A 142,870-nucleotide genomic window follows, 5' to 3' on the forward strand; every position below is an offset into this window, starting at 1 on the left:
ACCTCACAGTCGTCTTTGGTGTCAGAGGCCGTGCAAATATGGCCCCTCGTGCTCTAAAGAAAATGTGGATGGAGTTTCCTCAACTAAACAATAACAACATCGCCTGCTCTTCCGTGGCACAGTGTTTGCCCTGCCGTGTGGATAGTCTTTCTGACATAGAAAGTCATCTCTGGTGACAGCTCTTCCTGGTACAGGCCCCTGTCTAAATCCTTTTAGGCAGTTAAGGGAGAGGGAAAAAGCTTTTCCTGAGTCTACTGGGTCTCACTTGGCTTCAGCTCAAAATAATCGACATGCCAAAGTGACACATTTTGGGGTGGCGTGTTCTGCTCCCCCTCAGTACCTTTAATGAGAGAAAGTTACACAAATCCTGTCTGAGTTCCAGCTGTGTCACCGACAGCATGTTGGAGGACTGCGCATCTCAGTTCTAGACTTCTCCTGGAAAGGAAACGTGTACAGAAACTGCCTACTGGCCTCGTGCAGGGCTGTCAAAATACCCTTTATGCTGGGCCAAGTCCTGGGGGGTCAGGTGGCCTCACACAAGCAATAATCGATAATTGCATTTTTACCTGAACCAAAGCAAAACCGGTGTTGCCACCATGCTGCAGGGGATTCCTGAGTTCCACACTGCTTCCCTTGAAAATCTGGGTCTGCATAAGGGCACGACAGCTCCTGTGTCCGACCTGGCTGAGGCACGCACCAGCACCCAGCAGGGACGAGCACCATGGAGCTGTGCAAGTTGGGTGTGCAGATGCACATGCATGCGAAATGCACCAGCAGTCAGCTGACATCCTAAAACTTGCCACAATGATGTAATTTACTTATTTCAAATATTGTGTTCGGCTATGTTATCAATGTACTGTAGACGTCAAACTTGTGACCATACTAATAAAATCATTAAAAGGAAAAAAAGAAAATGTAATGCAGAAATAGCTATTTAATTATATATTAATTTTCCAATCAGAAAATACAATTAAAGCAAAATTTGGAGAAATTGATTTTTATATTAAGCCAAAATCTAATCACAACAGTAGGAATATTTTGTTCTGACAGTAATTTTCTTTAATGAATTTTCTTGTGGATTGCTTTTAATTAAGTGTTTTCTGAAATAGTAGGAATTAAATCTAAATAGCACTTAATGATGACTAGTATAGCACATCAAAAACTATATTAAGCAATTAAGAACTGTATAACCATATCAGTAACAGAATACTTGGCCAGTAAATGTCAGCTTTTGAAATATGAATACCAGTATGGCAGTATATTATTTTTGTACCCAGTACATGCTAGCCCATAGTTTAAATGTCATTTGGAATTTTGGCCCTTGATTTAGACATCTGTAAAGTGAGTTATCGTTATCTAGCAGTTTGAATTCTTCAGATGGTGTCTTAAAAAGCAATGCCACGTGAAACATTTTATTAATTGCCAGGTGCTTTGTAAACCCAATAAATGTGACCGTATGTTCCATCTCACAAAGTATCGAGTTGCAGGAAATTAATTATCTGGCTATATTATCAAAAGCGTATAATAAAGTTGTCTTTGCCCCAAGTTGTTAAAAGGTGTTTTGTAATAGGGTGATAGGTGGTATCATTGGAACACGGAGACTCAAGAAAGGACTAGTGAGCACTTAAGGCTTATCTTCCACCACTGTCACCACTTAGACATACCAAGCCTTTATTTTTCTTCCCCTACCTCACTTATGAGAGGGGAAAAAAACTATCTTATGGTCCCGTTTTCAACAGTGGAAAAGACAAAGATATTTCGTTTCAAGTTAAATTTAATTCAAGTCCTTGTATACCTGACTCATAGTTTAATAGTAATTCTTTATCCAACCAAATACAGTTGGTTAACATATAAGAATGTTTTCTTTAATTTCGAGAGGTGCTTCCCTTTTTCAGGGTAGTTATGCAGAGATTGACAGTATTATTTTCTGAGGTTACCTTTCATGCGGTTTAATTTAAAAAAAAACAAGGATCCAGCTTAGCAAAAGACTTCTAGATACCCCATTCTCTCCTGTGCTCTAGGTCCCATCCCTGCCTATTTCCTTAGTATTTGCATTATAGTTCCCCAAGAATGAGTTTTATCTACAAACGCTCCCTCGACATTGGCTTTTTCCCATTATTATTGACACATGTTCCAGACTCTTCATCTTTAAGAAACCTCTCATTCCCCATCTCTATCCTTATTTCTGTCCTCCCCTTCACAGCACAAGGACTTGAAACAATTGTCCACGTTTGCTAGGCTCACTTCCTCACTCCCGTTCCTTCTTTCCCGTTAATTCAGCTAGTGGTTGTTCCCCCAGGACATTAAATCCTTGTCATTAAATCTAGGGGATGTTTTAGTCTTCTCTCCAGTGTTGGATAGTGTTGACCTTTCTGGGATACCCATATTCTTCAGGTTTTCTTCCCACCTCTGACCATTCCTTTTCAGGCTTCTTTTCAACTATACTTCTGTAGCTTCTCCCACTTTCCACATTCTCACCTCAGGCCCTTTGGATGTGATGTTTCCTTCTTGCCTGTAGAATGATTCTTCCTCTTCTTCCTTCAGGTTTCAGTGAATGTGTCACCTTTCCCAAGAATTTCCCTGATCACCCTCCCCACCAAGACCACTTGGATGGTCCTCATTCCTCGTGCTCACTCTTGGTTGTGGTGCTCGTCGCACATACGGCAATCACCGCTTATCTGTCCCCTTCACTAGGCTGAAAGCAGGGACAGTTATAATTCCAGCGTATGCCATAGAAACCGTAATAGATGTGCAAGAAATATTTGTTGGACAGTTGAATAAAGTGGGCAGAAAATTAAAATAAACTTTTAAGTGGCATGGATTTTTCCTAATTCTTAGGGCTATTTGTAAATTAAAAATAGAAACATTTAAAAAAGCCTTTTTATTCAATTCCATTTACTCAGACTTTGTTTTTCATGTCATTAACTAACAGTGGAAAACAACTAAAACAAAATGAAATAAAAATTTAGTTTTTTCACTGATTATTAATAAGCAGTTTGGGAGGGTAAGACTAAATGATCACTGTAATTCCCTCCTACTCTAAAATTCTACAGTTCTGATATTTTAAAACCAAATTAGTGGTAAGTACCAAATTCTGTCATATTATAAGCAATTCTTAAGTTATTGTACTTAATAATTTTGTTGATTTTCCATTAGATATTGTATTAGACCTGTTTTTTTTTTTTTTTTAAGCCAGTGGCCTTCTTTTAGATCTATTTTTGGAGTAGGTTAAATATGAGGCGGGTAATATACCACATTAATCATGTCTGGGATGTAATCCAGGAAAATGGAAATGTATTTCTTATTTTGGCCACCAGAGGGTGAGCATATTATTTTATTATTCATTAGAGAGAGAGAGAGACTGATTAATAGTATTTCTCAGCCCTGGGTTGAGTCCTTCCCGACTTCTAAGACTCCTTTGGTGAAGTGTGTTGTAGAGCCTGGGTATATCCATACACAGGCATGTACACCCATCTTACTAGAGAATACATAAAAATTATTTTTAACTTGTGAAGTGGATACTTCTGCTCTTAAAAAGATACTGACTTTCACTTCTTGAAGTTACAAATATAAGGGCACAGAGATAGCCCTGCTAGCTTTACGCAGTATTATAAAGCCTATCTTTGCTCCTCAGCCTAGCTTAATTTCTGGGGGAGAAAAAGAACTACATAATGATTTGAGGAGAAATAAGGCAAACAGTGGAACTGATAGGGAATGTAGATGAGATTCATGTGGGGAGACAGCTTAGGGTCCGGACCTAGGAATGTTTGCTCCAAGTCCAGGGGGCAAAGGATTTTGGTTGCTTTGCAGTGTCTGTGCCTGTTAGCTATGGCTAGAATTGTCTGAGGAAGATGAAGAATAGGCATTCTCAGTCCTTTAGAATAAGTCACAAGCTTTCCACATTTGTGATTTTTGACCAAAGTGAATTTTATACTTTAAAAGTAGGTACTTTATTTTTTTGACATAATACATTTCTGAAGATATATATTAATTTTAAAAAGAAGACCTACATATTAGAAAGGGGTTACAGGTATGGTTTCATTCCCTCCAGATTAAAAAATATATATTTTTCAATTTCTTTTAGAGACAATTGATAAATATGCAACATTTTATACATATTCTTGAAGCCAATGTCAACATATGATGTAAACACAAAAGTGCCAGTTACAGAATACCAGCACTGTAAGTGTTCTGGTAGTTTCAGATGTGAGTGTGCAGCATTACCAAAAAGTAAATTTGGGTCAGGCCCGTGGCATAGTGGTTAAGACTGGCATACTCCACTTCGGCGCCCTGGGTTTGGTTCCCTGGGCACAAACCTACACCCCTTGTCAAGCCATGTTGTGGCAGCAACCCACATACAAAATAAAGGAAGATTGGCACAGATGTTAGCTCAGAGCAAATCTTCCTCATACACACAAAAAAGTAAATTTCTCTGTGCTTTTTCTAAACATCTTTTGCAAAAATTGGATTTAGCTTTTGAAAGAATTGTTTTCTTAGCAGGCAGTAAAAATTTTAGGAGATGAGTAGGCCAGAAGAATGGTCCACAGGGACAACCAATTGGCAAGTATCTATTACATCGGGCATTAGTTGTCATGGAAAAGCAGGTGGCATGATTTCTAGCCTCAGGAGAAGAGCGAGCTGGGGAATGAGTTGCGTGTTGTCCTGTTAAGGAATAATATTGTCTTGAATTAGTGAACACTTGTCCTTAAGCATAAACCGGTGATGAGGGTACGGGAACAGAGGAGGAAGAGAGGCTCGCCCAGTTTTGGAGGCGAGGGGAATAAGACTCTTGGAGGACTGCAGGAAGGAAGCAAAGGTTGAGCTAAGCAGTGCTTTGATTTGATTTTACTCACTCAATACAATGCATTTTAAAATTTAAATAATATAAAAAGCACATTTTAATAACTTTTAAAGGAAATGAGACACGGGCTTTAAAATATTGAGAAGTACTACACTAAAATATTAGAGCTAGTTGATAGAACAGGTTTGGACAAGCTGGGAAGACTAGCGTGGGCTGGAAGAATCGGGGGCACGAGCTAGAACTTTGACCTTGAAGAGGGATTTATAAAGGGTGGGGAGGAACTTTCAGGCATTTTGTCTCGTTTTTCACTTTTCTTAGAATTTCCTATATTGTAACTCTGCATATTATTATCATAGGCAATAGGGCAATTACTCATAGACTTATTGAGCGACCAATATGTAAAGAGCATTGCTTAGTTGCTGCATCTCCAGGGGGGAACAAGCTAGACACTGATCCTGCCCTCATTATATAGGATCCATCAGAGAAGACAGATGGTGACAACTGTTACACACTGTGCCTTCCACAGGCATTTTTCAATGCCTCATCCTTCATGAAGCCGTGAATCCTTTCTCCAATCCGGAACAAACTATGTTACTTCTTGAGCTTCTATGTGAAAAGTAATACTCTTTCATCTGAGGCTTTTTTTGTTTGTGTTTTGGTTTGTTTAGTTTTATTCAAGTAAAAATGGTGTCACGTGATAAGGTAGCTCATGCAAATTTCAAAGACTTTCCCTCGAGGCACTGTTGTCCTTCGGAAGCAGCAGAAGTGTTTTATGTGTACTTCCGCTTCACCACACAGTGTATTAAGACAATCCGGAGCCACGGGTTTGGAGTTGTTAAAAGAATTTGTACTGCTTTAATGAGGACCTTAAGTGAAACTGGCACTTTTTTTTTTAAGATGCAAGTGTGCACCAACAAAGCATACAATCTCTATAGTGCAATCTGGTGCCTCTATCTTGATTTGTGCTAGAGTACCTTACCCACCACTGCTTTTGCATCGTCAGTGAAAAAGGCAAAAACATCCCAGCATTAAAAAATAGTTCCGACCTTGTGGACCGCCTGAAAAGGTTTAGACTACCAGGCTTCCGTGAACCACACTTGAGAGCCACTGAGGAAGCATAGAGGCTCACCATTCCTTTCTTCAACCATGGCTCTCCTTGAAAAGCAAAGCCCTGGACATTCATTACAGGTGAGGGTCTCTGAGTCTTTGGCTGAGTTGCCGTCACAGGCGTCATTCTCTTCATAAGGAAAATAAGGACAAACTAAGGAATCTAAGAAACTGCTGCTATTGTCTACTGCTTCTTAACACAGGCACAGCCTAGTTAAGACGGATTACAAGACTTGTTAGAGAAACAGCTCGTCAAGATGACACAGCGTTTTAGTGTTATAGTGCAACTCTTTTTATTGAGGTGTAATTGATATATAACATTATCTTAGTTTATAATTATTCAATATTGGTATATATTGCAAAATGATCACCACAAGTCTAGTTAACATTTGATATTTCATAGCAAAACATTGTCATGCCATAAATTTGAACTTTTTAGGGGAGGGGGCAAGGTTGTACAGTTCTAGTAATTGAAAACAAGTGTAGATTCATTTAACCACCACAGAGCCAGGATACACAACAGTTCTATCACCAAAATACCCCTTCATACTATCCCTTATAGTCACATCCTCCTCCCCTCCCAAACACGCACACACACACACCCAGCCCCTGGCAACCGCTGATCAATTTTCCATCACTATGGTTTTCTCTTTTTGAGAATGTCACGTAACCGGGATCATGCACTATGTAACCTTTAGAGACTGAATTCTTTGACTCAGCGTAATGCCTTTCAGAATCATCAAGTGGTGTGTGTCAATACTTTGTTCCTTTTATTGCTGAGTAGTATTTCCTTATATGGATGTACCACAATTTGTTTATTCTTTCATCTGCTAGGTTGTTTCCGGTTTTTGGCAATATTAGTAAAGCTGCTATAAACATTCATGTACAGGTTCTGATGTGAACATAAATTTTCATTTCTCTAGGGTAAATAGCCAAAGGCAAGCTTGCTGGGTCATATGGTAAGTGTATGTTTGACTTTTTAGGAAACTGCCAAAGTGTTTTCCACAGTGGTGTACCATTTTGCATTTCCACCAGCGACGTATGAGAGTTCCAGTTGTTCTGCATGCTCCTGAGCACTTGATATTGTTAGTATTTTTTATTTTAGCCATTCTGATATGCAGTGGTGTCTCATAGTAGTTTTAATTTGCATTTCCCTAGTGGCTAATGGTGTTGAGCAAATTTTCATGTGCTTCTTTACCATCTGTGAATATCCTCTTTGGTGAGATATCTCTTCAAGTCTTTTGCCCATTTTAAATTGTGCTGTTTTTTCCCTTACTGTTGAGTTTTGAGGCTTCTATATAAATTCTGGATACATTTCTTGTTGGAGATGTGATTTGCAAATATTTTCTCCTAGTCTGTAGCTTGTCTTTTCATTCTCTTAACTATATCATATGGAGAGAAAAGTTTTTAATTTTGATGAAGTCCAATTTATCAATTTTTCCTTTAATGTGTTGTGCATTCAATGTCAAGTAAAAGACGTTGTTGCCTAACCCTAGGTCACAAAGATTTCCTCCTATTCCCTTCTAAAAGTTTTATAGGGTTACTTTGCACATTTACATCTATGACCTATTTTGAGTTAATTTTTGTATGAGTTATGAGGTTTAGGTTGAGGGTCATTTTTTTCTTCATATAGGTGTCAATTATCCCAGCACCATTTGCTGAAAAGATTATCCTTTCTCCATTAAATTGCTCTTGTTCCTTTGCTGAAAGTCAAATGACCGTATAGACCCATGCATTTGTGTGGGTCTGTTTCTGGACTCTCTAGCCTCTTCCATTGATCTATGTGTTTTTCCCTCACCAATACTACACTGTCTTCATTACTGTAGTTTCATTTATAGTAAGTCTTGTAATCAGGATTCTTTCAATTTTATTGTTCTTTTTCAAAGTCACCTTAGCTATTCTAGTTTCTTTCCCTTTCCAAGTTAATTTTAGAACTAGCTTGTTTATATCCACCAAAAATCTTGCTGGGATTTTGATTGATGTTGTGTTAAATATATTGATCATTTGTGGGGAATTGACGTGTTTGTTATGGCAATGCTTCCAATCCATGAACATGGTATACCTCTCCACTCATTTAGGTTTTTTTAAAAAAATTTCTTTCATCAGCATTTTATAGTTTTCAGCATACAAATCCAGTACATCCTTTATTAGATTTATATCTACATATTTTATTTTTATGAGCTATTGTAAATAGTATTGTTTTTAAATTTCAGTTTTTAGTTGTAAATTGCTAATATATAAAAGCACGATTGACTTTTGTATGTTGGTCTTATATCCTGAGACTCTTGCTAGACCCATTTATTCAGTCTAGGAGGGTTTTTTTGTAGATGCCTTGGGATTCTCTACATGGAAAAACATGTCATCTGCGAAAAGGGACAGTTTCATTTCTTTCTTTCCAATTTGTATGGCTTTTCTTTTTTCTTGCCTTATTACACTGGCTAAGGCTTCCATAATGACGTGGAATAAGAATGGTGAAGTGGATCTCCTTGCCTTGCTCCCAGTCTTAGGGAGGAAAGCATTCAGTCCTTCACCATTAATATGATGTTAGCTGAAGGTGTTTTTGTAGATGCCCTTTATTAGATTGAGGAAGTTCCCTTCTATGCCTAGACTGCTGAGAGTTTTTGTCAGGAATGGATGCTGAATTCTGTCAAATATTTTTTCAGCAATATCATGATTTTTCTTCTTTAGACTGTTAATATGGTGGATTACACTGATTGATTTTCAAGTATTGAAACCAGCCTTTCATTCTCAGGGTAAACTCTACTTGGTTGTGATATGCTATTCTTTTTATATTGTGAATTCAATTGGCTGGTATGTTGTTGAGCATTTTTGTGACTATGAATATGAGGGATACTGGTCTGTAGTTTACTTGATTTGTAATGTCTTTGTCTGGTTTGAGTATCAGGGCCATGCTTGCCTCATAAAAGAAGTCAAGAATGTTCTCTCCTCTTGTTTTCTGGAAGAGATTCTGTTATTTTTTCTTAAATGTTTATTTGAATTTGCCATTGAAACTCTTTGAGTGTAGAGATTTTTTGGAGGTTTTCAAGTACTAATTCAATTTCTTTAACAGTTATAGGACTGTTCAGTTTATCTATTTCATCGCAGCGGGGGGGGGGGTAGTTTGTGGTTTTTTGAGGAATTGGTCCATTTAATCTAAGTTGTCAAATTTATGTGTATAGAGTTTTTAAAAATTGTTTATAGGGTCTGTAGTGATAGCTCCTTTTTCATTCCTGATATTTGTAAAATGTATTTTCTCTTTTTTCTTTGCCAGTCTTCCTGGAAGTTTATCAATTTTATTGATCTTTTCCAAAGACTAACTTTTAATTTCATTGATTTTTCTCTATTTTTATGTTTTTAATTTCATTTATTTCTGCTCTTATTTTTATTATTTCCTCTTTTCTATTTGCTTTGGGCTTATTTGCTCTTTTTCAGGTTGTTAAGGTAGAAGCTTAGATTATTGATTTGAAACATTTTTATTCTAATAGTAGCTTTAAAAATCAATACCTTTTCGTGGCTTCTACTATGTTTCTTATATTTTATTAATTTGTATACATGTCTGGACTCTCCTACTTTAAATTCCTTGAGTACAGGGATCTTATCTTATGTGACTAATCTGGGCCTAAGTATCTTGTACTATGTGTTTAGTATTTCATAGATGGTTTGAATGGAGGGATGGATGGATGAAAGGAGAGTAAGTGAGGGCAATGAATATAAATTATTTCAAAGATAGCTTCAGAATTAAGGAAAATATATAACAGGAGCTACAAGAGTCAGTAATGTCAAGGGAAGGAAACACAACAATTCACTCACGAGGAAAAATTGCTAACACTAGTGTAAGCTAGTTTTGATGGGGAGTATTCAGAATCTCAAGGTGGTGTAGAGAGCACTCACAGTATGTTACATCTAATTCTGCATAGTGGATGAAGCAGAGAACTCTGTTTCCTAGACAATTTCAGAAAAAAATTTAACTCAATTTAATCAGATAATTTAAGCAAAATAATAATTTGGAATAATTACCTCCCTGATTTTCTCGATTCCTTTTTTTCCTCATGCTATACCTGATATGCTTTCCTCTGTTGCTTATTCATTGGTAGCACCTTAGGAGAGCCTTCTTATTCTGTTTCTTGCTGACCTCCTGATGTCACACTTCAGGCCTCTAGAGAATCAGGCATTGAGTTTCCTGGCTAATACCTCCTCCATAAAATTAAAACATCTGTATTAGTTTCCTTTGACTGCTGTAACAAATTACCAGAAACCTTGGGGCTTAACACAACGTAAATTTATTTTCCCATAGTTCTGGAGGCCAGAAGTCCAAAATCAATATCACTGAGCCGAAATCAAGGTGTCATCAGGGGTGTGCTCTCTGCAGAGGTTCTAGAGGAGAATGCATTTCTCACCTCCTCCAGCTTTTGGTGGCTGCCAGCATCCCTTGGTTTGTGGCTCAAGTCTCTGCCTCTATGGTCACATGGTCTTCTCCTCTGTAGCCAAATCTCCCTCTGCTTCCCTCTAATAAGGACACCTAGGATTGCATTTAGAGCTCACCTGAATAATCCAGAGTAATCTCCCCATCTCAAGATCCTTAATTTAATTATATCTGCAAAGGCCTTTTTTGCCATGTAACATTCATGGGTTGCAGGGTTAGGTCATGGATATCATTTGGGGGGCCAGTATTTAGCCTACCACAGCATCTTGACTCCTTAATCAAGAACATTGATGAAATAGGATAACAGAAGACATTCATTATCTCTTTAAAAATGTCCTTTGTAATCGGTATTTTAAAAAATCTTATCTTTTTGCCATTTAAAATATTAATATTTTCATATCAAATATTCATATAAATTAATTCAGACTGATATCCATTACAGTAGATTCCAAAAGTGAATTCTAAGGAAAAAGCCCAATTTATCATATATCAATCTTTTTCACATATAGTTTCACGAATAGCCATTTGACACTGAAACATGAGTTCAGAAGCTATTATTATTTTGGCACAGGAACAAACTTAATTTCAGAATCATGACTTCAGATGTCCATTAACTTTTATTCAAATAAAAGTTTTAAGCACCTGAATAACTTATGCATACAAATAGAACAGACATTAAATGGTTTCATATTGCTTTCATGTGTTGGAACTGGTCATTTCAGCAAATTACAAATAGATCAAAATTTAACATAACGAACTAAATCTGCAGCCAGGATTTAGATTTAACAAGTGAACCAAATGACATCCACAGTATTGTTCAGCATCAATTTGTATGGGTTCATATGGAATCATTAATTATTTGCCAGCTGCAAATAATTGTGAATTCTTGTGGGAGATTATCTATAACTTACCTATTCAGGCAGAATTCTCTTAATCGAGAGACTGCCTTTCAGGCCTAGGAGAACTCTTGGGTAGGACAGATTTCTATGACCATCCTAGGTCTAAACTGCAGTCAATCCCCAAATCCCTCAATACAGACTATTCCACCATCGCTTGACACCACCAGACAGGAAGCTGGGCATACACAAATATAGAGTTGTGCTTTGTTTCATTTTTAACAATATAAGTGCTTCTCAGACTTTGCCTACATGTTGTTACTGAATTACTTTTCAGTATTTTTTATTTTGATCCTTAGTTTCTATATGAGCCATGTAACTAATAAATGTTACGTGGCGAATGCCACTAGATCACCCACTTCACCATCCAGAGTTTCCATTATCAATTCCATGCATGTCATTATAAATTCCATATGCATACCATTTGTTATTTGTTGCAGCCCTCAAAGATTGATGTCTTGTGGTAAACACATTTCTTTAAATCATTAAGGTTGGAATGCAAATGATGATTTGTGAAGGGTGAGGGTAAAGTCGTCCACTGTATTTGGAAATGGGATTTGATCAAGCATTGTACATGCATCTGCCAGGATTTAACCCATCTCCCATTTATACACATTTATGTGTAGACAAAGAAATCATTCAAGCCTTTCATAGATTTGCCACCTGCTTGTTCCTTGACCCAGATCACACATAACAAAATTCGGGATAATTTGGCTTGTAGGAAGGCTCCTAAATGGCATATAAATAACTCTCTTAAGAAGTAGATCTTGCTTGCCTCTGAATGTAAACTCATAGATTTGAGTTCAGGTTTATGAAAGGCTGGAAGGCATACAGAAGAACACATATAAATCTGCTTCCTGCTGGGTCTATGTTCCTAAAGAAATTCTCTTTCAAATGTAGAAAAGCCTAACTTTTTCACACTGCAGTTCGCGGCCTTTAAATGTTGGCGTTCCTCAGAGCGTGGTGTCGACTCTTCTGTTCTGTACATCCTCTCCCTCGGTGATCTCATTCACTCTCCTGTTTTCAAATGCTATCTATATGCTAATAGATTTTAAATTCATATCACTTGGCCAGGTCTCTTTTCTAAGCTCTAACACCTTATTCTGTACCTCCTCTTGGATGCATGACAGGCACCCCAAACTTTACATGTCCAGAATAGAATTTATGATCATACTGTACTACCCCCAACCCCACACATCTTATCATAGTCCCAGTCCCCGACTGCTAGGAGACACCACTCCTTTTCACTCACCCTATACATAGAATCTACAGCAAGTCCTGTTGACTCTACTTTCCAAAAATATCTTGGATCTGTTCACTTCTTCCCATGTCCATTGACTTTAACCTAGTATAATGTACGAGTTTTCCATCTGCCTATCAGCTTTCACTTCATCCACATTTTTTCCTTTAATTCATTCACACAGCAGTCAGAGTAATTTCTTAAACATGCTATTATGATCACAGTGTTCCTCTGCTTAAAACCATTTTGGCATGCTACAACAGAAATGAACCTCGAAGACATTATGCTAAGTGAAATAAACCTGACACAAAAGGACAAATATTGTATGATTCCACTTATATGAGAATAGAAAAGCCAACTTCATAGAGACAGAAAGTGGAATAGTGGTTTCCAAGGGCTGAGGGAGGAGGAATGGGGTGTTCATATTTAACGGGGACAGAGTTTCGGTTGGGGATGGTGAACAAGTTCTGGAGATGGATGGTGGTAAAGGTCACACAACAATATGCATGTACTTAAGGCCACTGGACGTACACTTAGAAACGGTTACAGTGGTAATTTTTATGTTATGTATATTTTACCAGAATAAAAAAAAACCCTTTTGTTAGCTCAAGGCTGTTATGATAAAGATCCCAATGGTTGACACCATCTAGAAGGCCTGACATAATCAGGCCCTCCACTCTACCCCTCACTTTGTATGCTCCAGTTACACTGGCTGCCTTTTAAATCCTTGATGACACAATTTCCTTCTTCCTTCAAACCTTCCCCTGTTTCCTCTCCTGGAATGAAATGTTCTCCTCCCTTCACCTGGCCAGCTCCCACTCTTGGTCCCAGTCCTCAGCTTAGATATCACTTCCTGCAGGATATTTTCCCTGACTCCCTCCCACGCTAGATCCTCCCAGTGACATCTTACAGCACCCACACTTCTTTGTAGCGCTTACCCCCATTATGATTTGTTATTCAGTATCTGCCTCCCCTAACACTTGCAAGCTCTGTGAGATGAAGGACCATTCTGACTTGTTCACCTAACACCTTTTAAAGAGTGGAAGTTCAAAACATATTTGTGGTTACACCTGAAACTAATAGGATATTGTAAGTCAATTATACTTCAATTCAAAAAAACTGGAGAGTGAATGAATCAATACATGAATGAATGAATACCATCTAAAGGATAAAGGATAACTTATTAATGAAATAACATGAGAATTACCACTTAAAAGAGGTACTAAAAAGGGAAAAAAATAATGTATTTTTACTATTATAAAACCAATACCAATTCCCTATGGAAAACATGAAAAATCGAGATAAAGCGTGAAGAAAACAAACCTTACCCTATCTCACAACCCACAGGTAACTGTTGTTATATATCTTAATATTTTTCCTTCTAGTCCTGTGCATGTATGTTGTGTTTCTCCAATAAAACACTCAAGTGGGATAATACTATATATACAATTTTGTTTCTTTTATTTATATTATTTACTTAAGCACATATTATAAGTAATTCTGAGTTAGAATATCTTTTGATAAATCTTTGACTGCATTTTGGATTTTTATTAGGATTAATTAATGAAAGTTGATATACTGTATGGACATGAAAACAATGAATCAGAAGACAGATGAAAGGGGTACACATCCTGCCACAATGTAACTGTGCAAGAAAGACAACTTACTTTTTCCATAAAAATGTTTTCAAAACTCCGTTCAAAACTCCGTTCTGCTCGGGTGGCAGAGACTTAGATTCCTGTGAGCAGATACACATCTCAGTCCACAGAGTTAAGAGTTCAAGAAATCATATTTGTTTTCATAAATCTATCTTGATTTCTATTCCCTTTGACTGAGACAGCCCATCTGGGGCCATCATTACGTAGTTAGCTCTTGTCGTGCAAAGTAGTGGGGAAGAAGGCTCTCCGAGCTCTGATACCAAATGCCCATGGAGGCACACGATCTTCCTGTCACTCCTGGTCCTCGGCCCGCACTGCTAACAACTCTCATTTCTGTTTGGATCAGCTCTTCAGGTCCAATGGCTTCTCTTCCTGCTTCAGTCCTGCCCCTGAGGGAGCAGAAATCATTTTGCTGCTTTTCTCCCCACTACAATTTGGAAATCCCTGCAAGTCAGTTTTGAGCGCAGGTAGAACCTGCGAATATGGTGAGATCGCACTCCCACGATTGCTCCATCACGTGGCCAGGTATGTCTAGTCTAAACACACAAGCCCTTAAACAGCAAGACTTTTCTCTGGCTGATGGCAGAAGAGAGTCATGAGAAGCACTCAGTGTAGGTGGACTCTAGGAGCAGAAAGTGGACCCCCCAAGGAAACGAGGGCCTCAGACTCACAACTGCAAGGAAATGGGCCCTGCCAATAACCTGAATGAATGGGAAGCAGATTCTTCCCAGAGCTTCCATGTAAGAGCCCAGCCTAGCCGACAACTCAACATCAGCCTTGTTATATATACACCCGGAGCCTTCAACCCAGCCAAACCCGCCCGGACTTCTGACCTAGAGAACAGTGATAACAAATGGGCGTTGTTCTAAATTGCTGAGTCTGTGGTAATCCGTCACACAGCAGGAAAAGTAATACAAGGGGATCAGGTAAAGGCAAGGCTCCCCGGAGGCAGCGATGTGGGGACCACCTGCAGCAGAGCCCAGCCCAGACCAGCAGAACCGCCCAGGTAACTCATAAAACCCCCGAGCAATAGTCATACATGGCCATTGTGCTAAGCTACTACGTTTTAGAGCGCTTTGTTATGTAGTTACAGCTAATTGTTACAAGTTCTAAGGTGAGAATACAGAACAATTCCACTTCAGTGAAAAGCCCCATCCTAGTTCCAAAGACAGTGAAGAACATAGAGCGTGGGATGTGACTTGGCTGGCCTCCAAGTCATGTAACAGTGAGCTACACTTCCTGAGTGCTTCATGCTCTGCTGGGAGCTCCACATGCAGTATCTAAGGTAAGCCATACGACTCTGTGAGGTGGGTCTCCCTAGGACGCCGTGAGTCCATGCCACACTTTCATTTTGTGGTGTTAGGTAACCTCGGTTTACATTCACCATTCTATCCTCAATCTCTAGTCTATAAAATGGGGTTGATTATACTACTTAATTCACAAGATGATACTACTCTGTAAGCTTTGTGAACTTGTGTGTAAATATTAGAAATCTTCACCAGCAGTCCAGGATTCGGTTTGCATGTCATTTGCCCCTGAAACTCATCTACAGTGACTATCTCAACACTTGTCCTTTATCTACATAACACCTATGTCGACGCGTACATCAGCACTTGATTTCTGAGAGCCAGCGGTCCCGTGTGTCTGTCAGCCTCCCTCCTTGGTCAAGACGTACCAATTAACTATTAGAGGGGCATGAACAGAATCAAACTCACAGGTTAATGATAAGCTCTAGTGTGGGAATTGGGGCAGGGGAGCTAACATTTTTGGAGGGTCTCTAGGTGTCAGGCTCCATGCTGGGGGATTTCCTTACATCAGCTGATTGTCATGGAATGTGTCTGGACTGGAACACGGGTATTTCAGAAAGTGTCTCAGGCAATTCTACTGTGTATCTGTGCCTGAGACATACTGACATACAAAACCCTATTAATTCGTGCAGGAATTCTCTAAGATGGGTTTTATGTCCATTTTGTAGTAAAGAAATAGATGCCCATAGACATTAACTAACTTTCCCCAGGTCACACATCTTGTAAGTAGGGGAGAAAGCAGTGGCTGTTTACCACTTCACCAAAATGACACGTTTCTGGAGCAGAAGAGACAACACTCTCACCAAACCGAGGGAGATGCTAAACCAAAAGGAAAGACTCAAGATTCCTACTTAATAACTGAGTCCCTTTCCTCCACTCTGTATTCTCCACCAACCCTTCTGGCCACCTCAGTCCTTGATCTGTCACCAAATTTCTATTCCATGAGTACCTGGCTTATTTTGACGTAACCATATTCAGCCTTGCTTTACTCAGTAAGGTACTCAGTACTCAGTACCTCCATCTATCAAGCCTTCCCTGTCTATCCCCTAGTTGTCAAACCTGATGACATGGCAGGTCAATCATGGTAAGAGCCCTCCTTTTGGAGCCACCCCCACCTAAGCTGGCCTCCTGCCTGTACTTATCTCTGCGGCCTTGACAAGCCATTTTATTTTTTGAATCTCAGTTTTGTAAGCATAAAACAGGGAAAACTAAACCTGTGCTTTAGCAAGGATTAGAAACATATTCAGTAAACCTTAGCTATTGGTATTCCCACTCTAGCCAACGGAAGCGTTGTGTGGTCCATCAGTAAACACGTGGAAAGAAGCAGGTCGACTCAGACCTTTGAAGTTGACTCCTTTCTTCTAACACAAATATGCTAACCTTTGGCGAGAACAGAAAGAATAAGGAGTCAGAAAATCGAGCTAAGGCTGGCACTTCTACTCCTCAGGTTTCCAGAAAGGCATTTACAGGAAGCCGATATACCCTGTGTTTTTCCCACCCGGCCTCCAGTCCCTGCCCCATGACCGGGTCCCACCCGCAGCTCTGCCCTTCCATTTGGGGAGGAGCGGCGGATTTCACTTCATACTGGATTGGCTAACAGGGGGAGGTGAATCACCGAGGCTCCACCCACTTCACAGCAGGCCTGGAGGTGGGCGCGTGCCTGTTCCCTCCCTCCGGACCTGCCCGGAGGTGGGCTGGCCTGTCCCCGTCCCTTTAAGGAGGAGGCCCGAGCGCGGCCGGAGAGCCGGCATTGCCCCCGCCCGGAGCCGCTGCAGCCACAGCCCCGGCCGCCCCCGGCGAGCAGAGTCCGCCCCGGCCCAGGAAGCGTCGCCACCATGGTGAAGATCGTGACCGTTAAGACCCAGGCGTACCCGGACCAGAAGCCGGGCACGAGCGGGCTGCGGAAGCGCGTGAAGGTGTTTCAGAGCAGCGCGCACTACGCGGAGAACTTCATCCAGAGTATCCTCTCCACGGTGGAGCCGGCGCAGCGGCAGGAGGCCACGCTGGTGGTGGGCGGGGACGGCCGCTTCTACATGAAGGAGGCCATCCAGCTCATCGTGCGCATCGCCGCCGCCAACGGGGTAAGCACGCGCGGGCCGAGCCGCTGCGCCCGGGCCGCGCGCGCCCCCTGCGCGCCCCCGCTCCCCAGGCAGGCCCCGCCCCGCTCCCCGGCGCCCGCGCGGCCCAAGGAGGCCCGGCCCGGACGCCCGCCCGGAGGTCCCGCGGGGTCGCCGTGCGCGGGGGGGGTGGCTGCCAGGCCCCGCAGGGCTGCGCTCCTGACCCCCGGGCGCGGCGAGGCGCCGGCAGCCGAGCTGGGCCTGACCTTGGAAGGCCCGACCCTCCGCTCTTGCCCCTCCCTCTCTCTCCTCCTCCTGCTCCACCCGCTTCCTCGCCTCCCTCCCCTCCTCCTGTCCCCCCTTCCGAGGCCTCTGACATTTACGTTAACCTTTCCGGCCGCGGGAGATACGGTTACGGCGCAGAGCGCAGCCGCCGCCGCGCTGGAACCCCGCGCCTCCCGCCCGGCTGCCTGCTGTTCTCGTCTGGGCCCGGCGCTCCCGCTGGCTCCGAGCCGACGCTTTGGGGCCGCGGGGGGTCAGACCTCTAGGGGGGCGGCCTGCAGGGGGTCAGGCGGCGGCTCAGCCTCGCTCCCCCCGCCAGTTTGCGCTGGGCCGGAGCTCCTGCCCTGGCGCGGCCTGGTGGCCGGGGGCGCAGCTTTTGGGAAGGCTGGTCTTTGCCCGGCGGTGCTTCTGGACGCGTTCCACGCGGAGCTGGCGCTGAATTCTGAGAGCCGGGCTGCGTGCCCGTGGGCGCCCTGATGCAAGCGGCCGCCGCAGGCCAGGAAATTAGCGCAACGCCGCGGTTCCGGCCCGGCCGGGGAGCCGTCACTGACTGCGTTGGGCAGGTCCTCCCGCGTGGGGGGTTTTCAGCAAAGCTGGTACATAGCAATGTGGATTTATAAAACAGCTAAGTCGGGGCTGTTTGTTCACTCACTTCTGTAAAACATTTTCTAGCAAGTTTTTCAAAAACACCCCAAGTTGTCTATGTTTAAAATAAGATTTGACTTACACCCAACTCTTCTGGGGACTCACTCCCTTTAAGAATATTGTTATTCATTAGTAGTACCGTCTCTTTCTTGATTAGCGTATCGAGGGCCATTTTGCCCGGTCGCTTGCCTGTCTGTCCGTCCTCCGTGGCCCTGTGAGGTAGGCGCTATTACGGGCGGGCGGCTTCAAGATGCCAACGAGAAAACTGAAGCATAGGCAGGTGAAAGAATTTACGGGAACTGCAGTGGCAGCACTGAGAATCCAGGACAGACCTGCCAATTGCAAGAACTTGGACAGCTTCTGGGAACGAGGGGACCTTAAATCTCAACGTGTATTTTCCAGTATTCTCTAAAATCTAAAGCGGGCCCAGTCTGCATCTGCCGCCCCGGGTTAAACATTTGTGAGAGGCATCAGTGAGAGAAGATTGTCTGGATTTGTTGTCTCCACGCTCCTGAGTTTTCAGACAACCACAAATCCCCTGGAAAGAAGAGCTAACAATAGCTGTATCCCAGCAGAGGCCTTCATTTCCCTGTTAGCACCTGTGTTGAATTTGCATTTCATTCGTTCATTCATTCGACAAACAGTGAGCCTGTACCATGTACAGAGAAATGTGTGGAATTAAAAGGTGATTCAGACACAACACTCCTCCTTAAGGAGCTTACAGCGTAGTAGGACTATTAGGAGTCCAAATGGACTATTGTCCGTTGGGAGTAGTGTGCAGTGGAAAGGAAAAAATTAGTTAAGACTAAGAAAATATGTTCTTAAAACCTCATCCTCCTTAGCTCCTGCCCGATTGCTTTCCCTCCTTTTAGCCCGTCTTTATAAAAGTTGTCTGCCTTCACCATCATTGATGCCTCACGCCCGTCCACTCTCCCCTCACTGCCGTCTGGCTCCTGCCTTCTCCACCGCTCCACTGGCTCTGCTCTGACAAGGCTGCTGCTGACTGTCGGGTTGCTAACTCCACGGGACGCTTTAGGCCGTGTCTTCCTTGCCCTTCCTGTTGCATTGGGCGCTGCTGATTTTGCACTCCCGTAAAGCTCTTGTTCCCGTGCCTTCCTCACTGTCTCCTGATTCTCCTCCCACTTTTGGAGAGTTCTCCATGGGCTGCTTGTCCTCCCCACACCCTGGCTTTCCTTAGGTTTCTGTCCTCAGCTCGCTGTTCTCTGGTTTTCTCCTTTTCTCTCTCTCTGTGCCGGGGAATTGAATATGCCACTCCTCTTCTGGTGTGATTCAGTACAGATAGCGTCTTCAGAAAGCTTCCCCAGCAACCGCGCTCTGCCGCCCTCCTCCCCTTGCCAAGTGCTTCTTTCCACAGATAATTCTAGAATAGATGAACCAAACCCCAGAGAAAGGATCCGTTGACACGGGACACTCCCCCACTAGACAGTAAGCTTCTTTATGACAGGTTTGTGGTTTATCTGTATCTGCCTCCCTAGGACAATGTAGCATTCAGTGCATCCTTGTTCCATTGCCCTGAACTGTGAATTGTGCATGTGACGGATCCACTTTAAATTAAGTGTATCTCAGCACATAAAGCCTGTGTAGAGTTGGTGACCAATAAATTGATCCTCATCAAACATTTATTCTGTGCTTACTTCGTGTTGGACATTGTGCTAAGTTCTTGGGATCCGCAGTCTTCCTGCCCTCGGGAAATCCATAGTCTAGAAGGGAGGTCGACAGAACCGGCTGGCGGTGTGTGAGGTGTTGGGGTGGAGGTCTGGGCCAGGTAGGGAGGGGGCGAGAGCCTGCGGGCTGTGCTTGGTGGGGGAAGGTGAGGGAGGGGGGCTTCACCGAGGGGTGGTAGCTGGACTGAGGTGGAAGGAAGGAGTTGGAGCCCTGAGGTGGGCTTGTTGGGGGAGAAACTCTAGGCAGAAAGAGTGAGTCAGAGTTGGGATGGTCTGCTTGAGCAAGTTACTTAATTTCTGATCCTTTCCCCCTTGTGTGTAAAAGTTGGAAATGATAATATGTACCCAGAGAGGCTCTTGTGAGGATTCAGTGAAACATTTAAAATTGCCTGGCACCCCCTTGTCACCTGGAAGCTGTTTGAGTGACACTTGTGGGGAAACCTCAGGGTGGGCCTGGGGCCCGGCTTTATGTTATCAGTGTTCTGCTGATATGGGGACACCAAGTTAATCACAGCCAACCGGATGGATGAAGATGTTAGCACCTCCCCCCCCCCCACCATAGGCATCAGCATTGTCTCCCGCCTTCCTCTGACTCTCAATGGCCCTAACCAGTACAGAGGGATTCCCTGTTAGTCTAAACCCAGTTGGGTAAGTGGCAGAAACCTAACTCCAATTAGCCCAAGTGAAAAAGGGATTTATTGGCCAGTTACTGGAAAGTCTAGGAGACGCCCGGTGCACACTGCTTGATTCAAACCACTCCTGGTCTCTAAAAATCAGTCTTGGGGCCCAATGATCTGCAAATGACCAATTTAGGAATTGGAGAGAGTTCAGACTCACAAGGAAATGAATGTTTGGATATTTTGAAAGATAGGTTATCTTCAGCAAAGATAAATGCCTTCATGGGAACCTGTGAATAAGCAGGTTTTCTTTCATCAATTCACAGGGGTTCTTGTGTCATTGGTTCCTTTGTTAAACCTGTGGACCTCCTCTCAGAATAATTTTATTTTTAAATAAGTAAAACAAAATACAAAAGATTACAAGGGAAATAAAAATTATATTGAAATACGGTTATCAAAATATTAACCAAATTTGTGATATAGCAAGATAGTTGCTTTTTTTTTTATTGTGGTAACCTTGGTTTATAACATTATATAAATTTAAGGTGTACATCGTTATATTTCAATTTCATGTAGATTACATCATGTTCAACACCCAAAGACTAATTACAATGCTTTTCCACGTACATATGCCCAATCGCCCTAGAAGTGGTAACAATAATAATAATGATTCTGTGGTTTGTTGCCAACATTCATAATTGAAGGAAATGCTAAATTTCATTTAGAGGTTAGTGAAAATAAAGATTTGTGTTTGTTTTGCCATTCAAATTCATGGACCCCATTAAACTCTACCTATGGACCTCTTCGGGGTGGGGGCATCTAAGGATCCGAGTTCAGAACCCCTGCACTGAACAGATGACCACCTTTCAGTGTCAGGTGCTGCTCCCGCCAACATGGGCGTCAAATCCATGACGTGAGGTTGAGGGTCTCAAGTTCTCAGACCACACAGTGGGGCTTCAGTGGGGGGACTCCACTATCTCCCGCTTGGGATGGGTCAGTCTTTTCTGAACTTCCATGAGGTCCAGCTGTAAACACAGGTGAAGGGAGCTCTTTCTGGATGTAGTTCTGAGAAGGAAATGGAAGAATACAGGGCAGGAGGGGAATGCTTGGGACTCGGAGGTACTTGCTGTTAGGTGGAGCACCTTGCTACCCTTCCTGATATCCTTGGGGGAGAGACGACTTGGCAGGAAAGCATCTTTGGATCACTTTTTAATATGCTATAAGTCCCATATTAAAATAAAAGTCCTTTAATTATGATGGGCTTATGACTGATGGTTCTACCCAGTTTACACTTTCTGATTTTGACTGGCATTAAATAATAGGATGAATAAGCTATTGTCCTTTTCCATCCAGGAGTGTGCAATCTTTTGGGGGAGATAAGACACAAGAAATACACATGCAAAGAACAGAATTAGAGAAGGTGCTCAGTTCAGATAAGGGAGAGAACGTTCTGGATTGGAGAAAGAAGAGGCAGAACTTGAATTGTGTCTTGAAGAGTGGATAGTATGCAAACAGAAGAGGGGGCCGCCTAACAGGAGGGGGAGCAGCAGAAAGGTAAGGTGGAGGAACGGGCAGGGCTGCTGCTTAGAGCCGGGCACTTAGCCGCTCAACCATCTTTGCTGTATAAAATATTCAGATCAAATTGTTTGGGAGCTTCTCTTTCTTGGCTTCACGTACTCTTGCTAAAAAATCTTTTTTTCTTTTCTCTCTCTTTCTGACCCAAATCTAATGCCCAGGGAACAGTAAAGACTAAAAGAAAAACGTTCTCCCCTTTCACAGTAAAGCTTCTTTGGGTAATTAGGATTCGGTAGGGAAGAGTGACTCATCAAGTCAGTAAATATACCTATCCAGCGCCTGCTGTGTGCCAGGCCGAGTTTTGGGCCCAAGGATACAGCAGTGACCTGAACAAAGCTGCTGCTGTCCCGGGGCTGCAGGGTCCTAGGCAGGGAGAGAGAGATGTCAGATCAATGCTCCGAGGAAAGTAGGACATGGTAAAGGGAGCGAGTGTGGGAGGGCGGGCTGCCCTGTCCAGTGTGCGATCGAGAAAGCCTCTGAGAAACCTCTGTGAGCAGAGACCCGAGTGGAGTGGCGGGGGGAGCCGTGCGGGCGTCTCGTGAGAAGACTCCCAGCAGAGGAGGAGTTAAATGTAAGGGCTGAAACACTTGAATCGTTTCACATTGTGTAATTGTGTTCCAAATAAACAAAGGGACACATTTTCGCTGTACAAAGGGTCCCGGTATACATAGAGTTTATTCATGTATTTACAATGTTTGTGGAAGTTCACCGAAAAGTGAGACTCAGAGCCAATTAGAATTTGGGGTTTATATACCATCTTAATAGGGGAAGGGGAGGGAGAGAAGGGAGTTTATGGAGAAGGAAGTGACTCTTAGGGAAGATAAACGAGGCCCCAGAGAAGGGCTGCGGGAGACGGGCTAGTTCTGCGATGAGGCCTCAGCTCTGGTGCTGAGTCCATCTCCCTGTTTGAGGACCTCTCCTGGGGAACGGCTTTGTGACAGGTGGGGAGGTTCTGCTTCCAGGCAGATAAAGGAGTGCAGAGAAATGCCTGTTCTCAAATGCCTTCAGCTCAGAATAATTTGGATGCCACAGTGGCGTATTCAGGACCCCTTCTGACTGTAGAAGAGCTTTCAGGAGAGTGATTTGTGTGGGCTACACCTCTGAGAAAGTTAGGCAGGAAAGTTTGAACTTCCTCCCCTAAATTCCCCCGAGGTCCACGCAGACCTACCCTGTCATCCTGTTGCCCATGGAGCTGTGCTCAGTGTTGGGAACCACCTTTTAAAAATGGCTGCTGAGCGTGTTGAGTAATCGAGGCTCAGCAAGGGCTTCAGCTGGGAGCATTCGGAGGACGTTTCTCACCTGACATCCTCAAAGGGGGCAGATCTCAAAGGGGCAGCCCCGAAAGTTGTTTGGGAAGGGTAAAAAGAGTGTGCCTTAGCCGTGGGGCATGCAGATATCAACTCTGTGTGTGTGTGTGTAACTTCAGCTGTTGGAGGTCCCCCTTCCCAACGCTTCTCCTAGTCACCACGCAGCTGAGTCCCTGAGGTGTACGATGGAAAAGGTGAGTCAAGCCCCGGATAAACACAGTGGGGACTGCCGATCAAGTCATGCCAATAAAGATTTGATCATGAAGCCGGACACCTCGAACATTATGTTTTCATAGTGGAAACATTTTCTCTCCTTTGTCATCTTCATGAGTACCTGAAAGCGTTTCTGAAAAGATGAAATGTGACAGACAGGTGGTGCACAGAAGATGGGCTGACTTGTCCAACCTGCTAGTGAATGATGGAGTTGGAACCAGGACTCTGGTCTTCTGATATTTCATCCAGTTGGTCTTTTCCATAAATAATTTTACCCCAAAGCAAGTCGTTCAGGGGATTGTATAATATCCTGGTTAAAAGTTTGGGAAAACTGGATAGGGCAGTGTTAGGTAGGACTTTTCAGAGCTTTTAGTATACAAATGAAGTCCTGTGAGTTTGCAAGAACGATTTTGGGAAATTCAGTTTATACCTTCCCGGGTTGAACTCCAGTATGCTTACAAACACCTCTGTTGCTGGAGAGTGAGTTGAAAGGGCTAATACCTGTGTGAGTCCAGTGAGCTTAGTCAGCGTGGGGAGTAGCCGTTTTGGGGCCAAACCACCCAGTGTGGCACTGGCGGGGACCTCAGGATGAACCTGTCAGTTAAACTGACTGTCTCCTGGGATAAAGCAGAGCAGAAGACAAGCCCAGTTGTCACCCACTTGGGACTCACAGTCGAGAAGATTTGTGTTGGAGGCAGGTGGCCGCAGACAAGCACACCAGCAACTGCTGCCAGATGCAGTCAGAGCTGTGATGGGGAGAGCAGACCAGAGGTGCACCTGATTCCGGGACAGGGAGCAGGGAAGTGACACATACCCAGACCTGAAGGGGAGGAGGAGAGAAGAATTTTCCAGGTGGAACCAGATGTGAGAGAGCATAGCAGGTTGCAGAGGTGGGCTGGAGACGCCCAACTCTGTATTTCTGTTTCATATTCTACAAGAAGCAAGCCCACTAAAGGCACACCTCGTGTTTTCTATTTTGCGAGATGCTTTGCTTCATTTCCTCTCTACAGCAGACATTTCAGGAGTCCCAGACCCATGATCACAGTGTCAGGAAAAGAGACTGGAAACTGCCTCCTTTGCGCCTAGATCGTAAGAGATATTACAGTGGAAAACAAGGCAGGCCCCCCGGGACCGTGCTCCAGATTCCAGGTTCCCACGGGGAGTGGCTGAGGACACTGCCGGCCAGGTGAAGCTTTAAGCAGGAACTGAGCGTTTGGAGTGGAGAAGCGTGCAGACCATCTGCTTGGATGGAAGCCACTTTTCTCGCTATTAGATTGAATCGAAACCAGGTTAGGGATCACAGTGTAAAGGAAGAGGCAAATTCCACATCAAGGCATGACTGTTTTTCTTCCTTTGGTGATTCATGGAAAAAATGAAAACGGGACCGGTAGAATATAATTCTAGGACCAGCTGGCCTCCCTTGGTTCAATGGGGACAAGTCATTAAGTGTCATCCTATTAGCACCGGGAAGTCACATTTTACCACTGGGATGGGTTCTCGGGTTAGGGTGGAAGGTGAAACTTTAGTATAGTCAAAACCAACCTTAAAATCTCTTAGGAAAGTACCAGATTGTCAAAATGTGTAACATGATATGTATGTCTTTAAACACCAGAATAACACTTGGCACAGCAAGATGCTCACAGCTTCAGAGGCGTGTGGGGACTAAGATTGACTGAGGGCATATGGTCGCTGAGTGAAATGAGGGCAGAACTGCCCATGCTATTTAAATCTCACTTCCCTCTGCTCCCCCTGTCAGTTATATATAAACTTGTGCAAGATAAATACTTGTGTGCTGTGACTACACTGCAAATTCCTGCTGCCACTCGGAGTTGCACATGTGCGAACCACAGCAGTCCTGATTCAGCACATGCGATCTGGAGTGTTGAGCCCTGTGCCTTTCTGCTTGGCTTGAGTGTGGAATCTGTTAGAGTTCCCTCTCAAGGCCTGGACTCCCACTGTAGCTCAGTTTCGGCTGCCCTGGAAGATGACATTTTAAGGGACCTCCCAAAGTGAATTTGATGTACACCATGTAGCCTATATTTTAAGTCGAATAATTTACACAAATACATAGGTTCAGGGTGGTAACAGAGACTCAAAACCATGGCGGATTAGACAAGATAGAAGTTTTTCCCTCTCTCCTGGAATAGTCTGGGTGTGAGCAGGCCAGGACTAGTGTGTAGATCCATGGTGTTGGGACCCCACCTCCTTCAATCTTGTGGCCCCACCATCTTGAAGGTGTTGCCCTTGCCCACCTGGTCGCAGATAGCTCCCCCCACTACATCCGCATTTCAGCGAGGGGGCGTGGGAAAAAGATGGAGCAAAGTGCCTTTTCCACAATGTGGAAAGAGCATGCCTCACTCTTGCTCACAATCCATTGATTAGATCTTCCGTGCAGGCCAGACTTAACTTGCAAGAAGGGCTGAAAAATGCAGAGTTTATATTGGGGGGCATGTGCCCAGCTAAAAATGGGTGGTTCTGCTATCTTAAGAAAGGGAGGGTGACTAGAAATCTCTGCCGTGGGCCACCTTTTTGGCCACGCAGATGACCGTGCCCACTCCTCTTCCCACCCATGAAACACATCACTCCTCCCCAGGGGAGGCACCTCAGATTCCTTCCAATAAATATGCATAGTTACATTGTTATACAAGCAGAGTGGTCACCAGCCAGTGTGTTCACACTCTGCTGCTGGCGGGGAATGCGGACTCCCTGCCCTGGCAGTGGACCAGGTCCACAGGGCGCCCTGGTTCTGCCCTGTGGAGGAGCTCTCTTGTTTTCCATCCTCTTGCTCGCTCAGTGCTGGACCCTGGGGAGGAGGTCCTGAGAGCCCTTTTGGGCGCTGAACAGCTTCCGCATCGTGCTTCCTGCCGGTGAAAGTTGGGAGGTGGAGGCCAGGGGTTGCTTTTGCAGACCAAGTTTGTGGTTTCTGTTACTACATAGTTATTTCAGAAGCTCATTAGGCTTCTGGCCTGTTCTGATCAGTTCCAGGTACTGACAACCAGGGTCAAAGTCCTCATTTAGACAGTTTTGAAGCCTGAAGCCTTCAGCTGTGATTCTCTGGCCTCCATGCTCTGTCCCTCCCCTGGTTTCTCCACCCCGGATGGCTACCCTGAGACAGTAGGAAAGGATGGGCTGGGTGAGAAGGCAGTATCCTTACCTGGATCTTTGTGGGTGGGCTAGATCCCACTGTCTGGCAGGGAATCCTGGGAAGGATGTGAGGCCAGAGCCTTTTCTGCTACACCTGCTGCTTCATGCATGGCCGCTTTGGCTGGGGTGCGTAAATAGTGGTCATCTCCACTCTGCAGTGCTGCACGCTACTGGGCATGGGCAACATGGGTTGCAGGCCACAGTCAAAGACAACTTCTCGTCTTCTCTTCTCTGTAACCTCCATTTCTGTCTGCAGACTGGCCAGTCCTTGCCTGAGCTCCTCTCTGTATTGTGGCAAGAAGCAGCCAACAAACACTCCTATTCTGAATTCTCCCGATCATTTGCCTGGAGCTACAGGTTTGATTGGCCAGTGGTCTGGCTTCTCAGGTTGCAGTGGTAACAGTTTTGCTATGGCATAAAAAGTGTGCCAATGCCACATATTTTAGATTCTGTTTTGGTACAGAATACCAAGTTTTATTATTAGTCAAAAGGTAGAGGGGCTAGCCCAGTGGTGTAGTTGTTAAGTTTGCGTGCTCCGCTTCTGTGGCCTGGGGTTCGCTGGTTCGGATCCCAGGTGTGGACCTGGCGCTGCTCATCAGGCCACACTGTGGTGGGATCTTACATAAAACGGAGGAAGATGGGCACAGGTGTCAGTTCAGCGACAATCTTCCTCAAGCAAAAAGAGGAAGATTGGCAACAGATGTTAGCTCAGGGCTAATCTTCCTCATCAAAAAAAGGTGCATTTGGCTGCTGTAACAGATTTCCAAGATAAGTTACTTAAAATAAAAGCTCACAGTAATAGAACCCTCTGTGCAATAGGCTGGGTGTGGGCAGTCCAGGGCTGGTGAGGTCGCTGCATTGTGTAAGGGGACCCACATGTCTCTTTGGTTCTCAGCCTTCCCTAGCCAGGTGATATGGTTGTTCCAGCCAAGAGGAAGAGGAAGGAAGGCACGCCTTTCTCAGAGATTGCGCATGATCAGCTCCACTCGTGTCCCTTGGCCAAAACTTAGTCTGAGGCCTCCTCTGGCAGCAAGGGAGTCTGGGAAATATCAGTGTTATTCTGGGTGCTATGTGTCAAGGCTAAATGTTGGGGGTGTCAAGCTAAATGAAAGGGAGAACTGATGTTGGGGAGCACCCAACAGACCTCACTGTCCCAAACATGGTTTTCAGATTGAGGGAAGACCACTCAGTCATTTTCAAGTGGTAGAGTCACAGAGGGAAGACAGAAACTTAATTTTATATAGGTAAATAGATTTTCGAAAGAGACCTTAACTATCGTTTATTCCAACCGCCATCTTAGAAAGGAACCAAGGCAAAAACCTTCCCATTGTGGAGGACTTTTTAAATGAAACTGCTTTACTGAGATATAATTGACATACCACACAATTCATCCACTTAAAGTGTACCAGTCAATATTTTTTTGTGTATTTACAGAGTTGTACAACCATCACCACAACAATTTTAGAATATTTCTATGACCGTAGAAGAAGCCCCATGCATTAGCAGTCAATCCCTCTTGCTCCCCTCTGCCTTTGGCCCCAAGCAACCACTAGTCTACCTTAGGTCTCTATAAAATTGTGTGGGTGGGTTTTACACAGACTGAATGGCCAGTTCTGGTTGCCAGGCAGAAGTAACTAGGGAGGCCCAGGAGCATGAGAAGCAGAGGCAAAGCCTTTGAGTCAAGACAGGAGTTGGTGTCCCATTCTCCCGTGTGCACTGTCCCCAGCACTGGAGACACAGAGTTGAAGATGTCCCCAATCTCAAGAAGCCTCAAGCTGAATAGGGGAAGACTGACACAAAAAAAAGACCGTCATCTCTAGGTACTGTAAGAGCTGGTACCCAAGGAAAAGAGATGGCTCTGGGCGCTCAGGGCAGGGGCACCTGCCCCAGCCTGGGGGCGGTGGGTGTCTCTAGGAGGGTGCTGTGTCCAGCGAAGCCTTTCTGCAGGCGACAAGTCTGTTTTTCTCTGCAGACTCCCTGTCCAAAGCAGACCAGGTTGTCAAAAAAAGGAGGAGAAATTTCTCCAGGAGAATATCTTCTTCATTTCCATGAGTGTAAGCAATCAGATTTCTTTTTTTACAAACATATTTGAACTTATATATCCAAATTAGTATTGTACGCTGCCAGATCGCCACTCTGGGACCCGCACGCTTATGCCAGTGATGCGTCTAGTGCTCAGAGCATTTGGGAACTCCTCTACAGGAACTATTTTTCAGCCAGTCGGCTTATGGGTCATCTAGGAAAACCAGTCACGTTATTTTATAGTCATGCCTCATTTTTCACCTAAAATGATGTAACAAGATTTGATCACCCACTTTATTCATTAGACGTGGCTCCGACCAATTTTTGTCTCTTTCCAAAGTTCAAATCCATTCTCCAAGGATGAAATTTGTTATGACTGAAGACTTTCAAAGAAAGTCCCACAGACTGTAAAGACAGTTGCCCGAAAAAGAGTTCCAGAAATGTGAGTGCGGTGTCAGCATTGTTTGAATAAATACGTTCGTTCCCGAGGTGATTGTTCTGAAGGAGATGACATTAATTTAGATGAAAGTCCTCTGGCATAGCTGTTTAGCATGTTACCGTATTTGTACTGTCGAAGCACACTGCCCTGTTGAGAGGGTCTTAGGAGACGGTTGTGCTGAGGGGCACTCTGGCCTTCTGCCTGCCTTCTGCAGTCTGCGGGGCGGCCTGGGGATACGGTTCTCCTCCATTCTGGTCAACATCTGAACGTGCTTTGGTTAGCATTTGGAAACTGTACACAATGGGAAGGTTTGTTAAAACACAAGCAGACAAGATGGCCCTGACCCAGGGTGACAGTCCTGTCAGCCGTTGGCCACAGAAACGAGAACCTAGGTGTTCACCTGTGCCCACCTGACTGGGAGATGGTCCCGTGGGTGCAGAGAGGCCAGGACATGGAGCTGGGATGGCGTAGTGGGGTGGGGTGGGGAAAGAGCGTTCATGTTAATAATAAAACCATGTTATCACTGCCTCCACGGGGCCTTTGAGAAACGCACTCTGTGGAGAAATCCGTCTAAAAATGAGGAAAAGGGAGACGAGCGCAGGATCCACTGAGGTGGATCGGGAATGAGGTTGGCACCTGTTGCAGAAGGCAGACTGCCTCCCCAGGCCCCACAGATGGCGCCAGGCCCTCTGTGGTCAAATCCAGGAGAAAAACACTTCTCCCACGGTTCACCATGGCCAGTCCCCATGTGTAGATTTAGTGTAAAAAGAGTAATAACAGCAATATCTGCCTTCAAAGAGACATGTGAGGATGAAGTAAAATGCATCAGGCTGTTATCATAGTGCCTGACGTGGTGTTTAGTGAACAGAAGATTCTGATGATTCTAACCATTATGATGATTCCAAACGCTGAGGCCGTTGGAGTGTAGGGGGGGGGTCTTCTGTGTCTGCCACGACTCCCCCTGCCGCCCACCTGGACGTCCTGTCTTCTCTCTGTCCACACATTACCCCTTGAATTTGGTTTGCGGTGCAGAGGCTCACAGTTGCTGTCCCAGTCACAGGCCCGTCAGTTTGGGGCTGTCACCTCATTGGAGTTGAGCTGGCAGTTGAGACGGATGTCTTAGGATGGGTCTGTGGAATGGTTCCCGGGCCCAGGCCAGCGTTATGCTGCAGATGGGAAGCTGCAGGAAATGCCTGCTGGCCTGGCTGTGCGCCTCCTGCCTGCGTGGATTTGTTCGTCCATGAGCATGGTTGAGCACTCTCCATGTGCCGGGCCCTATGGGAGGTGGGGCGGCACAAAGATGAAGAAGAGCAAGCCTTTGTTCTCAGGGTGCTCATGCTCCTAGAGCAGCACCCATAGGTACTTAGAAAAATGTGATGCGGATCCTAGTTTCCTGTGGCCGCTGTGACAAATACTACAAACTACGTGGCTTAGAGCTACAGAAATTGATTTCCTCACAGTGCTGGAGACCAGAAGTCTGAGATCAGGGTGTTGGCAGGACTGCGCTCCCTCTGAAGTCTCCAGGGGAGAATTCTTCCTGCCTCTTTCAGCTTTTGGTGGCTCCCAGTGCTCTTGGCTTGTGGCTGCCTCACTCCAGTCTCTGGCTCTTCTCCTCTTCTGTCTCTTTTATGGTCACTTGTTATTGGATTTAGGGCCCACGTGGGTAATCCAGGATGGTCTCATCTCAAGATCCTTAATTCCGTTACCTCTGCTAAGACCCTTTTATCAAACACAGTTGCATTCACAGGATCCAGGTGGACATGTCTTTGGGGGAGGGCGGAGGGGGGGAGGTGGCTGCCATTCAACCCCGATACAGCTGTATAAGAGGACAAGTGCAGGGCAACATGGGAACGCAGAGGAGAGCTGCCCAGCCCCACTTTGAGGGGGAAGGGAGGAACAAGGATGTCTTCTCTTCCCAGACGAGGTGATTTTTGAGGCAAGTGCAGAATGATTAAGAGGAATCAGAGTAAAGTGGGCATGGAGGGAAGCCACAGTCCTTGGCTTACTGCAGGTGGCTGATACCTCTTGTCTACTTCAGTCACAGCAATGGTGTGTTACTACACCATTGTGTAATGTGTGTAACAGCTGGTGTGTATTACACCAATGGTAATAATTGACAAGAAGATTGCAGAGTTCCAGAGTCCACAGTGCTGCTGCAGACGCCTGACGTAATGCCCAGTGGAAGACAGGCTACTTGGAGGCTCCCTGAATCTCACCAGATAACTGCTTCATAGTGATGGGTTGGAATTGAAGATTTTGGTTCAAATCTCAGTTGTACAGTTTACTGTGCAATATCATGTTTTCTGCTTAACTGATCTAAAGCTCAGTTTTCTCACTTGTAAAATGGGATTAATTCTAATATCTGCTTTATCAGAGAGTTTTATGAGAATTAAATTAAACAATGGGCATGCAAAGGTTTTGGAAACCCTAGGATACAACCCAAATGTGAGTTATTATGGTTGTTTTGAAATTCCACTATTGCTTCAGGAAAGCCACCCCACTGGACGAGTTTAAGTTTCCTGCCAAAACAAATCACAGCATGCGGCTTTATCTGACATCTCTCAAAGTCCAAAACTCAAATGTGCTAAAGAGTAACCAAAAAGTAGAGAGATCATGCCATTTTGAGGATCTTAGTGAGGTATCAAGATTAGGTCTTTTACCTTAGAATTTTGTTGCACTATAACTTTTGACGTCAGACAGACTTGAGTTTGATGCCGGGATGTGCTGTTTATTCGCTGTCTAATCAGGCAGACTGCTTGAACTCTTTTTCTCTTTACCTATTTGTAAAATTAAAATGATATGTCATAGAGGTGTGTTCAGGGCGTGGTAAGATAACGCATAGGAAGCTACCCAGCAAACCGTCTCACACGCGGTCGTAAGAAGCAGGTCGCCACGCTGGGCAGTGGGGTGGTGATGGGAAATTCAGACACCTGAAACTTCTCCTTGCTGGTCGTCCCCAGCCAGCCCCCACCTTCTCAGTTTCACTCTCTTCTTCCCAGCTTTGCCACTGACCCATCAAGATGCTCCACCCCTGTCAGCCTATAAATTTCAGAAGTGTCTATTATAGAGACTAAGTGTTTCATGCCCAGGGCCCGGGGAGCAGTGGGAGACCTTCTCTGTATAACTTTAGGTTTTCAGTAACGTGTTATCAGCTTGATGCTCAGTTATCTCGTAAGAAGACAGTGGTCAGCCTCCAAAATAAACAAAATTGTCCTTGAGTAGCTTAAGTCCTAGTCACAGTGTTTGGTCTACCCGTTAGGGTGCTAGGGTAGTGGTTCTGGTAAATGGTTGGGTCCGCTTTCTCCTCCAGCTTCTCCCGAAAGATATTTGAGGGGGTGCTTTGCATCCATCCAACATTTACTGAGCGTTTTCTCATTGCTCAATGCTGTGCTGTGCATTTGGGGCAAATACGGTGCACAAGACAGTCTCCAGCTCCCGGGGGAGCTTGCCGTCCAGTGGGCGTTACAACGTGGGGTGACAGGTGCTTCCTTCGTGTCACTGGGAGCCTGGCAGGAGCACCAAGCGGTAATCAGAGGAAACTTCCAGGGGAGGTGTATTCAAGCCAAGTCCTAAGGATGATGGAGAGGAAGCCAGGAAAAAGTGGACATGTTCCACATAGAGGGAGCAGCACCGGCCAAACCAGGGGGCCCTTGTGGAAAGTGAGCCCACAGGCTCAGACCTGAAAATAGAGCTCGTCCTGACTCCTGCCTGGCAGGACGGGGGCAGGCGACGAGGCGGCCAGCGATGAGTGAGCCCCACACGGCCCCTCACCCTGAGGCTTACTCTTCTTTATACTCAGGCCGACCTAAGACCCAGTCTGAGGATTATCTACGACCCCAGTGGGAAGGAAGAATCTTGGAGACTTAGGTTAACCAATCCGCAAAGCTATTTATAAGGGGAACTGGGTCACAGTATTTGTCCAGTACCTCATGAAGGCTCCATCAGTTTGCCGGGACTGTCTGTGTTCATCCAGCAGATGACATGGCATACAACGGTCCATATGTGACCTGACGTTTTCATCCGGGCAAGTCTTTTAACTTGAGTTGGTTCCAGATCTATGTTGTAGAATGAATGACACACGTTCACTAGGTTAAATGATGCATTTTCAGACACAAACATTGACAGAAAGCTAGACGTCCAGTGTGGCGCTGCTGTTCCTGTAGCTCTCACTCTGATGTCAGTGGAGGGGCTGGGACGCGGGGTGGCCGCGACCTTCCCTTTCCCTTGTGTGTTTTGCTCTGTGTCTCTCTCACTCCCCACCTTTCTATCCCACACTGAAGTCCAGGTTCTGGAACGAGCCCCGTGAAGACCTCTCTGTCTCTCCGCCTGCAGTTATCCAGGGCTCCCCTTGGCAGTAGTACAAGCTTTTAGCCTCAGCCACAGAGACTAACCAGCTCTACTTCCTTTGCTGTTGCAATTTCTAGTTCTGTTCCTAACTGTTATTGCACAAGTCTGTGTGCTGTAGAAACCACCTAAAATGCCGGTTCTCAGGTGGAGTGTGCTCTGTGGCTGATGCCTTGTTCTTTGAGAAGTCGTCTGTGATGGTGGGAGTGATTTTATAGTTGAGGTTGGTCTCAGAAGGGGAAATAACTTGGTTGACTACTGCCTGGAAGAGCTCGCCTCCGTCCATGAGGAGCCCTGCTCACAGCGGTCATTTAACTCTCTCGCTTCAGCAGGGGAGCCGCTCTGACATGTGTTGACTCTCTGCTGTGTGCCAGCTTCATTCCAGGTCCTGAGGGTACAGAATGAGTACGGTCCTTCTCTTCCCCTCTGGTTTGTGTACTGTGCCATGGCCTCAGCTGTGTTATTTGGTGAGAAGAACCAAACACTCGGGGGCAGAGCTGTGCGGGGAGGGGTCTCACTCAGACCAGCCACCCTGCAACAGGGGGACCCCACTGTCCCTGGGGTGGGCTTGCCTTTTCATTAAGTCACTTGCGTATGGTGTTAGTTTCCTAGGACTGCTGTAACCGAGTACCACAACCTTTGAGGCTTAAAACAGCAGAACTGTGTGCTCTCACAGCTCTGGGGTTGGAAGTCCCAAATCAAGGTGTCGGCAGGGCCGCGCTCCCTCTGAAGGCCCCAGGGGAGTGTCCCTCTCGCCTCTTCCAGCTTCTGGTGGTGCCCGCAGCTGCGGGGCCAGCGTAGCTCCAGCCTCTGCTCCGTCTCCACATGGCTCTCTTCTTCATGTGTCTGTCCCTGTGAAGAACCCAGTCCCTGCGTTCAGGGCCCACTTTGGTGTGGCATGACCTCATCTTAATTTGATCACCTTTGCAAAGACCCTTTTTCCAAATAACGTCACAGTCACAGGTCTCTGGGGTTAGAATTTCAGCATACTGGTTTTTTTCCCGAGGGCGTGCACAATTCACCCCACAAGACCTCTGCTGTCCTCCCAGTGCGGTGGGGTGGACAGGCGCCAAACTCACATACTTCACCCTTGCACCGTAGCCCTTTGGGAATCACTTGGGATCTGTTTCCTCTTGATTTTCTCCGAGTGCAAATGAGCTCGAGCATCCAAAGGCGCCATGCAGCCTAATGATGGGAAGCGCGAGCTTTAGCATTGAAACTGGTGTTGAAAGCGGCCTTCCCAATTTATTAGTTGTGGGACCCTGAGCAGGTCACCTAACTTCTCTGAGCCTCAGTTTCCTCATCTGTAAAATGAGGATTGCAGGGGTGGCTGTAAGCCTGCGGGAGAACCTTCATGCAATAGCATGCACTGTGCTCAGCCCTTTACATGACCTCATTTCATCTTTCAACAATGCCTAAGAGATTGGTGATTAGACCCCTGTTTTAAGATGAGGAAACAGAGGGTAAGTGAGTTGCCCAAGATCACCAAGATACTGAAAATGATCAAGAGTTGGATTCAAACCCAGATTTCCACTGTGCTGAATTCCTCAAGGTCAACCGTTTTAATAGAGTTATCTAGAGCTGTGGGCTGGGGGGGCCAAACTTTTCATGTTGATGTCCAGCATTTATTTTCCTGAAGCCTGGTTCTCACCCAATCCTTGAGCCGAGAGAGAGCCCTGTGGCTGCCCCTCTGAGCCACTGTTCATCCCAGGAATTCCCACAAATGGTGTAGAGGGGAGAAAATGCCCACATTTCTTTAGATCACTGTTTTAAAAGCTATTGTTTATTGGGTATTTGCCACTCATGTGGCCCCTGGTTAGAGTAAGAGGCAGCATGGTGTGATGGTTAAGTGTGGGCTCTGGGCCAGATTGCTGGGTTCAAATCCATCTCCACAAGTTCCCAGCTGTTTGACCTTGGGCAGATGACATGACCTCTGTGTCCCCCAGTGTCCTCATCCCTGAGATAGGGGCTGAGATCATAGTACTGATCTTATAGGGTCATTGCGAAGATCAAGTTAACGCTTGTAAAGCCCTTGGAACATTGTCCCACACGGCGTGACCTGCTGTGGTCATCTCCTACTGAGGGACCACCTTTAATGCAGGTGCCATTGTCCCGCCTTACAAATGAGAAAACTGAGGCCAGAAAGACCACGCACAGCCAGAAGCTTATGTCTGTGCCTGCAGAGCCCTCTGCTCAGAGCAGGGCCTGTGCATCCCGTTCCTCCCCGTTTCCCCGCCCATCACAGGCGTTCGGTCCACACGCAGACCGACCCATGGTACGATTCTCCCCTGCCTGGGCTCACCTGCGTGGAGATGAGGGGCTGTGTGAGAAGGGTGTGACCAGTCCTTGTCAATGTCTCTCTCTGTTTTGGGGGTTTGTTTAACATTTGTTGAGCGGCTGCTCTCTGACCAGGTATTGTGATAAGTTACAGGCTTTCCTCCTCTACTTTCAGAACCGTTAAAGGAAGTTTTACTGTCGCCGTTTTACAGAAACTCAAGTTCACAAAGACCCCGTAGAAAAAGAAGTCCCCTCTTTGTGGCCACCTCCAGTCGCTTCCTTTACAGCTTGACATCCTGGTTCAGCCAGGCCGTGTAACTGGAAACATCCTCCGTGAGACAGAGAATAACCTCACCGTCCCTTTCCTCTTCTTAAAAGCCCAGAAATCCCGCCGCAGTGAAATTATTTAATGAGGGCCCGCCACTCTGCCGCCACACTCCAGGGGTGTGTGGATGCAACTTCCCGTTGTATCCAGGGGAACGGCCCCGGAGTTGTGCCACGCGCTCCAGCCAGTTGGCGCGCCCCCTTGTGAGGCTGTAGGAAGCTGTGCTTGATTTTCCATTTTCCACCACAAGAGGGAAACATACAACCGTGAATGATTTGAAAATAAAGCAATTCCACAGATGGACCTCTTTTTACCGGGGGATTTTAATACATGGTTCCTGGTAATAGCCAGAATATGGGGAAATATTCTGTTAGCTCCAAATGAATATTCTTAAGGGATTTAAACGAAAATTTTCTTGAGGATGCTCCAAAAAGGAAATGAGGTAAAAGATACATATAAAAATTTTATGTGAACCATACAAATTGCTGTTTTTATAGGTCAAAATGGTTGAATATTAGTGGTTTCTCATAGAACAGGAGTCCTCCTCATATGTGCGTGTGTCTGAAAGGGAGCGCTAAGCCCTGCGCATCTTCAGACCTGGGAGGTTGTTTGTAGTCGTAACCACACAAATTAGGAATGGCATTGTGGAGGCGGGAATGCCCCCATGACTTCTCTCTCTCTTCTGAGTGCTCATGGCTCCCTTGCGAGCTCCCAGAGTAGCATTTTCTACTCCATTTCACAGCAATTGGTTGATGTATCCATCTCTCCTCTTAGACCAGAAGTTTCTGGACAACTTGAGGCTGCCATCTTCCCATGGTGCACAGTGCCTGATGAAATGGATGCGCTAAGTTAATTTATGTACTGACTGCTGGTATGCGATGGGTAAACAGGTGGACGACAGACTGATGGATGCTAAAGGACGCACACGCTCTGAGGCAGCTGTTTTGTTGTTTTTTAACCTCAAAATATGCTTCAGGAGTCTTTGAACCTGGGATTCTGTAAGTCTCTAAGCCATCTGGTCCTTTTGATTCTTCTGGCCTCATACCTTCTTTATAGTTTAATGCAATTTCTCCTTTTCTTTAAAGGACATTTCCTAATTCTGTTAAAATGCATAATAGGTCAGAAATACGGCTACCTATTTCCAGATTGGTTCAGGGCAGTAATAAAAGCTGACACGTAGGCTCAGGAGGCAGTAGACCAGCCGGTGCTGAGCTCATTGAGTCATCCTGTCTTCACAAGCAAACCTCTGCAGCAGGTGCTATTTTCCCTTTTTTTCCTCTCCTTAAGAGATGCATTTGTTTTAAATTGAAGTATAATTGACATATAACATTATATTAGGTTTTGGTGTACAACATAATGATTCGATATTTGTATATCTTGCAAAATCACCACAATAAGTAGGTACTATTTTTCAATCCCCATTTTACAAATGAGAAAATGGGGGCACCGAGAGCTTAAGTACTTTGCGCAAGGTCACCCAGCTAGTCAACGGTACTCTGCCTGTCTCCCTGCTATTGACTGAGGTTGCTCAAAGGGAGGAAGGCAAGCGGTTTCTACCGAGAGGACTTATCATAAGGCTAGAGAGTCGTCTCTGGAAAGCCGAGGGTGGCGTGGACAGGAGGGACCAGGCAGCTACTCCCTGTCTCTCCTCTCTGTTTATCTCAGCACATCTGCTGCCTTTCCTCTCTCTCTGCTGACTCACTTGTCAGTGCAAGTTGGTTTGTTTTGTTTTTTGGTGATCTTAGCTACAAGCTCATTTATTCAAACTCCTGTGAATATTTCAGATTTGTAAATCAAATTCAAATATGTTTATTTCCTTTTTAAATTCCTTGTCTAACAAGCATAACTTTTGAAGTATTCACGTTGTTCTAACAATGATGCCAACAGGCGCTTGTGCAGGGCGTCCTGTACCAGCTCTAGTTTGGAACTTCCTGTACGTCACCTCATTCAACCATGACTGCAGCAGCAAGTGAGGTGGAGGGACTGCTGGTCTCCCCGTGTCCACAGATGAGGAAACGGAAGCCCAGGGAGGTTAAATGACTTGTCTGAGGTCACACAGCCAGTGGCCGGCAGAGCTGGGGTCCAACCCTGTCAGTCTGGCCTGGGAGTCCATTCCCTGAGATGCTGCAGTCAACTGCCTGCATCTGATGATTTAACCTTATCAATGTGGTACAAAGTTTTCTTGAATGTTCCCATAATGTTTTGTTTTTTTTTATTGAGTTATTGATAGGTTACAATCTTGTGAAATTTCAATTGTACATTAATGTTTGTCAGTCATGTTGTAGGTGCACCACTTCACCCTTTGTGCCCACCTCCCACCCCACCTTTCCCCTGGTATCCACTAAACTGTTCTTGGTCCATAGTTTTAAATTCCTCATATGAGTGGAGTCATACACAGATTATCTTTCTCTTGCTGGCTTATTTCACTTAACATAATTTCCTCAAGGTCCATCCATGTTATTGCAGATGGAATGATTTTGTTCTGTTTTGCAGCTGAGTAGTATTCCATTGTATATATGTACCACATCTTCTTTATCCATTCGTCTGTTGATGGGCACTTAGGTTGCTTCCACGTCTTGGCTATTGTAAGCAGTGCTGCAATAAACATTGGGGTGCACAGGACTTTTGGGATTGCTGACTTCAGGCTCTTTGGATAAATACCCAGTAGTGGGATGGCTGGGTCGTATGGTAGTTCTATTTTTAATTTTTTGAGGAATCTCCATACTGTTTTCCATAGTGGCTGCACCAGTTTGCATTCCCACCAGCAGTGTATGAGGGTTCCTTTTTCTCCGCAACCTCTCCAACATTTGTTGCTATTAGTTTTAGATATTTTTGTCATTCTAATGGGTGTAAGGTGATATCTTAGTGTAGTTTTAATTTGCATTTCCCTGATGATCAGCGATGATGAGCATCTTTTCATGTGCCTATTGGCCATCAGTATATCTTCTTTGGAGAAATGTCTGTTCATGTCTCCAGCCCATTTTTTGATTGGGTTGTTTGATGTTTTGTGATTGAGTTGTGAGAGTTCTTTATATATTAAGGATATTAAGCCTTTGTCAGATATATGACTTGCAAATATTTTTTCCCAGTTAGTGGGTTGTTTTTTTGTTTCAATCCTGTTTTCATTTGCCTTGAAGAAGCTCTTTAATCTGATGAAGTCCCATTTGTTTATTCTTTCTGTTGTTTCCCTTCTCTGAGAAGGCATGGTGTCCGAAAAGATCCTTTTAATACTGATGTCAAAGAGTGTACTGCCTACGTTTTCTTCCAGAAGCCTTATGGTTTCAGGTCTCACCTTTAGGTCTTTAATCCATTTTGAGTTTATTTTGGTGAATGGTGAAAAAGAATGGTCAATTTTCATTCTTTTACATGTGGCTTTCCAGTTTTCCCAGCACCATTTGTTGAAAAGACTTTCTTTTCTCCATTGTATGCCCTCAGCTCCTTTGTCAAAGATAAGCTGTCCATAGATGTGTGGTTTTATTTCTGGGCTTTCAATTTTGTTCCATTGATCTGTGCACCTGTTTTTGTACCAGTACCATGCTGTTTTGATTGTTCCCATAATGTTTATAATGTTGATAACATTCTCTTACCCCCTTGAACTTAAAATCCTAAGTCAAAACAAGTTACTCAATACACGTTATAAGCTAGACTCACAAGGCTAAGCTGTTAGATAAACTAATATCCCAGATTCTCTTAATGTACTTAAATACCAAATATACTTGGATTTTCGCCCAAACTTACTGCAAAAGTGCTATGTTTGACTTATTGTATTATATGTATACTATGTTTGATTTACTTCATATCTACACTTAATTCTGAATCTTTCTATGTTTAAAAATGCCCACTTCAAAACCCCTTTTCTCACCCCAAGCAATTAGGAGTCTCCTTTCCAATTGAGTTGGGGGTGACGTTGTCAGCTGGCTGAGGCGCATGTTGACCTGCGATCTGGATGTGGAGCCACCCCAGTCCAGACGCCCGTGCCAATGGCATCCGCAGTGGCTGTGTTCACAGACCATGTTCCCTAATCGCCATGTCTCATCAGTCTGCAGCCCTTGCCCTCCTGAGAAGATTCATCTGACCTATTTTCTGCTTGATTCTATTCTGAATTCTTTTCCAGCTCTTCCTGTTCATCAGGCCCACAACTCTTACAGATGTCTAAATAATCCAGAGTTGGAGCCTGCATAGCTCCCACCTATTCACATGTATCATCTGGCTGTCAGTCACTATTCTGTGACTGTTCTCATGACACAGCTGTCCCTGTGCCACAGCTCCTGCATTGACCTGTCTGCCCAGTTCAAGAACTAACTGAGTCTGACTGATGCTTTTGAGTCCTACTTCGAGATTCCTAGGACAGATAATAGGATTGGTCCAGCTGTTGTCAGGTGTCCACTCTGGTGATCATGGCCTGGCATCAGGGTCCTGTAGGAGAAACATGGCCCCAGGAGTCCACTCTTGTGGGGTGGGTTAGGGGACAGTTGTCAGAGAAGAGAAGGAATGAGTGGAACACACTACGTGGAGAAGGGGTCAGAGGAAAGAGAGGTTGTTCAGGTAGTGTCTTCATGTGGAGGGAAGAAACCCAGCAGCGCTCCAGCTGGTCCAAGGACTGGAAGCTGAAGTCCTGTGTGGGAGGCCGGCAGGGGAGGAGCTCTGGACAAGATCACACTGACCAGGATCCTCAGAGCTGAGGAAGGGATCCTTTTGCGAGCCTTGGTTAACCTTTTTCCAGTCTCTCCTCCTCCAAGCCAATTAATGTACCACCAGCAGCCAGTCAACTTTCCAAGAACACACTGGTTTATATTCCTCCAGCTAAAAAGTTTCCATAGCTTCCGGTGCCTACAAAATAAACTTTATGTGGTTCATGAGACTCAAATCTTGCCTCAACTGTTTCTCCAGCCTCCCCCCGTCACTGCAGCCTCTCCAGAGCCACAGCTCTCCACGTGCACCTCCAGGACAGCGTGAAGCCGCCCTGCTGGGATGGCTCCCCTTTGAGAGGAGTGTCTTATGAAGAAAGGTCTATCCACCTTTTTTTCTATCTCCACCCCCGTCAGACTGTGGAAAAAAAATCGTATCTTTACATGATTTTCTCGTTCACTAAGGCTTTCGTGGACATTCGGTGAGGTCATCTTCACAAATGCGTTGTGAGGCAGGTGTTGTGGCCCCACTTTAGAGACAAGGAAATCGCGGGTTGGGAGGGGTAGGGCTGACGTTTACTGACACTCTGCTTTGTGCCAGACCCGGACTGAGTGCTCTCGTGTGTCACCTGATTCAGTCCTCAGAACAACCTAGAGAGCTGTCCCCATTTTACAGGCTCAGTTCAAGGAAGTAACGTGCTCAAGATGGTACCTCCCCCACATTTTTGAGTCAAAAACCTGAGCCCCAGTTTTGTCTGGCTCCCAACACTGCAGTCTTTGCATTATCCTGCAATGCCCAGCCTGGGGCCGGCGTTTACCACGTGCTTCTGTACTGTTGGTTGGAGAAATGAATGACTCTTTCCCAGCTTGTTTCCCACCACTGGGATCAGACACCCCAGCAATCAGAGGCAGGCACCTGCAGCTGTCGAAGAGCAGGACCTCAGCTGGGGGTCTGCGGATCCCTGCTGACTTTAGCCCAGTTTTTAGCTTTCTTTCGAGTGCTTGCACTCAGAGACAGGGTTGGCAGTTCCGTCCCCTATGCCCACTGGTGTGGCATGTGCTAAAGATGAACTCTTGGTGTGAAGAGGGGAACCCCTTCAGGCCCTCGGTGCAGCCCTCGCATGAGCCCTGGGACACAGTAGTTAACCACCCGATAAATATTTATTGATGGAAAAAGATAGAATGAATAGAGGATTGGCAGGTCTACAGTTTCTGCTCTCTTCTACCAGGAAGGTGTCACTGCTGATGGCAATGGGAGCTGGAATCTTTGTAAGGCCGGGAGCAAAGGGGTCCGTCGTAACTCTGCCATTGTGAAATTGATTGGACCCAAGACCGGCATGAAAGTTCCTCCTCTGAAGGGAGTAATCCTTAAATCCCCCATATGGTTTAAATGTAATTTGTGTCATTGTGAAGGAGTACTGGCAACGCAGGCGAATTCATTAGGCCAAATTGGGTTCGCTATGCTCGACAGTAACGTTTCCGAAGATGAAGTTCAACCTTTGCTGGAGAGCTAAAACAAATGAGTTTCTTAATAGCAGCCCACTTCATCTGAGCGTCTTAGGAAGCTTAATGTTTTAATGCCTCTTCTTTTTCACCACACTTCACAGTCCATCTAACATTGCTGCTTCTGGTAATATTTTTATATGGGGTTGAGTTCTATAGCGTCCATAAAATTAGGACTCACGCCCATTTTTAGAATAGAAGCTTTTCTAGGGCAAGGATTATCTTTTGGGCTTAGTTTTGCAGACTGACAGACACCATTCCAGACATATGCATTTGCTGAAAACGTTACTCTCTGGTTTTGGGTACAGAACTCTCGTCTGGGCCTTAGATTTGGTGCGCACTTAAATTGCTGGGTTTTAATTGACATGGGCACAAGCCGTAAGAGGCGGGCATCTTCCCCAGTCCACGCCTGGCCGTGAGGCTGGTCATCCACAGGAAAGCGGAAAGGTGCGCATGCCCACACAGACACCCCTGTCAAGAGGGGCTCTGGGTCCACCTGTGACCTGACTCCACAGGTTGGACATGTGCGACCTCTTGATGCTCAAACGCTGATATCTATTTCCGTTTGGGTTAAAGAAATTTTTACATATGGACATGATCTACTGGGCAAGTATATTTAAAGATCTTGAGATTAAGAGGCAGACAAAATAATCAACCCCAGGATGGCATATCAAGTATTTGGGAAGTTGAAACTGGAAGAGCACCACCCTTGTTCGGTTTGCAATAAATTTATTTAAACTACTTTAGAATTTTTTTTTAACCTTTGAGTATCAGAATAATTACATTTGGAATACTTTCTGTACCAATCTGTTTTACGTAGTTAGAAACTGGTACTAGGCTTGTGAGCAGGCTTAATTCTGGAAAAACATAGCTTTTACAACAGTTACAATGTGAAAAAAAAACAAGTTTTGCTTCACATGACCCGTAAGCGTAAGGTGAGGTTCAGTATCTAAGGTGGCCTCGGTCTCCAAGAAGAAAAGCAGGTGTTTGGCATCCTTTGAAACAAGATCTGTTGGATTTCATCCTGCAAAGAAACTGGCTTTCATGCTTGTACGTTTTGTGTTGAATATCTGTTTTGAATTTGCATGATGATGCCTTGATCCTTTGTAATTTCTCATTTAATGGGATTGATTGCATTAGCTGTAAACTGTAAATAAAATAAATGTGCGGATAAAACCGCAACAAAAGTTGGCTCTCCTGGTTCCAGCTCTAGAAAGAACTTCCCCGAGAAAGCGGCAGCCCGCCAGCGGAGAACATGCCGGAATGTGTGGGCAGAGAAGCTTTGTTTCGGGGTGTTGGAGCACCTGTGACCAGAGGCCCCTGAATCTCCCCTGGAATTTCAAGATCTCATTAAGAAAACTACCAATTACGTGTTTGGTTGCTCTGTTATTCTCAATGAAAAAATTACTGGGCTATTTCATAAATCTGAATCTATTATTAAATATATCAAGACACAAATGCTGGCCTCATTTGCAGGCTTATCTAGAACCAGAGAAAAATTTGGCACTGAACCTAAAGAATATGAATACAAAGATGCGTTTGTAGCAAGTTGGAAAACAGTGGGCGTGTAAACTACTGTTAATAAAGCAAGTTTATTTCGTAAATTAATTTGCAAAACATTTTATTTTTAAAAACCAAGTAAGAGGCAAAAATAAGCTATTAAAAGCAATCGTCTTTTGGGCAACTGGTTTTCAACTTAACAGACGTGTCTCGTGAATCGTTTTCATGTGTGTCTCCAGGTTGTCCCTGCGCACAGCCAGCCCCTTTTGTCATTCGAGGGAGCGCAGCTGACCTGCCAGTGTCCCGCTTTCTGTTCCGAGGCCCTCAGTTTCTGCTGCTCCTGCGCAGAGCAGCCCGGAACACAGGGGCAGTGCTACCTTGGCGGGGGGATGCTGCTCCTCTCGCTTTCGGACTTTGCTTGACAAGTTGGTAGAAAAATACTTAAATTTCATTTCTCAAGGCATCGTTCACTTTTCCCTTGAACACCTTGACTCCTCTGTGCACGACAAACTCCCCAAATGTGTGGGGTAACTAGTCCTGGTTTACTTTTCAACCATCTTAACAAGTTCACCAAAACCTTGACATTGGAGCTTCTTAACTGGGAGTTTCTGCTGAACCAGATAAAGAGCCAGCATGTCTGCATTTAAGTAGATTATTCCCAACATCTCAGGGATCAAATGGGGCTGGATATTAACTTTATTCAGGTAGAAAGTTTTCAAATGTCAGGTTCTTCAAATGCGAAGGGCCTAGACGGCTTCACTGAAAATGTTTTCGTAAAAAGTCAAGTGTTTTTAAAACTCAGAAGATTAAAACACAAAATTTAACCTCATGTTCATACTATTTTTGCGAATAATAATTTGATGAAACCTCATGCACTCAGGAAAACATACTTTTCCCCGCTGTCCTGCTTCCGTTTTCGGGCGGGATCTTGTGCGTCTTCATCCCCACGTTTCTCTGAGTTTCAGGGGATGACGAGGTGCTGGTGCCCCAGCGTGTGTTTGTAGGCGTCTGTTCTTCTAGGACGGAATACTGCTTTGTTATTTCTTCAGTGGCCAATGAATAAATGTGTCCTGTTAGATGATTTTTTTTTTCTTCTAACTGGGATTGCGTGTGGGAAGTAAGAAATCCCCTGGGTATCAAAATGACAGTGATGTAAGGAAACCGGGGGTAACAGATCCCGCGCTTCCATTTTAAGATTGACCTTTAACTTGCTGGACGGTGTGGAGCAACTTTAGCTGAAGATGGCCTTCTCCGTGAGGAATGCCCAGAGAGGCTCCTGGTTTAAGGGGCGTCAGGAGTGGCGAGGGCCACTCCGGTGTCCAGGGCGTGAGCCTGCCTCTTGGGACGGCACCTGCCTGTCTGCGCCCGGGCTCGGAGAGTGGAGCCTGGCAGCCCTCTGCTGCTGGCGACTGAAGTCCGCTGCCCGCAGCACCCTTTGCAGCTCTCTCCACCCTAACGGGGAGACGAGGCAAACATAATTGAAGGGTATTCGGCTTGGTTATGTGGGCAGGTGTCCTCATCAAAACAACTTTGAAGATCCGCTTTGTGCGTGAGTGTGGGTGGGTGTGTGGCCCTTAACTTTTTCCAGAGGGGCGACAACAACCAGGAATAAGCCAGCTTCCTCGTCGGGAGTGCATGTCCAGGCAGGACCTCCGTTTTAGCCACTCAGACGACACCGTTGCAGCTCGGGGCTGGACAGACTATTCTGGGGACTCTGGATAGCTCTCTGGACATCCTCGCTGAGCCGCGTTCTGGGAAGGAAAGATGAGTGATTTTGACGAATGGATTTCTGGGAAATACAGAAAAATGGAAGAAGGTCCTCTCCCTCTGTTGACTTTTGCTACAGCTCCTTACTACGACCAGAAACCAGGAACTAGTGGATTACGGAAGAAAACCTTTTGTTTTGAGGAAAAGCCATGCTATCTGGAGAATTTCATCCAGAGTATATTCTTTTCCATAGACCTAAAAGATCGCCAGGGGTCGTCACTGGTGGTTGGTGGAGATGGGCGGTATTTTAATAAATCGGCAATAGAAACAATAGTGCAGATGGCAGCTGCCAATGGGGTTGGTATACAATAAGTGTTGTTGTGTTTCTGGCTCTCCACGTAACCTCTTAATTTTGCAGAAATAGATAAAAGTACCAGGATTTGTATGTTGTAGACACCTGAATTCTACTAATGTCCAGTTAATTTCCTTGTGACTTTGGAGACGGTGTATTGTGATCTTGCTCCTGAAATTGCGTGAGATCAGCTGCTTGTGTGTTGTGCTCTGTGCCTGTTGCTTGAAAAAGTACTTGTTGCTTTTTAGACATTTAAGGTGCACCTCTGCCTTAAGCTGTCTTGTCTATGTTCTAACTGGTCTCGAGGGGCAGCCTGTCCTATGTGAGCAGGCTCTGTCGAGTACTGGAGAGAGGAGGATTTTGTTTTCTTTCAATGGCTTCCTTGTTGAAGTTCAGTCACTTGTCAAACAGGGATACAAAAGCCAGGGCATGCTGTTGTTTGTGGATCCTGGTAGCCGTGCAGAAATGCTAGGAGGGGCTTGGAACGTGTTAGGGGTGAGCCTTCCAAGAGGACCTGTTACAGGGGACCTGCTCGTGATGACCTTGGGCACAGAGGAGCCCTGTGTGCAGTGAATTTGTGCAGCAGACTAGAGAGAATAACCCCTGTGAGTCTGTAACAGAAGGAGTCTCCTACAGCTCGGCATCGTCAACAGCTGTGTGGCTGGATTAACCAAATCAGAAGGAATCTTGCACCTGAAAGCACTGATTTTGATAATCTAACAATTTACACAATCCCACAGATTTACGGGAAGGTGGGCATCAGGACATTCCTGTTTTTGCTCTGCAAATTCCTCCGCAGGACCAAAAATATATTTTTTTAGTGTTTTAGATTACGTTTATCAATAATTTGGAGCACACGGTCCTCGAGTGCTCGTAAATTTAAAAAATATGTTGTATTTCCTTTCTGGAAGTGAACAGAAAATTTAGCATTGCAGCCAAATGTGTCAGGCGTTTATCTCGAGTCTATTTTAATAATACGCCAAGCAGGTGTGATTGCAAAAGCCAAATTAAAAAAAAAAAACACCACCAAGTTAAATTTAAAAGTGTTTGTAGATCCTGTTGTTTATAATGCAAGGTTTCCTTTCCACCCAGTTTCAGAATCTGAATGCCTCTCATGTAAAAATTGCAGATCAAGCGCTCCGATATGAAATTATTATGAAGCATACACATTTTTAAGATAAAGTGTGGCATGCTGTAAATTTCACCTTTGAGGAGAGCTGTGCAGGGAGCCATATTAAGATGCTTTCATCTTTGGAGAGAGAACGAGTGGAACATTATTTCTCCGCATAGATCCAGATTGTTGAGTGGCTCTGGGACACTGTCCCCTTTGCTGTGATATATTTGGCTTCATTTCATTTTTGTGTAGAGCTGAAGGATGTGGAAGAGGTGCTAGGAATGTGTAATTCAGGCAGACCCTATAGACTTCCTCGGATTTACGATCTGCAGGTTTGCTAAATAATACATTTAAGTGATAATAATTGACTAAATATGGTAACTGCCTATTTGTTAGCGCTGTGGCAGCCCAAGCAATATTTCCAAGTCTTTTCAAGGACATTGCTTATTAAAAATAGCGTTGCATTTAAAGCAGTCATGCTCCGCAACTGAATTACTTAAAACATTGAGTGGACCAATAAAACACTTTAATCTGATAAAACCCATCAAATCCTATATAGTTTGATTTCTTCTTTTTCTAACACATCCTAAGTTCTGGCCATTTTAACATCCCTTTGATTTTGGACAGAACTCTGAGGAGGAATGTAAAGGAAAGCTAATTTATTGCCACAGGTGTTGGTAGAGGCGATGTCCCTTCCTCCCCCGGGTGGAGACCCACTCCACCGTGAGCCGTGCTTGGAGAACTTGTTAGCCTAGTGAGCGAGATGGAGATCATTTCATTTCTTCTCTTCAGCACACTTTTACCTGATGCATTTATGAATTGTGGGCTATAATCTGCCTTTGTGAGAAGTGTCCCTTTGTTTTTATTTGCATAGAGCTGTCTGCATTTACAGGAAATTTTAATGTGCAAAATAAGACATTGGTGGGGCCCCATTTATAATACTGATACCTCATTTGGTCCCCAGAACTTAAACTTAGTGATATGTTTAGACATGAGAATAGAACCCACGCGTATGACTAGCAAGGCAAAGAAAATGAAACTTTTTTTTTGTGAAACATAAAAAAACACCAGGCCCTATTTTCAATTAAAAGGAATACTTTAAAATTTGCTCCCTGTCATGTTTGACTGTAAAGTGTTGGGGGAACAGTGAGGCATCCAGTTTGGCAGCATGACTTGAGTCACGTATGGGAAGGGAGTATGGGAGAGGAAAGGGCGGCAGAGGCTGCTGGGTGAGGGGCTCGCCGGCCAGGCTGGGAACCAGGCAAGGACTTTTCTTTTTTTCTAATTTTTATTTTTTGTGGTAAAGTATACGTAACATAAAATTTAGTGTTTTAACCATTTTTAAGCGCACAATTCAGTGGTATTAATTACATTCACAAAGTTCTGCAACCAGCACCATTATCCATTTCCAGAGCTTTTTATCACCCCATCTGAAACCCTATACTTCTCCCCTCCCCCCAGCCCCTGGCAACCTCTCTTCTACTTTCTGTCTGTGGATTTGCCTATTCTGTGTACCTCATGTAAGTGGAATCATAAAATACTTGTTCTTTTCTGTCTGGCTTGCTTTACTTAGTACAATGTTTTCAAGATCCATCCATGTTGTAGCATGTGTCAGAATTTCCTTCCTTTTTAAGGCTGAGTAATGCTCCCTTGTGTGTATGGACCACGTTTTGTCTATCCATTCGTCTGTGGCTGGACATTTGGCTTGTTCCCATCTTTGGCTATTGTCTGCCATGCTGTTATGAACATGGGCGTGTACGTTATCTGTTTGAGTCTCTGCTTTCTTTTTGTGTCTACACCTTGAGGTGGAGTTTCTGGATCATGTGGTGCAGGAAAGGTTTTGAGTTGAGGAGGGACACGGTTTGAACTATGGTTTAGAAAGATGAAGTAGGTGGGCCTGAGTAGGTAGGATCAATTCGGCCAGGGTAGAGGAGGGGGCACTGAGGCAGGGGCTGTCACAGTGCTGCAGACATCCTTCAGGGAAGGAGGGCACCGTCTCCCCGATGCCTGGCTGGGGTGACTCTTAGGAAAGGGTCTGCTCCGGAAGGGGCTGGCGTGCTGGCTGCACCTCTTCTTGGCTCAAGAGAAAGGAGCTATCATGGACTTCCCGTGCTCTGTCTCTTGACTTGCTTTCTTATTCTTTCCCCTGGTATAATGCCCTCAGTCTTGGACCATCACTGACTGCAGATCTCACCATAAGGAATGGTAGAGTTCAGGGTGCCTGGGGTGGCAAAGCTTAATATTCATTTACCACTCTCCCCTTCCACACCAAATACAGAAAGAATCTAAGTGAAAGTCGATGTTCTTGATGTGCAAATACAGTTTCCAGATGGCTCCCCAGCCACTCCGGCTGAGTAAATTGCCATCTCTAAACCCCTCCTATCAAAATTATGGAACTGCTCAACCACAGACTTTTATATTCTTAGCAGAACCACACCTGGAACCTGCTGGAAGGGTGAGATGCTACTGTTCCCACTGTACTGAATCAGGAGGTATCAATGCTTTTCCCACCTGTGGCCACTAATTTGCCATGGGACCTTGTCCTGTCATCTATCTCAGTCAGTGTCCACCATAGCACCTTCTCATCAATGCTTGTTCTTATTGCTGCTTGATGGATGAAGAATGAACGAATGGGCAGAATCATGGCGACTCTGGACCTCAGCTTCTTCATCTGCACAATGGTACTTGGAGGACCAAATGTGAGATTGAATTGAAAGTGCCCTGGGCTACAGAAAGCACACTACAGCTCAGTAATAATCATTAATATTGATTTCATACCGTCTGCAGGCTCCTCTAGTCTAGAAAGGAGCCTAGTTATAGCGGCTCCCCTGGTCCTGAGGGAGGCAGGACATAACATACATTAGCACAATGAAAGTTGTTCGGAGAGAGACGTATGAGAGCCAAGAGGTGATGAAATGAAGCAGCTGCTTCCTGGGGGGTGGTTGGCAGAGGAGGGTTGAATTATAAGGCAGTCAAGTTCTCAGTGAACTGAGGGAGGTGGGCAAAGATGACAATCCCAGAAAAACTTTCCCAAGGGAATCCAGGTATCTTATTGGCATTTTCAACATATGAAACACATCTTCCACCATAAGTCATTTCTTCAACCATATTTATCTTGGATGGGGCAAAAAGAAATAACAAATGGAAAATTTAAAATCATTCCTGTCTTTTTCTTCTCTCAGAAGGGATAATGGAGGGAGGGCACAAACTCCTCATTTTATAAATCTCTTTATGTAGCAGGCATGTCTTCTCCAAGTGTGTCAGAGGAACTTTCTTCTTTTCCAACTTGGGTTATGTGAAACAGGTATAAATTACTGTCATTTTAGCGAGGAAAGATCAGGAGCTGTGCTGATACCATCTGTGAGAGGCATGGGAAGGTAACAGAAGTCCCACCTGCAGCCTTTCGTGTAGGTGGGTCTGACTGGTACCCAGTAACTCCCAGCATTCCCTGCCTTGGGCCCAGGTGGTAACCCCGGGTCACCCTACCATGCGTGGGTGTGTTCTGCTTTGAGGGAACCAACCATATCAAAACCTAAGCTTGGCTGGAAACATGAATTTATGAGATATATTTTGTAATATTCGTCATATAAAGTTTGCCCTTTTTAACTTTTCCAAACATTTTAATTTACAAACACCTTATCTTTGGGTTAGAATTCCTTTAACTAGTTCAACTTATATCTTCTCTCCCAATGTAGATTGAAAGTATGATTGAACTGGATATAAATGTGGGTTTTCTCACAAATTTTTGGTGTATCCAAATTGTGAACCTGTCTGGACAGGCCCTGTTGGGGATACTCAGTGTTTTCTTGCCAGAGCCTTACAGACCCCCCAGATCACGGTCTGTCCTGAAATGGCAAAGTCCCACAGACTGTCCAGAGGAATGGCTTTGTCAACAATGCATGTTCTACTTCAATCGTAATATTATTCACAACAACAATATTCTACTTTAATATAATAATAATAATAAGAAGAAGAAGAACCCAAGCTGTAGACATTTGCAGCAGAACATCTTTTCTGGTCCAGCAGAGTATTGCTTTGTCCGTCCGCCCGTTCTGGTGTTTCCGTGCAGTATCGCTGCCTTTATTGGTGTGAAAGTATGTGCTCTGGCTTCCTCTCCTAGATTGGCCGCTTGGTTATTGGACAGAATGGAATCCTCTCCACCCCTGCTGTGTCCTGCATCATTAGGAAGATCAAAGCCATCGGTGGGATCATTCTGACAGCCAGCCACAACCCAGGAGGGCCCAATGGAGACTTTGGAATCAAATTCAATATTTCCAATGGAGGTGAGTTTGCTGTCATTTGGAAGACGGTGAATTTTATGTTCAGTGAGATAAACCATTAACTGAGGCCTTGGGAGGCCAGGATTCTGGTTCTGATCCTTAACAAGGAGGTGCTTTGTTTCCCTTTGATGAAAATGAAATTCTTCTCATTCTGCTGTACCCAAACGTGAGGAGCCATGCATGGAAGATCATTAACATAATATTTTCTTTTGGAAAATCCTGATACTTTGCTGCCTGATGATGGAGCGGCAGATGTGCTAGTGAAGAGGAATCGATGAGCTTGGTGTTCTTTCCGTTTCCAGGTCAGCTGCGCAAAATGACCCACTGTTTGCTGTTTGATTTCCAGGTCCTGCTCCGGAAGCCATAACTGATAAGATTTTCCAAATCAGCAAGACGATTGAAGAATATGCCATTTGCCCTGACCTGAAAGTAGACCTCGGAGTCCTGGGAAAGCAGCAGTTTGACCTGGAAAACAAGTTCAAACCCTTCACAGGCATGTGGACTTTCCTCCCCATCCCACCCATTCCTAGTTCCAGCATGAGTGATTTGCCTCTCAAGGTTTCGTTAACACGGGTCTTCAGCTTTGGGACGACTGTGCTCACCAGGCTGTGCGTGCATTAGTTAGCTGGTCTCGACGTCTAGAGATCTGGGCACTTGGGCCCTGCCAGGGGTCAGCTGTGTGACCTGGGGCCAGTCATTTCCAAATCTCTGGGCCTCGGTTTCCACACCTTTAACATGAACGTCCTTGACGAGAAGACCTGTAAGATGACATTCACAGCTAACTTGTCTGAGCTTTTATTATGGGCCAAGCTCTGAGATACGTTATCCCGTTTCCTTTTCGCAGTGACCCTGTGAGGGAAGCACTTTCTCCAGAGGGGGAGACACAGGCTGAGCGAGCCTGGGGAGCAGGCTCCAGTCACGTAGCCAGGGTGCGGCGAGCCAGGTTCCAACTCAGGTGCGAGTGGTCCCCGAGCCTGCACTTCGACTTTGTTATTCCTGCCCCGATATTCAGTGAAATCAAGTTAGACCGTTTTGGGGCTAAATTGAAACTCCCTGTTAGGCAGCGGTGGTAAACACTTTGTTGTGGACTGCTGATAACTGGTAGAGTCAGTGTTTATCGAGTGATTCATATTGGTGAACAAAGCCGAGAGGCTTGGCAGTGAGCCTGAGCTCTGACTCTGCTCTAAGGCTTCACAGAACGTGTTTCGTTTGAACCGCCCCTCGAGAGCTGACGGCCACTTCCTAACGAAGAGAAACGGCGCTTTGGTTCATCGTTAAGACGTTCTCAGGGTTTAGAAAACACCAGTAGAGAATTTCTTAAATTCTTAATGTTTTGAAAACATTCACACCCCTGAAAATCCAACAACAAAAACAACGGTACGAAGTTGTTTCTTTTATTCCTTTAGCAGTGTATGTGAGGAGCGATTCATTAAAAAATTTTTTTCTGCTTTTTACCATTAAGTCTTGATGCCAGTGGGCCTGGAGAAAGGAAAGTAGGTGTTATATTTTCTGTTATTTATGACACCAAAAGGCACCTGTCTTGGAGAAGGACAAGGAGTGGATGTGGCGGCATGGCAGGGCTTACCGCCGGGCAGACCTCCGTGAGAATGCCCTGTGCCCATCCCAGGCCGGTGGGCAGGGTGTTAACCTTTCTGAACTTGAGCCTCCTCATCTATAAAATAGGACTAAGGACACTTACCTCTCAGGAAAGCTGTTAGTATTGAGTAAGAGACCATGTAACAGCCCTGGCATATTGGAGGCGTGATAATTGTCCTTTCGAAATAACTACTGCATGTTTACAGCAATGTAATCGTCTCAGAGGGTAATATTTCTTCTTCTTCTTTTTTTTTTTTTAAAGATTTTACTTTTTCCTTTTTCTCCCCAAAGCCCCCCGGTACATAGTTGTGTATTCTACGTTGTGGGTCCTTCTAGTTGTGGCATGTGGGACGCTGCCTCAGCGTGGTTTGATGAGCAGTGCCATGTCCGCGCCCAGGATTCGAACTAACGAAACACTGGGCCGCCTGCAGCGGAGCGTGCGAACTTAACCACTCGGCCACGGGGCCAGCCCCTCAGAGGGTAATATTTCTAAATGTGTTTAGTTCCTCCATCTTTTAATGTTGCTTGTTTTCACAGTGGAAATTGTGGACTCGGTGGAAGCTTATGCTACGATGCTGAGAAACATCTTTGATTTCAATGCACTGAAAGAACTACTTTCCGGTCCAAACCGCCTGAAGATCCGTATAGATGCCATGCATGGAGGTATGGAGCCGTTTCTCCTCCATTCCCTTCTCTCAAAGATGCGAAGCTGCTCTCCACCATGTGTATCATGATGCTTTTACAAGCCTTTTCTTAAGACTCTCTCTGTTTGGCGGTTTTTAAACAGTTATTTTGCAGCCATTTCAGAGCAATATTCATGTAGACAAAAATCTAATCGTGTGCAGCAAAAATAGCGGAGACGTTCCTCGTGGGAAGTTAGTGTGAAGGTCAGTGTTTCCGCGTTAAGCATCAGGTTTTGAGTAACATGCACCAGTTTTTGTGGACACTTCCTCCCCCTCAGAAGATACCTTACATTCTTCCTCAATGCGCCATCTGTTTCCAGGGCGGTCGTCATTTGCTAGATGTGGTAAACACGCTCCTGAGCCCCACACCCTCGCTCGTCTGCCCCCACATGCGCCTTTTCTTAGATGAGGACAGAAGCAAGCTGAGGATTAAATTCAGGAACAATAGGATCTGTGTCTCCCCCTCTTCTTTTCTGGGTTGTGTGGCCAGGTTGGTAGAGACGGCAGTTGTCATTGTGAATGAGAAGCATAAGATTTTCTTCCATGTAGGAATATGGGAATTCCTGAGTGCTTATGTTTTTTATTGGTTTTGTAATAATTTAGGATTTTAGAATCTTTGAGTGGCAAGGGTTTTCGCTGGTGTTGGAATCCAGCTGCCTGCTTGTGCTTGAACCCTTCGAGGCTGCTGTTGGGGCCCCTGCTGCACTGCAAACCCTGGCTAGAAGTCCTCCCCTGGTGGGCTGACGTCTCCCGTCCCTGGGACCCGAGTTCTCCCCTTGGGTCCTAGCTTGCCTCTGGGACCCTGCAGAACGGGTCTGCTTCTTCATTCAGACAGAAGCTCTTCTGTCTTTTCAGACCATCCAGCAGACCTGTGTTGAGTGCCTTCCCCATGTATGCTGCGGGGGAGGCAGGGCCTCAGCTGACGGCTTCCTTCAAGGAGCTCTCGACGCTTGGGGAGATGAGGGGGACGAAAACTCCCCACTACCAGGCCAACGAAATGAGAGGCAGACAGGATTTCCAGTATCCACTTTGGGGTGGGGAAGAAGGCCTCGTTTGAGTAGGGGTGTCAAGAAAGGCTTCCTGGAAGAAGCGGCAGCCAGCTCAGCTTTGATAGAAGAGGGGTCTAGGGTGGCGGGAGGTCACATGCTGGTCTTTCCCAGCTGAGGCGGTGGCTGCAGCAACTGTGCAAAGGCCTAAAAACAGACATCGCTTTAGGGCACTGAGGAGGAGCCTGGGCTGCCTCGGGCCCGGGGCTTGTGATGAGCTGCTGGCAGGAGAAGCTGGCCATGAAGTGGACGTCTCGGCAGGCCTTTCGGTTCCCCTGTTGCCTCAGTTTCTCAGTGCCCTCACAGCCCTGGCTGCCTTGACCTCCTTCTGTGCTGTGTCCTTGGCCCCCTTCCCATGTGGCCCCTAATGGGAGATGCATGTTCTAGACTGTTCTGACCTCTGTGGCGTCTGCTGGTGTCAGGCTGTGCCTTCTCAGGATTTTAGAGACGAACGTTCTTGGTGGGTATAGCAAATGTCACCATAAAGTAGGTGACATTTTTCCTCTTGCTCCTTGTTCTGTTGTTCGTTTGTTTGTATTCTTTTAATCAGTTTGTCAGAGAGCTGGCTAGAGCAGAAAGAGGAGGGCTCTGAATCCCAGCTCCCGCCCCTACGAGCTGGGTAAGTTTGGGTGAAAAGCTTCATCTCAGAACCTCCGCTTTCTTGTCCCTAAATTGGAGGTGATCGTCACGATGCAACACTTAGAACATGCGTGCACTGCTGTTCTCAGTGCTTCCTGTCTATTAACGCACTTGATCCTCACAGCAACCCTGTTAGGCAGCTACCACTATATCCTCATTTTGCAGATGGGGCAGATGGAGGCACAGAGAGATTAAATCACTTTCCCGAAGTTGCACAGCCAATGATTGGCAGAGCTGGGATTTGAACGCAGACACTCCAGGCTCTTAAACACTGAACTGTGCCACCTCGTGGGCCTTTCTGTAGGATGAGTGAGAAGGTGGTTGAGCAGCAGCTGGCACAGGTGTGCAGGAGGGCCTTCCTTGTGGTCAGCCTCCTCCTTGCCCCGCTCTTTCCTTCATCGACTGGCCCCACCCCTCCCGTCCCGACCTCTCATTGTTCCCGTTGTAGACCTTTCGACTCCAGCCGGCCTTCCCTCTCCGCTAGCCCAGAACGCGGTTCGCACGTTCTCCTTGTTGTTCATGCCGTTCTCCCCAGAACGCCCCGACCCCGTCCCCCGATCCTCACACGCTTCAGTAAGTTGTTTCCTGATTCTTCATTTCGTGCTTCACGTAGTTGTGGGGCCGTACGTGAAGAAGATCCTCTGCGAAGAGCTGGGCGCCCCCGCAAACTCGGCAGTGAACTGCGTCCCCCTGGAGGACTTTGGGGGCCACCATCCCGACCCCAACCTCACCTACGCAGCTGACCTGGTGGAGACCATGAAGACAGGGGAGCACGACTTTGGGGCCGCCTTTGATGGAGATGGGGTGAGTCCAAGCGTGTGTAAGTGAACTGGGGCGGGCCAGGCCAGATCCTCCAGAGAGGGACAGTGGGCTGCGTCTGCCAGACCCTCTGGGCCTAGTGGGCAACGGTCAGGGCTCCCTCGCTGTGCCTGGGGTCAGAGCTGCCTTACTGTTAGAGGACCCTCTTGAACAGGAGAAGAGCCCTTGAAATGTATCCCACGTGTTTGATTTAGACATTTGTGTTTGCTGAGGGGGCGGGGTGCTTAGGGCCAGAGGATGACGCAATGACTGGCGGCTCCTGAGCTGGCTGCATTCTCGACACCCATCCTAAGGTAGGTTTCTGCTCTCGACCGGCAGCTGGCTCCTGATTCAGTCTCTGGGAAGGGTTTTGGACTGATAATATACCCATCCGTTCATTCACATTAGCTGCATGCTGAAGCTACAAGAAAAGAATTAACCTTTTATTCCTGTTCTACGATTAATACCAAACTCTGTAAACAGCTGACGTTTCCTCTCTCCTGGGGGGGAGCTGGTGGTTCCCGAGTTTGGAAACGTTCTGGGAGGTTAAAGTCGGCTGGAGGAAGAGCAGAGCATTCGGCCCAGAAGCGGTGTCGGCTTGCTCCTTGAGAACAGTGCTCGCTCTTTGGTGTGGGGGTGCCTTTGGCCCGGTGGCCCTCACGGATCCATTAGAACCAAAGTCCGGTGTTTAGAACCCAGTATGAGTAAATGTATCCGTTGTAAATGTCATCCTTCTGAGTTTTATAGACCCCCAGGTAAGAGAGTTCGGTTTCTTCAGCAGTTTGATTGAAAGATCTTCCTTTGACTCCCCTTCTCCCAAAGGATCGAAACATGATTCTGGGCAAGCATGGGTTCTTCGTGAACCCCTCAGACTCTGTGGCTGTCATTGCTGCCAACATCTTCAGCATTCCGTATTTCCAGCAAACCGGGGTCCGCGGCTTTGCACGCAGCATGCCCACCAGCGGGGCCCTGGACCGGTAGGTCTCTGCATGCCCTCGGGCCCCCGGGCCCCTGTCCAGGCCGGGACTCTCTTCCTCCCCTTTCAGCGAGGACATGTGCACAAGGGGTGCTCAATAGCACTTGTGTCGTGCCGGGCAGTGAAGTACTTTCTGGGTTACACGGCCCCCGCCCCGTGCTCCCTTCCATCCAGCACTTACCCCCGATCTGAGCGCCGGCTCACTGGACGGGCTGCCCTGCTCGACTGCAGACTGCTGCAGAGACAGGACTGTCCGATTCAGTGTCCCAAACTCTGCCTGACCTCCGTGTGCCCGGCACACAGTAGGACACACACACATCATCTAGGAAACGAATGATTGACTGTTAATGAGGATGAGTAGGTGGCCTTTCTGCTGTGGGGAAGACGTTCTGGGGAATCGCTTCCTTTGGCAGCGTGTGCAGAGTTTGGGCAAAAGAGCAATTTGGAGTGAGATCGGTGTTCCAGGGAACTTTTAGAGAAACGTTCCTCATCCGCCCATCCGCGGATACACACACACAGACACAGTAAATGCTCATCCAAAATCTACTTAAACAGGAAGCTCAAACAGTTAAAAAAATTGCATTCAATTCTTATGAGAAAGAGAGGACCCAGCGACGTAGACAGTTGATCTTCAATTTCTTATCTGTTTATTTATTATATATCACCTCATTTACACCCAAGACAATTTAAAAATATAAGTAATAAATAATAAATGAGGACTAGGGAGAATATTAATGAGGACATGTTAGGGGCCCAGTAAACATTTGCGGAATGATTGGATAAAGAATGAGTCAATGAAGAAAAGGTCCAGGTCTTGGGGCCAGCCTGGTGGTGTAGTGGTTAAGTCTGTGTGCTCCTCTCTGGCAGCCCAGGGTTCTCGGGTTCTGATCCTAGATGCAGACCTATGTACCACTCATCAAGCCGTGCTGTGGCTGCACCCTACATACAAAATAGAGGAAGATTGGCAACAGATGTTAGCTAAGGGCCAATCTTCCTCACCAAAAAAACAAAATGTCAAGGTTGGAGAAGAAAGCAGAATGTGTGTATCTAGGCTCTTATAACAGCTCATATTTATTGAACATTACCTTGTGTTAGACGCTAAGTACTTTGTATGTTTGAAGTCACTGAATTCTCAGACCAACCCCATGAGGTGAATGCTATATGCAGCCCCCCTTTACAGGTGGGAACACAAAAGGATGAAGAGGTTAAGTAACCTGCCCAAGGTCACCCAGCTGGTAAAGGGCTGAGTCAGGATGGAAGCCAGAGCCCTCACTCCCCACCGTGGGCTGTGCAGTAGTTTCCTATTGTGGGGTGGGGGTGTGTTACAGAATTAGTGCTCACTCCACTTCAGCCAACAGGAAAGTGATGACTGACATTCGTATGTGGTTTGTAATATTCTCAGGGCTTTTTCATGTTCGCCATCTCAGCTGATGCTTAAAGAAGAGGAAACAGAAGGTCACAGACGTTAGAGTTTTGTCCAGGACATTGCAGCTAAATCAGAGCTAGGCTTTCCCAGTTCTGGTGCTTCTGCCCCGTAGCCTCCGTCTGCAGTCACGAGCTGGTTTCCATGACGCTGTTGTGCGTGAGACCTGTCTGGTCCTAGAATACCGTCTGTGTCATCCAAGACAGTTTAATTCAAATTTTTGGAAAAATTGATAATCCACATAGAGAATCCCGACAGAAATACCTCATTACCCAGATAAAATTTATTGCACTTTCAGTTTTCAAAATCATAGATTTAGTTTTCCTCAAATGTTAGAGTGTAAACATGACATTGTTTTGCTAGCACTAAGGTGGGCGTTCTGGAAAGGAAACCCCATTCCAGCAGTGAGCGAACTGTGGGTACTTTCCTATTCAGAGGGAAAAGGATCTGAAAGAAAGGTCACTCAGAGAAGGTTTTAAATAGTCTAAAGAGTGTAGGGAGAAGTAAAGCATGTGTTGGGAGGGGGGAGCAAGGATCAGTGTGGGTGACATTGGTGCTACTGGGAGACCCCACTGGCACTGTCCCGCGGGGCCTTCTGGTGAGCTGAGAGGAGCAGTGATGGGCAGCCCGTAGCGGGCAGTTGGTCATCCTGCTGTGTGACCTTGGCCGTTCGCATCCCCTTCTAGACGCCCTTTCTTCCTCTAAAAGGCTGAGCTCCTAGACGCAGTATCCTCTGATTCTGGGATTATAGGTGCATCGAAACATCCTTCTTCTGTGCTTTGTACAATGGGTGTAGATGCAGTCTGTATCCAGCACACCTGTAGCTCAGTACCTTAGGAAACAGCCTGGCACGTTGTGCTACTGTTGCTTCTTCGGAAATATTAGACTCAATGATCTGAATTAATTCTTTCTTCTTCCCCTCCTACCTGCTCCTCTGACTCCACATATAATAGCCCATTGTGCACAAGTTTTCTCTTACAATTTTCCCCCAATCTTAGAATCATGTAGGCCTCTGAGCAGTGCTCAACGGGACCCCTGGTTACGATAACAGTTGCTGTTTTCCGTCCCTCACGTGGCTATGCTGACATTCCTGTTGTGATGTAACTTTGGTTTCATGCCTTTGAAGGGTGGCTAATGCTACAAAGATCGCTTTGTATGAGACCCCAACTGGCTGGAAGTTTTTTGGAAATTTGATGGATGCAAGCAAGCTGTCCCTGTGTGGGGAGGAGAGCTTCGGGACCGGTAAGTGGGCAGTCCTGCATGACCACTTCTTCCCTGTAAACACGCCTTGCAGTGAAAGCTTAGATGCTCGGGCGGCACTGAAATAGCATCGGGAGCTCATGTATCCTAATCAAGACCCTGTTTATTTATAACAACTCTGATGACGGCGACACATTTGAAAAGCGGCAAGCACCCACAGCCCAGGAGGGCTAATTTTACTTTCAGAGGATCCCGTCTACTGAGACAGGAAGTTTGGGGACTTCTTCAGCAGCATGGTCATTGAGTCTGTAGGGATTAAACAGAATGATAAACGTATTTTCTTCTCTCAGTGGTCAAGGAAACCTTTATAAATGTTTTCCTTTCTGGGAAGGACAGTAGAGGGAGTTAGTTTTTTGTTTTAATTTAGGAGGAGGTTTAAGCACGGCATTTAGCCTTTCTCTTTAATAGACCCAACTTTTCTATGGCAACAAATCGTGATTTCTTAGGGTTAAATGAAGGGAGACCGTTAGGGTGGAACTAAGTTGTGAGGTGATCAAGAAATTGGAATACGTCCTTGTCCATGAGGATGCGTGTGTAAGTTGTGGTACAACGAAAGAGTGGAACGTGGGATGCTTTGGGGACTGTCCCAAGACCCTTAGACCCCAACCTCTGTGCCATCCCTCCTCGTTTCTGACTGTCCCACTACTGACCTGAAGTGCCACCTCCGCGCCCTTTCTTACTACCCCTTCCTGCCCACGTCAGTCCCTCTCTTTATCCACCATCCACTTGCGTGTAGCCCTCTCCCGCCTGTCAGTCTCCAGCCAGGTTGCAAGGTGCTTCAGCGGCCACATTTCCTCTCCTCCGGATAGTCTCTACCCAATATTTTGAAGTAAAAGCACGAATCTTCTTGGTCCTTCAGTACTCTACTTCCATTTTTTGGTGAAGAGAAGAAGATCAAAACCCAGCATTCTATCAGCCTTGCAATCGAGTTGTAATTCATGCAGGTTAAACAGAGTAGAATCTTGATTTCATTTCTTTTCCAGCAAGTCTGGGAGTAGGGTGGGTAGAATGAGTTGGTAAATTTGAGACACCTGTTCACAAAGTTCTAAGCAATTTAATATCCTTGAGGGAGTGGCACTACGCCTTGGTAATGAATTGAATTGAGAGCATTAGAGGGTATTAAGAAAGACAGGTGAGTCCTGGGGTTGAACAGTGTCCACAAAGAAGGCTAGATGATCTCCCAAGGTGCTAGGTCTTTGGTCTGAGGATACAAGGCCACTGCGTCGTCCTTTCCTACCTCATAAAATATGAACGGTGCCCGTTACTCCATGGGATCCTGGATGAATGCCCAGTGAACCTGTGAGGTGGTCTTCCCTCCCGTGAAGCCCCCAGCGGTCTCCTGGCAGGCTTGGTATTCATCGCTCTTCTTTAGGGAGGAAGCTGTATTTGAAGGCAGGCACCACGCCTTAACGTTTGGTTTCCTAACCTCACGCACCTGTATCAGTGCTGAGCCTAATGAAAAGAAAAAAGCCTAGAAAAGGGTTCCCAGGGTGTTTGGGTGTGTGGAAAGATACTAGTTCTGTGAGAGGGTTCTGGGTTCAATGAAAATTGGGAAACTTGGATGTTTGCCGTGATATTAACATTTGAAGATTCTAAAACATTCGACTGTAAGGAATCCTGTTTGTCCAGTTTTACCTAAACATAGTTCACTGCATATCTCTTTTTCTGTGGTCTATCTAGTAACACCTTGCCCCACAGACCCATGTGGGAAGCACTGGGCAAGGTGGGTCAGAGCCCTGGAGCCAGGTAGGAGTCCCTGGTGTTGACAGGCTGGGAACAGGCCTGAAGATGGGACAGCACAAGCTGCTGCTCTCTCACGTGACAGGCCTTCAAATCCTAGAGGTTTGCTCTTCTGCCGGCGCCCACCCTTGGTTCTCCAGTTCTTCCTCACTTCACCTTGTTTGTATACTCAGCACCTTCTAGATGCTTCCAAGTTCACCAGTGCCCCTCTTAGAAGATCATGTCCAGAACTGAGCCCAAATCCTCCAGGGCTGACCTGACAAGTAAAGTGTAGGGTAGGAAGATTATTTTTAGAGAAGTGGGCACTGTACTTTTCTTGATATAACTTTCAGTTATGTTAGCTTTTAGGACGTTTCATAGTGCTGTCTAGCCCATGTGATGCTGTGGATAATTAAACCCCTTTAAGTTTTTACTCAAGGAGTATTTGCCAAGGAAAGTCTCCCACATTACGTTTGTGGAATTGACTTCTCTGAACCCAAGTATTAGATTTTAAACTATTCCGTGTTTAAGATTGTTCTTGTTTATTTACTTATCAACCCATTCAACAGATACTCAGTGCCAACCTTGGCTTTCTCTTCTTTCCGATATCTTTTATATGCAAAGAGAGAATGCCTCGTGAGTATAATCCACAAGCTCGTTCTATCTGTCTTTGAAAAAAGAAAATTGTTCTGTAATGTTCCTGAGATAAACATTTTAAAAACCAGGCTGCATAGCCAGGGGTGTCCGCCGCTGTGGACAGGCGCAGCCGGACTTAACTGACCTTCTGATCTCCTTGTTTGTGAGGAGTCCGCTTCCACCCACTGTGTCCCTTGCCGGCGAGTGCCCGCCAGGGCGCCTGCACCGCTGCTCAGGGTGGACATTAGTGATTCTGCAAACCTTGAAATATTTGAATTCTCTAGCTCAGTGGAGTACAGGGTAACTTATTTCTATACTTTTCCAGGCGAGAGCAGAGGCACTTTCTCAGGAGAGCCTCCCTAATCTTCCAGAGTGGGTCAGATCCCCTTCCCATGGGCTCTCATGGCACCACACACTTCTCCTTTCTTGCACATATTGTAGCTGTAATTTTGCAATTATTTATGATTATTTGGTTAACGTCTGTCGGCTCCACTGAAGTTCCGTGAGGACAGGAGTCACGTCTGTCTTATTCTCCATCGTATCCCCAGAGCCTCTTAAAGCCCAGCATAGAAGAGGTGCTCAGCAAACACTTGTTGAATGAATGAGCGAACACACTCTTCACTTGGCACCCTCCGTTTAGACAAACTGAGTGCTGGTGTTGGAAAAGAAAGGACTTTGAAAGCCGTTCAATATAATGTCCTGTGTGTTGCTGGACTCACAAGTGACCAGCCTGTGCTCTTCTGCTTCAACACCCCCCTCGGTAGACAGTGCCCACCTACTTATTGCCGCAGTCTGGGACTTGTGGGCACCCAGCCCCACTCCCGCTGCCTAGTCCAGCGTTGGAAGCCCAAGGTCTTTGTGGGAAGAGAGGAACTTTTGTAAAAGAAAAGGAAACGTTTACTTGCAGAGCGGGGCAGAGGAGTCAGCCTTAGAAGAACCGGCTCACCAGAGAAAACAAACCACCAGCATTTAAAAGCACAAGCCGTAATCTGACTAATGTTACCAAGCAGACATTACTCTGCTCACGGTGGAGAAACAGCAGCTGTCCCATGACTGTCATAGCCACAGAGGTGAGGACACTTCCTCGGACATCCACATCACAGATGCCGGGGATGAAGGTGTTTTTGTCAGACACTCAGAAATGGGCACCAGAACTAGACAGGGCGGACCTGTTATTTTTGGTTGATCTCATGGTGCCGAGCTGTTTGCTCCCCTGACTGTGGATGATGATGTCCATGTTTACACACAATGGCGGAGGGCAGTGTGGTCAGTTCCATCCTACCTTGAACTTGTTGGGAGATTGAGAAGGAAACAGAAAGTGAAGTCACTGAAGAGAATAGAATGTCCCCGCTTTTGAAACTCGTCCTCAGGAGGTGGGGGCTTGAGAAGAGGGGTGGGAAACCAGGTTAAGATCAACTTGGTGTCGCCTGGAAATATGCCAGCAAACTGTGATCTGGTCATGTCTAGAGGTCATTGATATTTTCTTCCTGTCCCGTCTTTAAAAGGTCCTAGGGATGATGCATTCTGTAGGAGTGATAATTTGAAGAAGAAATTTGCAAAGATTAATGCTTTGCAAATTTCTTTTTGCTTTTATTTCTTATGAAAAGTCCTTTTTGTTTGTACTTCTTTCCATCGACTCATTCCTCAAAGTTTATTGGACTTCAGCTGTATCCCCGATGCTGAGGTAGGCTTAGGGGGGACACTGGTGGGCACGACCTCCTTGTGAGGTTCCGTGGAGTCCACATTTGGGGAAGGAGGTCAGACCCTGGCCAGGCTGTTATAAGTGTGTGGAGTGATAGAAGGTGCAGTGTAGGAGCTCTGGGAGCCTATCCTCGGGCCCCTGACCTGTTCTGGGGTAGGGGATGAGGTTTTCTATCTGGTTCCGTCCATTCTAATCTGCATAGCTCTTGAGTATGTTTTCCAACGGGAAGGTTAGAGCACCCCATCTCTGGGGGTTTCCCAGACAGAGTACCCTGACAGAACCAGCTGATGCCCTGATTAGAACTAAGTCACTTAAATGTTACCTGCACGCCTGTCTCCCTCACATGTGTGTCTGTGTTCACCTGTGAGGGCAGGGAACAGATCTTATTCATCCTGGTATTCTCTTAGGTACTTGGAACATGGTAGGCACGGGGTCATGTTTGTTGAGTATCAAATGGAGGCGGGTTAAGATACAGCTCCTGCCGTCAGGGGCTTACTCCTTCCTCCAAAGAAAACAGAGTTCCAGGGGCGCTCACAGGGCAGTGCAGGGTTCCTGCTGGATGGGAAGGCTGGGAGTGGCTGGGGGGAGCCCCCTGAGGGCTGGTGGGATCTGGAAAAGGCTTCCTGAGGAGCTTATCCATGCTTTCAGAGCGAAGTCATTTGTGCAGTGGAAGCCAAAGAGGACAGGACTGTGGACAGAGCAGGTGTGCTGAGCTTACCAGCCAGTCAGCTGGGCTCGGGCCATTCCCAGGGCAGATCCTTGAGAGCTGACTGTGTGCCAGGCACCAGCCAGGGACACGCTCATAGTCTAGGGCGGGGTGAGAACAGGCAGGGTCTGAAGGATAGGGGTAAGCACGGAGGGCCAAAGAAGGTGTGCTGCATGGTGGAGGTGAAGGTCATCACAGGAGGTGTTGGCCAGACTAGCAGGCATATGTGGAGAGGAAATTTCCAGGTGGAGAGATCAGCGTGTTCAGGAGACTGAAGGAGAGAGAGGGATGGGCAGAGAAGGGAGAGAGGCAGAGACAGACAGACAGACAGACGCTAGTGTTTTTAGAGAACTCCATGTTGCTCTTTTTCAGCTTCCACATCCACATTTGCAAGGCCTGCCACCTGGCAGGAGTCTGGGCGCTCCCAAGATGCCCATGCCGATAGATGGAACCTAATCCCTAAACCGGCAGCTCATGGCTCGCCCAGCAAGGTTGACATTTTTCTTGGCTGAGACCCAGAATGTGCTGAGTTTATACTTATCACAAGGTGCTGATGAGGCCCAAGTAAAGCGACAGGTGTTTGAAGATGCTGAAAAGGCAGAATTCCCATGTGCTCACTTGGTCCCTGAGCTGCACCAAGTATGGGGAGACCCATCACATCCCCGCCGTGCGTTCACGTTGGCCCGGACCAGTGCTGCTGCTGCTGGCGTCTCCCTTTGCTCCCAGTTAAGCGAGCCTGGCTTCTTTCACTTTTTTTAAATTAAAAAAAATGATGCCAGTAATTCACATTCATAATAGGAAAATTAGATAAAGGAGAAGAGAAAGCACTGTGATCCCCACTGCTCAGAGAAAAGAGCATGTTGGGTTATGTTTCATTTTCCTCCCCAATATGTACAGTTAAGGGACTTTATTTTTGAAAGCTTAATAAGGTAGTAGAAAGTATTAATTTTCCCTGAACATTTTTTATTTTTCCCTTATTCCTAATGGTTATGTTGCATCTATATAGTACTTAGTTATAAGGTATGTCCTCTATCACAGCTTATAAGTGACAGTCTCAGATCAGGCTTTCTGACTTTTAAGTATAAAGCATTTTCCATTGAACCACAACTGCAAAAACACCGCTAGCTTCAGAAGCAGGTACACACACCACTGCCTTTTTTTCACTAGTAACTTCTCATCATTCGTCAGAACCCTAAAGAAAATGGGATTTACCCAGACTTCCTGAGTATTCGTCAGAGTTACTTCGAGTTTTATTCATCCAAGGTGATTAGTGAGATTAATCAGAGTTCCCAAAGAGGCTGGGAATGGCCGTGGAGTGGATGGTTGGCTTATGTTATCCAAGGCAGGCGATTGTTAATAATATGAGGTGTGTGAGTTAGCTATCTCCACGTAACTTCATCAGACTGGGGTAAGATTTTTAGGTTTTATTTTCATTTCCACATAAAAGAAAGCCAGATTCTTTACTTAGAGCTGGAAAAGCACAAAGGGACAAATGACCCCTATGCTTTCAGTCTAGCCTGAGAAAAGACAAGAAAAAAAGAAGGAGGAAAAAAGCCTAGGAGAAGCCCAGAGAATAATCCCAAGCTGTATATTCTGTCCTGAGTTCTCAGTATATTGGGAAAGCTGCTGGATCGTGGTTTCCAGGGTGAACTGTTGCCAGAACATATCATCATTTGCAAAAGCTGGTGAGAGTCAGAGAGCTAACTTTTTGTTCCTTGAAATAGCGGGAAAGGCAAAAAAAAAGTCCACTGATATAAAATTAAGTAAACATTTCCAAAATTTGTTATATAAAGCGCTAAAAGTATTGCCTGATATCTCTGGTTTTGCCAGCATCCAGGTTTCGAGGACTGTTTTTTCTACAAGCAATATGTTACTGAAGAGAAAATCTTTTGGGAAAAAAAGTTGTATGTCTTTATGAAGCAAAGGGGGAAACAGAAAATGTTGGAGTAGATTAATTGATTGATTGATTCGTGCCCTTCTTCGCAATTAGCTATTTACCATATCCCGTGTGCTCTGTTGATCGCCAGACTCAGTCACAGGAGAAATGAGAGATGCCTCTAAGAAATGCATGGTTAGTGGGGCGACAGGCTCACAAACAGATGATTGAGGCTCAAAGTGGACGGCACTGCACCCCATGTTTAGCGCAGGTCGCTGCCGAAGAAGAAAGAGAAGGTAGCTCAGGACTGCCCAGGGATGCCGGGAGCTAGGCTCAGAGACGACGTTTGCGCTGCGTCTAGAAGGATTGAGAGGGAAGTGACGATCCTGCTGCACAGCCAGCACTGTGCTTGATACTCCCAACCATTCTGAGAAGAGGAAGACCGAGATGACCCGGGGGAAGTCGAGAAGGGCAGACAGGCACATGAGGAATGTCAGGCGTGATAATATGCAGAGGGCCTGGGTGGAGTCCTACTCGGAAATCAGAAAGTGAGCCCAATGTCGTCTGCCTTTTTTTAGAGTAAGGAAGTTAAAGGCAAAAATGAGAGTTCTGTTCCGCGTCAGGCTCGTAGAAAACAATCTCCCTACATATCAGCACCTCCAGAGGAGCCAGTTTATTGTTTTTGGTAAAGATTTTAGCAAGGAGACAGATGTGCTATGGTTGATTTAACCAAATCCCCGTTGGCTAAAGAAAGAGGTCCTAGGACTGGAGGGGGTGGATCCACAAGCAGGTCCATTTCGAAGGCTTGATTCTTGTTGCCACACTGCTCCCCGGAGGCCGAGCCCTCGCAGCCTCCGCGTGCTGGAAACCCGGGTCCCTCACACCGACTCCGAGCCGCAGTGTTCTCGGTTTTAAATCTGTGGCTATTTGTCAAGCAAGTAGCGGTTTCTTATTGTGGTTTTAACTTTAATTTGTCTTCTTGAAAATATTGCTAGCTTTTTGTTTTGTTAATAGGGTGCCTGCATTTATTCTTTGGTGAATTGCCTGTTTGTATCCTCGGCCTGTTTTTCTATTGAGGTTTTGCTCTTTTCTTATTAATGTATAAGAATTTTTTCTGTATTGAGTGTATTAAACATCTACATTATGTGGCAAATGTGTTTTCTAAAGTTTGCCAATGGCCTTTTAATTTTACCTATGGTAGTTTTGCTGATAGAAATGCTAATTTTTAAGTAGAGAAATACATAGATTATTTTCTTTTATGAATTCTGAATTTACGTGTATTTGCCATCTCCAAGATTTAAAAAAAGATTTATAGATTATGTCTTTTAGTGTTAAAAGTTTTCAGTTTTTACATTTGAGTGTATAATCCATCCAGAATTCTTGAATGGTTTTTTCCAACTGTTTAGCTGGTTATCCAAATACTGTTTCAAAAGCAATCCAGGGGCCAGCCCGGTGCCACAGAGGTTAAGTGTGCATGTTCCACTTCGGCGGCCCAGGTTGCCAGTTCAGTTACCTGGTGTAGACATGGCACCGCTTGGCAAGCCATGCTGTGGTAGGCGTCCCACGTATAAAGTAGAGGAAGATGGGCACCGATGTTAGCTCACAGCCAGCCTTCCTCAGCAAAAAGAGGAGGATTGGTGGCAAATGTTAGTTGAGGGCTAATCTTCCTCAAAAAAAAAAAAAGCAATCCATTCTTTTCCTGCAACCTTGAAGTGACACCTTTATCATATCTTAAAGGCTCGTATGGGTTTGGGTCTCTTTCCAGATGCTCACTTTTGTTCCACTGAGCTACCAGACTATTTTAATGGTTGAAAATTGACGGTGGTCATGTTCTTGTGCTGTTTGTTTAAGATTTATTTTGTTTTTTCTGCTCACATTCATACTTTATAATTGATACATCAAGTTCCACCAAATTATTCCACTGACATTTTTATTGACATTTGCCTTAAATTTCTAAATTACTTTGGGAAGCATCAACTTCTTTTTAATATTATGTCGCTTTGTTCAATACGTGGTTCCTTCCGCGTGTGTGTTCAGGTTCCTCAGTAAAGTTTCATGACTCTTTTGGTTGGGTCTTCATGTTGACTGTTGAGTTTATTCTCAAGCCTTTTGGAGGCCTCTCATTTCTCACAGCTGCTTGCTGTCCCCTGATCAGGTTCTGACCACATCCGTGAGAAAGACGGACTCTGGGCCGTCCTCGCCTGGCTCTCCATTCTCGCCACCCGCAAACAGAGCGTGGAGGACATTCTCAAAGATCACTGGCAAAAGTATGGCCGGAATTTCTTCACCAGGTGAGCCGCAGCCCGGCCGGGGCTCGGAGGAGGGCGCACAGGTGGGCAGGGAGAGTTCGCACGCATACAGACTTTCACGTCTTAAGTGATAGTCAAACCCTAGTTCATCCAGCCTCTCCCAACTGGGGATCTTAACATTATTCAGTCAGAGTTGAGATGAAGTCAGCTTTTACATTAGCCTTAAAGAACGAGGCTTAAAAAAATGTAGTTAACATATTCGAAAGAGTAAATGTTTTGTAAGCCTTTTAAATGTACCTCTCAGGTGGACATGATAATAGTTTTGGATTTAGATGCAGAAGAATGGATTCAAATTTTGTTTCTGCCCCTCAGTAGATTGGAAAGTCATGTAACCTCTCTCTCTACTCAGTTTTCGCATTTATAGAAATAGAAATAACATTCCAGTTAGGAGTGGATTGAATGAAACATGAGTCTGAAGGTGTTTTTGCAAACTCTGGGCACTAAAAGTATAGAAACTGTTTTCTGAAATTATGGAAACAATAATCCTTAGTCTAGATCAACTTTTCTGAGTTATTAAAATAGGTGCCTAAAGGCTGTGTACCTGTCAACACTTCGTTCGTTGGTTCAGTAAATACTGATTGTGCCTACCTTCCGCCAGGCGCTGGGATTCAGCAGTGACCAGAATATTTAGACTATTTGGCCATTCTTCTTTACCGTATATGCTTCTGTTTTTAAGAAGCATTAAGAATTTTTCCAGTAGTGCTTTCCACTAATTTCACTTTCTTCCCCCAGTAAGTGTGAAAATCTAACAAGATTTTTCCTGGACCTCACTATTCTGATTATGGAAAGGAAATATGAGAAAAAGGATATTAGATAAATTGCTTATCTGTAAGAAATGTACAGATGTAATTTTTCTGGACTTCAGTTGCCTTTTCTATACAATAAATGAGTTAGAACAGAGAGCTTAAAAAATATGTTGCGGATTTAATAGTCCGTTATCTCTGGATGGTCAGGAAAGAATTTCAACCTGAAGCAACCTGGCCTCCTGAATCAGAATCCTTTTATCAAGTTTGACAAGTTCATTGCTGTCTTCCTCCCTTAAGTTATTCTTTTGTGGAAGATATAAGTTGTAACGGCCACGTGGTACCGCACAGTAGCCCTAGGAACCAAGGCAAGAATCTTGACTTTCGAAGAACCAGAAAAACCTGGGAATTCAGAACAGCAGCCATGAACTCTCTGGAGCCTAGAATACCGTGAAGGCAGCACCATGTCTGTTTTCGTGCTCCTTGGTATCACCAAACACCTCTCACAGAGTGACACCACGTAAAAATGCTCTGAACAGATGAATGGATGTGTCAGCACGTGAACGGTAGCCAGAGTGGGATGAGATTAGGAGGGTCTGTTCAGAGAAAGGGTCACTCTTGAATCAGTTAAAAGTCTCCATCTAAAAACTATGTTAAAGTATTTTTATTAATTTCAAATAACTGCTAACCAAGTATTGCAAATAAAATCCTTAGAACCTGCGTTAATGGTTAGTTAAGACTCCATTGTAGCCTCCATTTGTTTGATGAAAGCGCTGGGCACTTCTGCACGAATTGTTTCGTGTCAGCCTCAGAGCAGTGATTGACAAGGCAGCTGAGATTCTGAGAGACAAGCGACTTGCCCCTTGTTGCAAGTTAGTAACCAACAGAGGCTGGATTCATAGCTCGTTCTGTCTGATTCCGAAGCCAGATTCCTTCTGTTATACCCTCTGTGCCTAGGATTTATAGAACTTTTCCCTGAACGCCCAGAGGTCACTGACGTAAAGCACAAACACCTGGTTGTAATTTCTTGCTGTTTCTCGTTTTAACTAGGGGAAAGAGCTGACTTCCAGATTAAGGGGACTCTTGTCCTTGATTCATAGGATCCTGGAGCCAGAATGGGTTGGCCTGAATTCCCCAGTATTTCTCATGTCTCAGAGGTGTCATCTTGCACATATCATATTTGTTTCACTATCGCAAATAAATATAGACTCTGCTATCTTGAGCCTCTGAAAAATAACTCTCTCAAGAGAGTATGTGCCACTAGGTCAAGAAAAGCCACCTGTAAGAGTCTTTAACCTCATAAGAAAGAAGTCGAGAACAATTCTTGGAGGAAGAATAACAGTCATAGAGTTTCATCTGCGACGCGCTTTGTTTTTCCTCGGCCCTTTTGCATCCACACCAGGCCGTGTCTGTCAGGGGGACCCTGAGCACTTTGGGCCAGATCCAGTCTTGCTGAAAGGAGGGAGGCGGTTCAGAAGTGAAGAGTTAGGTTGGGCTCCTTCATCTGGTCACTGAGAACTTGGCCTTACTTTAGGAAGCTCCTGTGGGGGCTGGAACTCTCCTTGGCCAGCATCTCAGCAGCCTCAGGCAGGTCCCAGAGGGAGAGCAGGCCCACACTTATCCCAGAGAAGCTCCAGATGTGGCAGAGACGTGCCCAGTCCCGCGCTCCCTTATGCGGGGTTCTCTAGAGATAACCCTGCTTTTAATTCTCTCTCCTCACGATGTGGCGATTAAATGTTAGATAGTGTCTCCCGAAAGCCTTTGAAGCTTCTAAGAGCTTTATTCTGTAGAAGAGCCAAGATGGGAGTTTTCTGCTTTTTCGGAAGCTCCTGAGCCCTCCCTCCAAACCCTTCCTTTCATCCCTGGCCTGCTCCAGCCCCAGGGACAGACAAGCCCGTCTGTTACCAGCTTCTGAAGTCAGGTGGTTGGGGAGGGGCGGCAGACAACGATGAAGACGGTGCTGGCACCCCGGGCGGGATCTGAAGTGACTCCTTCCCGTGACTCCTTCCAGGTACGACTACGAGGAGGTGGCAGCTGAGGGCGCCAACAAGATGATGAAGGACTTGGAGGCCCTGATAACTGATCGCTCCTTCGTGGGGAAGCAGTTCTCAGAGGGTGACAAAGTTTACACCGTGGAGAAGATTGATAACTTTGAGTACAGTGACCCAGTGGACGGAAGCATTTCGAGAAACCAGGTAGGAGCAGATTTATGTGTGTCGGGGGGAGAGAGGCCTCAGAGCTTCATCTCTGAGATCTCAAGAGAAAAAGGAAAAAGGCCCCTTGGCCGTGTCTCCTCCGCCGTCCTGCTTCTCTAGGGTAGCTGCTCTCAACTGGCTTTCTGCTGAGTGCCCCCTGCCTCGCAGTGTCGGCGTGGGGAAGGTTTCTGCCCCGGTTCTGTGCACTCCCCGATGCCCTCGTTCTGGGATTCTTAGCCCAGACTCCAGGGGGATGTTCACACCCTCCACAATTATATGTGAGATCTGTGTTGAGTGTGTGCAGAGAGGAGCCCCAGAATCTAAACAACGGAGAGATCTGCTGGCTTCGATACCAGCTCCGCTCTTTTCTCTCGGGATTGTAGCAGAATGCCAGCGTGAGACTGCCATTATCAGAGACGTTTCTGTGATGTGTTCTAATTTCTAAAAAAGAAGAAAAAATAAACAAGCCATTCACAGAAACGTTAACTGTGCTATGTGCAGGGCGTGACCTTCAGCCGGCCCTAACACGGCAGTGTGGGGAGGACAGCACAGCCGAGAGTGTGGGCCCTGTCTGGCTGGCGACCACGCTGGCGGGTTCCCTCAGTGGTGCCATGGCTGCAGGCTGGGCCAGCCCTCCAGGCTCTGCACAGCACCCAGGGCCCAGGCTCCTTGCTCCTCTGGTTCCGTTGTCACAGAATGCCTTGTCGCTAATGATTTAGAAACAGAGAGAATGAGGACGGAGGTGGAGGTCTGCAGCAGCTGTCCGCTCTTTGTCCTGATAGACCCAGATTTTTGGCCCGGTCCTTCTCAGGGCATCCCACAGGCTTCGGAGGAGAGGGGCTGCGGGATTTGGTTAAAGTCTCTGGAGAGCAGGTAGCCAACGGGTGGATGGAGCATGGCCACAGCGACCGTCAGTGCCTGGGGTCTGCCTTCCTCAAAGTCCGGGCACAGTGGCTCTTCTTATGCCTTTTCACCGCCTGTGAGAACTTTGGGTCCAGATGCATGGCTATAGATTATGTCTGAGAAAATCAGAAGGGGAGAGGCCTGGGATGGAGGCGGGGTGCGTGGGGAAAAGAGGAGGGAGGGAGGGGCCCCGGGGAAGGCAGGGTGGTGGTCAATCCTTCAGGGAGAGCATCTGTGAGGGGGGAGGGGGCGGGGGACAGCTGCCGGGCCAAGTGTCCGCCTGAGCTGAGTGGGCGCCGCCCTCTGCGCTCCGGGAGGAGGAAGCCCACAGCTCAAGCTCTAGTCAGCAAGTCTGAGCGCTTAGCTGGGAGCCCAGGGAGGAGGGGACATCTTTGGCGGCGGACGTGGCATCCACAGTCAGGTGGGAGGAATTGAGACACTTCAAGTTGAAGCTGTGGGAGAAGGAGACCAACCCAGGAACACTTCCAGAAAGCAGGAAACAGTAAAGGGGGTGAACTGTGTCTCCCCGTGGTGACTGACGCGGGAATGAGTCTGATTTCACCCGCTGTCTTCCCTGCGGGACGGCACAGCCCCTCGCTGGGTGGGTTTGGTGACGACTAGCAGAGGAGCAACAGTGTCTTCCCTTCTGGCTGGTCCTTGGCTTTGCGCAAAGTTCTTCATTTTACTGAGGAATTGACAGACTCCTTAAGACCGAGGGGTCCATCTCGCCCAGCCTTCCTACCGCAGGCCGCAGAATCTCCACCTGAGTCCCCAACCTGAAGCCCCCTGAAGCCAGATTATGACTGAGGACGAGAGAGGCTGCCAGGGAGGGAACGGAGAGGGCTGCAGCGAGGGGCTGGGCTTGGCAGTGCCCCACGTGGACCCCGCTTGGAGGCCCCAGGCATCGGCGGGAGACTGACCCCTGGGTCCCACTTGACAGGTTGGGGACAGCCTCTTCCGTTTGGGGCATATGGCCTGCTCTCTTTCTGAGGCTCTCTGTCCGTGTTGGTGAAGAGTTCTTCCTCTCATCTGCCTGAAGCCTCTTCTGCTCTGGTCTCAGCCCATTCACCCCGTGTTTCCCTCCTGATCTGGGGATCAAATTTCTACACCTAGTGGTTTACTTATTTATTTATGTATTTATTAAGCTTCAGACTGGAATGGTTAATCCATAAATCACAGGGAAGTCGGGGGGGGCAGGCCTCGTGTCCTCCAGCCTCCCTGGGATCGGGTTCCCCACCTGACCCTGCGGATGCGTCTCCCCGTGCGCCCAGCCCCTGTTGACTGGATGCAGTGACAGGTTGACCGAGGGGAGATTCATGGGCCTCGACTGCTGCCATTTTATCAAGGATCTAATCCTCCGATTGATCAAGTATGGATGAGGTTAGGTCCCCAAGTGGACCCTTGTCATGTTCCAGCCTTCAGTCTCCCTTCCAGCATGTGGCGAAACGGTCTCTGCTTCTCTTTTCCAGGGCTTGCGGCTCATTTTTGCAGATGGTTCTCGCATCATCTTTCGACTGAGCGGCACTGGGAGCGCCGGGGCCACCATCCGCCTGTACATCGACAGCTATGAGAAGGACCTCGCCAAGATCTATCAGGACCCCCAGGTAACGCCCAGCCCTGTGCCCGACTGCTTCTTCCTGTTGGAGGACGACAGTGGTTCCCCCGAGCCTGTGTTGTCACAGCCATCACTTAAATGATCGCATAGGAGTGCTTGCTTTTCCCCGTGTCTCTGCCAGTTTTCCTGACAACAGTAATAGCTAACAATGGTCTGAGCACTTTCTATTTGCCAAGCTTGTTCTAAACCCATTACATGGGTCATTCATTCTCAAATGTGGTGGACTCCATTGTTGTCCCTGCTACAGATGGGGATACCGAGGCACAGGCAGGCAAAGCAGCTGTTAGTAAGTTCACACACCTGGCAAGTTCACACACCAGATTCGGGATAACTAACCTTCTTATCACCCGCCTGTCTGATGTTCTGTCTGTCACTGATCACTTGCCACTTTGCTTGTCTGACCACCTGCCCTGCAGAACACAAGCTGGTTCTAGACTTGGGGTGGGGAGAGACAGTTTCACGGCCCTGCAAGAAATACCTTTATGGAAAGGTCTGCGGGCCGGCAGCCTTGTGGTTTGGGTCCCCAGCCCCACCCAAAGATTCTCCAGAAGTGTGTCAGATGAGGAGGGACCAGGGGGCCAGGGGTGGGACGGAGAGCTCGGAGGACTGCCACCCAAATGGAGGGGGTAAGGGGAGGCAGTGACACCCAGGGGAGGGCTCCCCCGTGTGCCTTCCTCACAGCACTTGTCTTGGCAGGTGCTGCCCAACCAGAGCTCCGGGGCAGAGCCGTGTGGGGAGCGTTGTGCTGCCTTAGCCCCTCTTGGCAATTCACCGCACACGCTGCACCTCACAGGCTCTGCGGAGACTTGCAGTAACGACGCCTGTTTGAATAGCACTCGCCAGGCTCACTTTTCCACAAAGCCTTTTTCCTTCTAACACCTAATTAAAACCTGTGAAACTCACTTGGAAGCCCCTGGCGTAGTGGTTTTGAGCATACATTTTGGAGTTGGAGACATCTTGTTTTAAATTCGGTTTCTGCCACTTAACAGCTTGGTTTCCTCGTCTGTAAAATGGCAGAATGCCACCTCCCTCACAGAGCTGTTATGGGGATTTAAGGAGACAGTGGATGCAAAATTCTCCACACTGTGCCTGGCGTAGAGGATCAGCTTTGGAGAAAGAGTGGCTCTTGTAGTTGTTTTCGTTACCAGAAGAGGGAGGTGAGAGAATGCTCCACTTGGACAGTTTTCCAGTGGCCACGCTCCAGCTTCAGTCATCGCCAGACCGCTGTTATGTTATAGGCACCCCTAAAACTTGACCAAAGGCAGCAGTGTCTGCATGGTAGGCCGGCGGGATAACAGAGCGAGCGGAGAAGAGGAAGGACATTGGGTTTCTCTGTCCTAACGCCTGGCACTTGGTAGACACAAAGAACGGATGAAAGATAAGTTTCTTCTGAGCCCTAGTCCTCAGGAGATGGGAGGGCGCTGAAGGGTGCAGGTGCCCACAGCGCCCAGGTGCCACCATTCCAGCTAGGAGATGCCGTCCCCTCCTCCAGAGCGGCTGTCCTCAGCCTCGGACTTTGCAGGACTGTCGGGGTGCCAGGGGAATGGCAGGTGGTGGGGTCAGCATGTGGGTTGGGTCTCCAGCCCTCCCCCGGGGGCGATGAGTCGGCGGAGACGTGGGTGAGGGACAGCGACAGGGCGGTGGGGGCTGTGCTGCTCTTGGCCCCGCCCTGGAGTCACTTGGTCAGCTCGCCTCTGGGTATCAGTTTCCTCTTCTGTAAAATGGGCAGTGCAACCAGATGAGTAGTTTTCACTTCTTTTTAAATATTAAAAAATATTTATTTAAGCAAGAGCAGAGTTCATTTTTTCCCCCTTAAGTGAGAGGTAGATGGGAGGGGGTGTGGTTGCGTTTTGAAAAGATGATCTCGGGTGCAGTGTGGGAAACGAACTGGAGGAGGCAGAAGCGGATGTGGAGGCACCGGTGTTCCAGGTAAGAGAGAGAGGCCGGTTTAGCGAGAGCTGTGGTGCTAGGCTCAAGAGAACCGGGTGGCTCTGAGAGAGGGTTAGGAGAGACAAGTCACCTAGGCTCGCTGATGGATGGGACGAGGGGAACGCGGGAGAAGACGGTGTCAGGAGTCTCAGCTGTTCAGCTGCTTTACCTGACAGGCCACAATGTCACCGATTCCCTGAAATAGGGCATGCTGGAGCTCGGTTTCTGGGGGAAAGCACGTGTCATGGTTTTTTGGTGTGAAGAGTTCGAGGGCCCTTCGGGAAGTCGGAGCAGGCATCCGACGCCAGGGTCTGGCGCTCCGAGGCTGGAGCTGCTGATCAGTGTCTGGGGAAAGCGATGGGAAACTCCTTCTCTTTGTGTCTCCCTTAGGTCATGCTGGCCCCCCTTATTTCCATTGCGCTGAAGGTGTCGAAGCTCCAGGAGAGGACAGGGCGCACCGCACCCACTGTCATCACCTAAGACAACAGGCCAGACGCAGTACGTCCCTCCACCCAGCACCTCCACCTAGCTGATGGAAGAACATGCACAGAGGCAAGCTGTATGCACCCAGGGTTTTTAGGACTCGGTTTCCCACTGACCGGTTGATGAGGAATGGCACATTTTTGAGGTGCTGCAGAGTGAGAAGCCCCTGGGAGCCATGTGGAAAGGAGGGGAGAGGACCCAGGGCTGAGGCTAACGTCAGTCCCTTTCGTGCCTGTTGCACTGTGCTGTGTGGGGACTTGTCTCCTTAGCACCGGGTCTGTTTACACTACAATGGAAGATGGAGCTTGAGCATCAGCTAGTGAAGCCGTTTTTCATCCTTAGTGTGAAATGCTGACACAGGTTCCTTCCTCCTTGGCGAACCCTTTCTCCCATTTACTGCTGACGTGGATCCAGCAAAATGCCATTTCTGGTGCCTTCTCTCCCATCAGTTTTTTCCTTGGAGGGAGACGTACTCGCCTGCGGACTTCCGCCTTGTTTTGCAACATAGTCGCATTCACACAAATGTTTTCGGGATATTAAAGCAAAATAAGCTGAGATTTGTTGATGTCTTTTTTTCTTATCTACAAAATGCTGTTTTGATTTCAGGAAGAAAACAGATTTTCTTTTTTGGAGGGGAGGAGGGTACTGTATGTTGTTTTGATGTCCTAGCAAGAAAACAAAATGTTGTCTGTGCTAGGTTGAAAATCCTTAGACTAGGAGCTGTCGTTTCAGAGCTTAGCAGGGTCAGCTGAGCCCTGCATCCTTCAGGGGAGTGAGTTAAGCTTGGGGTGGTTAACCTGGAATGAGCGAAAGGAACATGCTTTTCAGGCGATCTTAATAGCCAGGCACTGCCCTGTGGATTAGGTAAGGCTTTCGGCTGGAAACCTTGAGCCCACTGGCATCCTAGTCATCTTAGAACATTTATATTCGATCAACAAGTATAGTTTAAGTGTAGTCTTGGGAGCCAGCCAGCCTGCATTTGAATCCCACTTGAGATCTTGGGTGGCCTTTGAATACCATTCTCCTTATCTCTAAAATGGGGATGAAAATAGTTCGAACTTTGTAGGGTTGTTGAGAACATTGAGTGGCTCTGTCAGAAGCAGTGGGCACTGTGTCTCGTCCACGATAGGTTGTCAAATAAGTGGAAACTAGGATTATGTTTACAATATTGCTTAGACTTTAAAGTATAAGAAAAACAAGAACCGGAACACTAGTGTTTGTAATGCATTTCCTGGTTTGCGAGGCACTTCCACACAGTCACTGGTCCCATGGGCTGTTCCGGGGAGGCAGCCCCACTCTGCGCCCTCCCGCCAAGAGTGGAGTGTCCATTCCAGGACACAGGATCTTTATCTGGGGTGAGCCTTCCGATATTGCCATTTAACGAGGGATCTGGGCCCGCAGACACAGCCGAGCTTCAGCAGTGATGGGAGGGCAATGAGTGCTCACCGAACATTGACCCCACGCCAGGCTGTGTCCCAAGTGCTTTGGTTATGCTCTTTAACGCTCCCAAGAGCTCTGTGAGGTAGGCTGTCTGAATACCCCCATTATACACATGAGGTCCACTTAGTCACCTTGGTCACGGCCCTGGAGAGTGTGACACGCACCCGGGTGAGCAGCTCCAGCCTGCACGGTTTTCCAGTACGTTGTATCACCTCTTCTGCTGCCTGGCCACTGCCAGCAGGTGGAGAAGGGTGTGCAGACCCCTTGTGTCATGGTACTTAAGGGCTACCCTGTGTGCCTGGGCTGCCAGAGACTCTCCCCGCTGCCACCCCAGGAATCTTGCTCTCCCAGGTCTCGGTCAGCCAGGAAGCACTGTTGACCCACGTTGGGCGTGAGATGCCGTGGGAAGGAATGGACCAGCAGGGGATGGGTCCCCACTGATGGAGGCCTGTGTGGGATTTACGCCTTGTGAGTTGTGTGGGCAAACCTGCTGTCAGGATCCGGATTTTCCCAGCACCTGTTCTATTTCAGGTGTTTCTGGCTGCTTCCCAAAAGCAGAACATTATAGCACCCATTTAAAGTGGAGGCAGCTGAAACCCAACGGAAACTGCAGTCATTTGCCCCAGGTTCCCAGCTGCCATGTGGTGGAAGTGGCATTTTGACCCTGAATCTCACTCGCTTTTCATGACCCTTTACTGCGCCCCCCCCCACCTGTGGAACAGCAGACACTCGCGGGTCTGTGGCCCCTGGAATGACTTCAGAAATTTCCTCCTCGTCCCTCGTCATAATCCAGCAGCTTCCTCTGACCCCACTGGGCTACAGGTGGAGCTAGAGGCTCGGGAAGACAAGGAAGGCAGCTGAGGCCGTGAGCAGTGGGGGTGGGCCGGGGTAAGGGCCAGCTTCCTCCCTCTGTGGCTGCCAGAGAGACCCCAGGAGTGCGGGAGACAGACCCCCGAGAGGCCGGCCAGCGACACGCAGCCAGGCCTCCCGCCTCCCAGGATTGATGTGGTCTGTAAGTGAGGCCTGTTTTCTTTGGGCGTGGTGAGAATTACAGTGAGAAAATTGGGTTGGAATTATTTGGGGCCCAACTCTGAAATTTCGCTTTTTCCCTCCCTCTTGACATTCAGCTCTCATTTGGGAGAAGCAGTTTCCTGTTTAGGGAAGTTCCCCAGGCCCAGAAAATGGCCAGGCTTCCACGGATGGGCCCTGCCTGCCACAGCATGACAGCACAGACCGAGCTCACTGCCATGCTGGGGAGGCCGGGCCTCGGGGTGGGCCCCTCTGCCTCCTCTGCCCCAGAGTTCATCCACGCTGTATTTCTTGTTCACTCATTAGGCAGAAATTGGCCTTTCTGTGTAAGAATCCTCCAGAAATGTATTAGCACGTGTAAGACACACCCCTCGTGTTCTCATGTTCTGAGCTCCCAGCAGAAGGGGTGCCATCTGAGTCGTAGCAGCTGTCACACACGGAGTCCCTGTGTTTCGCCTGGGTCAGCAGTGGCCTCACCGTGGCCCTCGTGCTGGTTCCCTCTGATCTGTTCTCCACATCACTGGCCAAGTGCTCTTTCAGGTGCTCTGTGTCGCCCACAGGCCTGCAGCCTGCCTGCCCTCTCCCTCTGCTTCTGCCTCCCGCTCAATGCCGCAGCCGTTCGGAACCGCCTGCAGCTCTGCCAACCCCGTGCTCTCCGTCTCAGGGCCTGCGTCCTGCTCCTCTGTCTGCCCCATCACCTCGCCCCTCCTCCTGGCCCCCCAGGGCTCAATGCAAACACCGTTTCCTCCAAGAGGCTGTTCCGGAGCCTCCAGTGGGTTGTCCGGGGCTTTTTCTGGTCCTCACACAGTGCGTCTTCCTGACTCGCACCCCGACTGTGTCCCCAGCCTGATCCCCTTCCAGGCCTCCTCTGCCTGGACCCCGGGACCCAGGGCCGGCCACCTTCAGCAGCGTGTGCCCAGGGTCTGGCCCGGCCCGGCTCGGGGTGGAAGTTCAGTAAACAGCCCTTGGGAAGAGGGAGTGGATCTGCTAGTGGGACGGCAGCAGCGTCCTGATGCTGTGACCGACCCCCCCCATCCTGACTACGAGGGATGACTGTCTTCCTGTTACAGGTGACACCTGTCCCCTCCCTGAAGGCCTGACCAGGAGCTCTTTCATGAGGCTTTACAGGCCGAGGGCGACAAAACACCCAGGAGAGGGGCAGGGTGGACACTGGCCGCACGCGGGTGATGTGGGCCACGGTCACTTTGAATAAAACTTAGTTTTAACATTAAGACATATTTTACCTCCCGTTACGACAAAAGTTAGTTGGGGTGTCGTGGGGAAGGGTTCTACCAAATTAGGCTGAATACGGAGAGGACCTACTCCCCTTGGCGGAATAGAGTCTGCAAAGCCGGGCCCCCACCCGGAGCCCCTCGGAGGCCCTCAGAGCGGACGCAGGCGCCTGGCGGGGCAGGCAGCCGGGCCCCACCCGCCGGCACACACCGGTTCTGGAAGGCCCGAGGCTCCTCTGGCTCCTGTTGTGGGAGCGGGTAGTGTCTCCGCCACCAGAGCATGCCTCCTGTCTGCCGCTGGTCCCGTGGGCCTTTTGAGGGCCTGGTGTGGTTTCGCCCGGTGTGGAAGCTCTCCTGGGTCTGTGGAGCTGGGGGTGTGGGCGTGGGCTAACACCTGTTTTCCAGAAAGCGTTCTTGGTTCTCGGCGCTGCTCTGCAGTTGACAGGCAGGCTGCTTAGAGGAGCCGTCGACTGGCCTGTCAGGGCAGCGCTGTTTTGTGAAAGCTCTGTCCCCACTGGTCTCTGACTTCATTTTTGCACTGTGATAGGAGGGTTATTATCATCCCAGGAAAAGGAAACTCTGAGAGTTTATGTAGCCCGCATGGTGTCCCCCAGTCATGGTGAAAGAGAAGGCAAACCCACTGCCTCCCCCACCCCGTGGTGTTTGGTGTTCTTTTTCTGGTTTGATCTGTGGGTCAGGAAACAGCCAGGGCCGGGCGGGCATAGCTCGTGTCTGCTCCACAGCGTCCGGCCCTCACCTGGGAAGACTGGACCAGCTGCGGGAGACTCAGATGCCTCGGGGCTGGAACCATCTGGAGGCTCCCAGACCCCAAGGCTGGGTTCAGCTGGGCCTGTCGCCAGCCCAGGACCCCTCCAGGCAGCCTGAGTTTCTCACGGCCGGTGCTGGCTTCTAGCAGGGAGCTTTCCAAGAGCCAGTGTGCCGAGAGAGCCAGGCGGGAGCTGCATTTTCCTTTCCTATGTGGCTTCAGAAGTCACACAGCATCGCTTCCGCTGTGTCTAGTTGGTTATGAGCGACTCGCTCAGGCCAGCCCAGATTCAAGGGGAGGAGAATTAACTGTCCCTCTTCTTGGGGAGTGGCAAGGTCACATTGCAGAAGAGCACATGAGATGGGAGTTCCTGTGGCCATCTTTGGAAAATACAGTCTGTCACCATTCTTAAAGCAGTATTTTCCCCGCAGTAAACGTAGCATTCCGAATTATGTGGGCATGAGAATTCATTTAATTTAGAAATTATTTACAGCAAAAGCATCCATTTATCAATTATCTAAGCATAGGCATGTGCTGTCATTTCACGTTCCACGCCCATGACAGACATCACTAATCAATGGCAGCACTGTTTCTACGAGGCCCAGACAGGGCTCCCGACACCTCACTACAGTATGCTAGGCAGAACCATCAATCAGTTGTGGTGGGGACGTGAATGAAAACTTCTCTGCTACTTCTGAGAAATAGTCCTACTTTCTTACTTTTACAAACGATTAACTGACGTTTCACGTAGGGTGTAAAAGCCTATCTGAAAATAGACCAGTCGATCTGTAAATTGATGAAAATTATGTGCCCAATGTGGACAAAATGAACGGCTACTGTTAGATGAAAGAAATCAATTGATTTCAGAAATAGTACGACACATATCAATAAAATAACTTTACTGGTATTTTTGAACTTAGAAGTGACTTAGAGGTTGACCTTGCTGTTTTCAGGTCACGGCCCAGCTTTTTTGTCCACTTGGCTCTTTCATCTGCACTTTGCAGCCCCGGCTGTCACAATCCTTCACGTCTGACTTCATGATTCCTAAAAGCCTTGTACAGCACGTTGCAAAGCACTTCAACTTGCATCCTTTCATTTAATCTTCACCACCGTGCTGTGAAATAGGTAGATTTGCAGTAAACATGACATTTAGCAATCAGATTATTTGCCCCAAACCATACAAGTCACTAATAATAATATATATTGATCACCTGTCGGGGACCAGATACCATCTAATCACTTAACATGCACCGTATCGTTTAATCCTTATCACAACCCGAAAATGGGTGTTATTATCTCCATCTTACAGATGAGGAAAGGGAGGCTGTAAGAGATGAGGTAATTTGCCCAAGTTTGAAATAAGCAAGTGGTGGAACTGAGATTCAGACCCGAGTCGATCAGACTATAAAAACAAAGTAAAATCTAGAACTAGAACCAAGGCCTGAGTTACTTCCTTTGGGAAATAAAATTTTATTCAGGTCTAATCTTTTAAAATGATTTTATCAAGATGAACTGATCATAAATTTGGTGTATAACTCAATGATATGTTTTTGACTGATGGGTGGTGCCGATAGGGGGATGTATCTACACTGACATCTGGGGAGAGGTCAAGGCTGGTTTAAAATTGAAGGTAAGTTCAGGGGTCCCAAGTGTCATCCGGTGGTAACCATCGCAGTGTGGCTGATCTATGGCAGGGGGAAGGTTTGGGGGTCTGGCCCCCTCTGCACCGTCTCCCTGAACCCAGGGGGTCCTGGTCGTTCTGCTGGGAAGTGTGTGGCGTCCTAAGGATGTTCTTCCCAGGACCCCTGAGTTCATGTTTCTGTTCCCTTCTCCACGCTCAAGGCAGATTTTCTTTTCTGTCATATAGCAATTTGCAGAGAACGAAGGATGACCTTCAAAATGTCTTTTTTTGGGAGTGGGGTTGGGGGGGTAGATGGGAAGGGGACTTCTGACTGGTGATTCCCACTCCATGCCGAGCATCGCTGACGAGAGTGGCCACAGTGAGCATCTGTGGGATGCTGGCTCCCACCACCATCATCCTGCCAGGCAATGAAGGATGTCCTGGCTTCCAGGGCCAGGGAACATGCTCACCCCCGCTGGCCCTGCCAGCCTCCTCTCCAGGTTTGTCTCCAATCACAGTCCAACTTCGTCCTCCACCCTCCTCACCTGCCAGTCCCCCAATTGCTTATGCTTTTCCACGTTCGCCTGACGTCACACACGCTGTTACATCTGTTGGAAAGGTTTCTGTGCTGGACCAATGTCGTGTTGTCTGCTCTGCCCAATTCCTCCTTAGGGAAACTGGCTTCTGAAGGGGTAGGGGGTATGGCCATGCTTTGAACCCCCATGGCATTTCCTGGCCACAGCCGGCTGGACCAGGGTGAGCACCAGACTCAAGGGCAGCCAATCCACTGGCTAGTCAACAACCTTTAACCTGTGACTTATGGCTTGGTTCAAAAAGATGAGCTAGAACAATCAGGCTCGCCCTGGGGAATCTGAGGTAAGACAAGAAGAGATTTGCTTCATCCATCTCCCAGGAGGAGACTGTCCCCTCTGGATGAGCATGCCACTGCATACCTCCTTACAGTGGTCTCTGGAGGAGGAAAACAATGACTTACGCTGTATTCCCAGGGCCTAGTTCAGTGCCTGGCCCGCAGCAGGGGCTCAGTAGCTGTGTCCTGAGCCCATAAACCCAGATGAGCAAGAAAAATTCACCTTGATTATGTTAAAGCAACTTCATTCTGGCTCTGACTCTCATTCCACTAGGCTGCCAGGATTTTTTTTTAATTGGACACTTTACATTACACATTTCAATGCTCACAACAATAGAGGCAGTATGATTTTTATTCCCACTTTCTAGATGAAAAGCAGAGGCACAGAGAGTCTAGGAAACTTGCTCAAGGTCACAGTGGTGATAAGTGACGGGTCTCAGAGACCCAGAAAGTCAAGTCCTGGCTCCCGTTCACTGCCTCTGAAATTTCGTCTCCGTCACTGCGATGCACCGATGAGTGGATGTAGAGGACGCGCTTCTGACGACGGCTCCGTCCCACCATCAGTTGGTCTTCCTCTCTCTCACCTTTTTCCTCATATGCCACGTGTCCAGACCTTTGACAGAGAGCTTCCTGCAGTGTGACAGAGCTAACAATGTGTGCTTGCCTGTGCCAGGTGCTGTCCTAGAGAAGGTGGAGGAAAATGGATTCAACACGGTTGGAAATTATATATGTTGAAATATTAATGCAGGTTGCTGTTAGTTCAAGAAGAGATTCTATTTTAAAGCCCAGAGTCTTTCCTCCTTCTGAGGAATTTAACTTCAGAGTAAGCTCTTCCAGATCATGGAGTCCTGGCCTTGCTGGCTTTCTTGTGGAAGTGAGAGCTGAAGTTATGGAATTTAGGATCGTGGGAAGTGGGATGTGACAAAACCCAGGTGGTGTGTTTATAAAAGATTGTAGGTTTTTTTTTAATGGATCTTACTCTTGTCCTTCCCACCCGGCGATTTGGAATCTTTCTGTGATGGCACAGATCACAGTCACCCCGTAAGGTCAGCAGGTGAAGGAGCTGTTTCCTCCGTGTCCCATGAATGATTATTATTATTCCCATTTTACTGATGAGAAAACCGAGGCCCAGAGAGGTGGTGTAGCTTGCCCAAGGTCTGGTAGATGTAAATGGCAGGCAGGCAGACTCTGGAGCCCCTTTTAAAGGAAATTGAGTCATAACTCACATACCGTGAGATTCACCCTTGTAAAGTGTACCAGTCATTGGTTTCTCGCGTACTCACAAGGTTGTGCAGGTTGTGCAACCATCGCCACTATCCAATTCTAGAACATCTTTTTTGCCCTTAAGAAAACCTGGAACGCATTACAGGCACTCCCTGTTCCGTGCCCCCAGCCCCTGGCAACCTCAAATCCACTTTCTGTCTGTGGCTTTGTCTGATCTGGACGTTTTCTGTAGGTGGAATTGTACGATAGGTGGCCTTTGTGTCTGCAGAGCTTTTATTTAACACAAAGCCAGTGCCCCTGGACTATGTGCTCCCCCAGCGTGAAGACTGCTCTGTCCATTTCTGTCTTCACAGTGCTCTGGATCCACCGTGCTTGTTAAATGAGCTGCACAATGCACCAATGCATGTAGACACTGAACAAAGTCAGGGTCTGATGTTTTGCTGAGCACTGACGATGGGCCTGGCATGGTGTGAGTGCTTTGCAAAAGTGACCTCGCTTCCTCTCGTCATGCCCTCAGGAGCTGGGTGCTGTAATGTGCCCACTGTACAGATGGGAAAGACAGGGTTACATAACTTGCTGGGCGTTCCTGGATAGTGGGTGGCAGAGCCAGACTCGAACTCCTGTCCCTGGTCTCTGAACCTGCACTTCTAAATTGTATGCAAAGCAAAGTCCTTTAGAGGCACGGTCCAGCCTCTTGTGTCTGCAACAGAAAAATGGGTCTCTGATGCTTCTGCAGCTGCTCACTGAGCCATACTGTTTGGCAACCACTGCACCACCTTGGAGGCCATGCGCTAGTCAAGAAAAAGGTGATTAAGCTGACAGTGGCAGTTCCCTGCGGCAGGCACTGGGCTGGAGGTATGTGTGCACGGAGAGCTGTGGGAACGGGGGGGGGGGGGGGGGGGTGAAGGCACCTGTGTAGATTGCACAGCCCGCAGCCTGAGCCAACCTTTCCATCCTCTACCATTCGCAAAGCACATCTCCATGTGTGAGTTTGTGGGCTCACAGTCACCCCCTCGACACCCGGAGGGGTTGCTGGGAAGGGTGGCCCTGGTCTGTCGGGGCGCAGCTGAAGCATCCTGCCCTGGCAACGGCCAGCTGGGCCCTGCCTTGTCTCTCGGGAAAGCTGGCAGGCCTTCCTCTCTGCACCAGGGCAGGGCCCGGCTGCCAGCGACTCCTTTAGTGTTCCCAGCTGCTTGTGGCTTTTCTTTCCTCACAGAGACTGCCGTGTCGCCTCTGTTTTCCTGTGTCGGATAGTTACTGGATCCGCACTCCGTGCCAGCATTCCTTGTTGCCAGCCTCACCACCTCAGGCCGGGCCCCTGGAGCGCCGTCAGAGACTGCACTGCCCCTGCAGGGGGCGGGGTCAGGAGAGGCTTCCCACCCACGTCTTAACCGGGCCAGACTCGGGCCTGGTCAGCAAGAGGACCCAGGGGCTCTGGTGTCAGGAGCCCAGGCCCCGCTAGGCCATGCCACCTCCACAAGCTGCCACAGACTGGGGTGAAGACCCAGCCTGCCCTGATTGCCTTCTCCTTTCCCCGTTCCCTCGCTCTTGGTCCAGCGTGTAGGGTCAGGGCAAAGCGAGAGGGACATCATGCACATGGGTTCACGTGAGGATGCAGGATCCCAAGGTCAGGCTGGGCCTAAGAGGTAGAGAAAACTCATACTGGGGGCAGCCGGGGGCCTCACAACTGAAGGAAACACATAGGTTGAGAGGGAGGCAGCAGTTCCACGCCAGGGAAATGAGGCAAATATCATGGCCACAGCGGGCTCAGCTCAGGCCACGCACAGGAAGAGGACTCACGAGGACAGAACTAGAAAGGTGAGAAACAGGTTGAGAGGGAGTCAGGAATGCCCCAATGGCCAGTCACAGGTCCATGTGGCCACCACAGGGGGAAAGAGGTAGCTGAAAACCTCAGCGTGGGGATGTGAGCAGATGCCTGGTGGGACTCTCCTCTGGGTGCATCCTGGACTGAGGGTCGCCAGAGAGGTGTCGTGCTTGTTTGCCCCTGGTACCCCAGGGGTATGACTAGTCTGGAACCCTTTTATAGTTGAAGATTTCAGGACCATGCAAGTGGGACCCCAGGAGGAGACTCAGGTTTACGAATTCTCGAAGGGGATGGCTCTTTTCTACCCGGAGCCCAGGCCAAGACACAAACGCTTCCTTCGTGTCTCTCCATGGCGACGGGGGCCTTTCTTCTGGTCCACTATTTCACCTGCACTGGGGTGCCCAGCGTTATGCGGGTGAGGGTAGAGGAGGAAGATTCTAAGATCAAGGCCCATCTCATCCAGGCCTGAGACCTGCTCTCCTTTCCCCAGGCGCTGTAAAACCCAAGCCTCTTGGTTACCCAGGACCGGAAGAATGTCCCAAGGGAGCCACAGCTGCAGCCACTCGCTGAACCCTCTGTCTGTCAGCGTCCTCCTCGTCTGCCCCAGGAGCATTTCTCCTACTTTCTTGCAAGTCCTACTGTGCATTTAGAAGGATCTCTGCTATGGTTTATGGAGCATTTCTAGGTGATTTCAAGGTAGCTGGGAGATGTGTCAGTTTGCCCAGAATCTGAAGTCATTTCTGCTTCCACTCCTGCCTCCTCCACTCCAGTCTTACAACAGCCAGTGTGAGCTTTTGAAAAGACAAACCTCGGGGCTGGCCTGGTGGCATAGTGGTTACGTTCCCTCGCTCTGCTTTGGTGGCCTGGGGTCACAGATTTGGATCCCGGGCACAGACCTACACACCGCTCATCAAGCCAGGCTGCAGTGGCATCCCACATACAAAGTGAAGGAAGTTTGGCACAGATGTTAGCTCAGCGACAATCTTCCTCAAGCAAAAAAAGGAATATTGGCAACAAATGTTAGCTAGGGCCAATCTTCCTCACGCACATACTAAAACATAAAACTCATCTTATTACTTAGTTGAAAAGAAAGTCTTGATGATACTATTTGAGCTCCTGGATCCAGCCACACCTGAAGCTTTAACTCCTGACTTCCCAATTAGATGAATTAATAAATTGCCTTTTCTCTTAAACTAGTTTGCATTAGGTCTTTGTCGTATGTAACAAAAGGAGACTTGACCAATAAAGGACCAAACCCCTAATGTGGCGTTCCAAGGCCCCGTGGGATCTGCTGCTGCCTCTCTCTGCCCGCTCACTCACACCACTCTTTTCTCTCTCTTGCTGGCTCATCAGCACAGAACTTCCTTCAGTTCTTCAGATGTGCCAGGCTCCTTCCCATCTCAGGGCCTTCACCATCATGTTCTCCTACGTCACTTGGCGTGGCCGGTTCCTACACATCCTTCAGGCTCCGCATCTGGATCATGTCCTTGGGGAAGGCTTCCCTGGCTGCCCATCGGGGCCGAGCCTCCTCTCCCCTTCCGTGTTGTGCACTCCCACGGCATGGTGTGCTTTTCCTTCCAAAGACGTGTCACAGCTGTGACGAGCAGATGCCTGTTTACAGCGAGACGGTCCCTGTCCACAGCCCATCTCCTCTGTGGACTATGATCCTCGTGAAGCTGGGGCCCTGTGTCTTGATCATCAGTGTGTCTTCAGTGCCTGGCACAGAACAGGTGCTCTGCAAATATATGTCGAATGAGCAAAGGAATGGTGCGGTGTTTGGTTTGGCAGCCCCTGCTTTCTGCCTCCATGGGCTTCGTTAACTAATAAACACTGGCGTCCCCATTCATAGTGTGACTACAGGACCTCCCGGGGGAGCAGAGAGCCCCACCACGCAATGGAGTTGGGTATTCTGAGCTGGACCTCTGCCCGGCCAGACCAGAGCGGACCTTGCTCCCAGGAGATGGCAGTGTTGTACAGTCTCTGTCTGGCCGAGGCTCCCAGACTCACTTCTCTAAGGCCCTTGGGAGCTACGGGGCTGGACCTGGACCCCTCCTGCCTGGCAGCCAGTCTGGCCCTTTGAAAGAGCTGTGTGTTCAAAGCAGCTCAGAAGCACAGCCTTTGTCCCAAGATAGACAGACCCCCATGGACAGACTGATGGATCGCTTTGGTCCTCTGTTCAAGAACCCCACCTTTCTCAGGGTGGCTCCAAGGCCCCCATCAGACGTTGTGGTCTATGGTCTCCCGGGAAAGCAGGCCGAGCCATGGCGTTGGCTCCTCCTGAGGCTGTGGAAGATTCTCCCTACTCACAATTTCTCTCAAATCCAGAGGCGGCTACTGAGGATGCAAAGTAGCACGACTACCAATATGGACCCACAGGTGGATGGTCCTCTGCTCAAATCCTGGCCGTCACTTCCGGGGTGACCCCAGATAAACTCACTTCCTCTCGATAAGAGAGCAGTAACGTCTACTCCTCAGGCTGTGCGGAGTGATGGAGCCAATGCTGCCGACCCCCCCCGGCACCCTACCTGGAACCCAGGAGCTGCTCGGTGGACAGGTGGCCAGGAGCTGCCACCATGGACCGGAGGGAGAGTGAGAAGGCCTCCTCCGCAGGTTTTTACTGGCAAATGTCTTAAAACCACACCCTCCCTCACCCCCCCCCCCCACGCCCCTTCCTGCCCCAATGTGACTGCAAAGCCGGATTGAAGAGTGCCCACGGTCACTAGCACACACCCAGGTGGATCATCCGTGTCACGGGTCCCTCCACGTGAGCCTGGCTCCCGCTGCTCACCATGTGCGAGCCAGGTGCTCCTGGGGACCCTGGGAGCCTGAGGCCAGGGCCCGGCTCAGGGCCTTTCCCTCTGTCGTGTGGAGCATTTGTTCACAGCTCTGCAAGGGTTTTGGCCCTGGGGCTGGGCCCTTCCCTCCGTGCTGTGTGAGCCCCGTTCCTGCCGTGTCAGAACTCATTAGAGGCCACTCTGCTGAGGCTTTTGAAGGAGTCCTGGGCTCGTAGCGGGAAGGGGCCGTGCCAAGCCAGGCCAGATGGAGTAAGTAATGAAGGCCCCGGATTAATCTTGCTTGTCTCTTTTCTCCAGTATGAAGGCTCAACCCATGGGCTTGGCAGTCTCCAGACAAATTACACTTGTCAGCTTCAAAGCACAAGTTCCCTTGCAAGTCAGCATGTTTGTGATTTCTCTCTCTCTCTCTGACTCCTTCTCCCTTGAAATAAAAAAAGCTGGAGTAAAAAATGGGATGCATATGAAATGTGGTGACATTTTTGCATTGTTGTAGTAATAAGAGCTTCCAGCGGGCAGTTACTGTGTACGATGTGACGTGCTGAGTCCTCTACGAGTGTCCAACTCCCTGACTTCTCGCCATAACCCTACAGGTCAGGAGGTACTAGCATCCTCATTCCACAGCTTAGGAAACTGAGATTCCCAGAGGACGAGTGACTCTAGGTCACGTAGTTAGTAAATGAGGAGCAAGGTTCGAATTTAGGTTTGTGTTCCTCCAGATGCTGTTAGTCCCTCTGATTTAAATCTTTGCCTGAAGGAAGAGGCCAGCTCTGAAGCCGAGAACAGTTTCCTGCTGCTTCCCGTGGTTGGCAATCCCCCTGTGGTCTTGGGCGGAGATCACGGGGTGAGGATGGGGCGTCCAGAGCAGCATTTCCCAAAGTTAAACCCCAGCCTCTGAGATATGCGGGGACAAGAGGTGTGGTTAAACGAATTCGGGACCCACTGCGTGCACTGGACCCCTTCTGAAGCCACAGGCCCGTGAGGAGGCAGGAGCTCCTGCAAGCGAGGCAACCCAGGGACCTTTGTCTTACCCACTCTTTCCCCCAGTTATTTGGCCCGGTTATGGTTTTGCAGGCACACGCAGAAACATCCCTGGAGCAGAGGCCTCAGAAGCCAGCCTGCCACCAGCCCTGCCGCTGCGAGCACTGTGCTCAGAGCAGTAGCAGCAGCCGGTGCTCGCCAGGAGGGCAGAATGCAGGGCCCCGGGGCCCCAGGCCACCTGGAGGCGCCGACACCTGGGAAGCCCTGCTCTGGAGCGGAGGCCAGCAGAACAGCCTCAGACAGACACCCAGGCCTTGAGGGCCGGCAGCACTGGTGTTGTACTCTTGGAAAACGAACTTGGAAAGCAGGCCCAGGTTCTCCCTTGTCCCAGCAGCCCTGGCCCCCAGCAGAACGGGGACACGACGTGGGGAGAAAGCCCTCTGTGACCAGCGCACGGCCTGCCTGTTTATGGATAATTTTTCTGTGTAAGTATGTTGTGAACATTGCAGGGGACATACCTGGACTAGAAATGCATTTGGTGTATATCTGAAATCCAGATTCAGCTGGGTGTCCTGTATTCCACCTGCACACCCAGAACTGCTACGAGAAGAACAGGAGGTCCAGGCAGGGGAGGAGCTTGTTAGCCACCAGGGGGCAGGAGAACACAGTGTCGGAGACTACAAAATGCTCCATTTTCTAACTTCTGCCTCCATAGATTAATTTTGCCTTTTTGGGGTGCTTTATATAAATGTATCAAACAGTATATCTTAGTGATGGGGGCTTTTTTTGCTCAAGACAAAGTCTATAAAATTCATCGACGTTGTTTGTATCAGCAGTTTGTCCCTTTTTACTGTAAGTGGTATTTCACTGCATACATTGGTGTTAAGTGGTGATTAGGTTTTCTCACCCTGCGTGGGCCGCTAAATCTTTGGGAGCAAATTTTGTATGTTTGGTGCTTGATTATTAACCCTTCTCCTGGGGACTTGGGAAGACAGGGTGAGCTGATGTTGAGTCTTGGGTCCTGCAGGTCCGAGTCAGGCGTGGGTCCTCACCACAACCTTGAGGAGCACAGGTCACCAGTGGAAGAGCTGGGTCAGAGTCCTTGGGTTTCCCAAGGCTGTAACCTCAGAAACCACTTCAATGGTGCCCCGAACAGGAGCAGGTGGGGTCAGAGTCTGGGCAGACATGGAACAGCATAGGGCAGGTCCAGAGCAAAGAGAAGAAGCAGGAAAGCATGGTGTCATGCCGCCTTCCCAAAAGATGTAGAAGCCCTAACCCCCAGGACCTCAGAATCCAACCTTATCAGGAAATAGGATTTCTACAGAAGTAATCAAGTAAAATGAAGTCATTAGGGCGGCCCCAAACCAATATGACTGGTGTCCTTATTAAAAGGGGAGATGTGGACACAGACACACACACACACGGGGAGAACGCAGTGTGAACATGAAGGGAGGGGTCAGGTGCTGTCTCAGAAGGAACCAACTCTTCCAAGACCTCCATCTCAGACCTTGAGCCTCCAGAACGGGGAGGCATAAATTTCCATTGTTCCAAGCCGCACAGTTGGTGGAGCTTTGTCACAGCAGCTACAGGACACTAGTCCACATGGAGGGGGTTGGAGCCCCTCGGCTCTGTCACAGACGCTTGCTCTTCTCTAACGTGGGGGCATCATCCAGGTCCTTGGCTTCCAAGTGTCTATAAACCAATAAATTCCACATTTGTATCCCCTGCCCTGGCCTCTCCCCAGAGCTTCACTTCTTTATCCCACCGTCCATTTACCATTTACCTGGATGTACTGTGGGCCTCTCAAGTTAACCTGTTTGGACAGAAACCCAGTCCTGTGCACTATCGTGACTGTTGTGTTTCCTCCCTGGAGTGATGGTTGATTCATGTGTCAACTTGACTAGGCCACTGGGTGCCCAGATCTTTGATCAAACGTTATTTCTGGGCGTGTCTGTGAGGGTGTTCCGGATGGGACTACATTTGACCCAGCAGACCCAGTAAAGCTGATAGCCCTCCCCAGTGTGGGTGGGCCCCATCCCATTGTTGAAGGCCTGAAGAGAAGAAAAGCCTGGGTAAGAAAGAACACTTTTTCTTTTGCCTTGTTGTGCCCTGAAAGCAAGATGGCTCAGCAGCAGCTCTACTGGAGTCCCCTGCGAAAATTCAGCTAGCGTTCTCGCTCCTGCCACGTCTACGCAAACCCGCATGGTCAGATCCGGAAATCCGGCCGCCACGTGTGCTGCCCATGTTTCTCCATCAGTGTGAGAAGGACATAGGCATCATGAAGCTGGACTAAGCCATCTTCCTCGAATGATCATCCCAGACATCTAGCTGATGAAAGAAACGATGCTAGCTCTCTGTACATGAAGAAACAAAACAATTTGAAATAGACAATTGGTTATAGAAATCTCCTTTTAAGAGTTTACTGTTATCTTCTCAATAGACTCATCTACAAAATATGTGGCTTATTTTCCCTCAGTTGTATAAAAATGTTCACGTTGAAAGAAAAAAAGAAAAGAATTCTTTCTTTCTGCCTGACTGTCTTCCAACTGGGACACTGTCTTCTCTCGACTCTGAACTTGGACTTGGGCTGGAACCACACCATCTGCAGACACGGGCCTTCTCAGCCTCCACAATCCACATGAGCCAATTCCTTACAGCAAATCTCTCTCTCTCTCTTTACATGTATATCCTATTGGTTCTGTTTCTCTGGGGAACCCAGACCAATGCACGTGGTTTTCCCCATCTCAGTACATAATCCCCAGGCATCCAGGTGCTCAAGCCAAAGACCCAGGAGCGATCCTTCAGTTCCTTCCACCCAGTGAGTCTGAGTGCTATCCACTTGACCTCAGAAGCTTCCCCTGAACCCTCCACTTGTCTCCACCGGCACCCCCACGGTCCAAGGCACCGTCCCCCCGCCCAGATTACAGCAGCGGCTTCCGCGTAATGGCGCTGCTGCTTCGAGGCCAGCCTCACCCCGCTCTCCACATAGCAGCCAAGGTGAACTCTTAAAAATGAAAACACGACGCGTCCCTCCCCTGTTTATAACCCGCTATTGGCTTCACAACACACTTAGAATAAACTCTAAGCGTCTAGTCCTGGCTCATAAACCCACGTGATGTCTCCCCTGCCCGCCTCCTCAACCCTCCCCCAGCCCCTTCCGAGTCCTCACACGTGCCAGCCCTCCTTCTCTGCACTAGCTGGTTCCTCTTTCCAGAATCCCCTCCATCCTCGGCCCCCTGCCAATACTGTCTTGAGGCAAATGCCGCCTCCTCAGAGAAGCTCTCCCTGACCAATCATTTTGAAGCAGCTACTTAGTCACGATCACATTGCATAGGGCACCTGAAGCGCGGGCAGCATCCTCACCAGAGAAGAAGTCCACTGTGGTTTTGCTTGTTCATTTCTTGCCGTCTTTCCTGATTGCCTTCCCCCAACCAGGGTATAGACGCCATGTCTGTGTTGCTCACCACTCTATACCCCGTTCCTGAAACAATCCTGGGGCCACGCTGGGCACCAGCAAGCATTCGTTGAAGGACTGATGTGTAGCTTCCAGAAGTGTGTTCATGCCTCTTTGGAGCATGTGGACCGATCAGCCTGGTTAAAAAATACGGGCTTAGACTGATGTTGGCTCCTGCTACGTGGTTGATGTTTGCAGCAAATGCTTTCGGCGCCATACGCCAGGTCCCCCAGCCCACTTCTGATCTCAGCTGCAGCTGTGGGGCGGTTCTGTCATGTGACCACTACACTTTTCTTAGGGCTTCTGCAAAGAGCAGGAAAGGAAAGGGCAGGAAAAGGAACGGCAGGAGAGGAGGAGAGAAAGAGAGAGTCCAGGCAGAGCGGAGAGTGGGAAGCTCATGTGACACAGGGGGGAGTGGGAGATGATGGATAGAGGGCTCCAGTCTCCCAGCGGGGCTCAGCTGAGGCAGAGTCTACACAGCGTCCAGGGGTCCTGGCAGGAGGGAGCCGCGGCTGCTCCCGGGAGTAACTGGTTCACACCCCTGCTGGCGTCTCCTCCTTTTCCCTAACTCCCTGGCCGCTGGAGCTTTCTGGCTCACCTCCCACTAAACTCCCCGCGTCTGAATCTTCATCCTGGGCCTGCTTTCAGGACGTGCTTTGCAGTTCCCCAGGCGTTCTGCTTCCACTGCAGGAGACGGTTGCAAAGCGACTTAAGAAGCACTCCCTCCCACATTCTTGGAAAACGTTATTAAAAGCTATTCTCAAGTGCCCGCGTAGCCTATAGATTTATATATTTGTTATGCTTTCCCCCTTTTTTTTTAAAAAAAAAATAGAATCTCATTCGTATGGAAAATAGCCATTTGTAAGAGGATAACTTATAGATCCACCCTTCAGTTTCCAAGGCATTTTTCTCCTGGGACTCATTTGACTCTTATTTGACTCTCATTATTCTCAAGGTCTGTGTGACCTTGACCAAAACAGTTTGATTTTGGTCTTCCCACATATAAGAGGAACCAGCTCCATGGATGCTTGCTGAGGTCCTGAGGTCCACGCGAGCCCAGCCTTTGCTGCGGGCAGACAGTCCCGCTCAGAGGCAGCACTCCACGATGCGAGGAAGCCTGGGCTCAGGGCCCTCACTGGCCCTGGGGGGGCCTCACCACTGTACCCATGTGGTCATATGCTTTTGTAACACGTGCAATAGTAACTAGTTTCTTATTGTTTTTCTTTTTGAGGAAGATTAGCCCTGAGCTAACTACTGCCAGTCCTCCTCTTTTTGCTGAGGAAGACTGGCCCTGAACTAACATCGTGCCCATCTTCCTCTACTTTATATGTGGGACGCCTACCACTGCATGGCATGCCAAGCCGTGCCATGTCCGCACCGGGATCCGAACCAGTGAACCCCAGGCTGCAGAGAAGCGGAAGGTGCGAACTTAACCGCGCGCCACCGGGCCAGCCCCTCTTACTGTTTTTCTTGAGGAAGGTCCCTGATTTTCATAAGCCTCCGGCTGTGCGCGCCTGGATGCACGCTGGCCGGGCCTGTGCCTGGGGATCCTGTTGCGGCTCCAAGCTGTGGCCGGGCTGGCCGCACCTGCCCGGACCTGAGGTCTGTGTGCGGACGCCATTCTCCCCGTCTTAACCCGCTGCTTTGCGTCGAAGTAAGCCGTGCGCGCGCTCGGCTTTCAAAACCAGTTGGCTGTGAGGTCTCCGAGTTTGAGATCCCTGCGCTGCTGGACTATATTGGATTTTAGAAGCTAAGGGCTTCCCAATTCTGTTTTTTGGGCTGTCGTGTTTATTTAGAGGCCTTAATTAGCACGTTAATCTAGACCACTTCCGTGTCCCCGAAAATGGTTTGAACAAATCATGGGTCTTGCTTGTTAGGTCCTGGCCACAAAAAGGCCCCAGATTAATCAGTCCCACAGTATTTATTCCTTCTTAAAGTTCATTTACCATTTATTGAATGAGCAACGGCTCCGTCTGAGCCTCTGGCTTCCTTGTTTGTAAAATGGAAATAATAATAATTAGAATAGTGATAATGACAGCATCTGCCTCATAAGGTGGTTGGGAGATGGAGAAGCTGAGCATAAGTTACACGGCAAGCAGTGGGTGCTCAAAAAAAGTTATCTCCTCTCCTCTCCCCATTGCCCCGTCCTCCCCCAAAATCACACCAGCAGTGGGCACCACAGCTGACTCAGATTCACGCTGTGAATTAACTGTTCAATGCGTATAAATCATTTCCCTGGTGAGAAGTCTATAAATTCCTCAAATGTGGTGACAACATCTCGTGCATCTTTAGCATCCTTCCACCTGCGTGGGGTTTCACACGGTGCCAGGGGAGAGTAGATGCTCCATAAAGAGTTGTCAGCTCAACCCGAGCCAGTGTTTTACCCGCTTCTCTCAGTTGTCAAGAAAGAAAGAGTCAGGAAGCTGCTCAGAAGGCCCTCGAGGCCCCCGCTGCAGGCTGGGGCTCCCACCCGCCTGCTTGCTCTGAAGCCCCAGCACAGGTGTTCATGACTGGATTCTCTCCGTCACTGTGACTCTTCCAGATTGTTCTGGCAGCAGGGTAGCTCCCACCCAGGGTCTGGGAGAGCAGTAGGGGTGGGGCGGAGGGAAGGCAGCCACAGTTGCCACACCCTGGGTCTGAGAGACATGCAGGGCTCACCTTGGCGTTGGCCCTGGAGCCCCGAAGCCCTTGTGGATCAGGATGCAGAGAAGGCATTGCAGACTGAGCAGCATGAGGGCGAAGGAGGTGAACCATGGGGCAGGCCAGGCAGTGCCCGCCAGGATGCTATCTATCCAGGCGACTGAGACGCGGCTGTGCTAAACAGGCCAAATCCAGATTGGCCCTACTCCCACTAAGGCTGGGAATGGCAAATGCCCCTTGCTGGTCCCTGCCAGTCTCTGCTACGTTTTTGTGAAACTCACAGTTGGTCATAATCTGATGAGGTTCTGAAAACCATAGCATGATTGCACGGTTCGTGCTGTTTACTGGGAACTTATGATTTATTTTATCACCTAAATTTAAAAACCCCTTGAAGTGCTCCCTTAAGAAGTCCCCCTCTGGAAGCCAACAAAGCAAGCCGAAGACAGAAGCAGAAATCCTGAGGGGGGGTGGAATTTGTCAGATTTTCCTGAACATCGATTCTGTTTCAGCCAGTAGACAAGACCTAGTAATTAAGTTGTTTCTGTAAATAGTATTTATTCCTAGGAAATCAGGATTTATTCATCATATTCATCCATAGGAAATCGGAACCCCCACTTAATGACTATTGCATAAATCGCCAGATAAGAGTGATTTGAAGCCATGGCAAGTGGTTGCTGCCTGGGTGTGCCCCGGGCAGGGGTGGGAGCCTCGTGCACTGTCCCCCAGGGGCCAACTCAGAGCCCAGGAGAGTGAGGACAGCTTCTTGAGGAGCCCAGCACCAGGGAGTGGGGAGCTGAGACAGGGAGAGAAAGCAGCAAAGAAAGACCACGTTTCCAATCACCGCACCATTGCGGGAACTCTGCTGGGACCCTGGGAGCAAGTGTAGGACCCTGGCCCTAGAGGCAGCCCGCCCAGCCCCAGGAGCCTGGAGCTGGAGGTTCAGACACCAGCTCCCTCAGCTCCCAGGGATGGCTGCCTGGGGGTGTTACCTTTAGGACTGTCTTTCCCCTCCTGTCGCAGGCGGAGCAGGTTTCCTCCTTTAAGAAACCAAACCAAACCAAACAAAACCTCCGAGGCAAAGAGGTACAGATGTTGAGAGTCTGTCGGGCCAGCTCACGCTGAAATGGGGGGGCCTGGGGGACGCGGGCACCAGCAGCCCCTGCGGCTCTGTGGGGCTGCCGGCCCTCAGCACAGGGCCCAGCCATGGCTGGCACTCAGCATTTTTCCACGAAACGAAAGAATCCACAGCAGCAGCCGTCTCAGAAAGGCCACAGTGGAGGCGGAAGATGGAATCACGTGCAACAAGCGGTGAACAGTGAACGTGGGGCCTGAGAGCTGCAACTTCTCAGCCTCCAGGCTGTGGATGCAGGTGTAAGGCAGCTTTGACCTGGGGTCCTGGGACTCTGTTGTGACGGAGATGAAGAAAGGACCTGAAAATGTAAAACCAGCTGAAGCTGGAGAGGCAAAGTGATCCCCACGGAGGTTCTGGTCTCTGCACAGATCTCCAGGAAATGCCGCGGGACCAATGCCGTGTGTAAGTCCCAGACCCAGAGTCACAAGTCGTCCCTGGTTTAGGAACCAGGCCTTTTGGTGCAGGAGGCAATGTTTTATCAAATTAGGATCGACTGTCAGAAGAGGTGAGGTGGGGTGGGGCTGGGAGCAGGAAGGGGTTGAGAAAGAGGAGACGTGGAAGCTCTGTGGGCCTAAGGAAAGCGTCTGATCTGCCGTGTGGAGGTGTCATGGTGGCTGAACACGCCGGTCAGCTAACCTTGTCTGGATTCTAAATCCAGTTTCCTCCTTTACTGGCTGTCGGCCTTGGACATTTGCTGAACGCTCAGCCTTAGTTCTCTCATTTACACGGAGCTGATTCCCACCCTGCGGGTGTGTGAGAATGGAGGGAGAGCATGTACATAAATGACTTTCCTCTCCGTCTGAGGTACCAGTGCTGACTGTGTGGCCGATGTCATCCTCTCCCAGGGACACTGTTTGCGGGCTCCTCTGTACCCTCAGCATCTGGCAGAGTGACTGGCACGGAGCAGGCGCTTGGGAAATAATGTTGAACTGAAATAATCATTTGCATTCTCCCTGTGTCGATTAACTCATCACGTTCTCTTCTTCTGTCCTAGAACTCTTGTTTACTTCCAACGTCCTGAGTGTGTTAAACTTGAATTGAAAAGACTCTGCTGGAACTGAGGCTGGGGACAGGTTTACTGACCTTACTTGTGCCAGGCACGGTGGGAGGCACTTTTTATGGAAAATTTTCTTTAATGCTAAGAACAAGTATTTGGGTGAACCATATGGAACTGTTATTTCCATGGGTCCAAATGGTCAACTATTGACAACTTCATATGCTTCCACCCTGTACATGGTTTGGTTTGATTATTGTTATTCTCATTGTACAGATGAAAAATCTGAGACTCGAGAGGGTAAGTAATTCAACTGTGGTCTCACAGACCCGTGCTTCTGAAGCTGCACTGTATGCACAACTCACTGGGGACCTTGCTGAAGTGCAGATCCCGGGTCAGGGGCCTGAGATGCTGCGTTTCCACACGCTCCCAGGTCGTTCCTGCTGGTCTGTGGGCCTCACGCTTTGAGTAACAAGGAATAGTTAATAACTGATTTGAGTTTGCCTCATTCCCAGAGGACCCCCAGAGCGGAGAAGGGGACCAGTAAAGACACTACCAAACAGGCATCTTATATTATATCAGTCTTTATAAAGAGATTTTCCTTGCATTCAACTTTATTGACTGCCTATCATAGACCACACCTGTGCTGGGCACCCACTTGCCAACCAGAAGAGCGGTCCCCTCCCTCCCATCCTTCCTTCCTCCTTCCCTCCCTCCCTCTCTTCCGTTGATTTATGCATCCATGTATTTAACACACTTTTACTGAGTACTTGCTATGTCTCCAGGCCTGTGCTAGGTGCAGAGGAAACAAAGATGAACAACACAGAACTCCTCAGGAGGAGCTCTGAGAGAATGGGACTGCAGATAGGATTATGGTAAAATGAAAGTGAGAGCGATTGTGGTTAGTCCTGGGGGGCCTCTGAGAGCCGGGGGAAGCTTTTTATCTAGGTGAGTAAAAATGTCTGCCTCTGGCTGGCAGATTTACGCTTGAAATCAAAATGTTCTTGACATTGGGCATCCTGATGTTTCCAAGGCAAGATGCTCCCAGCCCTAACCTTGCAGAGCAAGTCACCCTCCGTTTGTCACCAGGAGGGGGCGACAACGTGATGGCTGAAAGCTGGGAACCTGCGGGAGAGGGTGCCCCGCCCCACTCGGGAGCTGGAAAAATAAAGTCTGGTAGTAAAACATAAATATAATTTTTCTTGTAGAAAGCTGTTACAAAACTTTACAGTCTGTTCTCAGGCAGTAGGTCCTTCTGTTACTGAGGAAGGAAATTCACATAAAGAAATCAGGTCCAGCGTAAATTCGAGGGGATTTAGGCCATAATAATGAGTCTACGGGACCAAAAACTGAGCAGAAATATCCCTCAGTGTTCAGATATGATGTGTTTTTAGGGACCTATTGATAGAGCAACCGCTCGGTGGTTGCTAGAGACTGGGGTGGTGCTCCGAGAAGACAACCCACCTTCAGGAGAAATAAAAACGTCAAGATTTTTCTTTAAATTGAGCGCATGATGACAAACTTGCATTTTATTCTGGGATCTACTTTATAAGGTATGAAAAGTAAGCGGAGTCTGCAATCACAGCTCCTGCACTCCAGCTTTGGGTTGCTGGCTTCCACAGACCGCGTCACACTCAGGAAAATGCAAGGTTATTTCCATCGTGGAGTTGTCTCATCCATTGACCAGTTCATCAACGTGCATGGGCACCCATGTGTTGGTGGCACTTGCTGGGGTGCTGAGGGTTACTCAGGTCTTGAAGGCATATTCTCTGCCCAGAGGGTTTGCAGTCCAGCCAGTAAAACCTGAGAACAGACATGCTATTTAATAGCAACGGGAAGAGCCAAGGGGGTGGCTGCGTTGGACAGGTGGGGTGACGGGAGACTGTCTGGCATGGGAGGAAGTGCGGGCTCTCGGGTTGGCCGGCACTCTGGCCATGCCTGTGCTGGCAGTGACCCTAGGGAAGTCCTCACCGCGTCCGGACGCCAATGAGGCTCTAGAGGCCGAATCCTGGCTGTGGTCCTGGAACCGGCCACTCATCTCTGGTGCCTCCATTTCCTTTTCTGTGAACTGGAGATAACAATGGTCCACATTTCAGAGGGATGTTGTAGGAATTAGGTAATAAAAGAAGCTCTTGGCCTGTAATAAATATTCAAGAACTACTGCGAGGGAAGAGAAGTTCGCAAAATGCCAAGGTGGTCAGGGCACGCTTCCTGGAGGAAAAGAGCCTTGAAGGATGGGTAGTCTTTGGAAAGGATACAAAAGGAGGCATGCCAGGCAGAGGCACACATGTCGAAGGAAGGCCTGGAGGTAGAAATCAGAAAGGTGTGCTCGAGAGAGGGCTGGGTAAATGAATGGAGCGCCTGATCAAGTCGGAAACACAGAAAGGCCATGAGACTCAGGGACGGCCACCTGCAGCAGCAGCTGAAGTTGTGTCTGGATCATAAGACAAGTCCCTGCCACAAGCCGCTTCGCTCTCTGGCCCCAGCTCCTGGCTGGAAGGGCCAGACAGGAACGATGCCTCACCAGGCAGGGCCTCTTCCAGGGCTGGCATTCTCTGTCTGGGTCCAAGTCTGTGCCGCATGGGATCAGAACAAATATGTGAGCGTACGTGTTGACACAGCCAGGAGGACTTTGAAAGCCACGTGCCAGTGTCTCAGTGTGGACACCAGGAGGCAGTGTTTCCTTCCGGTTGTCATTCATTCTTTCATTCCTCCGTCCATCTATTCGCCCATCAAGTGTTTACTGAGCTCCTCTTGTGTGCACAACACACATCTGACCAGGGCTTGCTTTCTGAAACCAAGATCCCACCACACTGCAGCCCTGCCTGGGTCCTTCCCAGTCGCCAAGGGCAGACTCCAGGCCTCGCACGCGGCATCCTTGCCCACCTGCAGGCTTCTGTGTGTGCAGCTCCCTCTCTGATGTTCCCTCCTAGTGATCCGGCTACTTTTGAAATGTCCCTTCCACTCTGAAGCTGTCACCACCCTCGCCTCGGTTCCCATCCCTGCCCCTGGCTGGCGTCAGGCTCTCCCCTCTGTGCTCACACAGTACTTTGTCACCTCTGTTCCTGCTCTGGTGGCTTTTTATTTTAGTTGCTGCTTGTGTGGCTTTCTCTCCTGCTGGGTTTTTAATTCAACGAGGCAGGAACTGTATTTTAGTCATCTTTGTAGCCTCAGCACCTAGCATCTGCCTGGCACATGAGACACAATTAAACATTTGATGAATTCACTTGTGGAAACTTCGGAAGTAGATGAGAATGGTGATATGAATAGTAACGACAATAATAGCAGCTACCTTATATCGTGTATTTCTTACGTGCTGAACCCTGAGCCAAGAGATCCACGTCCGTGGTCTGTTTAGTTTGAATCCTCACTTCACCCTGTGAGGTGGGGGCACCGAGGACTGGCGAGGGGCACAGCATCTCCGGGGGCAGAGAGCTGGGGTTTGCGTTCTGGCTCCCTCACAGCCCTGTACATCTCTGCACTTCGTGCCCTGAATGAGGGGCTTGGCTGGGAGGCACGTGAGCTAAATGCTCCCTCTGCTCGCCAGGCCAAGGGCTCTGCAGTGGGGCTGCATCTGCCCGGAGGAAGGGGGCGCCTCTTCCAAACGTGGAAAATGACACTCTGTGGGCAGGCGCTGGCCTCGTCTGGCTCTGCCCCTTGGCAGCTGTGGCCGGGCAACCTTCCTCCTTAACTCTGCATTTTGCCTTGACTTCCTCATCTGTAGAGTGGGTTACAGCACCACCCCCCTCAGATGGCTCTTGTCGGGACGAGGGGGGTGAGGAGTGCGATAGGCCTGCCCCCCTCCATGGTTCCCAGCTGACATGTGGATTCAAGAAATGTCAGTTATAGTTATCATTATTAGTAGTAATAGCCCTATTTGCCAAACAAGAGAATTTCGAGAGAAAAGAGTTGGCAGAGAGCAGAACATGGAGCAGTCCTCCATTTAGGGGCCTCTGAGGGAAGGAGCGGAGAGAAGGGCTGAGAACGCTGAGGCAGTGAGTGAGAGGCGAGGCTGGGCAGGCGTCAAGTGCTTCGGAGAGATTAAGCTGGAGGAGGCTGAGCCAGAGGCCCTGGGCCTGACAGTTGGAGGTGACTGGTGACCTTCACACGAGAAGTATCAGGGTGCCAGTGGGAGAGGAAGCGAGATTGCTGTGGGTTAAGGGAGCAGTGAGCAATAAGGTAGAAATAGGAACTCCGACCTAGTCACCAGAAGTTCACGATGGGCCAGAGACAAAGAGGTCGGTTGCTTTAGGGGGATGCAGGATGGATAAACAGCCCCCTGTCACATACTGTATTTAAGGAGACAGGCATTCCCTTCAAAGGGTCATATCAACAGAGCTCTCAGGGAACACAGACCCCCACCTCCGTGCCTGGATCCTAAATCTGTCTGGAGAAGCTGACAGCCTCTCCAGACTCCTGGGATGACGAGGAGGATGAGTTGCCTCAACGACCCAGCTTCTAGATGGGACTCTCTTTTGCTTAAACAGACGAGAGTTGAATGTGTGTTTTTAGGCGAAGGACAGTCAACGGAATGCAGGTGCAAAACAGATAGGATGGCATCAAGCAGCCAGGTGGACGGATTCGTCCTGGGGGCGGTGGGGATGGAGAAAGGAAGGGTGAAGACGCACAGACGCATTGCAGATGGAGCAGAAGGAAGTGGAAGGACTCTCTGGATGGCCTGTCTTTCTCAGAACAGGAAGAGGCAAGGTCCGCTGAGTAAGGGGTGAGGGGAAGTGCGCTGGTCGGCGCAGGGTCAGTGCTGTGGCAAACGAGCCCTGAGTTTTAGTGGCTTAACACAGCGAGAGTTTACTTCTCCTCCATCGAGTCCAGTCCGCATGGGGTTCAGAGAGACCTCCGTTCTGTGTGGTGACCAAGGACCCAGGCTCCATACATTTTAAGGCTTTCTTCATTTTCTGGCTCCTGTAGGATCTCAGAGCCCTTTTCTGGGCTTTCTACATCTGCTGGCAAGCACAGGAAAAGATAAAGACTGTAAAGGATTGTGTAGGAAACTATAGGCCGTTCTCAGAGGTGCTGCACGTCACTTGCCCTCATTCCATTGGCCGAGCTTCAGTTCCAAAGCCGCTCCAAACTGCAAGGGAGTCTGGGAAACTATCTAACGCTGTGCACAGTACTGCCTTGTCTGCGTCCTCGGTGTCTAGACAGTATCTGGAACAGAGTGGGTGCTCAGTAAGTGTGTTGAATACACGCACAGATGAACATCATCTCGTTTGCTCCTTGTCACTCCTGTGCCCCCTGCGTGAAGCTCGAAGATGCCCTAGACCTGATGTCCTAGACGTGAGTGAAGGTTGCGCTGGGCTTGCAGCTGCCCTTCCTGAGACGCTCTTCCTGGGGTGCTGCTGTGTTGCAGGGATCCATTCATACTCTTAGGCCTGTACGTTTGCTACCTGGGGCGAAGCCTGAAGTCTGTGGTTAGTGATGCTGGTGGAGTGATGCTCACCTGCTCTCAGGGAGGTGAGGACCAGGGTCTTTCTTCCAAAGCCCAGTGCTGTAACAAGTTGAGCTAATCAGCCAGAAAAATGCATGAACCAACCCCTGAGCTACAGTTTCCAATCCAGGATGAGCCAACCAGCCCATGCTTTTGCTGACCAGATTTCTCCTGAGCTACCCATCCCCTTGCTAAACTAGCCGGTCCCAAGAGGCATAGACAAGTCACTGAGATAACCATCCTCCAGTTAAGCTAACTAGTTCCGAATCAAAGTAATTGGCCACAAGTTACCACTGATTCAACTGTGTCCTCAGAGAATGTTTAAAACCCAGAGCTGGGATTATCTTCTCCCCGACCTTTATAATGGCCTTTTTATGGATACCACAAGCTCTAGAAAGGGAAGGAAAGCTGGGACATGAGTCACAACTTCCCTAAAGGGCAAATAAAGGACTCCTTATCAGGCTGGCAGGGCTCGCCTGCACGCGGAACATGACGTGGGACCGAGTCGGGCAGGGAATGCCAGGGATATTTTTATAAACAACTCCAGAGATATCAACAATGTGGGGCTGGTGCAGAGATGCCCATATTTGCAGATGATATTTCACGAACAAGGGTGCCTGCGAATGAGAGTGAGTGCCAACAAGCCCAAGGAGGGAGAAGGAGGCAGAGGCAGACGGTTAAAAAACAAGTCAGTGTTTCAGGCTTGGGGAGACCCAGAGGCCAGGGCTGACATCTCTGACTCAGCCAGCCTGGCGCAGGGCAGCGGGGGGAGGGGGGGGGGGTCTGTGTATCTGTGCACCCAGTTATGCGAAGGGGGATAGGGTGCCCAGTGCCAGCAGCTCTGCCCAGACTGAAGGGACCACAGGCATGAGAGCCCTGATGGAGAGGAGATGGGCATCCCCTTAACGAACCAGATCAGTGGAGCCCTCGGGGAAGGCGGACCCCTCTCTCCCACCTGAGCCTCAAATCTGTCTGGAGAATCCAGCCATCTTTCTAGACTCCTGAGATGATGAGGAGGATGCCTTTCCTCAACCACCCAACTCTAGAGAGGACCATGTTGAGCTGCTCATGATAAAGTAACTCATTTCAAAGCAATAGCTGTGGTGTCCTGGAAAGAGGCCAGGCTTTGGCGTCGGTGGGTTCTGATCCCCCCAGTTACCTCTTAATAGCTTTGTGGCCTTGGGCAATCTATTCAGCCTCTCTGGATCTCAATTCCATTTCTAGAGAACAGTCATTCTATTTTGCAGGTTAGTGAGGATTTAATGAGATTGTGCATGAAAAGAGCTGAGCCCACTGCTTAGAAGGCAGTAGGTGCTTACTCTGTGGTCTGGGGCCAGGCTTACTCCTTCCGTCATCACGGTGGAGCCCTGGGCCGGCCTAGGGCATTGCTCCTCCAGTGCCCATGCCGACCGGCCTGCCCTGGCCCATGTGCGCCTGCTGATGGCTCCAGTTGACCTGCCAGAGGTTCCAGCTGCTCCCAGGCGATGGTCCAATCTCAGGCCCAGCGTGCTCACACTTCTCTGATTCTTGGAAAGGACAGGTAGGCAGGATACTGTCAGGCAAGGGAGCAAGGCTGGGACCCTCTGCCAGACTTCACATGAAGAACCACGTCCTGCCTCATGAGCAAAGGCAGGAGTGGCTGGGCTGCCCAGGCCCACATGTCTCCATCTGAGCATGCCCAATTACTGTCCGGTTCTACAGAGGCAATCTTCTAAAACACGGTGGCTTGACCTCAAGAAGGGCTAGAGTCAGGCACTTCTCCACTGCGATTTACGTGAGCTGAGCTGGTGAGAGCGGGAGCCTGTTTGTGGGCCAGCAGGGGGCGCTCTGCATTCTGCGGTGAGGTTGGGATGGTGCTGACGGGGATCTCGAGAGCACTTTGCGCATGTGCATCTCCAGGCTAGTGTTTATTACTGGGGGAGTTGGGGGCGTCTCTGGGTCACCGTTCCCAGAACCTCCAGGGATGCTTATGCACGCTAAATTTTGGGAAGCGCATCCTTCCTCCTTGACCCCGTCTCCCACCCCTCTCCACTCTCACTGCTCCAGCCACCCTGGTGATCCTACTTAAACACTCCAAGCATCGCCACTGAGCCTTGTTCTCGCCCTTTCTCCTGCATGGGACCCTCCTCCCCCACCTCCTTCAGGACTCACCTGACCAGAGGCCTCTTACTGACCACCCTTTAGAAAGTGGCACTCACCCCATCACCCCCATTTCCTTCCCAGGACGACTTTTCTTCTTAGAACTTAGCATCAGACCTATTACGTACGTTTCCTTTATCATCTGTCTGCCTCCCACTGGAATGCAGGCTCCACAAAGACAAGATTTCATTTTGTTCACTGCTGTCTTCTTGGGACAGCCAGGACCCCAGTGGACCTTTAATAAATACTCGATGGATAGACACTGGGCTTCACCTTCAATCTGGTCCGTTGTCAATACAGCGAGCTGGGTAGAATATCATTAGTCACGTTACACAGATGAGGAAACTGACTTCAGAGAGGTTGAGTGACTCGCTTAGGGTCACCAGCTAGTTAGAGGCAAAGTCAGAACCAGAACCCAGGTCTCAATCTGATGCACGTGCTGACAACCTTAACTCTCCAGCCCATTTCCCAGGGGAGAGCGTGCTGCCTGGCCTTACAGACCACCCCCACCTGGAGCACCGACTCGCTTTAAGCTGATGGATTTTGCTCATGGACTTGTCAGAAATTGGAATCTAGAGTAATAGGCCGAGACTAGAGTTTTTTAGTGAAAACCACTTTTCAGTTCACCCAGCCTCTGCTCTGAACTCTGTTTATTCCAGGTCTAATGCAGAAAATACACACACTAAAAAACAAATTAGAAATAAACGATAAGTGAGTTAGAAACTGCCCAGGGCTGTCAGGGACTTATGCGCCATGCTCTGTGGGTTTTGAGTAAATATTTGCTTTGCAAGCCAAGGAGCAACAGGCATTCACCGAGGCCGTCTTCGCCAGAAGGGCACATGTGCTACTGCTGGGACCTGGCACAGTCTCCCTGGGGAGGTGTGTGCAAAGGCCTGCGCACTGTGGCATCCGGAAAAGGCACCGGCAGACCTGGGCTCTTGTTTGAGCTCTGCCCTCTCTTGTTGGGTAAATTGAGGCCACTTACTGCCGTCTCTGAACCCTCTTGCCTTTAGCAGCATCCTATGACTTCAAGAGAGAATATCAATAGTTTTCTGACCGGCAAAGGACTCAGATGACTCAGAGAGAGACAGAGAGACAGAGAGAGGGAGGGTCATGGGTACTTTAGTTGTCTCTTTCTTCTGTCTTTCCCACAGAGTCAACTCTGCTGTCTTCATTTTTTCCCCAACTCTTTTTCCAAGAGCTTCTAACCAGTGCCAGAAGCTTCGAGGGCTGTTGGTCTGTTCTCCAGCAAGAGCTAGTACCAGTGCCCAGGACCATCTGGGCTGGTGGAGTCAGTGGCTGGCTACGTGGGGTGATGGGATGAGGCCTGAGTGGCTCCTCCGTCTAAAAACATTAATCATCAAATCCCACAATGGGAAAGACGTTCATTGAACACATTCATCCAGCGACTATTTATTGGTCTTCTGCCCCAGGGAAACACTAGGAACCAAGCTCAGTCCCCATCCTCATGAAGCTTAAGGTCTGGTGATGGAGAGATGGGGAAGGAATCAGGTACGTTCCATCTCCCACGACACAGCTACAGGGAGCTACATCCTTAGGAGGGCTAACTGACTCAGTCCTCAGTCTGGAGGGGGAAGATTCTGGCAGAAAGTTCCAAAGTAGACGACATCTAAATCAAGATGCAAAATTGGGGAGAATAGGAGTTATTCAGGCAAAGGTGAGGCTGAGGATGTGAATATGTGTAAGTACAGAGGCCAGTGGGGATGGGGTAGGTCTTGCCAAGAGCCTCGTGAGCGTCTTGAAAGGGTTTGGAGCTTGTGCCCAGGGCAGCGGGGGTTTCTGGAGCTGGGGAGCTGGCGTTTTGGAGAGACCACTCCCTCTGTGGTGTGGAGCTGCCCCTGGAGGGAGGTGAGGCGGAGGGCGGGGACAGGGTGGCTGGAGAAGAGGTATATAGTGCAGAAGGATCTTTGACTCCCAGAGCAGGTCCAGGCTTTGGAACTTCTAGAACAAGTTTGGCTCCTGTCCTTTCTCGGATCTCTGTTGTTCCTTTTTTTCATGCGCCAGAGCATTCTCAAATTTGATGTCAATAAATTCTGAGGCTTTTGTCACATTAGAACAATGGGATCCAACGCTTTTGAGCACGCGAACCTTTTGTGAACATGAAAGACCTCACCCCCACATCACAGTCTTGTCCTTTTGGTCTCTGTCAATTGAGGAAATGCTAAAGAACAGAGGCTCCAGGAGACGTAAGCACGCTTGAAAATTAGGCCTCCGTCTACGTGGGGGCCAGCATTCAACCCGTCCATTGACATGGCTGTTGTAACACATGGATCCCCAGCCATCTGAAAGGAGTCTGCGTGCCCCCAAGGGACCGGGAACCGCTGCCCTGGCACATGTGTGTTAAGAAGTCGCATAGACATCTGTCCCCAGAGGGGGGTGCGTGGCTGCCTCCTTCGTAAACCGTGGGGAACGTCAACTCAGCTGGTTCTAATTGCACAGGGCACGCCATATTGTTGCCCGATGTAATGTCAATTTTTATTTATTTGTGTTTGTGAAAAGCAGGGCTGATTAGACCACTTAAAACTACACAGGCTCGTTAGAACCAGGCTGGCGTTAGTGATTTCAGCTGCCTCCCTAAGGCACTGGCGCTCCCAGCTCGCGGCCTCCCTCCGAGAATGTAAACTTGGGCCTCGTGCTATCATGATTTCTAGTTCATCCTGACTCTTATAAACTGCCATATCAAAAGCAGCCGCTGAAGCCTTTTTTTTTTTTTTTCAATTTCATTTTGAGGCTTGGAAAATCACAAAATAAAAATAGCCCTGAGAGTGGAAAGTTTGGGAGAGTTTGTTTAGCTTTCTTTGAAATGCACTTTGTGGAAGAATCAGTAAGTCATCAGATCCCTCTTTGTGGAGCGCTTTCCAGTCCGCGTAATTTTTTCACATCCCCTTTCTCCTGTTTGATCCTCGCGGAGCCCCCGTGAGGTGTGGGTTATTACTGTCCTCATTTTGCAAATGTGACAGAAGCTCCAGGAGATTGAAAGATGGGCCTGGGCCAAGACTACACGACCGGGGAAGGGCAGGCTCAGTCCCGGCAGATCCTCACCCAATGCTGCCCTCCTGTCTCTCCTAGAGGCCCCTCACCCGGCCCCTGCTCCTGCCTCTTCCTTCCTCAGGGCCGTTCTCCTGGAGGGGAGGAGTCCAGGCCTGTCCTGACAAGCACAAGCTCCATACTGGTCACCCGGGAGGTCCCTTCCTATCCTGGGACCTAACGCTCAGTGGAATATTTACTCACAGACCTGGCTGAGTCCCCTCACAGACTGCCAGCTCCAGGGGGCTGGGCCTTTGACCTTCGTCCTGTCTGTGTCCTTAGGGCCCAGAATAGTGTCTAGTTCATGGTAGATACTGTGGAAACGGTTTCCAAATTGAAACATCGTTGAATAGGAAAGTCTTTTATCATCCTTCTCTTTTATTCCGTTTCTGGCCTGATTTGTGAATTGGCCTTTAGAAGACTGATTAGAGCCTTGAGGTTATTACTTGGCTCATCATTTCCCAGGCTGTTTTGAGGACTATTCTGAGATACGTCAGTAGATATTCCAGAAGACTTCAAAGTTCCACGGTCATATAAGTTTGGGAAATACTGATTCAATAAGTTCAACAGATTTTTTTAATTGCAAATTTTCTCAAAGCATCGATTCTCTTCCAGGTCTGGTTCCCTTCAAGATCTCCCTCCCCATCTGTGTGAGTTTCAGGCATACTTCTCCATTCTCACGATTGTTTAATGAGTAACTTTTAAACACACACATCTGCGCTCATACACAGAACTGTTTTCCCGATTGGTCCATAGTTTCCAGGGCTGCTTCTCTCATGGAGTCATCCATTCTCAGCAAAGGGAGGGGAGTGTGTGTTCCTCTCCTTTATAATCTTCTCTGCATCCCACCCATTGTCGGGACATAGACCTCCCGATGGCTGAAAAACCCCATTTACTCTAGTTCCTTCTCTTTAGCCTAAAAAGTGCTACTGCCTTTTTCATTTAAAGAAATCTTTCCTTGACCACGTCACTTCCTTGAGCTGTGGCTCTCCTTCTCTTTGACTTGAAACTTTTGTGAACAATTGCTCTCATCCAAGGTCACAGCGCCTTGCAGAGGGCAGTCAGCATTCAGTGAGTCTGAATGCATAGGGATCTCGTCGGCCTCCTCCCCTCGATTCAGCATTACTCTGCAGGTCCGTCCAAGCTCCAGATCTCCAGCTGGGATTAGCCGAGAACCGTGCTGTCAGTGTTCACAGCCTAACTTCTCCCTCTGTTCAATTCTGTTCCTTCACGTCCTTCAAGGTGTCAATTCTGAGAGTATTTCCTAGCAAGCACCACAAATGCTAATGTCCGTCCCAGAGTTTGCTTCCCGGGAAATGCCAGTGTAGCAGTTGGCTCCTGGCATGTCCAAGAGTGAAGATGTTAATATGCAATTTTTGAGCTCGCTGCTGGCAATAAGAATACCATCTCTGGTGGTAGGTGGAACACAGACGGCTTCTGGCACAAGGTAGCAGTGTAACTGATAAAATTTTCACACGGTGAACTGGGAAGATATGCAAGTGTATTTCTGTGCAGTGGTGGGTTGGGAGTTTGGGTAATATGGAGGAAAGAAGCTATAAAGAGAAAGGAGTTGGATGGGTGTGGTTGGGAGCAAATGATGCTTTGGAGAAAGATAATGAAAGGCTGAGGGTAAATATTCAGCAGCATGTACAAGATTCTTACCTCCTGAAGTCTGGAACAGAAAGAGCTGAGGATCAGGCCCAGGATTTAATCATAACAGTAGCTGAGCTTCTAAACCCGGGCAGAGTTACTCCACCAAGATTGAGCCCTGACTGGGAAAGGATGCGACCTTGAGATACGGCAGGAGTATATCTGGGTTGATGCACTTGAAAATCGTGGGTCCCCAGATCACCCTGAATCTTCTGAGCCTGCAGAGCAGCCCACTCTCCCTGTTAAAGGCCTGTGCTCCCACTTGCTTGAAGACAATGCAGAGGCCTCTGCCTTGCAAGATAACATGACACCCCTATTTGCCACCCTCTTGGCCACTAGACAAAAAATTGGATTAAGTCACAATATAACCCAGCCAGGGAAGTGCTGAGCCAGGTGAAGGAAGAAAGCAACTATCTCCCAGAGCAGCTGCAGAACCGAGCAGCGGGGCCAACAGAAGCTGGGAGAGTGTGTGTGGAACAGGTGTGAGAGGGCTCGGTCAAGGCGGGGCCAGACCACGAAACTGGATGAGGGAAGGTTTATAGGTATCGTAGCACTCCCCCTGACTGGGACCCTGGGAGACAGTGCTAACACACATCCAGGATGATTCTCAAAAGGCTGGAGAAGGCTATAACCCACAGTAAGTGATGTTGAAATACCATGGTTCCTACAGAAGATGTTGGAAGGAGAGATCAAATGGCTCAGAGAATGTGCAAACTAGGATGAATAAACTATGTAAAGCTAGGAAATCCACCAGAGGCTGTATCGTGCAGGTGGGCCCAGAAGACACTCCACTTGCCAGAGCAAGAAGGAATGCACTGACAGGAGCAAGGCCAGTGTCAGCGTGGAGCTCAGTGGTGGCTGTTCTTTGTAGGCCAGAGCTTATTCTAAGAGAGCTGGGCTCCTAATAACAATAGAGATGATATGATCCCAAAAATAGAGGCCAGGTTTCAGCGTTTATCTCTCAGAATCAAAGTAGTTGCCATTAAGCAACAGAGATGGTGTGGTGTCCCCAGTAGACTGAATACATGGATCTGGAAATCAAGAGGTTTATGTAGGAGCAGCCCCCTTACCATCATTCCCAATTACCCACTTGGGAAATTGTGCTTAATCCCACAACTCTGGGCTCCACGGGGTTAGAGGTCTTAGCTTACAGCGGGGGAAATGCTTCCAGAAAGAATTCCATTCAATTTTAAACTATATCTTGCTCTCTGGTCCCTTGGGCTCCTGGCAGGGGCAATTGATCCTGATTATCAGGAAGAGGTAGAGTCGATGTTACATGATTGGGACAGGGAAGAATATGTTTGGCACCCAGGTGATTCATTTGACGGTTTCTTGGTATTTCTTTAGCCAGTTTTGATGGTAAATAGATAAGTGCAGCAGCCAATGCCTGAGAAGGGCAGGGTGACCCCAGGTCAGATCCCTCAGAGATGAGTCTGGGTCACCCCTCCAGGTAAGCCGTGTAAACCTGCAGAGGCACTAGCTGAGGAGGAGGGGTCTGGACGGCAGAGGAAGGAGATGCCGAGTGTCTGCTTTGTCCTTGAGACCAGGTGTAGCAGTCAAGTAGCAGTTTATTCCTTTGTCTTCCTATTTTTAGATTTCTCCAGAAAAAGATGTCCACCAGAATCCTGAAAGATCTACTTCCAGGACATATTCCAACAAGTGGATCTGAGCAGCATGAAAGATGGACTGTGGTGGATGCTGTGGTATACCAGCCAAGTTCTGTCCCTACCCATCAGGGACAAAGCACTCATCCTCCAGCTACAAGAGAGCTGGCCATTGACAAGGTACAGCTGAGTCTACTCCCTGAGTTTGCCTTCTGTTGAAGACAGTTGTCTTGCCCAATGTCACACACCGTTCTTGAGGGCAGCCTCAGTCCAGTGAGTCATTGCTATGGGGTTATAAAGGCTCAGCCCCATCACCCCAATTTGGGACAATGCTTCAGGGCCATCCAAGCACCAGAGTTCCCCATGCGGTGGGCTGATGCTGCCATTTTTGTGACTGCATTACAACCCAACTTCACCTTGTTTCCAATCCTATTCCTTTACTTACTCCACAGACCTTGACCCTGAGAGCTCTTCCCAGTAAGCTTTCTGCATGATGATCTTTTACTCAGAGTCTGTTTTCCAGTCGACAAGGCATACAACAGAAAGCAATCCTCAGATCCGAAACAACAATAAATTCCAAGCTGGATATCTATCTATCTATCTATCTATCTATCTATCTGTCTGTCTGTCTGTCTTTCTATCTACATATATGCAAACACAAACAATGGCAAACTTCAGAAAATCAAAAAAGATACTTGGAGGTGGGGAGAAATAGAAGATAAGTCAGAAACAAAAGATAAGACTTTTCCCAAAAGATCAGCAAAGTGTCTGATGGCTCACTTCTCTAGAGAAAATACTGAAGCCAGAAAATGGTGAAGTGACATCTTCAAAGTGCTGAAATAAAATAACCTAGAATCCCATACCCAGGAAAACTATCAGTAAAGAATAAAATACAGAAATTATCAGAAAAATGAAAACTGAGAAAATTTTCATAAAAACAAAATTTGAGAAAATCTAAGAGCAGACACTTGTTAAGGAAAATTTTAAAGAATGTACTTCAGGCAGACTGGCTGGGATGTGGAAGGAGATATGGTTAGTAAAGATTTTGGTAATTTGTAGATAAAACTAAGAACACATTTAATTTCTAAAATAATGATAATGTCTAATGTCTGTTTGGAGAGCCTAGAACTAAAATATGGACAAAAATAGTTTATAAGTTTGGAAGATTGGGTGATCGTATTTAAGTCATTCTAAGGTCATATTTTTTGAGAAAAAGATAAAGATACTACTTAGATTTTGTTAAGAATTGGCAGAGAGCATTTAATTGCCAAACAAGTAGAAGGAGAAGTCTGATGGGTAAGAGAAAAAATGCAGTCAATCCAAAGAAGGTCAGAAGGGTGGGTGTGAAATAGTAAAGGCAGCATGAACAGAAAAGACAAGGAGAAATAAGAGAGTAGAAATATATTCAAATCAATCAGCAATCCAAATAAACATAAATGGATTAAACTTTCCTGCTAAAACACAAAGACCCTCTCAGATTATATAAAAACAAAATTTAACTACGTATTTTCTATAAAAGACAAGACTACAACATATGAACACAGAAAGTTTTAAAGTCAAAGGCTAGAAAAAAATATACCAGGAAACTGTTAACCAAAAGAAAGTAGATATAGTCAAATCAACACAAACCAAAATAGACTTTGAGGAAAAAAGGTTTAAAAGAGATAAAGAGAATCACTTAGCATCATGCTAAGAGGTCCAACTTACTAGGAAGATAAAAACTGAAAACTTATATTCACCTAACAGTGTGGCTTTAAAATACATAAACCCTTGCTAGATCTACAAAGAGTTATTATTACCAAATCATTCACTATTTTAGTATGGGTTTCTCGGTTATGGATAGATCAAGCAGAAGACAACATAGGTAAGGGTATCTGAAATTTGATCAGCTTAATTAACAAGTTTTTAGGACAGCGCCTTGCTTACCATCGTCCCCCCACCCCACATTCTCGTCTTCACTCCACATACACTCCCATCTCTCTGGTTCCTGATTCTTTGATTTGCTCATCTCAGAGAAGCTCTTGATTTGTATTCTGTGCCTCAGTTTATTATTTGCCTCTGGTTTGAGGCTCTACTCATACCCTCAATTTGGCTTTCCCAGCCTCTTAAGCAAGATACTGGAGGAGAGATCTTCCAGTGTCTTAGCCAAGAGCATCCCCTATTAGGCAGGACCAGACCTTAACCTCTCACATTTCAAAGTGAGTGAGGGTTCAGACACCACATAAATGTCAGTGTTGACAAATGTTAGGTAAGTGCTCATAAATGTATGCAGAATGAAAACAAGAAACACTAACTTATTTGAAAACTCGTCTCTCGGCATCCTTTACCTCTAGACCGAAGTGCTTGGTCATATCCTAGCCTAATCCCTAATCCAGAGGGCTTTCTCGACCTTCGCTCTCCCAGCCCTGCATCCCGACACATTCCGGGTCTTTATGTTTCTTCTCGACTTAGTCCATATTTCCTACCACTTAGTGCCAATTGCAGGATGAGAGTCTGGGAATGGTTTCTCCAGTAGGGCTCGTGACAGGAACAGCAGTGGCAGACGGAAACTGCTGTAACATCTGCCACAGATGCTGGGCTGTCCCAGCTGACAACCCTCTTAGCAAGTGAGCGTTCATCTGGTGATAAATAGCAGAGGCTACAGAGCTGCCCTGCTCTTCGACCCCGTAATTCCACTTCTGGGAATCCACTCCAAGGGAATAACTTAAGGGGAAAAATGTCATCTGTCTAAAGATGTTCATAGCAGTTCAATTCATAAGAAAGGAAAACTGGAAGCAATCCAAATTCCCACCGTGGGAAAATGACAGAGCAAATTATGACCTGATCACAATGGAATACTCTATAGCGACTACAAATGACAAGTATCCACACTAGGCCGATTCTCGGGAATGTGCTTGTGAAGTAACGTTCAGTGAGAGGCAGCAGACCAGAAAACATTTATTGAGCGTCTGTTCCATGTAAGAGACTGCAAATCCTGAGAGGGGCTGGGGTCAGCTGTTCTGAGGACGAAGAAACTGATGCTCCAGGGTTTAGTGCTGGCCTCGAGAGGAACGGCAAGTCCAGCCTGGGTCGCTAGGATACCGAAGGCCGTGTCCTCCTGTAAATGCAGCTCCAGCCTCATCTAACTTTCCAGCAAAGATGCAAAGGGAATGTAGAGTGATCCGAGGAGATGAGAGTTTATTGTTAATCATCTTGTTAATAAAAAATGGTTTAAATTTAAATTGGAAAAAAGAGAAAGAAAATGAGATCTGACCCATGAAAACCAGGCATGACCACAGCTTGACTAGACAGTCCGCTCTGAGGGGCCGCGCCAGGAAGGAGCCCACGCTGCTTATCTCCCCCCGGGCATCCAGCACCTGAGCGCTTGTTCAGTCCACACCCGCCCTCTTCCCCCCACTCCCCCACCCCCACATTTAAACTCTATGTCTGTGCTACAGTGAGTTACTGCTCCTGGTGAAAACACAAACATTTGTTTTTGGTTTCTTTGGACCCAAAAACAAAGACTGAAAATCACTGGTTAAAGCATTGTCCTTAAAAGGTCCCTGTGAGATCCCGGGAGCTTCCATGTCAGGTGAAAGAATCAGTGTTTTCTCATCCACACACGCAACATGTGACATGGATTAAACAGAGGATGCGTGGTGTTTGCGTGGATTTTGGAGTAAGGGGCATTTGGGTTCAAGTTTTGGCCCGACTGTAATTGTAGGTGAGAACTATTTTAAGCATGCGTGTGTGCACACATGCGCACGCACACACACCTGTCCTTAGAAACTCTTAGAATGGCATGTTTATCTTGCCCTTTACCCCAACGGAGTTGGGTTTTGTAAGCAAGGAAAGGTCTTTGTACTTGGGCTAAAGGTGCCTCGGCAAAAGATAAGGATTAGAAACACTTTGTTCCTAAAAATCTTTTGTTCCTTGGCTGCTATAGACTGAGTATTTGTGTCCTCTCACAATTCATATGTTGACGTGGAAGAGAAACAAACTCGTGGATGGGAGAACAGATTGGTGGTTACCAGAGGGGAAGGGCACGGGGGGAGGCAGGCAGGATGACAGGGCACGTGTGTATGGTGCTGGATAAAAGCTAGACTATTGGTGGTGAACATGACATAGTCTACACAGAAACTGAAATATAACAATCTATACCCAAAATTTACACAATATTATAAGCCAATATGATCTTATAAAATAATTTAAAAATAAATTCACATGTTGAAACCTACTCCCCAACGTGGTGGTATTTGGAAGTGTGGCCTCGGGGCGATGGGGCCTGCAGCAGAGCCCTCCTGGATGGGATTAGGGCCTTTCAAAAAGAGGCCTCAGAGAGCTCCCTCCTCCCCTCCAGCCGTGTCAGCTGCGGTGAGAAGACGGCCGTCTGTGAACCTGGAGGCGGGCTCTCAGCAGACACCGAACCTGCCAGCCCCTCGATCTTGGACTTCACAGCCTGCAGAACTCTGAGAAACGAACTTGTGTTGTCGCAAGCCACCAGTCTATGGTGTTCTGTCAGAGCAGCCTGAGCAGACTAAGACACTGCCTGATGCTTGTGTTTTCACTCCTTGTCCTCCCCTAGTGCCCCCAACGCTGCAAGGCCAGCAGCGCTGACTTCTCCTGAGGCATCTGCACCTGCAGTCCAGCTGGCTGACTTCCCCACCTCCTCCGTAATTGCGCCTGGCTGGAGAAGCAACTGGACCAAATGCTTGAACTGAGTGATGAATAAAGGGTAGGGGGCCATTTGGAAGTAGCAGCCTCCTGGCCCTAAAGAAACTATAAAACCAACCCAGGCAAAGAAGTCGTGGAGGTCTGTAGGCTGAAGGGCAACAGACCCAGGAGACACCCCGCCATCAGAGCACCAGCTTCGGAATGGCTTTTCTTGGGTGCCCTTCAGAGCCAGAGGCTGCTCCCGTCCTGACTTTGCAGAAGGAGCAAGCTGAGGTTGGTGGGAGAAGACCAGGGACGTGGGTTTGTGAACTCCTTGCAATCAGCTGATCTACCTGCCCTGCTTGCTTCCTGCTGCCACGACCACGTCCTTTTAGTTAAAAGCGATGCTTTTCTTCTTATTTAGTGGCAAGTGGATGGGATTTTTTACCTTGCTATTACAAACACATAGGACGGAAAGTATAGCCATCAGGTCAGGAGCACGCAGAAAGAGCTCAGGTATTACAGTCAGGAGCTGGGTCACAAGGCAGGACTTAGAAGAGGAGGCCCGTGCTGTCCAGACCCCTAAGAGCCACCAGCAGATACAGTGACCAACGGGTAGTGTGACTTTGGGCCAGGTGCTCAACGTCTCTGATCTTGAAGTCCCTGATCATAGAGCAGAGCTAATTTTTCCATGTTGCAGAATTGTAGGAAAGACTAGAGAGAATACGCCCAACACGCCTGGCTGTCAGTAGCCACTAAACGAAGGAGGTTTGCATCCGTGGTTGTTGTGCATTGGTCCACTGGATTCTCCTCCTCTCCTTTTTGCTTTCGAAGGTAAACTAGCTGAGAATCAATGGGAAAGCAGGCAGGACAGGGTCACTGGCTGTGATGGTTCATGTCGTGTGGGAACTTGACTGGGTCCAAGGGGTGCCCAGGCGCTTGGTCACATGTCATTCCGGGTGTGTCTGTGAGGCTGCTTCGACATGAGATTAACATCTGAATGGGTAAATTGAGTAAAGCAGACGGCCCCTCTGATGCGCCTGGGCCTCACCCAGTCCACTGAAGACGTGGACAGAACCAAAAGCCTGAGTTCCAGGGAGCTCGTCCTGCAGGACTGCTTTGAGCTGGGACCTCAGTCTCTCCCTCATGCTGGCTTCCAGACTGGAGTTCACACCATCGTCTCTCCTGCTGCCCAGCCCTTCGGACTTGGACTAGCACTACCACTGGCGATCCTGGGTCTGCAACTCTTGACTGCAGCTCTCGAGACTTGTCGGCCTCCATAGTCATTGAGCCAATTCCTTATAATAAGCAAATAAATGAAGAAAGAATGAATGAATAAACAATCTGGTTTGGTTTCTCTGGAGAATCCTGACTAGTATACCAGCTCAGGGCTCTGACTGCAGACGGCAGGCCTAGGGGAAGACCTGCAGGGCCAGGGGAGGCCTTCCTTCTGGGACAGAGGAGCCAGGATGAAGAGCCAGCGGCAGGTGTGGAAAGCACGGAAGGGGAACTGCCCCCTTTGCTTGTTGGCCACTGTACCTGGTGGAGACGGTCTGACCGAGGGCTCCTGCGAGTGTTCCAGTAAAACGGAAACAGGCAGAAGGAATTGTCCCACCTTCTGGTGTCCTGAGCACGTTGTCCACGGTAGAACCATAACCACACAGCCTCACGTCCTATTCGACAACATGCCCGGCTCTCATGGTCTGTGAGCTCTGTGAGGACAGGGGCTGAGTCAGAGCATCCCTGCTCCCCAGGGCCCAGCTTGAGACGCGGCACCACGCCTGGCTCATTGCGGACACTTCTGTCCTTTGAAATTGCGGGTTAGTGTTTGGGGGATGGAAACATCCCATTCTTTCCCTCTCTCCCCTAACATTGGCCTCTTCTACTTCTCAGATGTAAAGGAATTTGAACCAAATAGGCTTTTTCAGATCAAGCTGGGCAGGGCCCTGTGGCAGGAGCAGCCCCCTCGGAAATCTCGGGGACTTCACGCAAGTTTATTTCTGACTTGTGCAGAGTCCCCTGTGGTGATGGGCAGCTCTCCAGGGCAGCTGCTCTCCAGACACGGCTCAGCAACCCAGGATCCTTTGATTTGGTGTCTTCATCATCTCAACACGAGGCAGGGCGAGAGCTGGTGGGGGGCCACGCCCAAGCAGCTGTGCGGCAGCCCAGAAGCGCTAGCCATCCCTGCCCCTGCCGGGTCGGGGACCGGGGGCCGGGGGCCGGGGGCCGGGGGCCGGGTCTCCTCCGGTGGCCACACCTCACTGCAGGGTCGCTGGGGTGAGTGGTTTTCTGCGTGCCGGGGAAGGAAGGGGGACCCACATGGGCGTGGGCCAACCACAGGGCCCGAGCTGAAACTCAGGACTGCCCAAATCAAAAGTGGGAAAACTATCAAATTTTGTTGTTCTTGTTCTGACACACACATCCATTTATTTATTCATAGAGGAAGTATTTATTGAGCGCCTACCAGGTATCAAGCATCATTCTTGGTCCTGGGGCACAGCAGTGAACACAGCAAAGTCTCTGCCATCACGAGCTTGCGGTCCATTGGGGAGAGACCACAATAAATAGGTGTATAAACTCTCCGGGGGTTATACGTGCCAAGAAGGAAAGTAAAGGAGGGTGGAGGAAGCTGCTGTTTTGGACACGGTGGTAGAGGACGTCCTTGCTGATAAGAGGTTTGGTGGAGGAGGGAGACGAGCCCACGCATGGGGCGGGGCAGGCAGTGTTGCAGGCAGAGGGGAGATGCGGGGCAACAGTCAATTCATTCATTCAGTTTATTCATTCGGCAGACATTTATTGAGCTCTTACCACCTTGCCAGGCTTTCCCTTGCAGAGCTGGTGACACAAACATTGACAAAACCCAAACAATGGCCTCCAGCCGTTCACAGTCCACGGAGGGGGGACATATGCGCAAATAAACATGCGCAATGAGAAGTAAGGGCTCAGAGGGCACACGAAAGAGAGAGCTGCAGTCTCCATTTGGAGGGAGAAAGCTCAAGGAGGATGTTATGCAAGAGGTGACTTGATGGTCTAAAGTGGAAACTAGGAGAGGTAGCTGTTGAAATAAAAGAGTTGTATGCATTATCTACTGCTGAGTAACAAAACAGCCCAAAACCGTGGCTTAAAACCACAAGGTTCTATTATTTCTCAGGATTCTGCGGGTTGGCTGGGCTCTGTCAGACGGTGCTTCTGCTGCATGTGGTACTGACCAGGTCACTCGTGGATGCATTCAGCCGGCAGCCTGTATAGCCGCGACAGCTTCCTTCCCACGTCTGTGCTGCACTGAGATGCTGGAACGTCAGGGGCTGACTGAGCCTCTCTCTCTCTCTGTGGGATCTCTCACATAGTCTAAGCCCAGCCTCTTTATGTGGTCATTGGATCCCAAGAGGGTGGATGGAGGCTGCAAGGCCTTGCAAGGACAGGAAGTCACAGTGTCATTTCCACTGCATTCTATTGGTCAAATCGGTAAAAAATCCAGCCCAGATTCAGGAGCAGGGCAAACAGACCCATGCATGCGGGTCCCGGGCTGGGAGGAATTGGCGGCAGCCGTGTTTGCAGACAGTCTACTGCAAGCATCAACAACATGGTGAAGCAGACAGGTCCGCATGCTCCCTCGCTGCCCCTCTCCCTGATGGGAACTGGGCGGAAACCATTCAGTGCTCCCAGCACACTTCTGGCCGAGCCGAGGACCTTGAGTCAGCCGCCCAGGCAGGCTCACCGGGGCCAGGGTAAGGGATGAGCCGCGTTTGCCATTCCAGCCACAAAGGAATAGAGCAACTGCCAAAACTGTGTCTGCGACATGACTGCGCTGACTTTGTCACTAGAGCGTCTGAAATGAACTTGGGACGGGCACAAGGGGGTCAGATTGTGGATGATGCTTTTTGTCATATTTTTGTGATAAACAGGCAGTTTTAAATGCCCATGCGATTTAAAAATTAAAAAATAATTATCCTACAGGATAAAGATACAAAAAAGAACGAAACCTCTTGAGAGGGGTCTGAGTGAAGGGCAGGTGTGGCTGGCCCCCAGAGAGCGGAGTTCAGAGGCTCAGGAAGGAAGCAGGTGGCAGAGGCGGGTCAAGGGGGTTCTGGAAGGAACGTTTTGGTCTGAACTCGAGGGACCGCCCTTGGTTTCTAACCAGAAGGGCTCGGCACCCCGGCACTTGCGCTCGGGGAAATGGTCTGGCAGGCTTAGAGGTGTGGGCAGCACAGGCAGCTTCCTGAAGCCACCTTTGATGGCCGAATTCTACGGCAAAGCTCAGGACCTGAATTGGAGCTGTCTCCATGGGGACGAGTCCCCACACACCCAGAATATGTGAACAGCAGTTCTGTGCCCTAAACTGCTGAGAGTGTTATGTTTCAGGTACCTCACTGTAAAAGAAGGTTGCGGAACAGTGGTTAGGCTGTGCTCATAAGGACAGAGGCCAAGGAGGGGAAGTCTGTGTTATCGCCTTTGGTGGTGACAGCAGCCAGATCAACCAGACATAAAGCGAGGGGCCACGGGGTTTCCTGAGAGAACATATGCTTATGGTGTCTCCTGACCCTTTAAATTATAGATATTTTAGCCCCACGCCTCAGCAAAGCAAACCCTGAGTGGGGTTTCGGGCAGGAATGTCTCCCTCTCCCCGGGCAGTGGGGATGTGTGGAGAGCACGCTGGATCTGGAGTGGGGGCCGGACTTCCTAAGGGGCACCTGCAGGGCGTGCTGGGTGTTGGTGTCATCCGGACCTGGCGTCCCCGGGCCGGATGGCTGGCTGCCTCAACTGACGAGTTTGTATGATGCTGGGAACGATGTCTGCTCTCCAGAGTTGTTGTGAAGATAACTATCCTCAAAGAACCCGGGGTGGTGAGGGAGTGGAACCCGCAGAGTGCGAGTCAGCCAGCGCGGCTCTCACGGCTTCCTGAGAGTTCATCTGCCCGCGGGCCTTCGGACGAAGACATTTTTTTCTTAGCCGAAGAATTAGAATTCTGCAACAACTTAGCGAGAGCAAGCCGGTCCAGTTGCTGAGTGGTCCCAGATGGAGCGGTTCAGGACCCCCTCCCTCATAAGTAGGAAGAGATTCTTTTGTGTGGAGGTTTCAAATTGGTTATCTATGAGACCAGATCACGATAGGTTCTGGAATTCAGGAATTAGAATTCTGCAACAACTTAGCGAGAGCAAGCCGGTCCAGTTGCTGAGTGGTCCCAGATGGAGCGGTTCAGGACCCCCTCCCTCATAAGTAGGAAGAGATTCTTTTGTGTGGAGGTTTCAAATTGGTTATCTATGAGGCCAGATCACGGTAGGTTCTGGAATTCAGGGAGAACCCTTTCCCCAGATAAAATAGAAAATGGCATTTCCTGCCATCTCAGCCACCATCTGGGCTTCCTCCTGCATCAAGTATCACATTTTGGCTACCGTACCCTGTTAAAACATTTACCGTAAGCTCTCCCCCGGGGATTCCAAGGCCCTGCCCATCAAGCTTCCTAAGCAGAAAGATCCCTTGAGCGTCCGAGGGATGGCTGTGGGTTAGGAAGAAGGATGGAAACGCTCAAATCATCACCGGGGAACCTGTCCCTGGTGGGGCCTTCACAGGCGTATTTTATGGGGGGATTTCTTCTTTGGTTTTATTGTTAAGTACAATGTCATTTAAGTCAAAAATGTTTCCGTACTGCCATCTGCTGTAGTGTTTGTCGGGTCTGTCTGGCTGAGAGAGGCTCTAGGCTTAGTTCAAATTCTCTCCTAGACATTTTAGAGATACCCCCTCTGTTTCTGGCTTCAAGGGACTTGCCACTAAGTTTCGGTCTTGCATCCACTCACTGTGTGCTGGTGGCGACGAGGACCGAGGAGGGCATCTTCTCATGAACACATATCGGATGTGTCCTGTGGGCCAGGCTCTGTGCTGGACGCGGGGACACAGACAGCAGAGACAGCTCCAGCCCTCAAGACGCAGTCCAGTGAAGGCCACACTGCCGACCCGGGCCTTTCTTGTCCTCCAAAGGCCGATTAACTCACACATATGGACCTTACTGACTTATTGACTTCCTGTGAGGTGGAACGAACAATGTTCCATAACAACCCAGAGCCTGATTCTTTGGCCTCATTGGTCATATTTAGTTAAGCTCATGCTAGATGCTGGAGCAAATGAACCCCAAATGTGTAATGGACCAGTAGAATACAAGTTCGTTTCTTGCCCACATCCAGCCGGAATGTGTTTCTGTTGCCTCGCTGCTCTCCCCCAGCAGGGGTGCAGGAGCCCCGTGTCCGAAGGATCCTCCACCTCCACAGTCAATGGGAAAAGTGGGCACAGAGAAGGCACACCCACTTCTTGAACACTCCAACCCAAAAGTGACAAACATCACTTCTGTTCACAATCCATTGGCGAGAACAAGTCATGTGGCCACCTCAAGATGCGAAAGGAAAGGGGCCCCCTGGCTCGGCAGTTACTTCCCAGGAACGTGGATCTACTATGCAAGGGGGCTGTGAGGCTTGGTTCCTTGGACAGCCGGCTGTCTCAGTCCCATCTGCCCTACGTCAGTAGGTAAAAAGCATCCCCTCCCCATTGCTTTGCCTGCCGCGCTCCTCTTCGCATGCTGGCTTTACTCCTTTTCCTCCAGGATCCTATAATTCCCTCTCTAGAGTGATGGGATTAAAAGAACTCTGAACTGGAGGTCTGAAGAACCAGGTTCTAGAATTGTTAACACTATCTCACAGGGTGATCCTGAGCAAGTCATTTTCCTTCCATGTGCCTCCGTTTCCTTATCTGTAGAATAAAGCTAGTAATATCTACCATACAGGGTGTTAGGAAAATTAAATGTGAGTCACATCCAAAGGGGCTAGCCTAGTGCCTGACAAACAAGAGAATGTTAACATATATTTACTTATTATTAATTGAGTGAATGATGAGAGAAATGTTATCAGCCGTTTCCCATCTGGCTTCGACTGGTTCTTGCAGCTGTGTTTTTGGTATTATTTGGGTACGGGGTGGGGGAGGAGGTGACGAGAGGAACTGGAGCTTTCCCAGTGATTCAGTAAAGCCACTGAAGGCAGGGACTGTGCGCGAGCCCCCTCCCGTGTGCCACACCCCTAGTGTTCGTGTGGAGGGGAACCAGCAAACCCTGCCGGGTGAATGAGTTCTGTTGAAGTACGGATGAGTGACGCTGCCATTGCCCTCGAGGGGCTGAGCACTGAGGCGACCACAGCTATGGCCATGGACCAGGGCTGGGCTTGCCAACCTTCAAGAACCAGACTGTTTTTGTCCTTCTGGTTCCAGGGTGTGAGGCAACATTTCCAAGGCGGGGAAGCCCATGCTGATCCCTTCCTGACTGGAGATGTGAGAAGATCCTTCTGTTCACTGTGGAGACGGCTTTTGGCCTCTAGACTGACTTTGGAGGCCAAATTGCCCACTTGAGGATCCAAAGCAATAAGTCTTTCTAGCAAACTGGGGCAACTGTGGTCGGGCTTGAGGTGGACGTTAGAAGACGTGATTTCAAGTCCTGAATGTGCCACCAATTCTACAGGGCCCAGGGGCAGAGCGGAGCGAGTAGGGGCTCTGCTAACCCAGCAGGGAGGGCAGGGTGGAGGAGCAGGGCTCTGCTAACCCAGCAGGGGAGGGCAGGGTGGAGGAGCAGGGATCTGCTAACCCAGCAGGGGAGGGCAGGGTGGAGGAGCAGGGATCTACTAACCCAGCAGGGAGGGCAGGGTGGAGGAGCAGGGCTCTGCTAACCCAGCAGGGGAGGGCAGGGTGGAGGAGCAGGGATCTGCTAACCCAGCAGGGGAGGGCAGGGTGGAGGAGCAGGGATCTACTAACCCAGCAGGGAGGGCAGGGTGGAGGAGCAGGGCTCTGCTAACCCAGCAGGGAGGGCAGGGTGGAGGAGCAGGGCTCTGCTAACCCAGCAGGGGAGGGCAGGGTGGAGGAGCAGGGATCTGCTAACCCAGCAGGGAGGGCAGGGTGGAGGAGCAGGGATCTGCCAGCCAACAGCTCTGGCCTCAAATCTGGGCTTGGCAGAGTAGCTTCAGGCACCTTATTCAACCACCCTAGCCTCAGTTTCCTCATCAGCACAATGGGAACCGTAGTCCTGCTGCCCTCTCTTCCCTCCTCCTTCCCTTGTGGGTTCTTGAGAGGAGACTGGCGTGAAGGTCGATAAGTCAGGCTCCGGAGGCTGACTCCCTGGGCTCTGTGACTGTGGGCAAGTTACCTAATCTTTCCATGCCTCAGTTGCCCTCCTGTAAAATGGGGATAATAAGACTTTCTGCTGTATATTCTTGCTGTGAGCATTAACTGGGTCAATTTATGGGAAACGCTCAGGATAGTACCCAGCACAAAATAAGCAATCAACCAGAATCAGTAATAATATCCTTCTTCTTGTCACTGTTATCAACGGAATTAAATGAATGTATTGTCAAATAAAAATGGCAAGTAATAGGATATATTGGAATATATGAGGAAGCCATTTTGGTGTAAACCTAATTCGGCCTGACCTTGTCTTTCCAAAAGGGCCTGACCCAGGCCGTTGAGCATGCGTTGTATGTCTGCTTTAGAGATTCCCTATGGCAAGAGCAAAAGGCCCTTGAGCTAAAGGTGCAACTTCCCTCCCCCTCCCAACGTTGGCGTCTCCTTAAGGATTAAGCATCTTTCCTTAGGCTAGAAACTGATTGCTGCGCTCACCTGTGACCGCCCAGCTCGAGACAATAGACTTGCCTCCTGCTACGCCCTCCGAGAGAGCAGACCCACTACCTGCTGTGTCCATCAAGCGCTGTGCCGAGAGGGCAATCTTGTGACTATTGTGGGAGGGACATTTCAAGCATATGTAAAGCACCCTCTTTGGGGGTATATAACCACTCTGTGCACCTCATTTCTTTGGTGCCCTTTCTTCCTTCGGGAAGAAAGGCCCTGGGCCATGGTCCTCAGATTTCAGCTCAGAATAAACTCACCCAAATTTTCATTTACAGATTGGTTGCGGATTATTTTCGTCGACAGTAGAGTCAGTTGCTAACTCTAAAGCTGCAAATCTTAGGTTCCTTATAAAGCAATAGCCTTCTGCATCCCCACCCAGCTCTATGTTCTGGCCTCTTTGGAGTCAGGACATTTCTGAGCACGGAGGGGCACTCCTGACTCTCACGCTCCGGGCCTGTGGCCCAGAGCAGGCCGGCTCCTTCGGGTTCGAGTCTGTGCTCCGTGACTTCTGCCCGTCATGTGTGCAATACATGTTCCCTTCAATGCAACTCTTAGGTGCCCTGAGAGAGGTGTTTCCCATGCGTGTTCGCACTGTCCCTGGACTAAGGGGGAAGCGGCCCCAGGCCAGCACCACAGACGACAGACGAGACACTGGGTACCGGGGCCTCTCTCTGTGTGAGCCATCTTCTGATCCGCCACCTGGGAATTGGGTGGGATGTGGAGTTTGCAGTGGAAAGACCAAGCAGGCGGAGGCGGAGAGCAGGGCTCGTGGTCTAAGCCCCTGCGTCGGAGCTCGGCTTGCCCTCTCCATGGCTGTGGATGCTGGAGCATTGACTTCCCCTCGTTGAACCTCCCTGTGTTCACTCGCAGACCAGGGATAATAATACCTACTCCTGAGAGTTGTGGTGAGCACAGGATGCAGTGGTTCAGTCTCTGGAAACAGCAAACAGCCAAGAAATGTGAACTAATGCCTATGGGCTGGGGGTCAGCAAAACTGGGTCCCAACAAAGCGCCAGCTACAATATTCTGCCAGCATCAGTAAGTCGCTCCCCTCTGGGTCTTCCTGTTCTCCATCTGTGAAGTGGGCGTGGCGGCTTTACAACAGGTCAACCTGGCGAAGCTGGCATCGTGCTTCCCAGAACTCCCTTCCCGTAGGGATCCCACTTAGAGTTGGCTACAAGGCAACCTTGTAGTAAGATTTGGGAGGCAGAGTGAAGCAGGAGCCACTGCTAAGCTGCAGCGGGCACTGTGGCGTTGTCACTGACGTGCTGGCTCAGCTCGTTGGCATGGGGCTGCACTCGGGCCCCTGGCTCCTTCAGCTCCTTCAGCTCCCACTAGATCCTCCAGTGGCTTTTTCAAGTCCTGGGCCAGAGCGTGGGCGGCTGCGTGAGAAGGGCGCAGCTCCTCCTGCAGGACACCCACGGCACTGCGGTTGGATGTGGTGGAGACACACGGGGTTTCTGGTTTGTCTTCGTGGGTCCATGCTTTCCACGTGGGTTCCAGTTTGTCCTTGCTTTCCATCACATCACAGCCAGTCCTCCCTCCCAACGTCCAGGGCAGGTGACCCGTGTCAACTTTAGCGCGACGCCCAGTGCAGACACTTCTCCAGCAGCTGGCACGGTTGCAGAATGATTGATTTATTTCTACTCTAAATCCCTTTTTCTGCATCAGTCACAGTGATTGCTCTTCTCTGCTCAAACCCAGGTGACACAGAGGGGTCACAAGCCTGCTTTTCGGCTCGAGTGACTTCTCTGAAAAGTAGCACGTGAGTTATGTATATGTGTGCCTTTTCCTTTTTTTTAAGGAAACATTCGCCCTGAGCTAAAATCTGTGCCAATTTTCCTCTATTTTGTACGTGGAACGCCACCACAGCATGGCTGACGAGTGGTGTAGGTCCACACAGGGGATCTGAATCCATGAACCTGGGCCTCCGAACTTAACCACTATGCCACCGGGCCGACCCCTCCTTTTTTTTTTAAAATCACGTACAGAAAAATTTCTTGATAAAACTCAAAAGCATAATTCTTTCAAGTATTTTTTAAAGCAGAACTCCTGGTCTCCCCAGACCTGCGCCACCGTCTTCTTTCCAGTGTCTCAGGCCAAACCCTTGGATCGTCCGTGACATCCCTCTCTCCTACACATCCTGTCTCACATCCAGAGCCCAGCCACTGCCCCCACCTCCGCCGACTCCGTGGTCTGTGCCACTGTGCCCCTCGTCAGGATGGTGGTCTCCCACTGGCCTCTCTGCTTCCACCCCTGCCCCGGAATGCTCCAGACAGAACCTGAGTCAGGTCGTGCCGTTCCACCCTCACAGCCTCCAGTGGCTTCCCTTCCCTCTCAGAGGACAACCCAATGCCTCTCAATGCCCTCAGCGTCCTTCTCTCTTCCAGCTGCTCTGAGCTCGTTTCCTCCCCTGTTCCCCTTGCTCACTCTGCTCTGGCCATGCCGGCTTCCTTGCCACTCTTCAAACATGCCAAGTGTGTGCCATTCCTTCAAACGGGACCACCTTCTTCAGAGAGAAGGAGTCAGGCCCTCGAGTGATGGCCACCTAGTGTGACAACTGGCTTAGACACGTCTGGGAACGTCACTTGCCACCCGTGCACAAGTATGTACCAGTAAACCATACGATCACAGACCGAAGCTGGATGTCACTCTGAAAAGTGCTTTTTACCGGGACTATAACACAAATCGAGATCACTGTTAGTATTATGGTTAACAACAACAACTTAGATTTTAATTATTACAGTCCACAAAATCATCTCATATCTCTGCGGCTAAACAGGGTTTTCAAAGTGCTTTCACGTCCATTCTTTGATTTAGTCCTTACAACTGCTCTAGCGGTTATTATCTGCCCCCTGTTACAGATAGGAAAACTGAGGCTCAGAGGACACGATCGACTGGCCCAGAGTCACACAGCTGGCAGGTCACAAGGCTGAATCCCAGAGGTAGGCCCAGTGTTCCCGCCTTTGTATGGCAATTCGGAGCTACTTGTAAGGCCAACCTGATGTGTAAGGAGGATCAGGTGGAGTGGAAAAAATAGTTCCTCTCCCATGCCCAAACATTGCAAAATTTTACACTTCCTTTTTAATACAAATATCCTGGGGATTTGTCTGTGTGTGTGGTGGGGGCAGCTGGCTTGCTTTCCCCTTAAGAGCATCTCCCCAGAGGACACGGCCTTTTTTGTTTGGTGGAAATTAGGTAGCGAGAGAGCAGAGGAGTGCTGAGAAGCAGGCGTTCAGACACCTTGGGTAAGATATGAGGATCCTGGTTTATGAGTGGCTGGTGCAACTCCAAGCTCTCGGAGTACAAGCTGGCAAGGAGCAAACCCACCTGCCACGTTCCCTGTAAATAGGGGCATTAGTTAGATAGCGCTCCGTTTGCTTCCAACGCACCATGGGAGCAACTTTGTGCTACAAAGTTGTGACGAGGAGGCTGCAAAGAAGTCTACCCTCTATGAACGGTTAGAAAAGGCACACATTCCTGCAAGTAGGCCCTATAAAAGCAAGCAAGCCTTTCAAAAGTCGCATGGTTTCCTGTCACTCATGCAGGAGCCCCGGCACCGTGGCTGGGATGTTCGTCAGGCCCAGGGGTGCAAGCCTCCACACTGTGGGAAGGCCCGCTAGCAGCAGCGATGCGGCCTGAGCGTGCTCATGGCTCTGACCCTGACTGTTTATTACTGATAAGCATGGCCGTTATTGGATACTGATGCCAGGGAAGCAGCTTCACCTGTGCTGGCTCGCTTAACTACCCCCAACCACCCCGTCAGGGAGGACTTATTTACCCCCATTATTGTGAGAAGAAACAAGGCTCGAGATCACATAGCTGGCGTAGCTGCTATGTGGAAGGGCTGGGACTCGAACTCAGGTCTGTTCCATCTGAAATCCACGTTCTTGCAGCATGGTGCGTTAAAGCAGATGGGAAAGAGCACAAAACCGAGGTGATGGACTTAACTGAATTGGAAAGACTGTCGGCAAAGTCTACGGGACTCCAGAAGGTTCCTTACTACTAGGAGACAGCACCTGCCTCACAGGGCTGTTGTGGGATTGGAGAAACTCCGATAGAGGCCCCACCTAATGCCCGGCGCATGGTGGGTACCGGTACCTGGGGGCGTTGGTGGGTGTGTAGGACTGTGGCCAGGGACCCTGCTCTGGAGTGAGGCCAGCTGGGCCTAACCCCACCTCCTCTGCTGGTAGCTGTGCGACCTCGGGCACGTCACGTGACCTCTGGAAGCCTAAACTTCCTCATGCGTAAAATAGGGATAATAACTATTATAATCTAATGCATTATATAATCCAACTATTATAGTCCAATAATTCCAGTGATTAAATGAGCTGATCCACATAAGGGCCTGATTCAACACGAAGGACCTTCCTGCTTATGGGCTCCGTCAAGAAATTTTGACTTGTTATTAATATGATTATTTTTTCAGTCCTCATGGGTGTTGGCTGTCACTCTAAGAGCAAGGACCGTGATGGGAATGGCAGTGAGTGAGGAAAGGGGAAGGAGGTGAGCACCCCCACTTCCTTGGGGCCTCTCCCCTTCAGTGAGCCCCTGCATCATGAGGAGGCGCCAAGAAGTCTGTGGGACCCCCATCTCCTCATTTTCTATCAGCTCAAGCCGCTCCGGTGGTTTGGGTGGGGGAGCTGCTGAATGCCGAGGAGAGTGGCTTAGTGGGGACGGGAGAGGGGGAGAGGGTAAGGGGGGCACAGAAGGACGGTCCTGGGGTCCTGAGAGGTGGGATGGGGACAGAGGCGTCCCACGCTAGTTGTTGGATCCCAAGAAGATTGGTGGTTTCTGTGTTTACATGCCAGTGTGGGAGGCACGAGAACCAGGCACCTGGAGGGGGTGAAGCCCCAGGCTGACCCTCACGGAGGGCATGAGTGGCAAGCTGAGGCTGCCATCTTGTTTCTGACGGGCCCGAGGGGCAGAACAGCCTCTCTAGAGGTTTGGGGCTTTCTCCTTGGGACAAAGTGTCCCAGGCCTCCAGGTGGCCCAAGCTTCAGGTCAGCAGAGGGGAGAAGGTGCAGGAGGTGTGGAGTAGAGGGGCCTGCTGGGGGAGGACGTCTCTCTCTCCCCGTCAAGGGCCCATGTGTGGTTGGGGTCAATGCACCTGCCCAGAGAGAAGTGAGGGCCCCGTCTCCAAGCAGGTGGGGCAGCCTGGTCTCCTGGGCACAAACAATGAGAAACAACCAGACTTCAGAGCCCGAGTTCCTTCGCACGTGGAGGATGTACCAAGATGCTCCGGAACATCACCTTGGGCTTCCAGGATGTTTAATTCTGAGGGTTTTTATGTTGCCTTTTTCTTTTCTAATGCTAGAAATATAAGCTGTTATGCTATTCGGTGAGAGCGAGGGCAAAGATTGTGTTCACCACAATGACTGCGACCATGGAAAAGAACACAGTGTCCAACACATAGCAGTTGCTCAATAAATAATTGTGACTGGAGGAATGAAGCTCGTACGGAGGGAAAAAGACTTGCAGGAAAAAAAAAAAAAACCCTCCAAAATGCTGTTATTGGTTGGTGATAGGATTAGTGGTGATTTCTATATTTTCTCTATCCTCCGGAGTTTTGTATTGTGGTAATAAGATTATTATAATAACAGGTAATTATGACCAAGGGGAAATAAGAGCCAAAATTAAGGGGTAATTTTCATCTGAAGCAGAAGCCAGCGCTTGTGCTGCAGGCACCCAGGCCTGCTGGGTCTCTGCGATTTTCACGTTGATCGCCCCTCTGCTCTTCTCAAAAAGCACTAAATCTCTCCCTTCTCCCTCAAATTCATTAGTGCCATCTGCAGTCCTGCCACTTTTCAAAGAGACAAGATTTTACAGTAGTTGGTTAAGACACGAGGCTTTAGAATAGACAAATCATTTGAGTGCCTTAAAATAAATACACTGTTAGTTCTGAAAAAAAATCTTCTCGTGGTACGTATTTTTTCAAAAAGCATTTTCTGCTGATTTTAACAGTGGGTTGAGAACTACATAAAGTTTACAGGAAACAGTTCCCTTTTACTATGAACTGGCAGGGTCCTAAAGATTGACGGCGGTCCCGCAGGGGCACATCAGATGTGGGGAAATCCTCTCCCAGGCTTCCCTGTTCTTTTATGAGGAGCTGGTCCTGAAATATTTACTTATCATCTTCTAACCCCATAACCTCCAGGCTCAAATAAAGTCCGCCAAGGGAGCAATGGCCATTTTAGGATTAGGTCAGAAGAGCCTGGCTCCCGTGCTGTCGGGTGACAAGATTCAGGGCAAGATGGGCTTGTCCTCTTCGTCTCCTAGGACCGGGTCACAGGCTCCATGCGGAGTGCGCTTGCTGTGGCGAGAGACCAACCTAGGTACACCCGGAGCAAAGTGGCATTTAAGAAAGAACTCCAGCCGTTTTCCTTAAAAGACTCTGACACCCTCTGGTCACAGGGTCAGGTTGAGGTACTTGCACTTTGGGTAAAGAGTAGGTCTGAGAATTCCTAATATAGGAAGTTCCTGTGATGAATTCCCATTCCATCCTTATTGGGCCATTACCATGGGATCTGGGTTTTATTCCTGGCTCTGCCACAAACTTAGAGGGTGACTCTCCTTAAGTTATTTGCTTCTTCGGGCCTCAGTTTTCCCATCTGTAAAATGGGAATGATAATCCTCACCTCATAAGGTTGTCGAGCAGAAGAAATGACATAAGGTGGGTGAGAGGGTCTGCCCAGCGGCACATGGCCAGTCACCTAGCTCCCTGCAGAGCATCAGGACAGCGCCTGGCGCACTCAAGGTTGTCAGCTGCTGCGCCAACCTACACTAAGTCCCTCCACAGACACCACCCACGTCAGAGCTTTTAATGAGCGCCAGGTGAACCCGGCTCAGCTCCAGCAGTCCAGGAGCCTGAGTCACATTTCGTCAGGGATCTAGCGCTTTGGGAAGGACCCATGCTGCCCGGGGTGCCTGGGGCCACACCCTGGGGCTGGGGAGTTGGTGGCCGTGGTTGCATTTCATTGTTGTTTGTTTGTTTTAAAATATCCACATCCTGTTCCACAGCTGGGGCAGAAAATGAAGCTTAGTTGTGGGATTTTTGTTTACTTTATTCACTAGCTGGGCTGGCTGGGAGTTTAACCGAGGTCAATGTCTTTATGTCGCTTGGATTCTGCAGAGAGACTCCCGCAGTTTCTGGCTACTAAATCTGCTGGTGTAAAAAAAGGGAGTTAAAAAAAAAAAGTTGACCTACACAGTCCAGTTGCTTTTAGGATAAACTCATTTTTGCTTTGCTTAAAAAACAAACTTCTAAATGTTTATGTGTTTTCATCTTGCACAGGCAGCTTTGGCAATGAGGATTTTTGGTAAAAAAAAAAATTATTAACAAAATAAATGTGGCAGCTCTCACAGCTGCAAATCATTGATTCAGCTCCACTTACAAAAGAGAGACGAAAAAGAAAAGGAGAGAGAAAAAGAGAAAGAAGAGAAAAGGAGAAACAGCGATTAGCCTATTGCCCGAGGGTGGCTCCTCTCAGTTCCCATAAAGTCTCGCTCACGTCCTTTCTCTCAGAACATTTCAGAGGTCTGGAAAGTATTTGACTCGTAAGGGCTGAGAGTAGACAAAACAGAGCTTCTCAAAAATATCTTCCAAGATTTAATCACACTGCATGCTATCTCTCTGATAAACGTAAAGTATGTTCATTACAGAAAAATGAGAAAATATTGAAAAGAAGAAAGAGAAAGAATTCCTGGCCATCCAAACGCAATGGTTATTGACATTTTCATGGTTTCTAGCAGTCTTTTTACTTTCCACATGTTTCTCCCTTTGTTTCCCAGGGAGATAATGATGGGGTGTGTACGCTCTTGCAGTGTCTTTCACATAACAGATAATAGCATTTATTGCAGCCTCGCTGTGTGCCAGGACTGTCTGCCATGACTCAGCCTCTCTCAGCCAGCCTGACATCCACACATGTCCGTCATCAGCGGCAGCCACACAAATGTGATTAAGTTCCTGTCTGTGTCTTTGGCATCACATGGTGTGAAAACAGCTGGATGGAGTTTCACCCCTTGAAGGGTGTTGAGGATGGTCTTCCTTCAAACGTGAGCTCCATGACATTAAATTTTCACCATGAGAAGCTTTGGGTGGAGGGGGCCTCAGCCCAGACGGAATACTGTGGCACTTCATTCTGAAGATTTCACTGGGTTGACATTTATATTTTTAAAAGTTTGACATGATTTTATGGATGAATTCAATATATTTCAAAATAATCATAATTTTTTCCCCAGAAATTATACCTGACCTAAAGGCCTCTGAAGTCATTAATTCAGTGTCAGGAGGAATTTTTTTGAAAAGAGAGCTTTAAAGAGTCTAACCCATCAGTCAGAATGGGGTAAATGTTTGAAATCCAAAGAGGAGACACACACTGAGAGTTCCTGGGGCGGTTCTCCAAGAGAGGCACACCTGTCCACGGGCACCTGGGGCTAGTGTCCAAGCCAGGAATGTTGACAGGTTGACAGCAATGAAACTGACATACACAGAGGCATCTCTGATGCCTGCTGGGAGAGACAGGCCTTTGGATTCAGCTGCCGTGGGTATATAAACCAACGGCGGTTTCAAATATGAGGCTTAACCCCAAATTCCTGTGGACAGACACCTCTAAGGTATGACAAGGAGGGTGTTTCTTCCATGGCAACTCCAGGTAACGATGATTCCAATGAGACATGAAGATGAGTTTCTGCATATCACAATCCATGGGATAACAAATATGTGTATAAAAACCTTGTTTTTTTTTTTTTTTTACCAAGTTGAAAATTATTAGAGATCTGTTTGAATTATTACAACTCTAAACATTAATTTTCAAATAGCTTCTATTAACCTTACTGATTCTCCTGAGCAATGTCACATGCTACAGCTTGAAATGACAGTGAAGACTACAGTGGCTCAGTTGAACACTCTCCACTACTCAGAACGAAGGGTGCTGGACAGCATGGTTGGTACCCCACGTGACATGTCAAATAGCCCCACAACAATCCCGTGAAATGGATACTATTATCATCCCTCCCTATTTTGTGGATCTGGGTCAGCACTACGGTGAGGCAAGAGAGGTGCTCAGGGCACAAAATGGAAGAGGCATACAGATTTCAGAATCTTTTGTTTTTCTCTCCTGTTTTATTGAGATATAATTGACATGTAAAATTATATTAGTCCAAGTTGTACAACATAATGACTTGATATCTGTGTATATATATATATGTGTATATATATGTAGTTAGACATTTTCTCTTTTTGCAAAAGGCAGGATTTCCTTCTTTTTTATGGCTGAATAATATTCCACTATATACATATGCCAAAACTTCTTCATCCATTCACCTGCTGATGGACACTGAGGTTGTTTCCATGTCTGGCTCTTGAAAATAATGCTGCAGTGAACCGGGGTCACAAACATCTTTCTGAGATAGTGACTTTGTTTCCTTGTTCTCAGCATCTTATTTGAATTATGCCATCCCTGTGGCCATGGCACTTTTATTACCTTCATTTTATAGATGGGGGAACTGAAATATGGAGAGCTCAGGTAACCTGTGTAACATTACCAAGCATATGTAGTGGGGCCGGAGTTCTGATCCAGTTCAGCTGAGACCCAGTCTGACATGAGAGTGGATGCCTGACCAGCACGCTCCTTTGACTTCAGCACCAGCCAAGTCTTCTGATGCCAAGCCCCCTACTCTTTCCAATACATTGTAACAGCCAGCTCTTGGCATACGAATGTCAAATATCATGCCAATAATTTCATATGTAAGGGATTTCAAAGGTGTACCTCTGGGGAGCCTATGATCTCAGCCGCATGGTAGGAAATAAATTGCTGGAGTTTAGTGCCTTAAATTCAGATCACGAACACAGTATCAGCAGTGGGGTGGAAGTATTAGTAAAAACTCATCTTATTAAGTGAACATCTGTTTCCTGGAATTTGACAGCATGCCCGTTCCCGTTCACGGCTAGGCTGGGATGGCTCACCGAGAAAGCTGAAGCACGTTTTCTAATGCAGTTTTCTTAGTTATAAAAACTATAAAGATGAAGTCAGTGTGTAAGCAGTCTGAATTTTAGTACCTCTAAAAAAAGAAGGCATTCTTTTTCTTTTTGAGGAAGATTAGCCCTGAGCTAACTGCTGCCAATCCTCCTCTTTTTGGTGAGGAAGACTGGCCCTGAGCTAACATCCATGTCCATCTTCCTCTACTTTATATGTGGGACGCCTACCACAGCATGGCTTGCCAAGCTGTGCCATGTCTGCACCCAGGATCCGAACCAGCGAACCCCGGGCCGCCAAAGTGGAATGTGCAAACTTAACTACTGTACCACCCGGCCAGCCCCAGAATGCATTCTTTCATCTGCCCAATTCTAGAGTCATTGTATCTTTTCCTTACCAGTCTGGTACCAAACAACACACAGAAAGACTGGGCAAGGAAACAGCATCGAGTGGCCCAAAGGCAGGAAAGTGGGCACGGTCCAGAATCCTAGAAGATGCCCCTGCCTTTCAGCTCCTTTTGGGTTTGGGATTGAGTCCCGTGGTGGACCGGCAGCAGCAAATGTCTGCAGCTCTTCACGTACTTTGCAGTGTGACGTTGCCAGCCATCAGGAGGTGGACTCTATCCTACCCTTGAATCCGGGCTGTAGAAGACAGCCTCACTTGCCAGGGAATGTGGCAGAAGAGACGGTATGTCTGAGGTCTTGCACACTTGTACTCTCTCCCGTTCCTCTGCCTTCACCGTGAAAGCAATCCTGAAGGAGCCTGCTGGGGGATGAGACACCACAGGGAGCAGAGCGGAGTCATCCGAGCCCAGGCTGTGCTGGATCAGCAGCCCCAGCAGACCTTCCATCTGGTGGGTTGAGCAAGCCCAGCCAACACCATCTGAGCCCATTTCAGATCAGCATAGTTCTCAGCCACCCTAAGTGCAGGAGAAGTAATAAATGGTTGTGGTTTAAGCCACTAAATATTGGGATGGTTTGGTATGCAGCCTCAGTAGGGCAAAGACAACCAATGAAAATGCCATAGGCCAATCTCGGCGGTGAGGAGAGGTCTGTTCCCCTCCAGCATGTGCTCCTTCTCGAGTCCCTGCTTGCTTCCTTCGAATTTGCTTCGGGTAAAGGCTGCAGCCCCACCCTCACCCAGCCCCACAGAAAATATGAAGTTGGACCAGGCGTCACCTACGCCGGGAAGGTGGCCAACTCTTCCATTACAAATGCGCAGAGGAGAGCACGCTCCTCCAGCCCAGAAAGCGAGTCTCAACCGGGAGGAAATCCAGACCCCACTCCTGGTCCCGCCATGCTCGCACTTAGATCCGTTTCCATTCATTCCGACCGTGGCTCCACTACCCCCAGAGAGGGGCAGAGCAGAGAGTTGAGAATCAGGAAGCCTGGAGTGGCACGGATCTGGATTCCAACTCTGGCTCTGCCACTTACCAGCTGTGTGACCTTGGAAAACCGCCTTCACTCATGGAGCCTCAGTTTCTTGGTCCCTAAAATGGGGAGGATGATCTCTACCTACAGGGTTATTGTGAGGATTGAGAGCAGTGTGTCCTTGGGACGCATTAAGTGCTCGATAAATAGTAGTTTTGACTAATTGGTTAACTATGGGACCACATTGTCTCCAGTTCCAAGCTCTGGGGCTCCCCTTCAGAATTCTGGTTCATACGTACGGCCTGCTCCACCCCGAGCAGGACTCCATGGAACCCGGTCTCTTGGGACCCGAGTCCCATCTCCATCCCCGTGAGGCCCAGACTTCAGTCCCAGCGTGCCCCCGGACAGATGCGTCCTCTGCCAGGGGGTCGCTGGGCGCGTGGCCTCCCCGCGCCCCAGGCTCTGCTGAGCGCGGCGGTGGTTCTCCCACGACGCAGCGCTCCTCGCCCCGGAGCGGTGTCGGGTTTCCCTGTTCCCAGGCGCGGCGGAGCCTGCCGCCCTCTCCAGGTCCCGACGCGGACCGGTGGCCCTGCGCCTGTCCCTCCGCCGGTCCGCAGACCTGTAATGAAGTTCAGACGGCGGCGAGGGCCGGCTCTCTCCAAGCCGCCCCGGGGTGGCCGCGCGCCGCAGGCTGCAGGGAGCGCGCGTCTCGGACGCCCGGCCTGCAACGGCGACGGCGAGCCTGGCGACGTCGCTTCTTCTCGGCAGACCGGAGATGCCCCGCTCCCAGAGAAAGGCAGACGCTTGATCCGACTGTGCGGGGCGGGGGTCGAGGATACACGTGATACATGAAATGAAGCAGGCTTTCCAAAACCAGCAGGGCCGGAGCGTAATGACTTCGTTAGTGGGACGCTGCAGTTTCGAAAGCTGTTTCACAGGCATTGTCTCATTTGATTCCCACAGCAGCCCTGGAGGCAGAAGGACAAGGATGAACATCCCTATGTGACCAGGGAGTCACACAGCAAGTAGGTGACAGAGGCCGGGCCCGCACGCAGGTCTCAGGACCCCACCGCCGTGCGCGTCCTCTGCGTTGTGCTGCCTTCTCGCCGGCATTTCACACCACGACTAAGGCCCAACATTTGTAAAACTTTCCCATGGAAACATCCCTCGCGGCAGAGGGGAATGTGCATCCTGGAAATGCAAAATTACTACCAGATTCTGGGTTTTGTCTAAAAAAAATTCATTCACACTATGAATTCTGATTCATTAATTATGTCTCATTATTATTAAATATAGTTTATATTCATAACATAAAAGTAAGATTTTGGTTTCCTTCAGATAAAATAGATGTTTCAGGAAGATGGCTTTGCTTAACCCCTGGTAACTTCAGGAGTTTGTGGCACCAGGTTCTAGATGTTTCCAACCGGTGTGCAAGATGAGTATGCAACACACATGCATATAACCACAGCAACCACGTGAAGAAATGCCTTATTTTAGCACCCGCCTCGGTGAGGATGTTATTTCTTAATTGGCATTGTTGTCTGGGGCTTCCCTTCAGCCATCTGCCCCAAACATTCCATCCCCAGTCCTCAGACAACGAAAGACGCGTTTGTAAGGTGTGTGTGGTGTCTGAGAGCTGAGGGGATGAGCTCTCCAGCATTCTCGGATGCGCAGTGTGGTGCAGACCAGGGACATGCGCTCCAGGCAGGAACCAAGAACAGGAGCCAGCCCAGCCCGAGGACCGGCTGTGGGCGCTCAGTGGAGGGTGCCCTAAGAAGTACCTGACATCACCGCTCAGCAGCTCTCTCCTGGCGGAGCTTGGAAGACAAGTCCCACCATCACCAGGGAGCGCCCTCCTCTCACTCCCTGCAGGAGGCCAAGGGTCTCTGAATTCTCACCCTGAGTCCAAAGGTGCTGCTGGCTCTGGCTGGGCTTGCCAACCCTGCTGCCCATGCCAGAGCCCTCCCTAGTGGGCTGTTTGCTCCATTGAGGCCTCCTGGGGCCAAGAGTCTGCACAGGTAGTAGGGACAATTGCAACATGCTCATCAGAAGAGATGGGATGCAACCCAGAGCTGGAGGTGGGGAGACCATCATGAGAGCAGGCTCCTTTGGTGTGGGTTTCAAACAAATGGGAATGTATTCCAAAGTGGTCTTGTGATTGGTTGCAACCATGGACTTGAGATTTGCTGAAGGAAAGAAAGGAAGATGATCTCAGTAGCTAGCGTGTATGAGAGCTTCTTATGTGCCCAGAACTGATCTAAGCATCTTAAATGCCTTAGCTCTCCGTCTTCTCACCGCAGTCCCACGAGGGAGGAGTTATTATGATTATTCCGTTTCACAGATAAGGACGCTAAAGCACAGAGACATAAGCAACTTGGCCAAGGTAATCTTCCGGTATGTGGCAGAGCTAGGATTTGAACCCAGGACTCCACACTTTTAACCATCATGCTGTACTGCCTCTCACTGCCTGCACGATGCACCCAGGAGTAATAGTAACAGAACCTTCTGTGGTCCATTCAGCCAGGCACTGTGCTGAATGCGTGGCATGCACCGTCTCCCACAATCCTCACAATATTCCTGGAGAGGAGGTGCTGTCATTTCTTCAACTTTCTAAACCAAGAAGCTAATGCTGGAAGTTACATAGTTGGTAAATGACTCGAAAGCCCGTGCTCTTAATCTTTCTATTTTTCTGCCTTCTGTGCAACCTCTACTAACTATTAACGGTACAAAACAAATGAAACAGTTTTACAGGGAACCTTCCTTGTATTCTGGACACTAAATAGATACGAATTCATTTTCAGGAAGATTGTACAGGATTTGAGACCCAGGAGGTAGGCAGTATGGCAAAAAGCAAAGAACCCTGAGCTGTGGTCAGAAGATCTAGGCTCAAAGCCCATCTTTGGTGCTCCCGTTGCAGCCTCAGTTCCCTCATTTGTAAAACAGAGGCAACAACAGAGCTGCCTGTGGGAATCGAATGATAAGACATTCGTGGTGGTGGTATTTAACACATGCAAGGCGGGGTTTCTTTTTGCTTTTGTTTTTTTATGTTAGAATTCACTCTTGGTGGTTTCACTCCCCTAGAAGTCCTCTGTGCTCTGCCTACTCAGTCCTCCTTCCCCTGTAACCCTGTACAACCACTGATCTTTTTACCATCTCCATAGTTTCCCCTTTTTCCAAAATGTCATATAGTTGGCATCCTGCAGCATACAGCCTTTCCAGATTGGCTTCTTTCACTTACTAACATACATTGAAGCGTCCTCCATGTCTTTTCACAGCTTGATAACTCATTTCTTTTCAGTGCTGAATAATTTTCCCTTGTCTAGATGTACCACAGTTTATTTATTAAGGGTTTTTTTTTTTTTAGCCCAACTCTCTTCACTTTTTAGGTGAGAAAACTGAGTCCTGGAGAGGGTAAGAAAACTTGCCCAAGTCCTGCAGCTAGTTGCTGACAGAGTCAGGACTCGAAAGCAATTCTCCAATGTCCAGCCCAGGACTTTTGCTACTTTCCTGGGCTGATTTCTAACGTTCTCTAGAGCTTGCATTTTAGGGTTCTTCTCTCGTTACTTGCATCCATTTGCTAAACTACTACTTCTCTTGTATTTGTGGAATTAGAGGTCAAAAAGAGTCTGGGTAAGGCAGATGCACATTTTCTACAATCGTCTAGCAGGTTGACAGCTTCCATTTCCTTCCTCATGTGGGAGCTTTAAAAGTAGTAAAATTGGCCGAGGGATTTCCATCTCCCCTGTCTTCTGCTCTTCTCTGGAGGATGTACCACCAAATGATGTTGTGAACCAGGGGACAGAAAGGCACTGTAGAGATCTGTAGGGTCGCCTCGTATGTTGTAAGTATAGGTGCGGTGGAGTGAGAAGAGCGAATAACTGAAGAAGAGAGCCAGCAGGGATCAATGGAAAGTCCTACACTTAGGTGCAAAAAGTCAGCTGTACCCAGTGCATGGTACGATAGACATTAGCACTCCTCCCAACCTTGGAGATCATTCTGGTGCAGAGAGGAGACGAGCTTTCTCTAGTGCACCACAACCTGTAGGGTGAGCACTGAAGTTCCTGCCTCCCGGGAGACCCCTGAGTTGGAGCACACTAGGACAGTTGGTCACTCTACGAATGGTAAATGTTTTTGAGACTCTCCAGTCTGTCCGATTTCAGAAGACTACTCGTTTGACCACATGGCACCGAATGTAACCACGAGTGAGCTACTTTGCCCCTCCCAGCTTCAATCTTCTCATCTGTCCAATGGAAGCAATAATGTCAAACTCAAAGAACTGTCGTGTGGATTAAATCAGAAAATGCATGTAAAGTGCTCACTGAAAGGTAGGTGTTATACTGTTACTCTTACTCACTAAGACTAGAAACAGATCCTCTGGGCTTCTTCCCTACCTCTACCTACCTTCCTTCCTCCCTACCTCTCTTGCTATCACTCGTGGTTGCCTCCAGCAGGATGCACAAATCACTGTTAGGGGTTTTCTGCACTGAAATAAAGTCTCTATATTATAATTGGCAATTTTTGTAAACTTAGATGTCCGGGAAACATAGCTCTTTTCAGTGAACAAAAAGCTTTTGCTTTCTATACTCAAAGACTCGTCTTCCAAGAGGGACTGTGGTACGTAGATCAGTGGACCCAAACAATTTCTTTGTTAGACTGTGAGAACAAGCTACGATCAAATACACAACAAAATGGAAGGATCTAGATGTTATCTGGCACTGAGAGTTTAATGTTTGTGACAGGAGAGAATGACTATATTTCTTAAATCATATCCAATTGGGTAAAATAAGACTGTTTTGGATACAGCTACCATTTATCGCATTTTTCTGTTGTTGCTGTGCCGGCCCACGCAGATATGCTCTATTGTGTTCTAGAGACAATAACAAAACCCAGCGTTTCGTGCTAGATGTAGAAGGCTGTCTTGTTCGCGGCGGGAGTGTTCTGAGTGGGCGTTTGAACTCTGAACTCCTGGAGACGGAGCCCCTGGAACAGGCTTTTTCTGTGTCTCAGTGGGAAACTGTGTTTCTCTTCTTCAGTTTCTTCAGCTGTAAAACAGGAATCCAAATAATTCCCTCTAGCCCAGGGATTCTCTGAGCCTGTCTGTAAAATTACACAGAGATGAAAACCCTGTAGTGATGATACACATTGTTAGGGGTCTGGAGCTCAGAGTTCAATTAGATCTACTAAGAGGGATCCAGCACCAAAGGGGAGGAACCCCCAGTGCGCTCTGCTAACACTGGGGGATTTTGTGCATAACGTTTGGGAATCAATTCCTGTGCAGCTTCCTGGGGTGAGCTCGCAAGGTTTTCTGCTCTTTTCCCTGCAGGAAGCTCTCGCCATCGTAGTCTTACAGGACTCCCCGCCCCAGCTCCCTTCTGCTTCTTTTTTTTTTTTTAACTGTAGTAAAGAAAAAAAATTGAGTTCAGCTTCCTTGCTGATTATGGAGAGCAAATCTGTATCTCTTTGGAAGCTTGTTGATCAAAAGATTCGTGTCATCTGTGTGTAGTACATTTCTCTGAGGGAAAGAGAGAGAGAGTAATCAAGAATGCTTCTCTTCTGAGAGGAAAACAGATGCACTGTGTGTGATGGGACAGGCCCCAAAACAGAGGCAGGAGCCTGGGAGAATTATGAGTGCACCCCCTCATCCCCCCAGCAAATGTGCAGAGATAATG

The 142,870-nt window shown here is 48.3% G+C and overlaps 2 protein-coding genes and 1 long non-coding RNA gene across 10 annotated transcripts in view; all 3 read left to right on the top strand.

Moving 5' to 3' along the window:
* The window catches only part of EFCAB7 (EF-hand calcium binding domain 7), a 37,715-nt gene extending 36,156 nt beyond the window's left edge, over nucleotides 1-1,559 (top strand). For all 7 annotated transcript variants that reach the window (XR_011494782.1, XM_044749238.2, XM_014855346.3 and 4 more), the window contains exon 15: nucleotides 1-1,559. This exon is cut by the window's left edge. The gene's annotated coding sequence lies outside the window, so the exon portion shown is untranslated.
* A 15,426-nt stretch (nucleotides 1,560-16,985) lies between these two features.
* On the top strand, nucleotides 16,986-77,240 carry PGM1 (phosphoglucomutase 1). Of its 2 annotated transcripts, none has more exons than XM_044749029.2 (11): nucleotides 16,986-17,513; nucleotides 51,289-51,451; nucleotides 51,795-51,941; nucleotides 53,582-53,707; nucleotides 56,026-56,216; nucleotides 57,033-57,187; nucleotides 59,736-59,851; nucleotides 68,664-68,799; nucleotides 71,572-71,755; nucleotides 74,128-74,262; nucleotides 76,593-77,240. In XM_044749029.2, exons 1-11 carry the CDS (start codon nucleotides 17,268-17,270, stop codon nucleotides 76,680-76,682), a joined length of 1,689 nt encoding a protein of 562 aa, XP_044604964.1. In that variant the 5' UTR covers nucleotides 16,986-17,267; the 3' UTR covers nucleotides 76,683-77,240. The 2 variants fall into 2 exon arrangements, with proteins under 2 accessions (XP_044604964.1, XP_014710826.1); XM_014855340.3 differs by lacking the exon at nucleotides 16,986-17,513 and adding an exon at nucleotides 45,223-46,059.
* A 27,442-nt stretch (nucleotides 77,241-104,682) lies between these two features.
* Nucleotides 104,683-113,165, top strand: LOC139040356 (uncharacterized). Its single transcript, XR_011494741.1, has 3 exons — nucleotides 104,683-104,758; nucleotides 112,561-112,750; nucleotides 113,023-113,165. It is a non-coding gene; the product is annotated as an uncharacterized lncRNA (long non-coding RNA).
* The last annotated feature ends 29,705 nt before the right edge of the window (nucleotides 113,166-142,870 follow it).

The sequence above is a fragment of the Equus asinus genome, chromosome 16 (genome assembly GCF_041296235.1).
Source record: "Equus asinus isolate D_3611 breed Donkey chromosome 16, EquAss-T2T_v2, whole genome shotgun sequence".
NCBI lineage: Eukaryota > Metazoa > Chordata > Mammalia > Perissodactyla > Equidae > Equus > Equus asinus.

Coding starts and splice junctions, on each gene's coding strand:
- PGM1 (XM_014855340.3), top strand. CDS start 45,760: ATGAGTGATTTTGACGAATGGATTTCTGGGAAATACAGAAAAATGGAA. Junction 46,060..51,288: donor AGATGGCAGCTGCCAATGGG/GTTGGTATACAA, acceptor TTCCTCTCCTAG/ATTGGCCGCTTGGTTATTGG. Junction 53,708..56,025: donor TATAGATGCCATGCATGGAG/GTATGGAGCCGT, acceptor TGCTTCACGTAG/TTGTGGGGCCGTACGTGAAG.